The sequence below is a fragment of the Leptodactylus fuscus genome, chromosome 7, assembly GCF_031893055.1.
Source record: "Leptodactylus fuscus isolate aLepFus1 chromosome 7, aLepFus1.hap2, whole genome shotgun sequence".
NCBI classification, from domain to species: Eukaryota; Metazoa; Chordata; class Amphibia; order Anura; family Leptodactylidae; genus Leptodactylus; species Leptodactylus fuscus.
The window spans coordinates 135,436,527-135,580,705 of record NC_134271.1 but is presented as its reverse complement, the minus strand read 5'-3'; the positions used below and the strand labels follow the sequence as shown (position 1 = coordinate 135,580,705).

General features: G+C 42.4%; 1 protein-coding gene across 1 annotated transcript; it reads right to left on the bottom strand.

Annotated features, from left to right (window-relative positions):
- Nucleotides 1-42,474: 42,474 nt before the first annotated feature.
- On the bottom strand, nucleotides 42,475-125,242 carry LOC142213382 (embryonic protein UVS.2-like). Its single transcript, XM_075281700.1, has 10 exons — nucleotides 125,116-125,242; nucleotides 124,886-125,003; nucleotides 122,340-122,518; nucleotides 122,155-122,236; nucleotides 121,890-122,017; nucleotides 121,665-121,780; nucleotides 119,964-120,189; nucleotides 118,278-118,393; nucleotides 117,959-118,169; nucleotides 42,475-42,722 (listed from the first exon to the last, which is right to left on the bottom strand). The coding sequence occupies exons 1-10, from the start codon at nucleotides 125,240-125,242 to the stop codon at nucleotides 42,475-42,477; spliced, it is 1,551 nt and encodes a 516-aa protein (XP_075137801.1).
- Nucleotides 125,243-144,179: the final 18,937 nt, after the last annotated feature.

Here is a 144,179-nt window from a genome sequence, read left to right as displayed (position 1 = left end):
ACAAATCTCAATATGGTTATGTTCATGAGAAAACTTCTTTCGGCTAATGTTATATGCAGCTTAAAAAAGCTGCAGAAAAAACTCTGCAAAAAATTGTTGTGTTTTTGTTCATCTGGGTTTCCCCTAATAAGTCAATTGGGAAAACGCTTGCGATTTGGTAGCTTTAATGAATATCCTGGGTTTTCAATAATGTACATATATTAGAACATAAAGCTTTCCCGTGGCTTTTTTCCCGCAATCTCATCCTCTTTGCTGGTAACTTTCCCATTTGGAATATTTAACTAAACTGAAGTTAAATGTTGAGTCATCTGAATAATCTTACAGTAATTGCTTATTTTATGATCCAAGTCTTGCCATGCTACAGCTATATATGTTCTATGCATGTATTTATATTTGTGTGTTATTGACTAATAAAGATATATTTCATGTGATTTGGTGTTGTGGTGCTGCTATTTTCCGAAGCGTAAGCTTCTGTGATACCTTTGACACACCTGGGAAGAGTTATTAGTTAACATGCCTCTTTATGCCCCCTATCCAGAACAATGTTCTATTTTGTGCCTCCTACACAGTATAATGTCTTTTTATGCCCCCACAAAGTATATTGGCTCCCTTATCTCCCAACACAGTACAATAACCACCGTAGGCTTCCATCATAATGATGATGGGGCACCAGAGAGTTATCGCTGTTGTAGATTTCATCACCTCTCAGTGCTCTAAGCTCCCCAAATACCCTTCTCTAGTGCTAGCACACATGACCCTGTCAATGCTGACACCAAAGCAGGGAAGAGATGGGGGAGGTTATTGATAAGTAAATCCATAGCACCACTCTCTCCCTAGCTGTTACCAAAGCAATTAGCTCTTCCATCTGTATTGATAGAACAACTCATGGAAGACCATCAGTGAGCCCCCCCTCATAAACTGTGGACCCTTGCTCCTGCTCTGGTTGGCCAGGTGCTGATGCTGGCCCTGCTTAATTTTAATATACGTAAATAAAACACTCATTGCACTGCAGAAACCCAAGTTTAACAAATTACTAGAAAACGGAGAAGTCTGGATATATAGTCAATACTGTTCTAACTATTACATTTAAAAATACCATCATCACTTACAAAATACTGGTATACACGGCTGTAATCCGGGGGCCAGATGGAATAAGCCAGGAGCAGATAGGTACTGAAGAGTAATAGTAGTCTGGGGTGCAGTTTGAAGTGTAGATCGCAAGGATAATACATCAATGGAGTAGAAACAGTCTGAGAAAGACCGTTCTGATGTGGAGGAGACTAATACTAACATCAATTTTAATGATTATAGAAATGAGGGGAAAGAGGACTTCAACTTGTCTATTAATGCAGGACTGATAGGAGAAAATTTAGCCAAGTTAAATGAGACTAAGTCCCCAAGACCGGATGATTTACACCCTAGAGTCTTGAAAGAGATATCAGAGGAGATAACAGAACCAGGTTCTATCATTTTCCTCTATTATCAGAACCTCCCACACTCGTATACAAGACTTCTGCTGAGTTGCACCACTTCTCTGGAGTGCTCTACCCCGGACAATCAGATTAACTCCCAATTTCTACAGCTTCAAGTGCAAACTAAAGGCCATCTGCTTAGGTACCTGGATGGTAAAGCATTAATTAATCAGAGCCAGCACGGCTTTATGACCAATAAATCTTGTCAGACCAACCTGATATCCTTCTACAATGAAATTACTGAATGGCTGGACCAAGGAAATGCTGTGGATATAGTATATCTGGATTTTAGTAAGGCATTCGATAAAGTATTGCATAACGTTAATAAATTTTTTTTTATTAAGTATGGCATTGACAAAAATGAGTTAGGTGGTCTTATAAATGACTTAGGGATCGGGCACAATGGGTAATCCTAAATGGGGGAAATTTAAAAGCGGTGTACCACAAGGCTCTGTTTTGGGCCCAGTACTTTTTCATATTTTTATTAATGATTTGGACGACAGTTTTTAGGTAAACTTATAAAATTTGCAGATGATACAAAGTTAGGAGGAATAGCCAATACTAGGGAGGAGAGAGAAAGTATTCAAAAAGATTTAGATGGGCTGAGGTGAATAGTATGGTATTTAACAGGGACAAATGTAAAGTCCTACCCTTGGGTAAGAAGAATATAAAAAAAACATTTATAGTATGGGAGGAATTGAAGTAGGTGATAGCACAGGGGAAAAGGATTTGGGCATATTGGTGGATCATAAATTTAATGAGTCAACAATGTGGTGCTGTGGCCAAGAAGGCTAACACAATTCTCGGTTGTATTAAAGCAAGCATTAAATCTAGATCAAGAGAGGTCATTATTCCACTGTACTCTGCCCAGGTAAGACCCCACCTGGAGTAATGTGTTCAGTTTTGGGCACCTCAGTTTAAGAAGGACATTGATTTATTGGAGCAAGTCCAGAGAAGAGCAACTAAGATGGTCGAGGGTCTGCAAACCATGTCCTATGAGAAGTGGTTAAAAAAATTAGGATTGTTTAGTTTGCAGAAAAGAAGGTTGAGAGGGGATCTAACAGCGGTCTATAAATATTTGAAAGGTAGTCATAGTACAGAAGGATCTACTCTATTTTCTTTAGTACAGATGGTAATGGGATGGAATTAATAGGAAGTAGATTTAGATTAGATATTAGGAAAATTGTCAGTCAGGTTGGTGAATGAGTGGAATAGGCTGCCACAGGAGGTGGTGGGCTCTCCATCAATGGAAAACTTCAAGAAGAAGCTGGACAAACATTTAGCTGAGATGATTTAGGGAAACCTATAATGTAGGGGGTTGGACTCGATGGCCCTTTGTGGTCCCTGAAGAAGAAAGAAGAAGAAGAAGAAGAAGAAGAAGAAAGAAGAAGAAAGAAGAAGAAAGAAGAAGAAAGAAGAAGAAAGAAGAAGAAAGAAGAAGAAAGAAGAAGAAAGAAGAAGAAAGAAGAAGAGGAGGAAGAGGAGGAAGAGGAGGAAGAGGAGGAAGAGGAGGAAGAGGAGGAAGAGGAGGAAGAAGAGGAAGAAGAGGAAGAAGAGGAAGAAGAGGAAGAAGAGGAAGAAGAAGAAGAAGAAGAAGAAGAACAAGTCACAATATTTGAGCAAAGACTGTACTGCCTCATGTGTATAAATAGGCCCAAAAAGAAACAAGAAGGCTTCCCACTGGTACAGATCAGTCATCTTTGTTAAGGAAATTTCTAAGATAAACACCGCAATGGCTTTTCAATGGCTATATCTGTATATCCTATCACTATATTTTGCTGTATGTCCTCTCACTTTAAAAAATAAACTTCACGAGGAGGCAGTCTAATGTGGTTAAAGCCTCAGAAGTTTTATGCTCCGATACAATTTGCATCTTTCCTATATCAGATTACAACAAAATGTTGGGTTTTCATAATATCTGACTTAGACAGAAGCTCTTTTTCAAAGGAAATTGTCACTTGATTGAGCCTTCCACAATATGGGCACCGATATTATGACAGCTTTGCGCATCAGCACATTGGTTATAGATAATATCGCTTTGTTCATCACTTTCCCTGGATACATGTTCATACTAGTTGTGAATATTCTGGACTGGATGAAGAACAGAAGACTTGATATAAGTGATCAGCTCATCTCCGGACTTGGACTATTAGGTCTGTCTTACAGAATATTTCATGTAGGTTATAGACCTACTATAATGATCCATGGGTACCACGTAATATATAGTTTTGCACGGATGAGCATTCAGCTTATATACTTGTCTATAAACTTGTGCACTTTGCTCTTCTCCACCTGGCTCGCCATTCATTTTTGTCTGAAGATTGTTAACATCAACCAAAACCTCTATATATCTATTCAGCGCGGCTTCCCCAAGATGTTCCCCTGGATCCTTATTCCATCTGTCCTTGCCTCTTTACTTATAAGTGGTCTTGCCGCACAGGATCTGTCAAGACTGTCCATAAATAATACTAACCTTTTCCCACCTTCAAGCTTTTCACCCTTTGAAGAATTTCTCTCCTTTAAATTATATTATACATTTTCTTCTTTTTGTTTTGTAATATTTTGTGTTTCTCTTCTGGCCACCATTATGTCTCTGTACAGACACGTTCAACAAATGCAGAATTCTGCTACCAATTTTAGAGCGGAGACTGCTGAAGCTCATGTTACTGCGGTGAGAAATCTTATATGTCTGCTTCTTCTCAATCTCCTTTATTTCATATTACCAGTTGTTATAACACACAAAAAAATTGACAAACTGTGGGTGGCTGTAGGTGCTATGTGTTTTGAAATTTGGCATATTCTTGACGTACCAATACTAATTCGAGGAAGCAGCAAGTTACAGAAAAAGTTACAGAATATGTGGTTATATTGTACTAACCTGTGGTCATAAATCTAGAGAAATGTTGATGGATTTAAAACAAATATCCATTGTATGAAAAATGTAAATTTTGTTGAATAGCAATTGTATTGCAATTCTTCCATTATTAGGATTTGTTGAGTATGGCAAATACAATATGTGATTATTTTATTTACTATGCAAAGCAATAGAAACTTATTGGTGTATTTTTTGGGGCAGCGTGTAATATAACTTCAATAAGAGTACAATTAGAGGACCCCTAAGGATTGCTGAAGCTAAGGCCAGTGGTCAAGAGATACTATAACTTAGTATGAGAATCTCTAAAGGAGATAGGAGCCAAAACTGAGGTCGGCCCTCAGAAGGACGCTATGGATATATATGTGGCTGAAGAATTGGTGGACTGTAACTCATCCTCTGTGTATCCTTCTAGTGGACTGTTCTTCAGTTCTTTGAGTTATTCTATGGACTATATTTTTTCCGATGTGGCAGCCCAATTCATGCCATTGTTGGGGCAATTCATAGAATTGTTGGGGCTGCCCGTTCATCTCTCACATTGTTGATTTATGTAATTGTCTATAAGAACTCTCCATGACATTTGTCTACACGTTTAAATATGGCTATGTTCATGGGAAAACTTTCAGCTATGGGCAAATACATCAATACGCAGTGTGTAGGGTCATTTGAATATACTTACAGTTAATCGCTTATTTTATTATCATATTCTTGCCATGATATGCTATGTATTTCGCTACATATATGTTCTATTCATATGCAGATATGTGTGTGTTATTGACTAATAAAGATACATTTGATGTGATTGATGTGATGTGATAATTTTTCTATACCTGGGAAGATTTATTTATGTTCCAGAATTCTGGAGTAATTTGCCTGAAAAAAATCCTGTCTGAGACCTGGGCTTCATGTGGCAAAAAATGTACATTTTACATAACTTGCAAAGTGGATGGGTTCTGGCTAATCCCATCCATACAATACAGAAAAAAATCTGTAGATCCACATAGGCTGACTTCCGTTTAGGTCCGCAGGATCAACCAGGTATGTGGTCACTGATCATTCTCCAGCTGCCGACATTGGGTATTGACACTGATCTCTCTGCAGAGGGATAGGGTGATTAAAGTGGCAGAAACCCCTTAGGTGCCACAGTCATGTTTGATCATGGCATCTAAAGGATTAACCCCCCCCTCTGAAAAATAGGGGTTAGCTGTTTTGTGATTGGGTGGGCAACACAGGAAATAACTAGAGAAGAGTGAATCAAAGCTTGAGAAGTGAAATTGGATATGAATTTCAGGGTATCTTTTAATAAAATGGCTGCTGCACATGTTAACACAAAAGGCAGGGAACTCTTGTAATGCGGGATTACCCACAATGCCAAACATGCAGCTAATCAACAGCCAGCGGCCCAGTGATGTCATAGCCCTATAAAGACCATTGTCTATTTTAGGTACAGTCATTTCACATCGCTCTTAGGGTGCGTTCACACGATGTAACGTGTAGCGTGATCTGGCACGTATATGGCGTGTCAGAGTTTGAGCTCTCAAAAAGATCCCATTGATTTCAATGGGAGTTATGAGCATATACGACTCGTTATTTTGCGCCCGGGCGCAAAATTACGGGCGCAAAATAACGCGGCGTATATGGTTGTAACTCCCATTGAAATCAATGGGATCTTTTTGAGCGCTCAAACTCTGACACGCCATATACGTGCCAGATCACACTACACGTTACATTGTGTGAACGCACCCTTACTGCAGGGACAGACATCAGCAGGAGCTGGGACAGTGTTAGAAAACACATAGAAGTTCAGGGAAAGAGCATTGCTAGTGATGGTAAAGTATAGGGAGGAAATTGATGAAGAATTTGGGGTGGTTGCAGCATCATTAACAGAAAGAAAATTATTACACATTGCAGCGCTCACTGCCTCTATACTGCTGCTTATTATTCATACCTATGATTTCAAGGTGGAACACAGCAAGCCTTTTACAGTGCAGTACAGCAAAACACAGTGAATTATCATCCACTAATATCTGGAGTTATCTGTTCTAATGCCTTTTTCAAGGCATTTATTATAAGGGGCATATTTACTCTTCTTTCAAAGCATAACCTTACAGGCCATTTTTCAGTACTACAGTGCCAAAGAAAACGGAATTCTTATCCACTTATCTCTGCACTCATCTGTTCTTATGTCTTTTTCAAGGCGTTTATTAGATGGGAAACACACAAAAGAGGCTGGTCTGGTCACATATTAGCTGGTCTGTTCAGAGTATACAATTTCAGGCAATTTCTCAATACAGTAAATATCAATAATTCTTAGCCACTTATCTCTGCAGTTAGTGGTTATTCTAACACGTATTTAAAAGTGATTATTAGTTTGGAAACAAATAAGGGGCATATTTTCCGATCTATTCCAAGTATAAAATTACATGCCATTTTGCAGTACAGTACTGCCAAAAAATCATAATTCCTAGCCACAAATCTCTGCCTTTCTGTTATAACACTTCTTTAAAGGTCTTTATTAGTGGGGAAATAAGAGGCTTAATCGCCGGTGTCTGCAAATATAAAATTACACGCCATTTCTCAATACAATAATGACAAAAATGTATAATTCTTAGACACTAATCTTTGCAGTTATCTGTTATTCTAAGAGTTATTAAAGGTGTTTTTTTTTTTTTTGTGGGGAAAGAGATAAGGGACGTAATCTCCTTTCTCTTCCAAGTATAAAATTACAGGCCCTATATTAATTTCCTTTGCAATTACATTATTTCATCTAACAGTATGTCAGACAGAGAAGTGACAGGCTACAAGGGAGGGCCACAGGCCTAAATGTTTGTTTTGGAGTCACAGTGCGCAGCAAAGTAAGGGGCCATGGCAGCTGGGGTCACTTACAGAGGGCTGAGCTCCCAGTGTCAAATAGCAGTCGTGTCTTGACCAGCAACCCAATGGTTGTATAATGTTTGGCTTGGACATCCACTTCATCTCAAGTCACATCAGACATCTTCAGTAGAGATGAGCGAACACTAAAATGTTCGAGGTTCGAAATTCGATTCGAACAGCCGCTCACTGTTCGTGTGTTCGAATGGGTTTCGAACCCCATTATAGTCTATGGGGAACATAAACTCGTTAAGGGGGAAACCCAAATTCGTGTCTGGAGGGTCACCAAGTCCACTATGACACCCCAGGAAATGATACCAACACCCTGGAATAACACTGGGACAGCAGGGGAAGCATGTCTGGGGGCATAAAAGTCACTTTATTTAATGGAAATCCCTGTCAGTTTGCGATTTTCGCAAGCTAACTTTTCCCCATAGAAATGCATTGGCCAGTGCTGATTGGCCAGAGTACGGAACTCGACCAATCAGCGCTGGCTCTGCTGGAGGAGGCGGAGTCTAAGATCGCTCCACACCAGTCTCCATTCAGGTCCGACCTTAGACTCCGCCTCCTCCGGCAGAGCCAGCGCTGATTGGCCAAAGGCTGGCCAATGCATTCCTATACGAATGCAGAGACTTAGCAGTGCTGAGCCATTTCTGCTCAACTACACATCTGATGCACACTCGGCACTGCTACATCAGATGTAGCAATCTGATGTAGCAGAGCCGAGGGTGCACTAGAACCCCTGTGCAAACTCAGTTCACGCTAATAGAATGCATTGGCCAGCGCTGATTGGCCAATGCATTCTATTAGCCCGATGAAGTAGAGCTGAATGTGTGTGCTAAGCACACACATTCAGCACTGCTTCATCACGCCAATACAATGCATTAGCCAGTGCTGATTGGCCAGAGTACGGAATTCGGCCAATCAGCGCTGGCCAATGCATTCTATTAGCCCGATGAAGTAGAGCTGAATGTGTGTGCTAAGCACACACATTCAGCACTGCTTCATCACGCCAATACAATGCATTAGCCAGTGCTGATTGGCCAGAGTACGGAATTCGGCCAATCAGCGCTGGCCAATGCATTCTATTAGCCCGATGAAGTAGAGCTGAATGTGTGTGCTAAGCACACACATTCAGCACTGCTTCATCACGCCAATACAATGCATTAGCCAGTGCTGATTGGCCAGAGTACGGAATTCGGCCAATCAGCGCTGGCTCTGCTGGAGGAGGCGGAGTCTAAGGTCGGACCTGAATGGAGACTGGTGTGGAGCGATCTTAGACTCCGCCTCCTCCAGCAGAGCCAGCGCTGATTGGCCGAATTCCGTACTCTGGCCAATCAGCACTGGCTAATGCATTGTATTGGCGTGATGAAGCAGTGCTGAATGTGTGTGCTTAGCACACACATTCAGCTCTACTTCATCGGGCTAATAGAATGCATTGGCCAATCAGCGCTGGCCAATGCATTCTATTAGCGTGAACTGAGTTTGCACAGGGGTTCTAGTGCACCCTCGGCTCTGCTACATCAGATTGCTACATCTGATGTAGCAGTGCCGAGTGTGCATCAGATGTGTAGTTGAGCAGAAATGGCTCAGCACTGCTAAGTCTCTGCATTCGTATAGGAATGCATTGGCCAGCCTTCGGCCAATCAGCGCTGGCTCTGCCGGAGGAGGCGGAGTCTAAGGTCGGACCTGAATGGAGACTGGTGTGGAGCGATCTTAGACTCCGCCTCCTCCAGCAGAGCCAACGCTGATTGGCCGAATTCCGTACTCTGGCCAATCAGCACTGGCTAATGCATTGTATTGGCGTGATGAAGCAGTGCTGAATGTGTGTGCTTAGCACACACATTCAGCTCTACTTCATCGGGCTAATAGAATGCATTGGCCAATCAGCGCTGGCCAATGCATTCTATTAGCGTGAACTGAGTTTGCACAGGGGTTCTAGTGCACCCTCGGCTCTGCTACATCAGATTGCTACATCTGATGTAGCAGTGCCGAGTGTGCATCAGATGTGTAGTTGAGCAGAAATGGCTCAGCACTGCTAAGTCTCTGCATTCGTATAGGAATGCATTGGCCAGCCTTCGGCCAATCAGCGCTGGCTCTGCCGGAGGAGGCGGAGTCTAAGGTCGGACCTGAATGGAGACTGGTGTGGAGCGATCTTAGACTCCGCCTCCTCCAGCAGAGCCAGCGCTGATTGGCCGAATTCCGTACTCTGGCCAATCAGCACTGGCTAATGCATTGTATTGGCGTGATGAAGCAGTGCTGAATGTGTGTGCTTAGCACACACATTCAGCTCTACTTCATCGGGCTAATAGAATGCATTGGGCAATCAGCGCTGGCCAATGCATTCTATTAGCTTGATGAAGCAGAGTGTGCACAAGGGTTCAATCGCACCCTCGGCTCTGATGTAGCAGAGCCGAGGGTGCGCTTGAACCCTTGTGCACACTCTGCTTCATCAAGCTAATAGAATGCATTGGCCAGCACTGATTGGCCAGAGTACGGAATTCGGCCAATCAGCGCTGGCCAATGCATCCCTATGGGAAAAAGTTTATCTCACAAAAATCACAATTACACACCCGATAGAGCCCCAAAAAGTTATTTTTAATAACATTCCCCCCTAAATAAAGGTTATCCCTAGCTATCCCTGCCTGTACAGCTATCCCTGTCTCATAGTCACAAAGTTCACATTCTCATATGACCCGGATTTGAAATCCACTATTCGTCTAAAATGGAGGTCACCTGATTTCGGCAGCCAATGACTTTTTCCAATTTTTTTCAATGCCCCCGGTGTCGTAGTTCCTGTCCCACCTCCCCTGCGCTGTTATTGGTGCAAAAAAGGCACCAGGGAAGGTGGGAGGGGAATCGAATTTTGGCGCACTTTACCACGCGGTGTTCGATTCGATTCAAACATGGCGAACACCCTGATATCCGATCGAACATGTGTTCGATAGAACACTGTTCGCTCATCTCTAATCTTCATCCAAGAGTCAGTGGGTTCATCAGACACCTGTACCCTCAGTTGTCCTGAACCAGCCTCTCTCCTTTTTTGTTCCCTCAGCTAGAGAAGTACTCTATGCCATTGGCTCAGATCCAATATACAGTGAGGATGAGCTACTACTGGACAGTCAGCAGCTACTACTCAGCCAAGATCTGGAGGTGACATCCATCAGTTCTGCCAGTAGATGGGTTAGTAGTGATGAGGAGAGTGGTGTGGGAGCTGACAATGTGAGCAGTCAGGCTCCTGGCTTAGAGACCGTAGATGACATCAGATATTATTGGACTACAGACATTATTGGATGCCGATGTAGCCGATCACAATTGGGATGACAACTGGCTCTCCACCATGTTAGAACCTCGCTAGCAGGAAAAAATGGGGACCTATTTTACACCCACTGAGAGGGAGGACAAACTGAACTACTATAGAGACATGCTATGTAGCAAGTTGGCTGCTGCCTATCTGCACCATCGTTCATCTTCTTGCATGTCCTACCAGGGGAGCCCCGAGTGCTCAACTTGCAGGCAGCTGTAGGAGGGGGTGGGGCTGGCAGGAGCAGTATCGGCTCCATAAGCAGAAGCCTGAGCCTAGAATCGCTGATGAGCAGCTTTTTTCACCCGCATAGGGAAGAAGCTGCTCATTAGCAGCTAAACCCAGAGCAGAACTTGAACCAGTAAGTGGTGGCATACTTAGAGTGAACCCTGCCACCCATCATGGAAGATCCGCTGGACTTTGGCCGAGTTTACCATGGAAAAGTTGTTATGCCCAGGAAGTAGTGCGGCATCAGTGTGGATATCTAGTGCAGCGGGGGCCATAATTACCACAGAGAACTCACCTTTCCACCCAAAATTGAGAGAGACTGACCTCTGTGAAGATCAGGCGTGGGTCAGCTAGGATTTTCACCAACCAATTCCTGATGCAGAAGATTAAATAATCCATGCTGCCTCACCACACTCTGTCACTGTGTCACTGTAGGGCCTCCTAAAACTTCTGCTACCACCAAATTATATCACTTTGCTACTGTGTGACCTACTCACACTGTTGCTACCTCTGCACTCTGACACTGGGTCACTCCATGGCCTCCTAAGGCTGTTTTTACCTTTACATTATATCACCTTGCTACTCTGTGACGTACTCACACTGCTGCCTCCTCCCCACTCTGCCATGGAGTCACTGTATGGACGCTTTACACTGCTGTTGTCTTCTCACTCTGGCACTGGATCACTGTATGGCCTCCTAAGTCTGCTGCAACCTCCACACTTTGCCACTAGGTCACTGTATGGCCTTCCCATTTCTGCTTCAACCTACTTACTCTGCCACTGGGTCATTGTATAGCCTCTTAAGGCTGCTGCAACCTCCACACTTTGCTACAAGGTCAGTGTATGGCCTCCTAAGGCTGCCACATCTCCACAGTTTACCACTGGGTCACTGCATGGCCTCCTAACACTGTTGCTGCCTTCTCTCTCTGCCACTGGGTCACTGTATGGTCTCCTCATTTATATGCCACCTCCACACTCTACCACTGCGTCACTGTATGGCCTCATAAGGCTGATGCTGCCTCCCCACTCTGCCAGTGGGTCACTGTGTGGCCTCATAAGGCTGCTTCTGCCTCCTACTCTGCCACTGGGTCACTGTATACTCTCCTAAGGCTGATGCAACTTTTACACTCTGCCACTGGGTCACTGTATGACCTCCTCACGCTGCTTCTGCCTTCTCACTCTGCCACTGGGTCACTGTATGGACTCCTAAGGCTGCTGCCACCTTGGAAGGCGAATGAGTGTTGTTATTTTTTTTTTTACTTTTGTCACCTCCTCTTGGCCTCCACCTATTATAGTCCCTGGTCTGAACATTATAATGGGTATAATGTGGCGGCCATTTTAATTCACCCAAGACAAAAAAACTGAACAATTTGAAATATTTGGGTCTAACAATAATATGGTATCATATAGCATGTGAGGTGCCAGAAAAAGGAATTCATGCATTGTGTGTAGGGCCAAAAAATTCGGGGTGGTATATTGTGTGGGGGCCAAAAAAATAGAGGCTGTTATACTATGTGGTGGCCAAATAAGGGAATTCTTTGATCTACCATGTTCAAATTAGAATGGTCCCATTACTTAATCAAAGATAGCTGGGTTGAGTATCTTTTTTATGGGAGGCAGCTTTCCATAGTTTGCTTTAAGCAGCAGAGAGTCTAGGTTCACCCCTGTGTGGGGTCTCTTCAGACCCAAGAGAATAATAGGTGGAGGCCCTGCAGAGGTGACAAAATAAAAACTTATTTATATTCACCTACTGTTACCATTTTTTGGCTTTCTCGTGGCATCCAGCTGCTCTTCTGTGACGTCATCAGTGATATGGGCACACTGAGCATCATGATGTCAAAAGAGGTAATGGAAGGTGAGTATAATTGTAGACCCAAGTGTATAATAATAACATTTCTAGCTCTATCCAGCATTATACCACTGAGAATAAATATATTAACAGATCAAGCTGAATACTGCACATTAAAACATAATTTTTATTATAACATATAAAATTGCAAATTTTTATTACAAAGCACATCCATTGAAGAATCCAACACCAGCAAAAAAGATTCCAAACACATTTTCATTACATTCAATGGTTTCATGTGTGAATAAAATGATCAGAAGGAACATATGGCCTCCTCTACTTGTGTGTCCTCTCCTAACAATTAGAGATGAGCGAACACTAAAATGTTCGAGGTTCGAAATTCGATTCGAACAGCCGCTCAATGTTCGTGTGTTCGAACGGGTTTCGAACCCCATTATAGTCTATGGGGAACAGATACTCGTTAAGGGGGAAACCCAAATCCGTGTCTGGAGGGTCACCAAGTCCACTATGACACCCCAGGAAATGATACCAACACCCTGGAATGACACTGGGACAGCAGGGGAAGCATGTCTGGGGGCATCTAACACACCAAAGACCCTCTATTACCCCAACATCACAGCCTAACAACTACACACTTTACACACTCAATACCACCTCTCTGACAGTAGGAAAACACCTTGAAACTTGTGCATTTGGCACTTGCAGTGAGGAGAGCTTGTCACCAGCAGTGAATTTGGCCCTTGTAGTAAGTTGAGGTTGGCACCAACATTTGTTTTGAAAATCAGGGTGGATTGAGCCTCTAACCAGCAGAGTTTGGGCAAATTCATGGTGGAGGGAGCCTCTAAACACCCCAGTTTGGGCAAATTCATGGTGGAGGGAGCCTCTAAAAACCCCAGTTTGGACCAATTCATGGTGGAGGGAGCCTCTAACCAGCCCAGTTTGGGCAAATTCATGGTGGAGGGAGCCTCTAAAAAACCCAGTTTGGACCAATTCATGGTGGAGGGAGCCTCTAAACAGCCCAGTTTGGGCAAATTCATGGTGGAGGGAGCCTCTAAACAGCCCAGTTTGGGCAAATTCATGGTGGAGGGAGCCTCTAACCAGCCCAGTTTGGACCAATTAATGGTGGAGGGAGCCTCTAAACAGCCAAGTTTTGGGAAATTCATGGTGGAGGGAGCCTCTAACCAGCCCAGTTTGGACCAATTCGTGGTGGAGGGAGCCTCTAAACAGCCAAGTTTGGACCAATTCATGGTGGAGGGAGCCTCTAAAAACCCCAGTTTGGACCAATTCATGGTGGAGGGAGCCTCTAACCAGCCCAGTTTGGGCAAATTCATGGTGGAGGGAGCCTCTAAACAGCCCAGTTTGGGCAAATTCATGGTGGAGGGAGCCTCTAACCAGCCCAGTTTGGACCAAGTAATGGTGGAGGGAGCCTCTAACCAGCCCAGTTTGGACCAATTAATGGTGGAGGGAGCCTCTAACCAGCCCAGTTTGGACCAATTAATGGTGGAGGGAGCCTCTAACCACCCCAGTTTGGACCAATTAATGGTGGAGGGAGCCTCTAACCAGCCCAGTTTGGACCAATTCATGGTGGAGGGAGCCTCTAAAAAACCCAGTTTGGACCAATTCATGGTGGAGGGAGCCTCTAAACAGCCCAGTTTGGGCAAATTCATGGTGGAGGGAGCCTCTAAACAGCCCAGTTTGGGCAAATTCATGGTGGAGGGAGCCTCTAACCAGCCCAGTTTGGACCAATTAATGGTGGAGGGAGCCTCTAAACAGCCAAGTTTTGGGAAATTCATGGTGGAGGGAGCCTCTAACCAGCCCAGTTTGGACCAATTCATGGTGGAGGGAGCCTCTAAACAGCCCAGTTTGGGCAAATTCATGGTGGAGGGAGCCTCTAAAAAACCCAGTTTGGACCAATTCATGGTGGAGGGAGCCTCTAACCAGCCCAGTTTGGACCAATTAATGGTGGAGGGAGCCTCTAACCAGCCCAGTTTGGACCAATTAATGGTGGAGGGAGCCTCTAACCAGCCCAGTTTGGACCAATTAACGGTGGAGGGAGCCTCTAACCACCCCAGTTTGGACCAATTAATGGTGGAGGGAGCCTCTAACCAGCCCAGTTTGGACCAATTCATGGTGGAGGGAGCCTCTAAAAAACCCAGTTTGGACCAATTCATGGTGGAGGGAGCCTCTAAACAGCCCAGTTTGGGCAAATTCATGGTGGAGGGAGCCTCTAAACAGCCCAGTTTGGACCAATTAATGGTGGAGGGAGCCTCTAACCAGCCCAGTTTGGACCAATTAATGGTGGAGGGAGCCTCTAAACAGCCAAGTTTTGGGAAATTCATGGTGGAGGGAGCCTCTAACCAGCCCAGTTTGGACCAATTCATGGTGGAGGGAGCCTCTAAAAACCCCAGTTTGGACCAATTCATGGTGGAGGGAGCCTCTAACCAGCCCAGTTTGGGCAAATTCATGGTGGAGGGAGCCTCTAAACAGCCCAGTTTGGGCAAATTCATGGTAGAGGGAGCCTCTAAACAGCCCAGTTTGGGCAAATTCATGGTGGAGGGAGCCTCTAAACAGCCCAGTTTGGGCAAATTCATGGTGGAGGGAGCCTCTAACCAGCCCAGTTTGGACCAATTAATGGTGGAGGGAGCCTCTAAACAGCCAAGTTTTGGGAAATTCATGGTGGAGGGAGCCTCTAACCAGCCCAGTTTGGACCAATTCATGGTGGAGGGAGCCTCTAAACAGCCCAGTTTGGGCAAACTCATGGTGGAGGGAGCCTCTAAAAAACCCAGTTTGGACCAATTCATGGTGGAGGGAGCCTCTAACCAGCCCAGTTTGGACCAATTAATGGTGGAGGGAGCCTCTAACCAGCCCAGTTTGGACCAATTAATGGTGGAGGGAGCCTCTAACCAGCCCAGTTTGGACCAATTAATGGTGGAGGGAGCCTCTAACCACCCCAGTTTGGACCAATTAATGGTGGAGGGAGCCTCTAACCAGCCCAGTTTGGACCAATTCATGGTGGAGGGAGCCTCTAAAAAACCCAGTTTGGACCAATTCATGGTGGAGGGAGCCTCTAAACAGCCCAGTTTGGGCAAATTCATGGTGGAGGGAGCCTCTAAACAGCCCAGTTTGGACCAATTAATGGTGGAGGGAGCCTCTAACCAGCCCAGTTTGGACCAATTAATGGTGGAGGGAGCCTTTAAACAGCCAAGTTTTGGGAAATTCATGGTGGAGGGAGCCTCTAACCAGCCCAGTTTGGACCAATTCATGGTGGAGGGAGCCTCTAAACAGCCAAGTTTTGGGAAATTCATGGTGGAGGGAGCCTCTAACCAGCCCAGTTTGGACCAATTCATGGTGGAGGGAGCCTCTAAAAAACCCAGTTTGGACCAATTCATGGTGGAGGGAGCCTCTAAACAGCCCAGTTTGGGCAAATTCATGGTGGAGGGAGCCTCTAACCAGCCCAGTTTGGACCAATTAATGGTGGAGGGAGCCTCTAAACAGCCAAGTTTTGGGAAATTCATGGTGGAGGGAGCCTCTAACCAGCCCAGTTTGGACCAATTCATGGTGGAGGGAGCCTCTAAACAGCCCAGTTTGGGCAAATTCATGGTGGAGGGAGCCTCTAAAAAACCCAGTTTGGACCAATTCATGGTGGAGGGAGCCTCTAACCAGCCCAGTTTGGACCAATTAATGGTGGAGGGAGCCTCTAAACAGCCAAGTTTTGGGAAATTCATGGTGGAGGGAGCCTCTAACCAGCCCAGTTTGGACCAATTCATGGTGGAGGGAGCCTCTAAACAGCCCAGTTTGGGCAAATTCATGGTGGAGGGAGCCTCTAAAAAACCCAGTTTGGACCAATTCATGGTGGAGGGAGCCTCTAACCAGCCCAGTTTGGACCAATTAATGGTGGAGGGAGCCTCTAAAAAACCCAGTTTGGACCAATTAATGGTGGAGGGAGCCTCTAACCAGCCCAGTTTGGACCAATTAATGGTGGAGGGAGCCTCTAACCACCCCAGTTTGGACCAATTAATGGTGGAGGGAGCCTCTAACCAGCCCAGTTTGGACCAATTCATGGTGGAGGGAGCCTCTAAAAAACCCAGTTTGGACCAATTCATGGTGGAGGGAGCCTCTAAACAGCCCAGTTTGGGCAAATTCATGGTGGAGGGAGCCTCTAAACAGCCCAGTTTGGACCAATTAATGGTGGAGGGAGCCTCTAACCAGCCCAGTTTGGACCAATTAATGGTGGAGGGAGCCTCTAAACAGCCAAGTTTTGGGAAATTCATGGTGGAGGGAGCCTCTAACCAGCCCAGTTTGGACCAATTCATGGTGGAGGGAGCCTCTAAACAGCCAAGTTTTGGGAAATTCATGGTGGAGGGAGCCTCTAACCAGCCCAGTTTGGACCAATTCATGGTGGAGGGAGCCTCTAAACAGCCCAGTTTGGACCAATTCATGGTGGAGGGAGCCTCTAACCAGCAGAGTTGGTGGAAATCAGGGTGGAGGGAGCCTCTAACCAGCAGAGTTGGGGGAAATCAGGGTGGAGGGAGCCTAGTATTAGCAGAATTGTGCAAAGCTTATGGTGGATGAGTATGAGGATGCGGAGGAATTGGAGAGGTTGAGTACAGACATGGAGTTTCATGTTGGGGTGCTTTACACAGGTGGGCACAAAAATGACGGCTCTACCCAGTGGTGGTTCATTTTTATCAAAGTGAGCCGGTCGGCACTCTCAGCTGACAGACGGGTGCGCTTGTCAGTGATGATGCCACCGGCTGCACTGAACACCCTCTCAGATAGGACGCTGGCGGCAGGACAGGACAGCACCTCCAAGGCATATAGGGCAAGTTCAAGCCACAGGTCCAACTTCGACACCCAATACGTGTAGGGCGCAGAGGGGTCGGAGAGGACAGGGCTGTGGTCGGAAAGGTATTCCCGCAACATGCGCCTATACTTCTCACGCCTGGTGACACTAGGACCCTCCGTGGCGGCACTTTGGCGAGGGGGTGCCATCAAGGTGTCCCAGACCTTAGACAGTGTGCCCCTCGTTTGTGTGGACCGGTGAGAACTTGGTTGCCTACTGGAGGAACTGCCCTCCCTGCCGCCAACGTCACATGCTGGAAACATCTCCATCATATTCTGCACCAATTGCCTGTGGCAAGCATTGATGCGATTGGCCCTCCCCTCTACCGGAATAAAAGACGAGATGTTGTTTTTATACCGGGGGTCAAGGATAGCAAAGATCCAGTACTGGTTGTCCTCCATGATTTTGACAATACGCTTGTCGGTTGTAAAGCACCCCAACATGAACTCAGCCATGTCTGCCACAGTGTTAGTTGGCATGACTCCTCTGGCCCCACCGGAAAGTTCAATCTCCATTTCCTCCTCATCCTCCATGTCTACCCATCCGCGCTGCAACAATGGGACGATTCGAAGTTGCCCGGAAGCCTCCTGTATCACCATCACATCATCGGACAACTCTTCTTCCTCCTCCTCCTCCTCCTCCTCCTCCATTAAACGCAGTGAAGCGGACAGATGTGTGGACCTACTCTCCAGCTGTGACGGATCGGATGCTATCCCTAACTCCTCTGTGTGATCTGAGTTATCCCTGATGTCAATCAGGGATTCTCTCAGAACACACAAGAGCGGGATTGTAAGGCTCACCATCGCATCCTCAGAGCTCACCCTCCTTGTGGACTCCTCAAAGACCCGTAGGATGTCACAAAGGTCTCTCATCCATGGCCACTCATGGATGTGAAACTGAGGCAGCTGACTTTGTGGCACCCTAGGGTTTTGTAGCTGGTATTCCATCAAAGGTCTCTGCTGCTCAACCACTCTATTCAACATCTGAAACGTTGAGTTCCAGCGTGTGGGGACGTCGCACAAAAGCCGGTGTTGTGGCACATGCAGGCGTTGCTGGAGAGATTTTAAGCTAGCAGCGGCTACTGTCGACTTGCGAAAGTGGGCGCACATGCGCCGCACTTTCACCAGTAGCTCTGGAACATTGGGGTAGCTCTTTAGGAAACGTTGCACCACTAGGTTGAAGACGTGGGCCAGGCATGGAACATGTTGGAGTCCGGCAAGCTCCAGAGCTGCTACCAGGTTCCGGCCGTTATCACAAACGACCATGCCTGGGCCCAGGTGCAGCGGCTCAAACCATATTGCCGTCTCATCGAGGAGGGCATCCCTCACCTCGGAGGCAGTGTGCTGTCTGTCCCCCAAGCTGATCAGCTTCAGCACAGCCTGCTGACGTCTACCAACGCCAGTGCTGCAACGTTTCCAACTCGTAGCTGGGGTCAATCTAACAGCGGAGGAGGAGGCGGTGGCGGAGGAGGAGGCGGTGGCGGAGGAGGAGGCGGTAGAGGAGGAGGAGGAGGGGGGTGTTCTTCTCGTGTCCCTGCCAGGAATGTTAGGCGGGGAGACGAGGTACACCGGGCCAGTTTGGGAAGCAGTCCCAGCCTCAACTACATTCACCCAGTGTGCCGTCAGTGAAATGTAGCGTCCCTGTCCGCATGCACTTGTCCACGCGTCGGTGGTCAAGTGGACCTTTGTGCAAAGCGCGGAACTAAGGGCCCGCCTGATGTTGAGTGACACGTGCTGGTGCAAGGTGGGGACGGCACACCGGGAGAAGTAGTGACGGCTAGGGGCGGCATAGCGAGGTGCCGCAGTTGCCATCAGGTCCAGGAAGGCGGGAGTTTCAACAAGCCGGAACGCCAACATCTCCTGGGCCAGCAGTTTAGCGATGTTGGCGTTCAAGGCTTGCGCGTGTGGGTGGTTAGCAGTGTATTTCTGCCGCCGCTCCAATGTCTGAGAGATGGTGGGTTGTTGTAAAGAAACGCCTGATGGTGCCTTTGATGGTGCAGGAGAAGGAGATAAGACAGGACCAGGGGAGGATGAGGTAGAAGTCAACAAAGTGGCGGAGGCAGATGAAGTGGTGTCCTGGCTCGTCCTCTGGAGTGCATCGCCAGCACAGTCAGCAGTGGCAGTGGCAGAGGCAGAGGCAGTGGCAGAGGCAGTGGCAGTGGCGTGAACGGCAGGCGGCCTTTGTCCTGCCGTTGCTGCCTGCCACTGATTCCAGTGCTTGGATTCCAAATGACGGTGCATTGAAGTGGTGGACAGGTTGCTCTTCTCAGAGCCCCTAATCAATTTCGAGAGGCAAATTGTGCAGACAACACTATATCTGTCCTCGGCGCATTCCTTGAAAAAACTCCACACCTTCGAGAAACGTGCCCTCGAGGTGGGAGTTTTTCGGGGCTGGGTACGAACTGGAACATCTTGGGAGATTCCGGGTGTGGCCTGGCTTCGCCTAAGCTGCTGAACTCTGCCTCTGCCTCTAGCTACCCTTTTTGGTGCTGCACCTGCCTCAACATCCACACTACTTTCCCCGCTTGACATCCCCCCTGTCCAGGTCGGGTCAGTGTCCTCATCATCCACCACTTCCTCTTCCAACTCCTGTCTCATCTCCTCCTCCCGCACAATGCGCCGGTCAACTGGATGCCCTGACGGCAACTGCGTCACATCATCGTCGATGAGGGTGGGTTGCTGGTCATCCACCACCAAATCGAACGGAGATGGAGGAGACTCTAGTGTTTGAGCATCTGGACACAGATGCTCCTCTGTTAGGTTCGTGGAATCGTGACGTGGAGAGGCAGGTTGAGGGACAATGAAAGGAGCGGAGAACAGCTCTGGGGAGCAGGGACAGTTTGGGTTATTGTTCTGTAAAGCTTCGGAATTTTGGGAGGAAGGAAGACAAGACTGTTGGGTAATAGGAGGAGAGGAGGCAGAGTCTGACTGGCTGCTGGACAATGTGCTGTAAGCGTTCTCTGACAGCCATTGCAAGACCTGTTCCTGGTTCTCGGGCCTACTAAGGTTTGTACCCTGCAGTTTAGTTAATGTGGCAAGCAACCCTGGCACTGTGGAGTGGCGCAATGCTTGCTGCCCCACAGGAGTAGGCACGGGACGCCCTGTGGCTTCACTGCTACCTTGCTCCCCAGAACCATTCCCCCGACCTCGCCCACGGCCTCGTCCACGTCCCTTTCCGGGAGCCTTGCGCATTTTGAATTCCTAGTTAGAAATTGGCACTGTATACCAGTAGTAAAAATTGTGGGTGCACGTAACCCCAATATATTCTTTGAATTCCCAGTCAGAAACTGGCACTATATGGCAGTAGCAAGAAATGAGGGTATTTGTATTCCCAATATACTCTTTGAATTCCCAGTCAGACAATGGCACTGTATACCAGTAGTAAAAATTGTGGGTGCACGTAACCCCAATATATTCTTTGAATTACCAGTCAGAAACTGGCACTATATGGCAGTAGCAAGAAATGAGGGTATTTATAACCCCAATATATTTTTTGAATTCCCAGTCAGACAATGGCACTGTATACCAGTAGTAAAAATTGTGGGTGCACGTAACCCCAATATATTCTTTGAATTACCAGTCAGAAACTGGCACTATATGGCAGTAGCAAGAAATGAGGGTATTTATAACCCCAATATATTCTTTGAATTCCCAGTCAGACAATGGCACTGTATACCAGTAGTAAAAATTGTGGGTGCACGTAACCCCAATATATTCTTTGAATTCCCAGTCAGAAACTGGCACTATATGGCAGTAGCAAGAAATGAGGGTATTTGTATTCCCAATATACTCTTTGAATTCCCAGTCAGACAATGGCACTGTATACCAGTAGTAAAAATTGTGGGTGCACGTAACCCCAATATACTCTTTGAATTACCAGTCAGAAACTGGCACTATATGGCAGTAGCAAGAAATGAGGGTATTTATAACCCCAATATATTCTTTGAATTCCCAGTCAGACAATGGCACTGTATACCAGTAGTAAAAATTGTGGGTGCACGTAACCCCAATATATTCTTTGAATTCCCAGTCAGAAACTGGCACTATATGGCAGTAGCAAGAAATGAGGGTATTTGTATTCCCAATATACTCTTTGAATTCCCAGTCAGACAATGGCACTGTATACCAGTAGTAAAAATTGTGGGTGCACGTAACCCCAATATATTCTTTGAATTACCAGTCAGAAACTGGCACTATATGGCAGTAGCAAGAAATGAGGGTATTTATAACCCCAATATATTCTTTGAATTCCCAGTCAGACAATGGCACTGTATACCAGTAGTAAAAATTGTGGGTGCACGTAACCCCAATATATTCTTTGAATTCCCAGTCAGAAACTGGCACTATATGGCAGTAGCAAGAAATGAGGGTATTTGTATTCCCAATATACTCTTTGAATTCCCAGTCAGACAATGGCACTGTATACCAGTAGTAAAAATTGTGGGTGCACGTAACCCCAATATATTCTTTGAATTCCCAGTCAGAAACTGGCACTATATGGCAGTAGCAAGAAATGAGGGTATTTGTATTCCCAATATACTCTTTGAATTCCCAGTCAGACAATGGCACTGTATACCAGTAGTAAAAATTGTGGGTGCACGTAACCCCAATATATTCTTTGAATTCCCAGTCAGAAACTGGCACTATATGGCAGTAGCAAGAAATGAGGGTATTTGTATTCCCAATATACTCTTTGAATTCCCAGTCAGACAATGGCACTGTATACCAGTAGTAAAAATTGTGGGTGTATATAGCCCCAATTCTATTGCTAGGGGACTTGCAGGGTATTTCTGGGGTGAAGGTGGGGGGGCACACCGTTGGAACGGGTATCGGGGTATATATCGGGTATACGGGAATACACTGACAGTGTATTCCATTCAGGATCCTGGGAAAGCTGGGTTGCGGCGATTGAGCCCGTCAGTGCCACGTTACACTGACAAGCTTCTCCCTGGAATTTAGCTCTTACAAGAGCTGTTGGTTGTCTTCTCCTTCCTATCCTAGCCTGTCCCTGCCTACCCAGAAGCTAAGCCCTAGCTAACTGGACGGAAACCTCCGTCCCCGGTGAATTGCAAGCTCAGAATGACGCGAAGCTGGGCGTCGCTGTTCTTTTAAATTAGAGGTCACATGTTTTCGGCAGCCAATGGGTTTTGCCTACTTTTTTCAACGTCACCGGTGTCGTAGTTCCTGTCCCACCTACCCTGCGCTGTTATTGGAGCAAAAAAGGCGCCAGGGAAGGTGGGAGGGGAATCGAGTAATGGCGCACTTTACCACGCGGTGTTCGATTCGATTCGAACATGCCGAACAGCCTAATATCCGATCGAACATGAGTTCGATAGAACACTGTTCGCTCATCTCTACTAACAATATAATACATCAGCACTATTGTTATGCAACAAAATATGCAGAATTTTTGCAAGCCATGAGCCCTGCCTAAACATGAGTATAAAGTAGTAACATGAAGCCACATTTTCTGTAACTTTTTCTGCAACTTTCTGCTTCCTCGAATTAACATTGGTAAGTCAAGAGTATGGCAAATAGCAAATACCAAAATGATTGCATTCAGCCACTTTAGCTCACTTTTTTTTTAGCATAATTAAAATTGGTAAAATAAATTGAAGAAGATTAAGAATTAGTAAGAATATAAGAGTTTTCACTGCGGTAACATGAGCGTCAACAGTCTCTGCTCTAAATTGACTAGAATTATTCTGCATTTGTTGCATGTGTCTGTACAGAGATACAATTGGGACCAAAAAACAAATAAACACTATCTACAGCCAGTATGCTGATGTCCAAAGTTTTTGCAATGTCAGTGCCCATATTAGTAAGTTATAGTGATTGATGAAAGTAGTGACAGTTTTCCTTAAAGAATAGTTCTGATCTGGCTCAGATATTATGGAGATGCAACATATAACTGATATCCATAGGGGAAAAGATGCAAATTGAATTGCAGCTTAAAATTTCCTTGGCTTGAATGTTTTGCCTGTATTTGAATAAAAGTAATTTAATACCATCTAGGTTTTGACAGAAAGAGAGAACAAAGCCAAATAAGCAACTCATATGTGTTGCATAGCTAAGCTATGTCACATGGCGTCGAACAAATTTTCAGCAGGGCACTAGGGTACCGGACCCCTGCTGATTTTCAGTTTATGATTAGAGATGAGCGAACACTAAAATGTTCGAGGTTCGAAATTCGATTCGAACAGCCGCTCAATGTTCGTGTGTTCGAATGGGTTTCGAACCCCATTATAGTCTATGGGGAACAGATACTCGTTAAGGGGGAAACCCAAATCCGTGTCTGGAGGGTCACCAAGTCCACTATGACACCCCAGGAAATGATGCCAACACCTCTGGAATGACACTGGGACAGCAGGGGAAGCATGTCTGGGGGCATCTAACACACCAAAGACCCTCTATTACCCCAACATCACAGCCTAACAACTACACACTTTACACACTCAATACCACCTCTCTGACAGTAGGAAAACACCTTGAAACATGTGTATTTGGCACTTGCAGTGAGGAGAGCTTGTCACCAGCAGTGAATTTGGCCCTTGTAGTAAGTTGAGGTTGGCACCAACATTTGTTTTGAAAATCAGGGTGGATTGAGCCTCTAACCAGCAGAGTTTGGGCAAATTCATGGTGGAGGGAGCCTCTAAAAACCCCAGTTTGGACCAATTCATGGTGGAGGGAGCCTCTAACCAGCCCAGTGTGGGCAAATTCATGGTGGAGGGAGCCTCTAAAAAACCCAGTTTGGACCAATTCATGGTGGAGGGAGCCTCTAACCAGCCCAGTTTGGGCAAATTCATGGTGGAGGGAGCCTCTAACCAGCCCAGTTTGGGCAAATTCATGGTGGAGGGAGCCTCTAAACAGCCCAGTTTGGACCAATTCATGGTGGAGGGAGCCTCTAAAAAACCCAGTTTGGACCAATTCATGGTGGAGGGAGCCTCTAAACAGCCCAGTTTGGGCAAATTCATGGTGGAGGGAGCCTCTAAACAGCCCAGTTTGGACCAATTAATGGTGGAGGGAGCCTCTAACCAGCCCAGTTTGGACCAATTAATGGTGGAGGGAGCCTCTAACCAGCCCAGTTTGGACCAATTAATGGTGGAGGGAGCCTCTAACCACCCCAGTTTGGACCAATTCATGGTGGAGGGAGCCTCTAAACAGCCAAGTTTGGACCAATTCATGGTGGAGGGAGCCTCTAAAAACCCCAGTTTGGACCAATTCATGGTGGAGGGAGCCTCTAAACAGCCCAGTTTGGGCAAATTCATGGTGGAGGGAGCCTCTAACCAGCCCAGTTTGGACCAATTAATGGTGGAGGGAGCCTCTAACCAGCCCAGTTTGGACCAATTAATGGTGGGGGGAGCCTCTAACCAGCCCAGTTTGGACCAATTAATGGTGGAGGGAGCCTCTAACCAGCCCAGTTTGGACCAATTAATGGTGGAGGGAGCCTCTAACCACCCCAGTTTGGACCAATTCATGGTGGAGGGAGCCTCTAAACAGCCAAGTTTGGACCAATTCATGGTGGAGGGAGCCTCTAAAAACCCCAGTTTGGACCAATTCATGGTGGAGGGAGCCTCTAACCAGCCCACTTTGGGCAAATTCATGGTGGAGGGAGCCTCTAAACAGCCCAGTTTGGGCAAATTCATGGTGGAGGGAGCCTCTAACCAGCCCAGTTTGGACCAATTAATGGTGGAGGGAGCCGCTAAACAGCCCAGTTTGGGCAAATTCATGGTGGAGGGAGCCTCTAAACAGCCCAGTTTGGACCAACTCATGGTGGAGGGAGCCTCTAAAAAACCCAGTTTGGACCAACTCATGGTGGAGGGAGCCTCTAAAAAACCCAGTTTGGACCAATTCATGGTGGAGGGAGCCTCTAAACAGCCCAGTTTGGGCAAATTCATGGTGGAGGGAGCCTCTAACCAGCCCAGTTTGGACCAATTAATGGTGGAGGGAGCCTCTAACCAGCCCAGTTTGGACCAATTAATGGTGGAGGGAGCCTCTAACCAGCCCAGTTTGGACCAATTAATGGTGGAGGGAGCCTCTAACCACCCCAGTTTGGACCAATTCATGGTGGAGGGAGCCTCTAAACAGCCAAGTTTGGACCAATTCATGGTGGAGGGAGCCTCTAAAAACCCCAGTTTGGACCAATTCATGGTGGAGGGAGCCTCTAAACAGCCCAGTTTGGGCAAATTCATGGTGGAGGGAGTCTCTAACCAGCCCAGTTTGGACCAATTAATGGTGGAGGGAGCCTCTAACCAGCCCAGTTTGGACCAATTAATGGTGGAGGGAGCCTCTAACCAGCCCAGTTTGGACCAATTAATGGTGGAGGGAGCCTCTAACCAGCCCAGTTTGGACCAATTAATGGTGGAGGGAGCCGCTAAACAGCCCAGTTTGGGCAAATTCATGGTGGAGGGAGCCTCTAAACAGCCCAGTTTGGACCAATTCATGGTGGAGGGAGCCTCTAAAAAACCCAGTTTGGACCAATTCATGGTGGAGGGAGCCTCTAAACAGCCCAGTTTGGGCAAATTCATGGTGGAGGGAGCCTCTAACCAGCCCAGTTTGGACCAATTAATGGTGGAGGGAGCCTCTAACCAGCCCAGTTTGGACCAATTAATGGTGGAGGGAGCCTCTAACCAGCCCAGTTTGGACCAATTAATGGTGGAGGGAGCCTCTAACCACCCCAGTTTGGACCAATTCATGGTGGAGGGAACCTCTAAACAGCCAAGTTTGGACCAATTCATGGTGGAGGGAGCCTCTAAAAACCCCAGTTTGGACCAATTCATGGTGGAGGGAGCCTCTAACCAGCCCAGTTTGGGCAAATTCATGGTGGAGGGAGCCTCTAAACAGCCCAGTTTGGACCAATTCATGGTGGAGGGAGCCTCTAAAAAACCCAGTTTGGACCAATTCATGGTGGAGGGAGCCTCTAAACAGCCCAGTTTGGGCAAATTCATGGTGGAGGGAGCCTCTAACCAGCCCAGTTTGGACCAATTAATGGTGGAGGGAGCCTCTAACCAGCCCAGTTTGGACCAATTAATGGTGGAGGGAGCCTCTAACCACCCCAGTTTGGACCAATTCATGGTGGAGGGAGCCTCTAAACAGCCAAGTTTGGACCAATTCATGGTGGAGGGAGCCTCTAAAAAACCCAGTTTGGACCAATTCATGGTGGAGGGAGCCTCTAAACAGCCCAGTTTGGGCAAATTCATGGTGGAGGGAGCCTCTAACCAGCCCAGTTTGGACCAATTAATGGTGGAGGGAGCCGCTAAACAGCCCAGTTTGGGCAAATTCATGGTGGAGGGAGCCTCTAAACAGCCCAGTTTGGACCAATTCATGGTGGAGGGAGCCTCTAAAAAACCCAGTTTGGACCAATTCATGGTGGAGGGAGCCTCTAAACAGCCCAGTTTGGGCAAATTCATGGTGGAGGGAGCCTCTAACCAGCCCAGTTTGGACCAATTAATGGTGGAGGGAGCCTCTAACCAGCCCAGTTTGGACCAATTAATGGTGGAGGGAGCCTCTAACCAGCCCAGTTTGGACCAATTAATGGTGGAGGGAGCCTCTAACCACCCCAGTTTGGACCAATTCATGGTGGAGGGAGACTCTAAACAGCCAAGTTTGGACCAATTCATGGTGGAGGGAGCCTCTAAAAACCCCAGTTTGGACCAATTCATGGTGGAGGGAGCCTCTAACCAGCCCAGTTTGGGCAAATTCATGGTGGAGGGAGCCTCTAAACAGCCTAGTTTGGGCAAATTCATGGTGGAGGGAGCCTCTAACCAGCCCAGTGTGGACCAATTAATGGTGGAGGGAGCCGCTAAACAGCCCAGTTTGGGCAAATTCATGGTGGAGGGAGCCTCTAAACAGCCCAGTTTGGACCAATTCATGGTGGAGGGAGCCTCTAAAAAACCCAGTTTGGACCAATTCATGGTGGAGGGAGCCTCTAAACAGCCCAGTTTGGGCAAATTCATGGTGGAGGGAGCCTCTAACCAGCCCAGTTTGGACCAATTAATGGTGGAGGGAGCCTCTAACCAGCCCAGTTTGGACCAATTAATGGTGGAGGGAGCCTTTAAACAGCCAAGTTTTGGGAAATTCATGGTGGAGGGAGCCTCTAACCAGCCCAGTTTGGACCAATTAATGGTGGAGGGAGCCTCTAAACAGCCCAGTTTGGACCAATTCATGGTGGAGGGAGCCTCTAACCAGCCCAGTTTGGGCAAATTCATGGTGGAGGGAGCCTCTAAACAGCCCAGTTTGGGCAAATTCATGGTGGAGGGAGCCTCTAACCAGCCCAGTTTGGACCAATTAATGGTGGAGGGAGCCGCTAAACAGCCCAGTTTGGACCAATTCATGGTGGAGGGAGCCTCTAAAAACCCCAGTTTGGACCAATTCATGGTGGAGGGAGCCTCTAAAAAACCCAGTTTGGACCAATTCATGGTGGAGGGAGCCTCTAACCAGCCCAGTTTGGGCAAATTCATGGTGGAGGGAGCCTCTAACCAGCAGAGTTGTGGGAAAGCAGGGTGGAGGGAGCCTCTAACCAGCAGAGTTGGTGGAAATCAGGGTGGAGGGAGCCTCTAACCAGCAGAGTTGGGGGAAATCATGTTGGAGGGAGCCTAGTATTAGCAGAATTGTGCAACGCTTATGGTGGATGAGTATGAGGATGCGGAGGAATTGGAGAGGTTGAGTACAGACATGGAGTTTCATGTTGGGGTGCTTTACACAGGTGGGCACAAAAATGAAGGCTCTATCCAGTGGTGGTTCATTTTTATCAAAGTGAGCCGGTCGGCACTCTCAGCTGACAGACGGGTGCGCTTGTCAGTGATGATGCCACCGGCTGCACTGAACACCCTCTCAGATAGGACGCTGGCGGCAGGACAGGACAGCACCTCCAAGGCATATAGGGCAAGTTCAAGCCACAGGTCCAACTTCGACACCCAATACGTGTAGGGCGCAGAGGGGTCGGAGAGGACAGGGCTGTGGTCGGAAAGGTATTCCCGCAACATGCGCCTATACTTCTCACGCCTGGTGACACTAGGACCCTCCGTGGCGGCACTTTGGCGAGGGGGTGCCATCAAGGTGTCCCAGACCTTAGACAGTGTGCCCCTCGTTTGTGTGGACCGGTGAGAACTTGGTTGCCTACTGGAGGAACTGCCCTCCCTGCCGCCAACGTCACATGCTGGAAACATCTCCATCATATTCTGCACCAATTGCCTGTGGCAAGCATTGATGCGATTGGCCCTCCCCTCTACCGGAATAAAAGACGAGATGTTGTTTTTATACCGGGGGTCAAGGATAGCAAAGATCCAGTACTGGTTGTCCTCCATGATTTTGACAATACGCTTGTCGGTTGTAAAGCACCCCAACATGAACTCAGCCATGTCTGCCACAGTGTTAGTTGGCATGACTCCTCTGGCCCCACCGGAAAGTTCAATCTCCATTTCCTCCTCATCCTCCATGTCTACCCATCCGCGCTGCAACAATGGGACGATTCGAAGTTGCCCGGAAGCCTCCTGTATCACCATCACATCATCGGACAACTCTTCTTCCTCCTCCTCCTCCTCCTCCTCCTCCATTAAACGCAGTGAAGCGGACAGATGTGTGGACCTACTCTCCAGCTGTGACGGATCGGATGCTATCCCTAACTCCTCTGTGTGATCTGAGTTATCCCTGATGTCAATCAGGGATTCTCTCAGAACACACAAGAGCGGGATTGTAAGGCTCACCATCGCATCCTCAGAGCTCACCCTCCTTGTGGACTCCTCAAAGACCCGTAGGATGTCACAAAGGTCTCTCATCCATGGCCACTCATGGATGTGAAACTGAGGCAGCTGACTTTGTGGCACCCTAGGGTTTTGTAGCTGGTATTCCATCAAAGGTCTCTGCTGCTCAACCACTCTATTCAACATCTGAAACGTTGAGTTCCAGCGTGTGGGGACGTCGCACAAAAGCCGGTGTTGTGGCACATGCAGGCGTTGCTGGAGAGATTTTAAGCTAGCAGCGGCTACTGTCGACTTGCGAAAGTGGGCGCACATGCGCCGCACTTTCACCAGTAGCTCTGGAACATTGGGGTAGCTCTTTAGGAAACGTTGCACCACTAGGTTGAAGACGTGGGCCAGGCATGGAACATGTTGGAGTCTGGCAAGCTCCAGAGCTGCTACCAGGTTCCGGCCGTTATCACAAACGACCATGCCTGGGCCCAGGTGCAGCGGCTCAAACCATATTGCCGTCTCATCGAGGAGGGCATCCCTCACCTCGGAGGCAGTGTGCTGTCTGTCCCCCAAGCTGATCAGCTTCAGCACAGCCTGCTGACGTCTACCAACGCCAGTGCTGCAACGTTTCCAACTCGTAGCTGGGGTCAATCTAACAGCGGAGGAGGAGGCGGTGGCAGAGGAGGAGGCGGTGGCGGAGGAGGAGGCGGTAGAGGAGGAGGAGGAGGGGGGTGTTCTTCTCGTGTCCCTGCCAGGAATGTTAGGCGGGGAGACGAGGTACACCGGGCCAGTTTGGGAAGCAGTCCCAGCCTCAACTACATTCACCCAGTGTGCCGTCAGTGAAATGTAGCGTCCCTGTCCGCATGCACTTGTCCACGCGTCGGTGGTCAAGTGGACCTTTGTGCAAAGCGCGGAACTAAGGGCCCGCCTGATGTTGAGTGACACGTGCTGGTGCAAGGCGGGGACGGCACACCGGGAGAAGTAGTGACGGCTAGGGACGGCATAGCGAGGTGCCGCAGTTGCCATCAGGTCCAGGAAGGCGGGAGTTTCAACAAGCCGGAACGCCAACATCTCCTGGGCCAGCAGTTTAGCGATGTTGGCGTTCAAGGCTTGCGCGTGTGGGTGGTTAGCAGTGTATTTCTGCCGCCGCTCCAATGTCTGAGAGATGGTGGGTTGTTGTAAAGAAACGCCTGATGGTGCCTTTGATGGTGCAGGAGAAGGAGATAAGACAGGACCAGGGGAGGATGAGGTAGAAGTCAACAAAGTGGCGGAGGCAGATGAAGTGGTGTCCTGGCTCGTCCTCTGGAGTGCATCGCCAGCACAGTCAGCAGTGGCAGTGGCAGAGGCAGAGGCAGTGGCAGAGGCAGTGGCAGTGGCGTGAACGGCAGGCGGCCTTTGTCCTGCCGTTGCTGCCTGCCACTGATTCCAGTGCTTGGATTCCAAATGACGGTGCATTGAAGTGGTGGACAGGTTGCTCTTCTCAGAGCCCCTAATCAATTTCGAGAGGCAAATTGTGCAGACAACACTATATCTGTCCTCGGCGCATTCCTTGAAAAAACTCCACACCTTCGAGAAACGTGCCCTCGAGGTGGGAGTTTTTCGGGGCTGGGTACGAACTGGAACATCTTGGGAGATTCCGGGTGTGGCCTGGCTTCGCCTAAGCTGCTGACCTCTGCCTCTGCCTCTAGCTACCCTTTTTGGTGCTGCACCTGCCTCAACATCCACACTACTTTCCCCGCTTGACATCCCCCCTGTCCAGGTCGGGTCAGTGTCCTCATCATCCACCACTTCCTCTTCCAACTCCTGTCTCATCTCCTCCTCCCGCACAATGCGCCGGTCAACTGGATGCCCTGCGTCACATCATCGTCGATGAGGGTGGGTTGCTGGTCATCCACCACCAAATCGAACGGAGATGGAGGAGACTCTAGTGTTTGAGCATCTGGACACAGATGCTCCTCTGTTAGGTTCGTGGAATCGTGACGTGGAGAGGCAGGTTGAGGGACAATGAAAGGAGCGGAGAACAGCTCTGGGGAGCAGGGACAGTTTGGGTTATTGTTCTGTAAAGCTTCGGAATTTTGGGAGGAAGGAAGACAAGACTGTTGGGTAATAGGAGGAGAGGAGGCAGAGTCTGACTGGCTGCTGGACAATGTGCTGTAAGCGTTCTCTGACAGCCATTGCAAGACCTGTTCCTGGTTCTCGGGCCTACTAAGGTTTGTACCCTGCAGTTTAGTTAATGTGGCAAGCAACCCTGGCACTGTGGAGTGGCGCAATGCTTGCTGCCCCACAGGAGTAGGCACGGGACGCCCTGTGGCTTCACTGCTACCTTGCTCCCCAGAACTATTCCCCCGACCTCGCCCACGGCCTCGTCCACGTCCCTTTCCGGGAGCCTTGCGCATTTTGAATTCCTAGTTAGAAATTGGCACTGTATACCAGTAGTAAAAATTGTGGGTGCACGTAACCCCAATATATTCTTTGAATTCCCAGTCAGAAACTGGCACTATATGGCAGTAGCAAGAAATGAGGGTATTTATAACCCCAATATATTCTTTGAATTCCCAGTCAGACAATGGCACTGTATACCAGTAGTAAAAATTGTGGGTGCACGTAACCCCAATATATTCTTTGAATTACCAGTCAGACACTGGCACTATATGGCAGTAGCAAGAAATGAGGGTATTTGTATTCCCAATATATTCTTTGAATTCCCAGTCAGACAATGGCACTGTATACCAGTAGTAAAAATTGTGGGTGCACGTAACCCCAATATATTCTTTGAATTCCCAGTCAGACACTGGCACTATATGGCAGTAGCAAGAAATGAGGGTATTTGTATTCCCAATATATTCTTTGAATTCCCAGTCAGACAATGGCACTGTATACCAGTAGTAAAAATTGTGGGTGCACGTAACCCCAATATATTCTTTGAATTACCAGTCAGAAACTGGCACTATATGGCAGTAGCAAGAAATGAGGGTATTTATAACCCCAATATATTCTTTGAATTCCCAGTCAGACAATGGCACTGTATACCAGTAGTAAAAATTGTGGGTGCACGTAACCCCAATATATTCTTTGAATTCCCAGTCAGACACTGGCACTATATGGCAGTAGCAAGAAATGAGGGTATTTGTATTCCCAATATATTCTTTGAATTCCCAGTCAGACAATGGCACTGTATACCAGTAGTAAAAATTGTGGGTGCACGTAACCCCAATATATTCTTTGAATTCCCAGTCAGACACTGGCACTATATGGCAGTAGCAAGAAATGAGGGTATTTGTATTCCCAATATATTCTTTGAATTCCCAGTCAGACAATGGCACTGTATACCAGTAGTAAAAATTGTGGGTGCACGTAACCCCAATATATTCTGTGAATTACCAGTCAGACACTGGCACTATATGGCAGTAGCAAGAAATGAGGGTATTTGTATTCCCAATATATTCTTTGAATTCCCAGTCAGACAATGGCACTGTATACCAGTAGTAAAAATTGTGGGTGCACGTAACCCCAATATATTCTTTGAATTACCAGTCAGACACTGGCACTATATGTCAGTAGCAAGAAATGAGGGTATTTGTATTCCCAATATATTCTTTGAATTCCCAGTCAGACAATGGCACTGTATACCAGTAGTAAAAATTGTGGGTGCACGTAACCCCAATATATTCTTTGAATTCCCAGTCAGACACTGGCACTATATGGCAGTAGCAAGAAATGAGGGTATTTGTATTCCCAATATATTCTTTGAATTCCCAGTCAGACAATGGCACTGTATACCAGTAGTAAAAATTGTGGGTGCACGTAACCCCAATATATTCTTTGAATTACCAGTCAGAAACTGGCACTATATGGCAGTAGCAAGAAATGAGGGTATTTATAACCCCAATATATTCTTTGAATTCCCAGTCAGACAATGGCACTGTATACCAGTAGTAAAAATTGTGGGTGCACGTAACCCCAATATATTCTTTGAATTCCCAGTCAGACACTGGCACTATATGGCAGTAGCAAGAAATGAGGGTATTTGTATTCCCAATATATTCTTTGAATTCCCAGTCAGACAATGGCACTGTATACCAGTAGTAAAAATTGTGGGTGCACGTAACCCCAATATATTCTTTGAATTCCCAGTCAGACACTGGCACTATATGGCAGTAGCAAGAAATGAGGGTATTTGTATTCCCAATATATTCTTTGAATTCCCAGTCAGACAATGGCACTGTATACCAGTAGTAAAAATTGTGGGTGCACGTAACCCCAATATATTCTTTGATTTCCCAGTCAGACACTGGCACTATATGGCAGTAGCAAGAAATGAGGGTATTTATAACCCCAATATATTCTTTGAATTCCCAGTCAGACAATGGCACTGTATACCAGTAGTAAAAATTGTGGGTGCACGTAACCCCAATATATTCTTTGAATTCCCAGTCAGACACTGGCACTATATGGCAGTAGCAAGAAATGAGGGTATTTGTATTCCCAATATATTCTTTGAATTCCCAGTCAGACAATGGCACTGTATACCAGTAGTAAAAATTGTGGGTGCACGTAACCCCAATATATTCTTTGAATTACCAGTCAGAAACTGGCACTATATGGCAGTAGCAAGAAATGAGGGTATTTGTATTCCCAATATATTCTTTGAATTCCCAGTCAGACAATGGCACTGTATACCAGTAGTAAAAATTGTGGGTGCACGTAACCCCAATATATTCTTTGAATTCCCAGTCAGACACTGGCACTATATGGCAGTAGCAAGAAATGAGGGTATTTGTATTCCCAATATATTCTTTGAATTCCCAGTCAGACAATGGCACTGTATACCAGTAGTAAAAATTGTGGGTGCACGTAACCCCAATATATTCTTTGAATTACCAGTCAGAAACTGGCACTATATGGCAGTAGCAAGAAATGAGGGTATTTATAACCCCAATATATTCTTTGAATTCCCAGTCAGACAATGGCACTGTATACCAGTAGTAAAAATTGTGGGTGTATATAGCCCCAATTCTATTGCTAGGGGACTTGCAGGGTATTTCTGGGGTGAAGGTGGGGGGGCACACCGTTGGAACGGGTATCGGGGTATATATCGGGTATACGGGAATACACTGACAGTGTATTCCATTCAGGATCCTGGGAAAGCTAGGTTGCGGCGATTGAGCCCGTCAGTGCCACGTTACACTGACAAGCTTCTCCCTGGAATTTAGCTCTTATAAGAGCTGTTGGTTGTCTTCTCCTTCCTATCCTAGCCTGTCCCTGCCTACCCAGAATCTAAGCCCTAGCTAGCTGGACGGAAACCTCCGTCCTCGGTGAATTGCAAGCTCAGAATGACGCGAACCTGGGCGTCGCTGTTCTTTTAAATTAGAGGTCACATGTTTTCGGCAGCCAATGGGTTTTGCCTACTTTTCTCAACGTCACCGGTGTCGTAGTTCCTGTCCCACCTACCCTGCGCTGTTATTGGAGCAAAAAAGGCGCCAGGGAAGGTGGGAGGGGAATCGAGTAATGGCGCACTTTACCACGCGGTGTTCGATTCGATTCGAACATGCCGAACAGCCTAATATCCGATCGAACATGAGTTCGATAGAACACTGTTCGCTCATCTCTATTTATGATATATTTTAAGAATAGGTCATCAATTGATGAAGCCTGGAAAAGTAAATAGAAAAAACATTGCATGGTCTATTGTATAATTAAATAGGTCATCCAGGGAGCCAATCATCCTTCTAGGATTTGTTATACCAGAAACTATGGGATTCCAGGCTGGTTCTAATCCCATGTTGCACAATTGGAATCAGTACTCGGCCCTTGAGTTACTCCATTTCCTACCTCCTCTGCCAAGTTCACCACTAGTTATCTGTATTATGGGATGGTGTCACTATTCTAATAATATATTCATCTCGCCGAAACCCTGACTGCTAGTGACACAGTGAAGAGATGAGGAGGGGCGTTCATTTGGAAGAAGGGGGGTGAAATAAACATCGAGGAAGCAGCACGCCGGATATGACACTGTTGTACTCAGAGCACAGGGCTAATGTTCGTAGAAATTCACTTTTTCTCCAATTCTACCCCACTCTGATTTTTTTCCCCAGCTTCCCAGTACATGGTACAGAATAATAAATGATACCATTATGAACAACAATTTTTCCAGCAAACATGGAGTCTTTACATGGCTCTGTGAGAAAAATAAAAAAAAAGTTAACAGGTTTGGAAGATGGGGAGTCAAAATTGGAAAAACGCAAAATGTCACCAGGGGAAGGGGTTTAGTAATGATGTCATTTTTATGGCATTTTTCACCCTTGCTCGCTTTTTGTTGATGAAATGGTACAACCCCTAACAGAAGAAAACTTAGACCCACTGATAAAAAATATATATTGACATACTATGCTGACTACTGCACACTAAAGCATAACTTTTATTATAACATAAATTTTTTAATTCTTCCATTACAAAGGACATCTAGTGAAGAACCAAATACCTAGAAATCAAATTCCAAACAAATCTTCACTCCATTAGTTTCACACCGTACAAATGAAATGAATAAAATTATCAGAAGGAACATATGGCCTCCTCTCCTTGTGTGGAAGCCCCCAATAATCTAATAAATGTAAGCACAATTGTTATGCAACAACATTTCTAGATTTTTTCTCCAACCATGAGCCTTTGTCCAAACTTATGAGATTTAAGTAGTAAAATGAAGCCAAATTTTATGTAACTTTTTCTGCAACTTTCTGCTTCCTCGAAGTAATATTGGTAAGTCAAGACTATGCCAAATAGCAAATACTAAAATAAATGTGTATATCCACTGTGTTTCTTTGGTGGAGAGCAACATTAAAGTTGGTAAAATAAATTGAAGAAGATTAAGAATTAGTAAGAATATAAGAGTTTTCACTGCATTGACATGAGCGTCAACAGTCTCGGCTCTAATGCTAGAATTATTCTGCATTCGTTGCATGTGTCTGTACAGAGATACAATGGTGACCAAAATGGGAACAAAAAATATTAAAAAGCAAAATCCGTAAAATGCAAAATACAATTTTAATGGAAGAAATATGGTTAGGGATGAATTATACAGATCCATTAAGGCTGTAGAATTTGAGAACAGTTTCAGTATCTCCTGGGAAGCAGGACCACTTATGAGTAAAGAAGCAAGAACAGATGGAAGGAGGATCCAGGGGAACATCTTGGGGAACATGCGCTGAACATAGATATAGAGGTTTTGATTGATGTTCACAATCTTCAAGCAAAAGTGAATGGCAAGCAATGTGGAGAAGAGCAAAGTGCACAAGTTTATAGACAAATACGTAACGTGAATGCTCAGCCATCCCAAACTAGTAAACACCTCGTAGCCATATATCACACCGGTGCATCTGTAGCTTACTTGATAGATTCTGTTACTAAGGCTTAAGAAACTAAGTCCACAGATGAGCTGATCACTTATATCAAATCTTTTGTTCTTCATCCAGTCCAGAATATTCACAACGAGTATGAACATGTATCCGGGGAAAGTGATCAACAAATAAACACTATCTACAGCCAGTATGCTGATGTCCAAAGCTGCTGCAATGTCAGTGCCCATATTGGTAAATTATACAGATAGATCAACCCAGTGACGATTTCCTTTGAAGATTAGCTTCAGTCTGGCTCAGATATTATGGACAAACAACATATAACTGAGATCTCCAAGGCTTGAATGTTTTGCTTGTATTTGAATGAAATCTATTAGTACGCCACTTAATACAATGTATGTTTTGACTGAAAGAGAGAGTAAAGCGAATAAGCTAACAATAGGTGTTGCATAGTAAAGTAGGTCTGGTTATGTGTATACACACTGTGAGGAAAGTAGCTCGGTAGCAGCAATGGTGCGGACCCAACCAGTCAGGTAGGGACACAAAATGTGGTGCAAACAGGTTTTTAAACCTTCATGTCAGGTGCAAAAATGAGCAATATAAAATATAGCCTTAACTTCAGGCAAAAAGGGAAAACAAAACTCCTGCTCGTTTGAGCTCTAACTAATCCTATTAATATTCTAAATGTGAAAGTTTGTGAGTTTGTGGGTTTGTGAGTTTGTGTGTTTGGATGTTTGGATGTTCGGATGTTCGGATGTTTGTTTCTCAATCACTGAAAAACCGCTGCACCGATTTGGCTCAAATTTTCCACAAACATAGCTAATACACTGGATTGCGCAGTAGGCTACTTTTCGTCACAATAACGCATATACGTTTTTCCCACGACCCACACAAACATCCAACTCACAGCACCATCTCTGCAAAATCACACACTTTGACCCATAGCAAGCCCCTAAACTTCACATTCCTCTGTACAACCTAGCCCCTAACCCCACACAATCACATTCACATATACTTCAGCACTTTCACACTCACCTTCACCATCCTGCAGGAGCCGACCTGTTTCACTCACCAGCTCAGCCATCTTTACCGACCCCCACCACTGGGAGGATCCGCGGCTCCACCCACCAGACTACTCCACTCTCTTCACACACTGTCACGAACATGGCGGCTGGGCGCATGGTTCCATACGCCCATCATATGCCGGCCGCCACACATTGCCTCAGGCCGGCATACCATACAGCAGCGGAACCCGGCCAAACACGACCAGCCGCACGTAACCCCCGTACTCTGCGGCTGGGAACACAGACGCCTCGGCTAACACCACGCATGACTGCTGAAGCTGCAGCCGCGACACACACAGCTCCCCGGCATCATCATGGTAAGTGTTGTGGGGACACTGATTGGCAGGTTGCTTAGCGGAGGCGGGGAGTTACAACAGGTGGTGTGTAATGGGGGGGAGGTGGTAGTGGTTAGAGAGGGGTTCTTCTGGGGGGGAAATGGTACCACAGGGACGAGGGTGCGTAGAGGGGGGGGGGGGCCCAGATTGAACATGTGGAAGGGAGGGGGGTTACGGTCACCGGAGTCACGGGTGGCTGGTGCTGGGGGGAAGGGGGAGATATAGGAGGTCACTGTAATCTCTATATGGGGGCAGGGGGCCGGGGGAGCGGGTGGTGGGTAAGGGCAGGGCCGGGGACGCAGGTAGCGGGAAAGAGGGGGGGCTGAGGTGCAGCAGCAAGGTCATTGCCTCACGACCCACCATCCTGTAGGAGGGGCCGCCGCAGCCGCAAGGAAAGGGACGTGGGGGGCCACGGGCCGCGCTGCAGGTGGTTGGCGCTAGGGTCAGGGGGGCTGCGGAGGAAGTCGCGGGTAGGAGGGGACAACAAACTGAGGACAGAGATGGGGGAACAAGAAATATAAGCAGTTCACCGCCACCGCCAACCCGTAGACGAAGTCGCGGGTAACTGCTAGTACACAATAAAGATAACTATGTGTGGCTTACTTCTGGCCACACGATCAAATAAAGCACAACAAGTCCTAGCTTGGTTTCACTAAAACTCAGCTCTCCAGGACAGACCCAAGCACCTACTCCCATTCCTAGGATCTGCCCTGAAGAGTAGGCTCTTCGCCTTTTATGGCCCAGTAGCGAGCCTAGATCCCATTCCTGGGGCTGAAATCTATTCCAGACCCGCATTGGATCACACACATGTCAGGAATCTGGGGGAGATGTACTGTGACCCCATGTTATGGTCAGCTGGGTTTATTAAAAAAACTAACAAACAAAATCCCTGTGGAGCCCTACCAGGCTCTGAATCACAGGAGCACCCTGGTGTGAATGAGGTCTGGCAGTTAGCGTCACTGCCAGCCCAATACACCAACCGAATTAGCTCTGTATAATCACAGAGGCCTGTAGCTCAGAGCAGCTGCACAAAGGAAACCAGTCTAGACAGCACTCCTGTGCTAGACTGCAAATAAATAGATAGTATGGACTCATTGACCAACTGAGGCACACCACAGGTCACTAACAACTGAAGTTCAATAATACATTCCTAACTTAAGCTAAGAATTCTGCCTAACCAAATTCTAACTAAGCTAGCTAAACCTGAGCACACACAGTGCATTTGTAAAAAGATACTAGGGCAGCGGGCTGAGAAACCTCCCTCCTTAAAAAGGGGAAGGGCAGTCCAATTCAGTCAGGCCAGTTGCCCAAGGTGAAGGCATTAGTTGTATATGAATGTACGTGCAGCACCAAAAGCAGACAAGCCGATGCGTTTCAGGACATCTGTCCCTTACTCATGGCATACTGCCATGAGTAAGGGACTGATGTCCTGAAACGCGCAGGCTTGTCTGCTTTTGGTGCTGCACGTACATGCATATACAGGACTGATGTTGTAAGTTTTTTTTCTTTTTACATGTTTTTTCATTTCTGTATCTGGTGTTCATTTTAATGCTTTTCATCATTAAAAGCTAAGTTTTATTTTAATACCTTTTGTGCTGAAGACTTTTTTGCATTTGGATCTGGATTATTTAACCCCTACCAGGGGGGTTGGTTTTCGTGCACTTAAGGTTGAGCTGGTTCTTTATATTTTTGAGCTGTGGACTTTTTGTGTTTTTTTGTTACTCTTCAAAGGGGTCGTCCAGGCTGACAGGCAACTTGCAAACTTGCAAACTGATGAAAGCCATCAATATCTAACCAGTGGCGGTGCAGATATGCACCTTGAATTTTAGGTTAGCCGCATGGGAAGACTTAAAGGGGTTCTCCCATCTCAGCCAGGCTGCGTGCAGTATCTGCTTCTCACTTCCTGTATTTCCCTCCCTCCCACCCCCTCCCTCCTGCTGAATGGGACAAACAACACTTCTGCAGGTCAGATAATCTGCAGATTCTTGTATAGAAAGGATTCCATGTTATCTGTGTGTTAACTTAGAAGATAACAGACTTGGCTTTATCAGCAAAGGGCAGTTAACTGAATGGATTTTCCTGCTGAGTACCGAGTAAGTGACGCCACTTGTCCTATCTCCCAGGACCGTGGTTATAGCATGCAGTGTAAACAATGGGAGGAATAAGGTCACATTGCAGGCAAAGAAAGCAGAATTTATAAAGCAATATATTTAGAAAAAGGCTTCAATTTACATAAGCTACCAGTATAGATAGGATCCTTGAGATGGGACAACCCCTTTAATGCCCTGTCTCAATATTCCATAGCAAGGTATAGAATTTTACGGTGGCATGGTTTGTTGTTACATTACATATTGTTACATATTGATATTGCATCATGGGTTGTATTATATGCTTATGTCACTTTACATGGTGGTACACATCTTGAGTTCCTAAAGGCAGAATGAAGATGCACCTATGGTTTGAACCATAGGATAAGTTGTTCAAGGGGTTTTCCTATCTCCTTGTTTCAGATTTTCCAGAAGACTCTTCTTCTCACTTCCTGTATTTCTCTCCACCCCTCCCAGCTTGCTGAACAGGACACTTATGCAGATCAGATAATATGCAGATGCTTGTACAGAACAGACTCAGTGTGTTATCTGTGTGTTTACATAGAGATAGACTCCGCTTTATCAGCAAACTGCAATTAGCTGAACGATTGTTCTGATGCCAAAGCAGTGAGTGCCATCACTTGTCCTATAGGTCTATGGTTATAGCAACGCTGTGTAAACAATGGGAGGAATAAGGTCACATAGCAGGAAAACAAAGCAGCATTTCTAGAGCAATATGTTTAGCAAAAGTCTTTATTTTACATAAGCTACCAGTTGTTACGGTTCTGTGTATATATATATATATATATATATATATATATATATATATATATATATATATGTAAAAATAATAAACTTTAACTACAGACACTGCAGCGAGGTCCACAGGCCCAGATGGGCGGCTCTAAGTCTGAATAGCGTGCTACCAGTTAAACTGCACTGGCAGTCATGTGGCGCGGTACACAATGTGAACAAGCTGCAACAACACCCTGCCAGTTAACCTCACTGGACAGGTGCACAGTACAGCTGAAACAGCAAGGCTGCCAAGGGTTAATCTTCACCCCAGGTCAGCAACAAAACATGCTCCTGCAACAGCTAGGAGCTACAAAGTGAGTAGACAGTTAAATGGGCTACTGATTCCCACTGGCAGGGCCAAGGAATCCTACCTAGATCCCTAGAGACTGCTCCTACCATTAACTGGAACCTGGCCCTAACCTCCTATCTTAAGGTACTTAGTCAAAGTGTGATCACCGGGCGGGCGTCGGCTCATACCATATAAAAGCTAGTCCCCGCCCAACAAGGCGGTGGCCATGATGTCACCAATCATGCTCAGTATGGGCAAAATGGGACTTAGCCTCTGAGCGGCTCCAAAATGTCTGAGCATGCTCAGTAGGGAAACAATGGCACTTAGCTTCTGAGCGGCTCCAAAATGTCTGAGCATGCTCAGTGGGCCGAAAGCTGGACTTAGACTCCAGACACTTCACTGCACGATGCCGAGGGTTGGATTGGCCCGCAGGTGGCACTATGCGCTGGACGGGAACTCTGCGGGACCCAATCCTAACACCAGTATAGAGGAGGATCACCTTAATTTATTGTTCCCTCATAGTGTGACCCCTTTGACATCAGGCATTTACCAGGCTGGGAATGGCTCCATATTTAATGGCCCATTACCAAACTCTAGATGAGTTGAAAATCTTGTAGGCCATCTTGAGAGTAGAAATACTTATTGGCAAGGAGGACAGCGTGTGACATGAAACATGGAAACTTGTTGAATGACTTGTGGATTGGGGGATGCTTGCTAATCAAATGCACCTTAAAGGCAGTCGTGAGTAGGAGACCAGGCAGTGCATCCTCTGCGACACCAGGAACAAGTTTTTCATCATCACAGCCTTTACTCTAGTGAACTAAGCCTTAAATTCTACTGTTGCTTTTTATCTGTATTCCATGTGTTGTATTTGCAGCATCTTCATCATCTTCATTAATAAGGTGCACCCTCTGCTGGCTCAGGGGTTATGAGGGCTGCCCTTAAAAAACTTCCATCATTACTATGTGTATATATTTCATAGCACATACATAAAAAAGAGCAGTTCTGAAACCTCTATTTTCATCTAAGCAATTTACTTTACTATTGATGGTCTTTACAAATAATAATAATTATTGTTTATTTCTATAGCACCATTAATTCCATGGTGCTTTACATTATTATATTAATTCCATGGTGCTTTACATTATTATATTAATTCCATGGTGCTTTACATTATTATATTAATTCCATGATGCTTTACATTTGGGGGTTACATACAATACACAGAATATACAGGTAGATATAATACTAACAGTGACCGACTGGCACAGTGGGGTAGAGGGTCCTGCCCGCGAGGGCTTACAATGAAATTATACCATACTTGTTATTAGGTTATTCGGCTTCACTCTCTCTATTACTCACAGTAGATATTTTACTAAGTGGTGTACTGATGGATTCTATTCAAATATAATACAAACGTTCAAGCATGGCAATATTTTATAAAGATCGGAAAGCTTGGAGGTTTTAAACCATGTGATTTGCATCTTTCGCCCAACAAATTTCAATTATATGTTGTTCCTCCATAATATCTGAGCCAGACTGAAACTCTTCTTCAGAGAAAATTGTCACCGGATTGATCTTTCTATACAAGTTACTAAGATGGGCATTGGCATTGCAGCAGCTTTGAGCATCAGCATACTGGCTGTAGAAAGTATTTCTTTGTTGATCACTTTCCCCGGATACATGTTCATAGTAGTTGTGAATATTCTGGACTGGATGAAGAACAAAAGACTTGATATAAGTGATCAGCTCATCTCTGGACTGGGTCTCTTAAGCCTTTTCTACAGAATCTATCAAGTAAGCTGCAGGTGCACCGTCCTGATACATGGCCTCCAGGTGATCTCCAGTTTGGGATGGCTGAGCAGTCACCTTACATATATGTCTATAAACTTCTGTACTTTGCTCTTCTCCACCTGGCTCGCCATTCACTTTTGCCTGAAGATTGTGAATATCAACCACAAACTCTACATCTCTATTCAGGGTACATTCCCCAAGATGTTCCCCTGGATCCTCCTTCTATCTGTTTTTGCCTCTTTGCTTATAAGTGGTCCTGTTGCCCAGGATTTGTCAAAATTATACTCCAATTCTACTAACACAAGTGGTTCGCCGCTAACTGTATTTCTCTCCTTACAATTGTACAATGTATTTTATGCATGTTGCTTTTTAATATTTTTTATTTCAGTTTTGGTCACCATTGTATCTCTGTACAGACACATGCAACGAATGCAGAATAATGCTGTCAATTTTAGAGCTGAGACTGTTGACGTTCATGTTACTGCAGTGAGAACTCTCATATTCCTACTGGTTCTTAATCTTCTTCAATTTATTTTACCAATTTTAATTATCGGTCTACTAAAAACAAGTAATCAAAAGTGGGCAAATACAATTATTATGTTATTTGCAGTTTGGCATATCCTTGACTTACCTGTGTTTTTTCGAGGAAGTAAAAAGTTGCAGAAAAAGTTACAGAAAATGTGGCTCCATTTTCCTACTTAAAACGTATAAGTTTGGACAAATATTCAATATTTAAAACAAAAAGAATCTTCAAATTCTTTAAATTTTGTTCTTACAATGAATAGATTATAGTGGAGAATGCTATATGTTCCATATGCTTTTATATATGTAATTTGTATCTTGTGAAATCACTATTATATATCCTGAAAATATGCTTGGATTCTTATCACTGGTATCTGGTTATTCATTAGATGTGTTTTATGCAAATCTATTCTCCAGGATGTAATTAGGAGAACAGTGCACTCTGTATGCCGCCCAGAATCCCTAGCAGAGCAGGAATGACTTGTAAGTCTCTGTACTGCCTATGTAGGCACACACTCTCCCTGATGTGTATTATCCCCTGACCCTAGATGTATTTTGTGATGAAAAATTTTAAGTTGTAAAAAAAAGTGATGTTTTTATGTATTCATCATGTTCAATAAATCTAATTGTCTGTAGGTCTTGCATTTATTTAGATCGGGGTGGTTCAGTTTCAATACAAAAATGAACAATGGTGAGAAAAGCCATAAAAGCCATCCCATGTCATTACTCCAGCCCTAAACCATCTCTTCAATCTATCCCTAACCAATGGATCCTTCCCCTCAGCCTTCAAACACGCCACTGTCACTCCTATACTTAAGAAACCGTCCCTCGACCCATCCTCTCCTGCCAACTATCGTCCCATCTCACTGCTCCCGTACGCCTCAAAACTTCTTGAGCAGCATGTCCACTCCGAACTCTCCTCCTATTTCTCATCCAACCTGCTCTTTGACAGACTTCAGTCAGGCTTCAGACCCCGGCACTCCACTGAAACTGTCCTAACAAAAGTCACTAACGACCTGCTAACCGCCAAAGCCAAGCGCCACTACTCTGTCCTCCTCCTCCTCGACCTCTCCTCTGCCTTTGACACAGTTGACCACTCCCTCCTGTTAGAAATTCTCTCATACCTTGGTATCGCAGACCTGGCCCATTCCTGGATCTCCTCATACCTCACTGACCACACATTCAGCGTCTCCCACTCGCACACCACCTCCTCACCACGCCCTCTCTCTGTAGGTGTCCCCCAGGGTTCCGTCCTAGAACCCCTCCTGTTCTCCATCTACACCCTTGGCCTGGGCCAACTCCTAGAATATCATGGCTTTCAATACCACTGCTATGCCGATGACACCCAAATCTACATCTCTGGACCAGACATTACCTCCCTGCTGGCCAGAATTCCAGATTGTTTAGCGGCCGTAGCCTCCTTCCTCTCCTCCTGCTTTCTCAAACTCAACATGGAGAAAACAGAGTTTATCATCTTCAGCCCATCCTGTATGGCCCCTCCACCTGACCCATCTATCAGTTATAAGTTAATGGAACCACAATTACCCCTGTCCCACAGGCCCGATGCCTTGGGGTAACCCTGGACTCTGACCTATCCTTCAAGCCACATATTCAAGCCCTCAACACCTCCTGCCACCTCCAGCTCAAGAACATCCACCAAATTCGACCCCTTAACCCAGGAAACTACCAAGATGCTCGTCCAGGCCCTCATAATCTCCTGCCTAGACTACTGCAACACCCTTCTCCATGGACTCCCAGATAACACCCTCGCTCCCCTCCAGTCCACCTTAAACTGCACTGCTCGCTTAATCCACCTCACCCCCCCAATCCTCATCGGCTGCTCCCCTCTGCCAGTCCCTCCACTGGCTACCTATAGCCCAGCGAATTGAGTTCAAGCTACTAACGCTAACATACAAAGCCATCCACAACCTGTCCCCTCCATATATCTCCAACCTAATCTCCCGCTACCTGCCCACATGTAACCTCAGATCCTCCAATGACCTCCTACTCTGCTCTGCTCTCATCCACTCCTCACACAACCGTCTTCATCCCCCATACTCTGGAACTCCTTACCACGACACATAAGACTGACCCCACAATCACAGGCTTCAAGAAGGCCCTGAAGACTCACCTATTCAGGAAGGCCTACAACCTCCAATAACACTATCACCGCACCGCCATCTGTACAGTCTCCCCCTCTCCTTCTGTCTCTACCCCCTTTCCTCATAGATTGTAAGCCCTCGCGGGCAGGCCCTCTACCCCACTGTGCCAGTTGGTCATTGTTAGTATGATATGTACCTGTATATTCTGTGTATTGTATGTAACCCCCAAATTGTATGTAACCCCCAAATGTAAAGCACCATGGAATTAATGGTGCTATATAAATGAATACTAATAATAATAATCCCATGTTGTTTTTTTATTTCTTAAAAAAAACAAAAACGTAAACAATATTAAAAAAATTACATTGGGCCCCCCTTTTTATTTCCTTTTTACCAGATGTGATAAAGTAGCCACATATTATCACTTCCATGGAGGGGAGGGCCACATTTTAATAATACCAATGTGTGATCATCCTAGTACTGGATCCTACTGTGTTCTTCCTGGTACATCTGATGGTGGTGGATACTGGGCTAATAATTGAAGGGGGTTGTCTTAGCCTTCGCGAGTGGCTAACAGTAATCCCTGCCTCAGTCCATAATAAAGATAAAAAAATAAAAAAAATTATACTCAACCTCCATTTCCTCTTTTTTGACCTCCTTCAGCACTCTACTGTGACATCATGTGTCCAGGCTGAAAACTGAGGCATGTGATAGGGTCTCAGTAATGACATGGGTATACCGAGTAGCATGATATCATTACGCCCAGCCTGTCCATGTCTGCACTTTGGACAATCATACGTGCATATCACATTGAAAGCAATAGGAAAAAAAGCCTCCCATTGATTTCAATGGGGAGCACACACATGCCAGCACCCATAGAAATCAATGGGATCTGTTTTACGAGTTTACGTTCAGAATGAGCAGAGCGTAAACTCCGTGTGAAGGCTACCTAAATCTCCAAAAATCGCCAAATCAATAGAACACAACTGGCAAGAAGGGAATGTATAAGCTGTGTGAGTTTATATCAGGGGACACCCCAGATTTAGAGCTTATAAAGAAAAAGACACCAGAAGTGACCCCCAGAGTGACTCCCCCAATCATAGGAGCTAGTGATAAAATAGTTAAAAATTTGGTGTTCACAATGTACTCTTCACAGCTTACATATTCCCTCTTCACCATCCGCTGTGCATTCACGCCTGGGATACTATCATGCGCCACCAGGAAAATGGCAGGGCCCATACACCACCAGGAAAATGGCAGGGCCCATGCGCCACCAGGAAAATGGCAGGGCCCATGCGCCACCAGGAAAATGGCGCCTTGATCAGCTTTGACCAAGGTGCCAGAAGGGTTAATGCCCACCATTGGTGTGGGCACTGAATGTGAACATTGGCAAATGGCTGCTGTATGATACAGCAGACACCAGGTGTCCATGGCAGCCACCCGACTCCCGGGTGGCCGCCATAGTTAAACACCTGGCATCCGCCATACTATTACGGCAGATGTTAGGCGGGGATTAATAAAATCTGTGAAATTGCTGTGGGGTCGAAATACTTGTCGTCCCCCTTGCTAAATTCTATGAGGAGTGTAGTTTACAAAATGGGGTCACTTTTGGGTTTCCATTGTATTGGTACTGTAGGGGCTCTACAAATAAAACATTGCACCAGAAAACTATTCCAGCAAAATCTGCTTTGCAATCACCCAATGTTGCTCCTTCCCTTCTACGTACTGCCGTGTGCCCACACACGGTTCATCGGGCACCATACCTTGCATCCCATGCTGAAACCAATCAGTGGCCCCTGGAAAGGAACCAGTTCTAAGAAATAATTATCCAGAATGATCATTTTATAGTCTAATATAGACAGGGAAGGGGAACCTTTACATGAAAAGTCAAAAGCGAGTCTGACTTCCAGATACAAATAAACAAGTCACACAGAAAGGTCCTAAATTGCAGCAACTTATTACGGTATCAAACATGGCCTGAGTGTGATAGTTTACACGATTGTGTCAGTACTGAGATGTATTTGCCTACAGTGGAAAGACAGAAAACAACTTTCATTATACAAGTCAAATATAGAAACTATTTGCAAGCCTCACAACATGCGATACTCTAGATGTGATTGGGACAGAATTTGCATTTTCTTGGTATCCAAGTACAATTTGTACAGAATGTTCATCTTTTTTATAATAACGTATTTAGTACATAACAAATCTCTCCCATACAGACTAAAGGTTACTGATCTAATCTGTCATCTAACTGCTTCTTACTGATACAAATATATCCAATACTTGGGTTATAGATTGATTTTTATTGCTAATTATTCTTCCTGGATATATGGTCAGGTTACTGTAACTGTAACTATCTTGAAGTGGATGAAGACTAAAAAGAAATTCATCTCTGGAATAAATCTATTAAGCATTATTGATTCCTGAAAATAAGCTTTAGAGGTTTTATACAGATGTGTCCTCATAGCTAAACATATTCAGATGTGTGTATCACAGGTTATGTAATTTCTTAAAAAAAAAAACCCCAAAAACAACAACTCATAGGCAGATGAAGGGGTTTTCCGGAATAAATTGAAAATTCTAATCTAAGATTACCCCCCCTTTCCCCCCGCCTACTTTCTAAAATACTTAGGCTAAGTTCACAAGCGGTTTTTTGGTCAGGATTTAGAGGCCGTATCCGCTTCAAAACCCTGACCAAAAAGACGGTTCTCATTGAAATCAATGGGAGCCAGTCAAGTGAGATGCACATTCCCTCCTCTGGACTAGGCCCGTTCATTGGGCCTAATCTGAAGCGGAGTGCGCGACTGCAGTGCACCGGCATTCAGCCGCGACTACCCGTTTTTTGGTCCGGAACCTGAGGCGGCCTCCAAAAATCCCTGTGTGAACTTACCCTCACTGTTACAAAAACCTAGAGCAGCCTGCAAAATAAAGTTACTGTAGACAGGCCGGGGAGCCTTTACAAGGTGCCAGAAGGGTTAATGCCCACGATCGGTGTGGGCATCGACTGTGGGCATTAGCACGCATATTTATCTCAGTGGCTAATGCTGGACAATACATCCAGTATATCTTTAAACTGTCTAGTCTACGTTTATTCCACTTTTAGTTGGCTTACCTTGAACCAAAATTCAACTTTGGTTGCCTTTTTGGTGCATTTAAGACCGTCCCTTATTGTGAGAATCTACACTCACCAGTTTAATAAGTTGAAACATATGAGCCCAAACTAGATTTGCTAAAGATACACTATATTGTGCAACAATGTGCCAAAGATGCACCACGTGTCATAACCATGATAGTAAATTTAGTAAGGCAGACAACTGTGTGCTGCTGGCCAGCCATGGATTAAAGGCAAGGCCGGTGCACGGGGAACATATAGATGTCACCCGAGAACTGCCCGTACACTGGCCATGTTTCTGTGGCCCCTTTCATTAAATGAATAGGAACCACGGAAGCAAGGGCAACAAAATAGGACAGGAATAGGACCTGCTCTATATTATGTGGCCTGGACTGTCAGCCTACACACAGGACCATGAAGTTAACAGTCATGTGTACAGATCCATAGAAATGAATGGGTCAGTGTGCTATCCGTGAAATACATGGACAGCACACTGATCACACCATGGTCGTCTGTAGCCGCCTAACTTAGTACTTAGAATACTTGCAATGTTATATCAATTGGAAATATTAAATGTCTTCACTTTCTCGATTTTATGGAACACAAGAAGCAGCTCGGTGGCTTGTTAGGAAAAAATGTTTTATTTGACTTGGATATTACAGATACAGAATAGACAGCCGAAGTGGAAAGATGCAAAGTGTATCACAGTCTGCTATATGAAATGCCTTCACGTTCTGCCAATGGCTTCCATGTTTGAATACTCGGACGGGAGGATTTGAATAGTGAATCCAATCATTGTGTCAGGTCAGGTAAGATATGGAAATGATTAATAGGAGGAATGACTTAACCATCTTCATCCTTAAATGATCAATGAAGTACAGGAATGATATCAGCAGAATCTAATGCCTGTAAAATGTCATACATGTAATACATAGTGACAGCTATATCTGCAGGAGATGATGTCTGGCTGTGTAGGGATAGCAGTACAGTAAATGGAACATGATACAGGGAGACGGAAAGATCTATTCATTGGCATTAGCTGGGGAGACTCAACATCCTTGTCAGCCATGCATGAGTCAGTTTGACAAAAGTTATTTTTTTTCACACTTGTGGTGGACAGTTTGGTTCCTCTAGGTGTTACAACGCCACCAATCGGCATCACCCTCGCAGCCATTATGCTTGAGCATGGACAACTAGAGATGAGCGAACAGTGAAATGTTCGAAGTTCGATTCGACTTGCCGCTCAATACTCGATTGTTCCATCGAACATCGAACCCCATTATAGTCTATGGGGAAAAATACTCGTTTAGGCGGAAACTAATGTTCGACTCAGGAGGGTCACCAAGTCCACTATGACACCTCAGCAAATGATGACAACACCTCTGCAATGCAACTGGGACAGCAGGGGAAGCATGCCTGGGGGCATCTAACAAGCCCAAGTCACAGTTTTACCCCAACATCACAGCCTATCAACTACACACTTTCGACACTCAAAAAACCCACTATGAAAGTGATAAAATACCTGGAAACCTTTTTTCCTCCCCACTTGGATGGACAGAAACCCAAATTTTACTCTAATGAAACCTTAACAAGCACCCCTTTAAATGACGTTGCCCTTGACAACCACAGATGGAATAAGCAATGGGAAATCCAACAGTCCCCACCCTGAACTGTCATTGTGGATGTGTCTGTGTGTGATGTGGTAAGACCTTCCAAAATTCACTTTCCTTGCCCTTAACATGAGCCCTTCCAAATTAGGCTAGAGGCCCATAAGCTGAGTTACCAGCAGAGATTGAGGCCCTTTAGGTGACTTCAGCCTCTTACCAGCAGAGTTTGGGGAAATCAGGGTGGATTGAGCCTAGAAGGATCAGAATTGTGCAACGCAGATGGTGGAGGAGGAATTGTAGAGGTTGAGCGCAGACATGACAATTCATGTTGGGGTGCGTGACACTGGTAGGCACGAAAATGATGGGTCTATCCATTGGCTGTTCATTTTGATGAAAGTCAGCCGGTCAGCACTGTCAGCTGACAGCCATCTCAGATAGCACACTGGCGGCAGGACAGGACAGCACCTCCAAGGCGTATAGGGTTCAAGCTACAGGTCCAACTTCGACACCCAATACGTGTAGGGCGCAGAGAGATCAGAGAGGACAGGGCTGTGGTCGGACAGGTATTCCCGCAACATGCGCCTATACTTTTCCTGCCTGGTGACACTAGACCCCTCAGTGGCGGGAGTTTGGCGAGGGGGTGCCATTAACGTGTCCCAGAGCTTAGACAGTGTACCCCTTGTGGGTGTGGAACGGACGGCACTTGTTCGCCTCATGGAGGAACTGTCCTCTCTGTGACACTCGATGGAAACATCTCCATCATGTTTTGTACCAATTGCTTGTGGCAGTCATTAATGCGATTGGCCCTCCCCTCTACCGGTCAAGGATTGCAAATATCCAGTATTGGTTGCTCTCCACTCCATTATTTTGACTAGCCCTCAGCAGATGTCTGTCTCTAACTAAGTGCGAGCACAGAATGAATCGGAGCTGATGCCGCCTGTTCGTTTGAATCTGAGGTCACATGTCCTCGGCAGCCAATGGCGTTTTCCTTGTTTTATCAATGCCTCCATTGTCATAGTTCCTGTCACACCTCCCCTGCACTGTTATTGGTGCAGAAAAAGCGTCAGGGAAAGTGGGAGGGGAATCGCACTGTAAGGGCATTTTCAACGCGGTGTTCGTATTTAGAGATGAGCGAACGCTGTTCGATTGAATAGGTATTCGGTCGAATATCAGGCTGTTCGATATATTCGATTCCAATCGAATAACACGTGGCAAACGCAGTAAAAATTTGTATCCCCTCCCACCTTCCCTGGCGCTTTTTTTGCACCAATAACTGTGGAGGTGGGACAGGAACTACGACAACGTAGGCATTGAAAAAAAATATGAAAAACCCATTGGCTGCCGAAAACATGTGACCTCTGATTCATAAGAATAGTATCAGCCATCTTCGTCTCATTTTCGTTTTGGAGTGATAGGGAGAGCTTGTTCTCAGTGTGAGAAACATACAATGAACCTGCCAATCATGGCAAGGACGTGGACATGGATATCCAGCTGGATATCCAGTGCACAGTCCAGGTACTGGAGAGGGGCTGCCAGCACCCAATTCACTCATCCTCCTCCTCCAACCCCAGCCCCATCACCCTAATGTAATTCTTAAAAAACTTCATTAATGTTTCATGGATACCCCCCAAGGGCCTGCAATGCAATTTTTTAGGTCTTCACCTCAAGGGCCTGCAAAATAATTTTTTAGGACTACTCCCAAGTTCCTGAAAATGTATGTTTTATAGCTCACCCCCAAGGGCCTGAAATCTAATTTTATAAGGGTCACCCCAAGGGCCAAAAAATAAAGCACTGCTGCTGCATGGCTCTAGTCACCCCAAGGGCCCAAAAATGAAACACTGCTGGTTCATAGCTCAACTCACCTGAAGGTAAAAAAACACTGCTGTTTAAAGGCTCAACTCACCTGAAGGGCCAAAAACACTGCTAGTGGAAGGCTCTACTCACTCCAAGGGTCAAAAACACTGCTGGTGCAAGGCTCAACTAACCTGAAGGGCCAAAAACACTGCTGGTGCAAGGCTCTACTCAGTTCAAGGGCCAAAAACACTGCTGGTGCAAGGCTCAACTCACTCCAAGGGCCAAAAACACTGCTGGTGCAAGGCTCAACTAACTCCAAGGGCCAAAAACACTGCTGGTGCAAGGCTCAACTAACTCCAAGGGCTAAAAACACTGCTGGTGCAAGGCTCAACTAACTCCAAGGGCCAAAAACACTGCTGGTGCAAGGCTCTACTCACTCCAATGGCCAAAAACACTGCTGGTGCAAGGCTCAACTAACCTGAAGGGCCAAAAACACTGCTGGTGCAAGGCTCAACTAACCCCAAGGGACAAAAACACTGCTGGTGCAAGGCTTAACTAAGCTGATCTACATCTAAGGTACTGGAGCATGTTGTTTGGACAATTAACACCTGATCAGAACCCTATAGAAGTAATGTAGAGTCCGATATTAGAGGACCATTACCGCTAGTAGTGGTTGCAGCCAATTCTCCCCCTTTGCAGTCCTCTAAATAAAAGTTACCCCCAAGACTTGATGCCAAAATGTTATCAATTTCCCAATCACAATCAAGGTCAATGTCTGGGTCCTCAGTCCAATCCACTGCATCAATCCAACACAACGAGAGTGATGGTTCTGGAACCACCGTTTTAGGGGCTAACAATTTTAAAGGGGCTAACACTCTGCTGGTGTAAGGCTCAACTCACCCAAAGGGCAAAAAACTCTCCTGGTGCAAGGCTGAACTAAGTTAAAGGGCCTAAAACTCTACTGGTAAGAGGCTGAAGTCACCTAAAGGGTCTCAATCTCTGCTGGTAGCTCAGCTTAAGGGCCTCTAACTTAATTTGGAAGGGCTCACGTTAAGGGACAGAAAAGTGAATTTTAGAAGGTCTCACCACATCACACACACATAAACAATGACAGTTAAGGGTGGGGGCTTTTGGATTTCCCATTGCCTATTCCCTCTGTGGTTGTCATGGGCAATATGATTTAAAGGGGTGCATTCAAATGTTTCTTTAGCTTAAATTTGTGTTTCTGTCCATCCATTTGGGGAAGAAAGAAGGTTTCCAGAAAAGCTGTTTTTCATATATATAGCAAGAAGTAACTACTGTGGATTCCTGCTATTTTGTGGGGGGACATCCCTGAGAAAAGCTGGTTGGAATGTATATAGCAAGAAGTAACTGCAGTGGATTACTGCTATTTTTTTGGGGGGACACCTGTAACAAAAGCTGGTTGGAACGTATATAGCAAGAAGTAACTGCACTGGATTCCTGCTATTTTTGCGGGGGGACACCCCTGAGAGAAGCTGGTTGGAACACAGTACCACACGCTGGAGCATTAAATACGTGCCTCTGCACACAGTACCACATGCCGGAAGATTAGCTACGCGCCTCAGCACACAAAACCTCATGCCAGAGGATTAGATATGCGCCACTGCACACAGTACCACACACCAGAGGATTAGATACGCGCCTCAGTAAACAAAACCTCATGCCGGAGGATTAAATATGCACCACTGCACACAGTACCACACGCTGTAGGATTAGATATGCGCCTCAGCACACAGTACCACACACCAGAGGATTAGATACGCGTCTGTGCACAGAGTTTTATTTTAAGTTTCCATAGCAACTCAGCCATTTTTCTTCATTGCTGTATGTCAGCTTTAAAGAAACAGGGCCCTGTGGATGACACTGTTGCACAAGGTCACATTTACACAGCTTTGCTCCATGTATCCATAATAACCGATTGCAGGTTTTTCACTGATATCCAAAATGAGATACACATGATCACATGACACTTATGGACACACTCACAAACGACATACAAAATACAACAGTGCAAAACTGGACAATTCTTATGGGGCAACTACACAAGCAACAAGTGAAATATGCCTGTGCGAAGCCGGGTCCTCCTGATAGTTATATATATATATATATATATATACACTCACCGGCCACTTTATTAGGTACACCTGTCCAACTGCTCGTTAACACTTAATTTCTAATCAGCCAATCACATGGCGGCAACTCAGTGCATTTAGGCATGTAGACATGGTCAAGACAATCTCCTGCAGTTCAAACCGAGCATCAGTATGGGGAAGAAAGGTGATTTGAGTGCCTTTGAACGTGGCATGGTTGTTGGTGCCAGAAGGGCTGGTCTGAGTATTTCAGAAACTGCTGATCTACTGGGATTTTCACGCACAACCATCTCTAGGGTTTACAGAGAATGGTCCAAAAAAGAAAAAAAATCCAGTGAGCGGCAGTTCTGTGGGCGGAAATGCGTTGTTGATACCAGAGGTCAGAGGAGAATGGCCAGACTGGTTCGAGCTGATAGAAAGGCAACAGTGACTCAAATAGCCACCCGTTACAACCAAGGTAGCCAGAAGAGCATCTCTGAACGCACAGTACGTCGAACTTTGAGGCTACAGATGGGCTACAGCAGCAGAAGACCACACCGGGTGCCACTCCTTTCAGCTAAGAACAGGAAACTGAGGCTACAATTTGCACAAGCTCATCGAAATTGGACAATTGAAGATTGGAAAAACGTTGCCTGGTCTGATGAGTCTCGATTTCTGCTGCGACATTCGGATGGTAGGGTCAGAATTTGGCGTCAACAACATGAAAGCATGGATCCATCCTGCCTTGTATCGGTAACGGTTCAGGCTGGTGGTGGTGGTGTCATGGTGTGGGGAATATTTTCTTGGCACTCTTTGGGCCCCTTGGTACCAATTGAGCATCGTTGCAACGCCAAAGCCTACCTGAGTATTGTTGCTGACCATGTCCATCCCTTTATGACCACAATGTACCCAACATCTGATGGCTACTTTCAGCAGGATAATGCAATGCCATGTCATAAAGCTGGAATCATCTCAGACTGGTTTCTTGAACATGACAATGAGTTCACTGTACTCCAATGGCCTCCACAGTCACCAGATCTCAATCCAATAGAGGAGCATCTTTGGGATGTGGTGGAACGGGAGATTCGCATCATGGATGTGCAGCCGACAAATCTGCGGCAACTGTGTGATGCCATCATGTCAATATGGACCAAAATCTCTGAGGAATGCTTCCAGCACCTTGTTGTATCTATGCCACGAAGAATTGAGGCAGTTCTGAAGGCAAAAGGGGGTCCAACCCGTTACTAGCATGGTGTACCTAATAAAGTGGCCGGTGAGTGTATATATATATATATATATATATATATATATATATATATATATATATATATATATATATATATATATATGGGATGTGAATTGTGTCTTGTTCCAAATATCTCATCTGACACCGGTTCTATCTCTCTATAATGCTTTATGCATTACAGTGATTACTGCAGATTATTATTTTTTTTGCTGTATTTTTTATACATCTCCCTAGAATGTATATACCTGTAAAGGACATGGCTAGGATGTATTTAGAGGCTTATTTGCCAGTAATATGAGCAGATGAATTCTAATTTTCACAAATGATCCAAAATAGAAAATATTAGCAAAAAGTAAACCATCTGATATTTTCATTTAGGATACAATTTGCATTTTCTCATTTTTCAGAGTACACATTGCATGTTCCTTGTATCTAAAAGTACATGTCTCTGACAGACGTTACTGATACCGACAAATGGTCATTGCCCTTCTATAATATCTACAGCTTCTCATAGGCTCGAATATGTCCAATGCTTGGAATAATGTTCTACATGTTGCAGATTGTAATTCACTGTCGATTATTCTTCCCGGATACATGTTCATACTAGTTGTGAATATTCAGGACTGGAAGAAGAACAGAAGACTTGATGTAAGTGATCAGCTCATCTGTGGTCTTGGTCTATTAAGCCTTTTTCTCAGAATCCTTCAAGTATGCTTCAGATGCATTGTACTGATACATGGCTTCTCAATATTCTCCACTATTGCATGGCTGAACATTGACATCGCCTACCTGTCTCTAATATTCTGCACCTTGCTCTTCTCCACATGGCTCTCCATTCACTTCTGCCTGAAGATTGTGAACATCAACCACAACCTCTACATCTCTATTCAGCGCATGTTCCCGAAGATGTTCCCCTGGATCCTCCTTCCATCTGTCTTGGCTTCAGTTCTTATAAGTACTCCTACTGCATACAATATGTCAGAACTCTACATAAATAATACTATTTTTCTGAATCCAAATTCTTCACCCTTAAAATCTTTTCTTTACCTCAAATTGTATTTTGCATTTTCTTTTTTTTGTTTTTTAATATTCGTGACCTCCGTTCTGGTCACCGTCATATCCCTGTATAGACACATTGAACGGATGCAGAAAAATTGCCATCAACTTTAAAATGGAGACTGTTGGGGCTCATGTCACTGCGGTGAAGACACTTACCGCCATGCTTGTGTTTAATGTCCTGTATTACGGGTCAGTGATTGTAACTATAGAAGATTATGGTCAACTACAATGGATGCACATTCTTCTCCTTGTCTGTGCAATTTGCCATGTCCTTTGTATACTAACGTTAATACGGGGAAGCATCAAGTTGCAGAAAAAATTGCAAGCTATTTGGCTTAGGTGTCCCTTATTAAAGGGGTCTTCTGGCTAACATGTATGGTTTATCACTGTTGTAGACAATTTTGCTTCTTCTTTGATATTGTATTGTAACATCTAAAAGTAATAAAGAGTAAGTAGAATCATATATGAAATATAAATCCTTCTGTTTATGGGAATTCTGTATGACAAATATGGCCAGATAGATAGATAGATAGATAGATAGATAGATAGATAGATAGATAGATAGGAGATAGATAGATGATAGATAGATAGATAGATAGATAGGAGATAGATAGATAGATGGATAGATAGGAGATAGATAAGAGATAGATAGATAGATAGATAGATAGATAGATAGATAGGACATAGATAGATGATAGATGGATAGATAGATTTGATTTGATTTAGATAGATAGGAGATAGATAGATAGGAGATAGATGATAGATAAATAGATGAATAGATAGATAGATAGATAGATAGATAGATAGATAGATGATAGATAGATAGATAGATAGATAGATAGGAGATGGATAGATGATAGATAGATAGATAGATAGATAGATAGATAGATAGATAAGAGATAGATAGATAGATAGATAGATAGATAGGAGATAGATAGATAGATAGATAGATAGATAGATAGATAGGAGATGGATAGATGATAGATAGATAGATAGATAGATAGATAGATAAGAGATAGATAGATAGATAGATAGATAGATAGATAGATAGATAGGAGATAGATAGATAGATAGATAGATAGATATGAGATAGATAGATAGATAGATAGGAGATAGATAGATAGATAGATAGATAGATAGATAGATAGATAGGAGATAGATAGATAGATAGATAGATAGATAGATATGAGATAGATAGATAGATAGATAGATAGATAGATACTATAGTTGAAACTAATAGTGTCTGCTGTAACTTGTCCAAAAAATTGAATTACATACATTTATGGCACAATTTGGCTTTCAAGTTCACTGTATATTGTTTTATATTCTTTGCTATCTTCATGCAGGACTTGTCATGTTGGTTCCAATGCACAATAGACCAAAGGTGACTTAACCTACCTTTATTGTCAGCACCAGCTTTCTTATGTACACTGAGCCATCATGACTTTCCCCTGACGTTAAGAGAAAGAAGGACCCGATGTATTGTTCATACTGTACAGCAGAGATGTCTGGTTGCAGCTTTTCATAAAACCACATTCACACTGAGCTTATAAGTAGAGATGAATGAACATTATTCAAAACTTCCGTTTTGAATAGCACGCACCCATAGGAATGAATGGACGCAGCCGGCATGCAGGGGGTTAAGCGGCTGGCCACCGGCAAAGTCGGCGTCCCGGTCGCTTCCATTCAGAAGAACTGATAGAAGGCAAAAGGCAAAGGTCACACCAAGTATTGATGGGATTTACATTTTTCTTTTCTTCAAAAAGAGGCACCTCTGTCTCTTTCTCAATTACCGTAGTAGCCAAGAAAAGTAAGCTAAATCTAGAATTATCAGGACGTTGCGTGTTCATGATATTTTTTTCGTAATGAGAAATTTGATTTTCCTTAAAATTTGTGATTTGAGTGACACGAAAGATTGGTTATGTATAAATTGTAGTGCAAAGTTTTATTTTATGTATTTGTGTGTTTTTTTTCCTTACATGTTTGAAACTCGGTTATTAATAGAGATGAGCGAACAGATCGGATTTTAGGCTGTTCGGCATGTTCGAATCGAATCGAACACCGCGTGGTAAAGTGCGCCATTACTCGATTCCCCTCCCACCTTCCCTGGCGCCTTTTTTGCTCCAATAACAGCGCAGGGTAGGTGGGACAGGAACTACGACACCGGTGACGTTGAAAAAAGTAGGAAAAACCCATTGGCTGCCGAAAACATGTGACCTCTAATTTAAAAGAACAGCGCCGCCCAGGTTCGCGTCATTCTGAGCTTGCAATTCACCGGGGACGGAGGTTTCCGTCCAGTTAGCTAGGGCTTAGATTCTAGGTAGGCAGGGACAGGCTAGGATAGGAAGGAGAAGACAACCAACAGCTCTTATAAGAGCTAAATTCCAGGGAGAAGCTTGTCAGTGTAACGTGGCACTGACGGGCTCAATCGCCGCAACCCAGCTTTCCCAGGATCCTGAATGGAATACACTGTCAGTGTATTCCCGTATACCCGATATATACCCCCGATACCCGTTCCAACGGTGTGCCCCCCCAACTTCACCCCAGAAATACCCTGCAAGTCCCCTAGCAATAGAATTGGGGCTATATACACCCACTATTTTTGCTACTGCTATATAGTGCCATTGTCTCACTGGGAATTCAAAGAATACACTCACCGGCCACTTTATTAGGTACACCATGCTAGTAACGGGTTGGACCCCTTTTGCCTTCAGAACTGCCTCAATTCTTCGTGGCATAGATTCAACAAGGTGCTGGAAGCATTCCTCAGAGATTTTGGTCCATATTGACATGATGGCATCACACAGTTGCCGCAGATTTGTCGGCTGCACATCCATGATGCGAATCTCCCGTTCCACCACATCCCAAAGATGCTCCTCTATTGGATTGAGATCTGGTGACTGTGGAGGCCATTGGAGTACAGTGAACTCATTGTCATGTTCAAGAAACCAGTCTGAGATGATTCCAGCTTTATGACATGGCATTGCATTATCCTGCTGAAAGTAGCCATCAGATGTTGGGTACATTGTGGTCATAAAGGGATGGACATGGTCAGCAACAATACTCAGGTAGGCTTTGGCGTTGCAACGATGCTCAATTGGTACCAAGGGGCCCAAAGAGTGCCAAGAAAATATTCCCCACACCATGACACCACCACCACCAGCCTGAACCGTTACCGATACAAGGCAGGATGGATCCATGCTTTCATGTTGTTGACGCCAAATTCTGACCCTACCATCCGAATGTCGCAGCAGAAATCGAGACTCATCAGACCAGGCAACGTTTTTTCAATCTTCAATTGTCCAATTTCGATGAGCTTGTGCAAATTGTAGCCTCAGTTTCCTGTTCTTAGCTGAAAGGAGTGGCACCCGGTGTGGTCTTCTGCTGCTGTAGCCCATCTGCCTCAAAGTTCGACGTACTGTGCGGCGTTCAGAGATGCTCTTCTGGCTACCTTGGTTGTAACGGGTGGCTATTTGAGTCACTGTTGCCTTTCTATCAGCTCGAACCAGTCTGGCCATTCTCCTCTGACCTCTGGCATCAACAACGCATTTCCGCCCACAGAACTGCCGCTCACTGGATGTTTTTTCTTTTTCGGACCATTCTCTGTAAACCCTAGAGATGGTTGTGCGTGAAAATCCCAGTAGATCAGCAGTTTCTGAAATACTCAGACCAGCCCTTCTGGCACCAACAACCATGCCACGTTCAAAGGCACTCAAATCACCTTTCTTCCCCATACTGATGCTCGGTTTGAACTGCAGGAGATTGTCTTGACCATGTCTACATGTCTAAATGCACTGAGTTGCCGCCATGTGATTGGCTGATTAGAAATTAAGTGTTAACGAGCAGTTGGACAGGTGTACCTAATAAAGTGGCCGGTGAGTGTATATTGGGCTTACATATAACTTCAATTCCAGGGAGAAGCTTGTCAGTGTAACGTGGCACTGACGGGCTCAATCGCCGCAACCCAGCTTTCCCAGGATCCTGAATGGAATACACTGACAGTGTATTCCCGTATACCCGATATATACCCCCGATACCCGTTCCAACGGTGTGCCCCCCCACCTTCACCCCAGAAATACACTGCAAGTCCCCTAGCAATAGAATTGGGGCTATATACACCCACTATTTTTGCTACTGCCATATAGTGCCATTGTCTGACTGGAAATTCAAAGAATATATTGGGGTTACAAATACCCTCATTTCTTGCTACTGCCATATAGTGCCAGTTTCTGACTGGTAATTCAAAGAATATATTGGGGTTATAAATACCCTCATTTCTTGCTACTGGTATATAGTGCCATTGTCTGACTGGGAATTCAAAGAATATATTGGGGTTATAAATACCCTCATTTCTTGCTACTGGTATATAGTGCCATTGTCTGACTGGGAATTCAAAGAATATATTGGGGTTACAAATACCCTCATTTCTTGCTACTGCCATATAGTGCCAGTTTCTGACTGGTAATTCAAAGAATATATTGGGGTTACGTGCACCCACAATTTTTGCTACTGGTATATAGTGCCATTGTCTCACTGGGAATTCAAAGAATATATTAGGGTTACAAATACCCTCATTTCTTGCTAATGGTATATAGTGCCATTGTCTGACTGGGAATTCAAAGAATATATTGGGGTTACAAATACCCTCATTTCTTGCTACTGCCATATAGTGCCAGTTTCTGACTGGTAATTCAAAGAATATATTGGGGTTACGTGCACCCACAATTTTTGCTACTGGTATATAGTGCTATTGTCTAACTGGGAATTCAAAGAATATATTGGGGTTATAAATACCCTCATTTCTTGCTACTGGTATATAGTGCCATTGTCTGACTGGGAATTCAAAGAATATATTGGGGTTACAAATACCCTCATTTCTTGCTACTGCCATATAGTGCCAGTTTCTGACTGGTAATTCAAAGAATATATTGGGGTTACGTGCACCCACAATTTTTGCTACTGGTATATAGTGCCATTGTCTGACTGGGAATTCAAAGAATATATTGGAGTTACAAATACCCTCATTTCTTGCTACTGGTATATAGTGCCATTGTCTGACTGGGAATTCAAAGAATATATTGGGGTTACAAATACCCTCATTTCTTGCTACTGGTATATAGTGCCATTGTCTGACTGGGAATTCAAAGAATATATTGGGGTTACAAATACCCTCATTTCTTGCTACTGCCATATAGTGCCAGTTTCTGACTGGTAATTCAAAGAATATATTGGGGTTACGTGCACCCACAATTGTTGCTACTGGTATATAGTGCCATTGTCTGACTGGGAATTCAAAAAATATATTGGGGTTACGTGCACCCACAATTTTTGCTACTGGTATATAGTGCCATTGTCTGACTGGGAATTCAAAGAATATATTGGGGTTACAAATACCCTCATTTCTTGCTACTGCCATATAGTGCCAGTTTCTGACTGGTAATTCAAAGAATATATTGGGGTTATAAATACCCTCATTTCTTGCTACTGGTATATAGTGCCATTGTCTGACTGGGAATTCAAAGAATATATTGGGGTTATAAATACCCTCATTTCTTGCTACTGGTATATAGTGCCATTGTCTGACTGGGAATTCAAAGAATATATTGGGGTTACAAATACCCTCATTTCTTGCTACTGCCATATAGTGCCAGTTTCTGACTGGTAATTCAAAGAATATATTGGGGTTACGTGCACCCACAATTTTTGCTACTGGTATATAGTGCCATTGTCTGACTGGGAATTCAAAGAATATATTGGGGTTATAAATACCCTCATTTCTTGCTACTGGTATATAGTGCCATTGTCTGACTGGGAATTCAAAGAATATATTGGGGTTATAAATACCCTCATTTCTTGCTACTGGTATATAGTGCCATTGTCTGACTGGGAATTCAAAGAATATATTGGGGTTACAAATACCCTCATTTCTTGCTACTGCCATATAGTGCCAGTTTCTGACTGGTAATTCAAAGAATATATTGGGGTTACGTGCACCCACAATTTTTGCTACTGGTATATAGTGCCATTGTCTGACTGGGAATTCAAAGAATATATTGGGGTTACGTGCACCCACAATTTTTGCTACTGGTATATAGTGCCATTGTCTGACTGGGAATTCAAAGAATATATTGGGGTTACAAATACCCTCATTTCTTGCTACTGCCATATAGTGCCAGTTTCTGACTGGTAATTCAAAGAATATATTGGGGTTATAAATACCCTCATTTCTTGCTACTGGTATATAGTGCCATTGTCTGACTGGGAATTCAAAGAATATATTGGGGTTATAAATACCCTCATTTCTTGCTACTGGTATATAGTGCCATTGTCTGACTGGGAATTCAAAGAATATATTGGGGTTATAAATACCCTCATTTCTTGCTACTGGTATATAGTGCCATTGTCTGACTGGGAATTCAAAGAATATATTGGGGTTACAAATACCCTCATTTCTTGCTACTGCCATATAGTGCCAGTTTCTGACTGGTAATTCAAAGAATATATTGGGGTTACGTGCACCCACAATTTTTGCTACTGGTATATAGTGCCATTGTCTCACTGGGAATTCAAGGAATATATTGGGGTTACAAATACCCTCATTTCTTGCTAATGGTATATAGTGCCATTGTCTGACTGGGAATTCAAAGAATATATTGGGGTTACAAATACCCTCATTTCTTGCTACTGGTATATAGTGCCATTGTCTGACTGGGAATTCAAAGAATATATTGGGGTTACAAATACCCTCATTTCTTGCTACTGGTATATAGTGCCATTGTCTGACTGGGAATTCAAAGAATATATTGGGGTTACAAATACCCTCATTTCTTGCTACTGGTATATAGTGCCATTGTCTGACTGGGAATTCAAAGAATATATTGGGGTTACAAATACCCTCATTTCTTGCTACTGGTATATAGTGCCATTGTCTGACTGGGAATTCAAAGAATATATTGGGGTTACAAATACCCTCATTTCTTGCTACTGCCATATAGTGCCAGTTTCTGACTGGTAATTCAAAGAATATATTGGGGTTACGTGCACCCACAATTTTTGCTACTGGTATATAGTGCCATTGTCTGACTGGTAATTCAAAGAATATATTGGGGTTACGTGCACCCACAATTTTTGCTACTGGTATATAGTGCCATTGTCTCACTGGGAATTCAAAGAATATATTAGGGTTACAAATACCCTCATTTCTTGCTAATGGTATATAGTGCCATTGTCTGACTGGGAATTCAAAGAATATATTGGGGTTACAAATACCCTCATTTCTTGCTACTGCCATATAGTGCCAGTTTCTGACTGGTAATTCAAAGAATATATTGGGGTTACGTGCACCCACAATTTTTGCTACTGGTATATAGTGCTATTGTCTGACTGGGAATTCAAAGAATATATTGGGGTTATAAATACCCTCATTTCTTGCTACTGGTATATAGTGCCATTGTCTGACTGGGAATTCAAAGAATATATTGGGGTTACAAATACCCTCATTTCTTGCTACTGCCATATAGTGCCAGTTTCTGACTGGTAATTCAAAGAATATATTGGGGTTACGTGCACCCACAATTTTTGCTACTGGTATATAGTGCCATTGTCTGACTGGGAATTCAAAGAATATATTGGAGTTACAAATACCCTCATTTCTTGCTACTGGTATATAGTGCCATTGTCTGACTGGGAATTCAAAGAATATATTGGGGTTACAAATACCCTCATTTCTTGCTACTGGTATATAGTGCCATTGTCTGACTGGGAATTCAAAGAATATATTGGGGTTACAAATACCCTCATTTCTTGCTACTGGTATATAGTGCCATTGTCTGACTGGGAATTCAAAGAATATATTGGGGTTACAAATACCCTCATTTCTTGCTACTGGTATATAGTGCCATTGTCTGACTGGGAATTCAAAGAATATATTGGGGTTACAAATACCCTCATTTCTTGCTACTGGTATATAGTGCCATTGTCTGACTGGGAATTCAAAGAATATATTGGGGTTACAAAAACCCTCATTTCTTGCTACTGGTATATAGTGCCATTGTCTGACTGGGAATTCAAAGAATATATTGGGGTTACAAATACCCTCATTTCTTGCTACTGCCATATAGTGCCAGTTTCTGACTGGTAATTCAAAGAATATATTGGGGTTACGTGCACCCACAATTTTTGCTACTGGTATATAGTGCCATTGTCTGACTGGGAATTCAAAGAATATATTGGAGTTACAAATACCCTCATTTCTTGCTACTGGTTTATAGTGCCATTGTCTGACTGGGAATTCAAAGAATATATTGGGGTTACGTGCACCCACAATTTTTGCTACTGGTATATAGTGCCATTGTCTGACTGGGAATTCAAAGAATATATTGGGGTTACAAATACCCTCATTTCTTGCTACTGCCATATAGTGCCAGTTTCTGACTGGTAATTCAAAGAATATATTGGGGTTACGTGCACCCACAATTTTTGCTACTGGTATATAGTGCCATTGTCTCACTGGGAATTCAAAGAATATATTGGGGTTACAAATACCCTCATTTCTTGCTAATGGTATATAGTGCCATTGTCTGACTGGGAATTCAAAGAATATATTGGGGTTACAAATACCCTCATTTCTTGCTACTGCCATATAGTGCCAGTTTCTGACTGGTAATTCAAAGAATATATTGGGGTTATAAATACCCTCATTTCTTGCTACTGGTATATAGTGCCATTGTCTGACTGGGAATTCAAAGAATATATTGGGGTTATAAATACCCTCATTTCTTGCTACTGGTATATAGTGCCATTGTCTGACTGGGAATTCAAAGAATATATTGGGGTTACAAATACCCTCATTTCTTGCTACTGCCATATAGTGCCAGTTTCTGACTGGTAATTCAAAGAATATATTGGGGTTACGTGCACCCACAATTTTTGCTACTGGTATATAGTGCCATTGTCTGACTGGGAATTCAAAGAATATATTGGGGTTACGTGCACCCACAATTTTTGCTACTGGTATATAGTGCCATTGTCTGACTGGGAATTCAAAGAATATATTGGGGTTACAAATACCCTCATTTCTTGCTACTGCCATATAGTGCCAGTTTCTGACTGGTAATTCAAAGAATATATTGGGGTTATAAATACCCTCATTTCTTGCTACTGGTATATAGTGCCATTGTCTGACTGGGAATTCAAAGAATATATTGGGGTTATAAATACCCTCATTTCTTGCTACTGGTATATAGTGCCATTGTCTGACTGGGAATTTAAAGAATATATTGGGGTTACAAATACCCTCATTTCTTGCTACTGCCATATAGTGCCAGTTTCTGACTGGTAATTCAAAGAATATATTGGGGTTACGTGCACCCACAATTTTTGCTACTGGTATATAGTGCCATTGTCTCACTGGGAATTCAAAGAATATATTGGGGTTACAAATACCCTCATTTCTTGCTAATGGTATATAGTGCCATTGTCTGACTGGGAATTCAAAGAATATATTGGGGTTACAAATGCCCTCATTTCTTGCTACTGGTATATAGTGCCATTGTCTGACTGGGAATTCAAAGAATATATTGGGGTTACAAATACCCTCATTTCTTGCTACTGGTATATAGTGCCATTGTCTGACTGGGAATTCAAAGAATATATTGGGGTTACAAATACCCTCATTTCTTGCTACTGGTATATAGTGCTATTGTCTGACTGGGAATTCAAAGAATATATTGGGGTTACAAATACCCTCATTTCTTGCTACTGGTATATAGTGCCATTGTCTGACTGGGAATTCAAAGAATATATTGGGGTTACAAAAACCCTCATTTCTTGCTACTGGTATATAGTGCCATTGTCTGACTGGGAATTCAAAGAATATATTGGGGTTACAAATACCCTCATTTCTTGCTACTGCCATATAGTGCCAGTTTCTGACTGGTAATTCAAAGAATATATTGGGGTTACGTGCACCCACAATTTTTGCTACTGGTATATAGTGCCATTGTCTGACTGGGAATTCAAAGAATATATTGGAGTTACAAATACCCTCATTTCTTGCTACTGGTTTATAGTGCCATTGTCTGACTGGGAATTCAAAGAATATATTGGGGTTACAAATACCCTCATTTCTTGCTACTGCCATATAGTGCCAGTTTCTGACTGGTAATTCAAAGAATATATTGGGGTTATAAATACCCTCATTTCTTGCTACTGGTATATAGTGCCATTGTCTGACTGGGAATTCAAAGAATATATTGGGGTTATAAATACCCTCATTTCTTGCTACTGGTATATAGTGCCATTGTCTGACTGGGAATTCAAAGAATATATTGGGGTTACAAATACCCTCATTTCTTGCTACTGCCATATAGTGCCAGTTTCTGACTGGTAATTCAAAGAATATATTGGGGTTACGTGCACCCACAATTTTTGCTACTGGTATATAGTGCCATTGTCTCACTGGGAATTCAAAGAATATATTGGGGTTACAAATACCCTCATTTCTTGCTAATGGTATATAGTGCCATTGTCTGACTGGGAATTCAAAGAATATATTGGGGTTACAAATACCCTCATTTCTTGCTACTGCCATATAGTGCCAGTTTCTGACTGGTAATTCAAAGAATATATTGGGGTTATAAATACCCTCATTTCTTGCTACTGGTATATAGTGCCATTGTCTGACTGGGAATTCAAAGAATATATTGGGGTTATAAATACCCTCATTTCTTGCTACTGGTATATAGTGCCATTGTCTGACTGGGAATTCAAAGAATATATTGGGGTTACAAATACCCTCATTTCTTGCTACTGCCATATAGTGCCAGTTTCTGACTGGTAATTCAAAGAATATATTGGGGTTACGTGCACCCACAATTTTTGCTACTGGTATATAGTGCCATTGTCTGACTGGGAATTCAAAGAATATATTGGGGTTACGTGCACCCACAATTTTTGCTACTGGTATATAGTGCCATTGTCTGACTGGGAATTCAAAGAATATATTGGGGTTACAAATACCCTCATTTCTTGCTACTGCCATATAGTGCCAGTTTCTGACTGGTAATTCAAAGAATATATTGGGGTTATAAATACCCTCATTTCTTGCTACTGGTATATAGTGCCATTGTCTGACTGGGAATTCAAAGAATATATTGGGGTTATAAATACCCTCATTTCTTGCTACTGGTATATAGTGCCATTGTCTGACTGGGAATTTAAAGAATATATTGGGGTTACAAATACCCTCATTTCTTGCTACTGCCATATAGTGCCAGTTTCTGACTGGTAATTCAAAGAATATATTGGGGTTACGTGCACCCACAATTTTTGCTACTGGTATATAGTGCCATTGTCTCACTGGGAATTCAAAGAATATATTGGGGTTACAAATACCCTCATTTCTTGCTAATGGTATATAGTGCCATTGTCTGACTGGGAATTCAAAGAATATATTGGGGTTACAAATGCCCTCATTTCTTGCTACTGGTATATAGTGCCATTGTCTGACTGGGAATTCAAAGAATATATTGGGGTTACAAATACCCTCATTTCTTGCTACTGGTATATAGTGCCATTGTCTGACTGGGAATTCAAAGAATATATTGGGGTTACAAATACCCTCATTTCTTGCTACTGGTATATAGTGCCATTGTCTGACTGGGAATTCAAAGAATATATTGGGGTTACAAATACCCTCATTTCTTGCTACTGGTATATAGTGCCATTGTCTGACTGGGAATTCAAAGAATATATTGGGGTTACAAAAACCCTCATTTCTTGCTACTGGTATATAGTGCCATTGTCTGACTGGGAATTCAAAGAATATATTGGGGTTACAAATACCCTCATTTCTTGCTACTGCCATATAGTGCCAGTTTCTGACTGGTAATTCAAAGAATATATTGGGGTTACGTGCACCCACAATTTTTGCTACTGGTATATAGTGCCATTGTCTGACTGGGAATTCAAAGAATATATTGGAGTTACAAATACCCTCATTTCTTGCTACTGGTTTATAGTGCCATTGTCTGACTGGGAATTCAAAGAATATATTGGGGTTACAAATACCCTCATTTCTTGCTACTGGTATATAGTGCCATTGTCTGACTGGGAATTCAAAGAATATATTGGGGTTACAAATACCCTCATTTCTTGCTACTGGTATATAGTGCCATTGTCTGACTGGGAATTCAAAGAATATATTGGGGTTACAAACACCCTCATTTCTTGCTACTGCCATATAGTGCCAGTTTCTGACTGGTAATTCAAAGAATATATTGGGGTTACGTGCACCCACAATTTTTGCTACTGGTATATAGTGCCATTGTCTGACTGGGAATTCAAAGAATATATTGGGGTTACAAATACCCTCATTTCTTGCTACTGGTATATAGTGCCATTGTCTGACTGGGAATTCAAAGAATATATTGGGGTTACAAATACCCTCATTTCTTGCTACTGCCATATAGTGCCAGTTTCTGACTGGTAATTCAAAGAATATATTGGGGTTATAAATACCCTCATTTCTTGCTACTGGTATATAGTGCCATTGTCTGACTGGGAATTCAAAGAATATATTGGGGTTATAAATACCCTCATTTCTTGCTACTGGTATATAGTGCCATTGTCTGACTGGGAATTCAAAGAATATATTGGGGTTACAAATACCCTCATTTCTTGCTACTGCCATATAGTGCCAGTTTCTGACTGGTAATTCAAAGAATATATTGGGGTTACGTGCACCCACAATTTTTGCTACTGGTATATAGTGCCATTGTCTCACTGGGAATTCAAAGAATATATTGGGGTTACAAATACCCTCATTTCTTGCTAATGGTATATAGTGCCATTGTCTGACTGGGAATTCAAAGAATATATTGGGGTTACAAATACCCTCATTTCTTGCTACTGGTATATAGTGCCATTGTCTGACTGGGAATTCAAAGAATATATTGGGGTTACAAATACCCTCATTTCTTGCTACTGCCATATAGTGCCAGTTTCTGACTGGTAATTCAAAGAATATATTGGGGTTATAAATACCCTCATTTCTTGCTACTGGTATATAGTGCCATTGTCTGACTGGGAATTCAAAGAATATATTGGGGTTATAAATACCCTCATTTCTTGCTACTGGTATATAGTGCCAGTTTCTGACTGGTAATTCAAAGAATATATTGGGGTTACGTGCACCCACAATTTTTGCTACTGGTATATAGTGCCATTGTCTGACTGGGAATTCAAAGAATATATTGGGGTTACGTGCACCCACAATTTTTGCTACTGGTATATAGTGCCATTGTCTGACTGGGAATTCAAAGAATATATTGGGGTTACAAATACCCTCATTTCTTGCTACTGCCATATAGTGCCAGTTTCTGACTGGTAATTCAAAGAATATATTGGGGTTATAAATACCCTCATTTCTTGCTACTGGTATATAGTGCCATTGTCTGACTGGGAATTCAAAGAATATATTGGGGTTATAAATACCCTCATTTCTTGCTACTGGTATATAGTGCCATTGTCTGACTGGGAATTCAAAGAATATATTGGGGTTACAAATACCCTCATTTCTTGCTACTGCCATATAGTGCCAGTTTCTAACTGGTAATTCAAAGAATATATTGGGGTTACGTGCACCCACAATTTTTAGTACTGGTATATAGTGCCATTGTCTCACTGGGAATTCAAAGAATATATTGGGGTTACAAATACCCTCATTTCTTGCTAATGGTATATAGTGCCATTGTCTGACTGGGAATTCAAAGAATATATTGGGGTTACAAATACCCTCATTTCTTGCTACTGGTATATAGTGCCATTGTCTGACTGGGAATTCAAAGAATATATTGGGGTTACAAATACCCTCATTTCTTGCTACTGGTATATAGTGCCATTGTCTGACTGGGAATTCAAAGAACATATTGGGGTTACAAATACCCTCATTTCTTGCTACTGCCATATAGTGCCAGTTTCTGACTGGTAATTCAAAGAATATATTGGGGTTACGTGCACCCACAATTTTTGCTACTGGTATATAGTGCTATTGTCTGACTGGGAATTCAAAGAATATATTGGGGTTATAAATACCCTCATTTCTTGCTACTGGTATATAGTGCCATTGTCTGACTGGGAATTCAAAGAATATATTGGGGTTACAAATACCCTCATTTCTTGCTACTGCCATATAGTGCCAGTTTCTGACTGGTAATTCAAAGAATATATTGGGGTTACGTGCACCCACAATTTTTGCTACTGGTATATAGTGCCATTGTCTGACTGGGAATTCAAAGAATATATTGGAGTTACAAGTACCCTCATTTCTTGCTACTGGTATATAGTGCCATTGTCTGACTGGGAATTCAAAGAATATATTGGGGTTACAAATACCCTCATTTCTTGCTACTGCCATATAGTGCCAGTTTCTGACTGGTAATTCAAAGAATATATTGGGGTTACGTGCACCCACAATTTTTGCTACTGGTATATAGTGCCATTGTCTGACTGGGAATTCAAAGAATATATTGGAGTTACAAATACCCTCATTTCTTGCTACTGGTATATAGTGCCATTGTCTGACTGGGAATTCAAAGAATATATTGGGGTTACAAATACCCTCATTTCTTGCTACTGGTATATAGTGCCATTGTCTGACTGGGAATTCAAAGAATATATTGGGGTTACAAATACCCTCATTTCTTGCTACTGGTATATAGTGCCATTGTCTGACTGGGAATTCAAAGAATATATTGGGGTTATAAATACCCTCATTTCTTGCTACTGGTATATAGTGCCATTGTCTGACTGGGAATTCAAAGAATATATTGGGGTTATAAATACCCTCATTTTTTGCTACTGGTATATAGTGCCATTGTCTGACTGGGAATTCAAAGAATATATTGGGGTTACAAATACCCTCATTTCTTGCTACTGCCATATAGTGCCAGTTTCTGACTGGTAATTCAAAGAGTATATTGGGGTTACGTGCACCCACAATTTTTGCTACTGGTATATAGTGCCATTGTCTCACTGGGAATTCAAAGAATATATTGGGGTTATAAATACCCTCATTTCTTGCTACTGTTATATAGTGCCATTGTCTGACTGGGAATTCAAAGAATATATTGGGGTTACAAATACCCTCATTTCTTGCTACTGGTATATAGTGCCATTGTCTGACTGGGAATTCAAAGAATATATTGGGGTTACAAATACCCTCATTTCTTGCTACTGGTATATAGTGCCATTGTCTGACTGGGAATTCAAAGAATATATTGGGGTTACAAATACCCTCATTTCTTGCTACTGGTATATAGTGCCAGTTTCTGACTGGGAATTCAAAGAATATATTGGGGTTACAAATACCCTCATTTCTTGCTACTGCCATATAGTGCCAGTTTCTGACTGGTAATTCAAAGAATATATTGGGGTTACGTGCACCCACAATTTTTGCTACTGGTATATAGTGCCATTGTCTGACTGGTAATTCAAAGAATATATTGGGGTTACGTGCACCCACAATTTTTGCTACTGGTATATAGTGCCATTGTCTCACTGGGAATTCAAAGAATATATTAGGGTTACAAATACCCTCATTTCTTGCTAATGGTATATAGTGCCATTGTCTGACTGGGAATTCAAAGAATATATTGGGGTTACAAATACCCTCATTTCTTGCTACTGCCATATAGTGCCAGTTTCTGACTGGTAATTCAAAGAATATATTGGGGTTACGTGCACCCACAATTTTTGCTACTGGTATATAGTGCTATTGTCTGACTGGGAATTCAAAGAATATATTGGGGTTATAAATACCCTCATTTCTTGCTACTGGTATATAGTGCCATTGTCTGACTGGGAATTCAAAGAATATATTGGGGTTACAAATACCCTCATTTCTTGCTACTGCCATATAGTGCCAGTTTCTGACTGGTAATTCAAAGAATATATTGGGGTTACGTGCACCCACAATTTTTGCTACTGGTATATAGTGCCATTGTCTGACTGGGAATTCAAAGAATATATTGGAGTTACAAATACCCTCATTTCTTGCTACTGGTATATAGTGCCATTGTCTGACTGGGAATTCAAAGAATATATTGGGGTTACAAATACCCTCATTTCTTGCTACTGGTATATAGTGCCATTGTCTGACTGGGAATTCAAAGAATATATTGGGGTTACAAATACCCTCATTTCTTGCTACTGCCATATAGTGCCATTGTCTGACTGGGAATTCAAAGAATATATTGGGGTTACAAATACCCTCATTTCTTGCTACTGGTATATAGTGCCATTGTCTGACTGGGAATTCAAAGAATATATTGGGGTTACAAATACCCTCATTTCTTGCTACTGGTATATAGTGCCATTGTCTGACTGGGAATTCAAAGAATATATTGGGGTTACAAATACCCTCATTTCTTGCTACTGCCATATAGTGCCAGTTTCTGACTGGTAATTCAAAGAATATATTGGGGTTACGTGCACCCACAATTGTTGCTACTGGTATATAGTGCCATTGTCTGACTGGGAATTCAAAGAATATATTGGGGTTACGTGCACCCACAATTTTTGCTACTGGTATATAGTGCCATTGTCTGACTGGGAATTCAAAGAATATATTGGGGTTACAAATACCCTCATTTCTTGCTACTGCCATATAGTGCCAGTTTCTGACTGGTAATTCAAAGAATATATTGGGGTTATAAATACCCTCATTTCTTGCTACTGGTATATAGTGCCATTGTCTGACTGGGAATTCAAAGAATATATTGGGGTTATAAATACCCTCATTTCTTGCTACTGGTATATAGTGCCATTGTCTGACTGGGAATTCAAAGAATATATTGGGGTTACAAATACCCTCATTTCTTGCTACTGCCATATAGTGCCAGTTTCTGACTGGTAATTCAAAGAATATATTGGGGTTACGTGCACCCACAATTTTTGCTACTGGTATATAGTGCCATTGTCTGACTGGGAATTCAAAGAATATATTGGGGTTATAAATACCCTCATTTCTTTCTACTGGTATATAGTGCCATTGTCTGACTGGGAATTCAAAGAATATATTGGGGTTATAAATACCCTCATTTCTTGCTACTGCTATATAGTGCCATTGTCTGACTGGGAATTCAAAGAATATATTGGGGTTACAAATACCCTCATTTCTTGCTACTGCCATATAGTGCCAGTTTCTGACTGGTAATTCAAAGAATATATTGGGGTTACGTGCACCCACAATTTTTGCTACTGGTATATAGTGCCATTGTCTGACTGGGAATTCAAAGAATATATTGGGGTTACGTGCACCCACAATTTTTGCTACTGGTATATAGTGCCATTGTCTGACTGGGAATTCAAAGAATATATTGGGGTTACAAATACCCTCATTTCTTGCTACTGCCATATAGTGCCAGTTTCTGACTGGTAATTCAAAGAATATATTGGGGTTATAAATACCCTCATTTCTTGCTACTGGTATATAGTGCCATTGTCTGACTGGGAATTCAAAGAATATATTGGGGTTATAAATACCCTCATTTCTTGCTACTGGTATATAGTGCCATTGTCTGACTGGGAATTCAAAGAATATATTGGGGTTATAAATACCCTCATTTCTTGCTACTGGTATATAGTGCCATTGTCTGACTGGGAATTCAAAGAATATATTGGGGTTACAAATACCCTCATTTCTTGCTACTGCCATATAGTGCCAGTTTCTGACTGGTAATTCAAAGAATATATTGGGGTTACGTGCACCCACAATTTTTGCTACTGGTATATAGTGCCATTGTCTCACTGGGAATTCAAGGAATATATTGGGGTTACAAATACCCTCATTTCTTGCTAATGGTATATAGTGCCATTGTCTGACTGGGAATTCAAAGAATATATTGGGGTTACAAATACCCTCATTTCTTGCTACTGGTATATAGTGCCATTGTCTGACTGGGAATTCAAAGAATATATTGGGGTTACAAATACCCTCATTTCTTGCTACTGGTATATAGTGCCATTGTCTGACTGGGAATTCAAAGAATATATTGGGGTTACAAATACCCTCATTTCTTGCTACTGGTATATAGTGCCATTGTCTGACTGGGAATTCAAAGAATATATTGGGGTTACAAATACCCTCATTTCTTGCTACTGGTATATAGTGCCATTGTCTGACTGGGAATTCAAAGAATATATTGGGGTTACAAATACCCTCATTTCTTGCTACTGCCATATAGTGCCAGTTTCTGACTGGTAATTCAAAGAATATATTGGGGTTACGTGCACCCACAATTTTTGCTACTGGTATATAGTGCCATTGTCTCACTGGGAATTCAAAGAATATATTGGGGTTACAAATACCCTCATTTCTTGCTAATGGTATATAGTGCCATTGTCTGACTGGGAATTCAAAGAATATATTGGGGTTACAAATACCCTCATTTCTTGCTACTGCCATATAGTGCCAGTTTCTGACTGGTAATTCAAAGAATATATTGGGGTTACGTGCACCCACAATTTTTGCTACTGGTATATAGTGCCATTGTCTGACTGGGAATTCAAAGAATATATTGGGGTTACAAATACCCTCATTTCTTGCTACTGCCATATAGTGCCAGTTTCTGACTGGTAATTCAAAGAATATATTGGGGTTATAAATACCCTCATTTCTTGCTACTGGTATATAGTGCCATTGTCTGACTGGGAATTCAAAGAATATATTGGGGTTATAAATACCCTCATTTCTTGCTACTGGTATATAGTGCCATTGTCTGACTGCGAATTCAAAGAATATATTGGGGTTACAAATACCCTCATTTCTTGCTACTGCCATATAGTGCCAGTGTCTGACTGGTATTTCAAAGAATATATTGGGGTTACGTGCACCCACAATTTTTGCTACTGGTATATAGTGCCATTGTCTGACTGGGAATTCAAAGAATATATTGGGGTTACAAATACCCTCATTTCTTGCTACTGGTATATAGTGCCATTGTCTAAATGGGAATTCAAAGAATATATTGGGGTTACAAATACCCTCATTTCTTGCTACTGGTATATAGTGCCATTGTCTGACTGGGAATTCAAAGAATATATTGGGGTTATAAATACCCTCATTTCTTGCTACAGGTATATAGTGCCATTGTCTGACTGGGAATTTAAAGAATATATTGGGGTTACAAATACCCTCATTTCTTGCTACTGCCATATAGTGCCAGTTTCTGACTGGTAATTCAAAGAATATATTGGGGTTACGTGCACCCACAATTTTTGCTACTGGTATATAGTGCCATTGTCTCACTGGGAATTCAAAGAATATATTGGGGTTACAAATACCCTCATTTCTTGCTAATGGTATATAGTGCCATTGTCTGACTGGGAATTCAAAGAATATATTGGGGTTACAAATGCCCTCATTTCTTGCTACTGGTATATAGTGCCATTGTCTGACTGGGAATTCAAAGAATATATTGGGGTTACAAATACCCTCATTTCTTGCTACTGGTATATAGTGCCATTGTCTGACTGGGAATTCAAAGAATATATTGGGGTTACAAATACCCTCATTTCTTGCTACTGGTATATAGTGCCATTGTCTGACTGGGAATTCAAAGAATATATTGGGGTTACAAATACCCTCATTTCTTGCTACTGGTATATAGTGCCATTGTCTGACTGGGAATTCAAAGAATATATTGGGGTTACAAAAACCCTCATTTCTTGCTACTGGTATATAGTGCCATTGTCTGACTGGGAATTCAAAGAATATATTGGGGTTACAAATACCCTCATTTCTTGCTACTGCCATATAGTGCCAGTTTCTGACTGGTAATTCAAAGAATATATTGGGGTTACGTGCACCCACAATTTTTGCTACTGGTATATAGTGCCATTGTCTGACTGGGAATTCAAAGAATATATTGGAGTTACAAATACCCTCATTTCTTGCTACTGGTTTATAGTGCCATTGTCTGACTGGGAATTCAAAGAATATATTGGGGTTACAAATACCCTCATTTCTTGCTACTGCCATATAGTGCCAGTTTCTGACTGGTAATTCAAAGAATATATTGGGGTTATAAATACCCTCATTTCTTGCTACTGGTATATAGTGCCATTGTCTGACTGGGAATTCAAAGAATATATTGGGGTTATAAATACCCTCATTTCTTGCTACTGGTATATAGTGCCATTGTCTGACTGGGAATTCAAAGAATATATTGGGGTTACAAATACCCTCATTTCTTGCTACTGCCATATAGTGCCAGTTTCTGACTGGTAATTCAAAGAATATATTGGGGTTACGTGCACCCACAATTTTTGCTACTGGTATATAGTGCCATTGTCTCACTGGGAATTCAAAGAATATATTGGGGTTACAAATACCCTCATTTCTTGCTAATGGTATATAGTGCCATTGTCTGACTGGGAATTCAAAGAATATATTGGGGTTACAAATACCCTCATTTCTTGCTACTGCCATATAGTGCCAGTTTCTGACTGGTAATTCAAAGAATATATTGGGGTTATAAATACCCTCATTTCTTGCTACTGGTATATAGTGCCATTGTCTGACTGGGAATTCAAAGAATATATTGGGGTTATAAATACCCTCATTTCTTGCTACTGGTATATAGTGCCATTGTCTGACTGGGAATTCAAAGAATATATTGGGGTTACAAATACCCTCATTTCTTGCTACTGCCATATAGTGCCAGTTTCTGACTGGTAATTCAAAGAATATATTGGGGTTACGTGCACCCACAATTTTTGCTACTGGTATATAGTGCCATTGTCTGACTGGGAATTCAAAGAATATATTGGGGTTACAAATGCCCTCATTTCTTGCTACTGGTATATAGTGCCATTGTCTGACTGGGAATTCAAAGAATATATTGGGGTTACAAATACCCTCATTTCTTGCTACTGGTATATAGTGCCATTGTCTGACTGGGAATTCAAAGAATATATTGGGGTTACAAATACCCTCATTTCTTGCTACTGGTATATAGTGCCATTGTCTGACTGGGAATTCAAAGAATATATTGGGGTTACAAATACCCTCATTTCTTGCTACTGGTATATAGTGCCATTGTCTGACTGGGAATTCAAAGAATATATTGGGGTTACAAATACCCTCATTTCTTGCTACTGGTATATAGTGCCATTGTCTGACTGGGAATTCAAAGAATATATTGGGGTTACAAAAACCCTCATTTCTTGCTACTGGTATATAGTGCCATTGTCTGACTGGGAATTCAAAGAATATATTGGGGTTACAAATACCCTCATTTCTTGCTACTGCCATATAGTGCCAGTTTCTGACTGGTAATTCAAAGAATATATTGGGGTTACGTGCACCCACAATTTTTGCTACTGGTATATAGTGCCATTGTCTGACTGGGAATTCAAAGAATATATTGGAGTTACAAATACCCTCATTTCTTGCTACTGGTTTATAGTGCCATTGTCTGACTGGGAATTCAAAGAATATATTGGGGTTACAAATACCCTCATTTCTTGCTACTGGTATATAGTGCCATTGTCTGACTGGGAATTCAAAGAATATATTGGGGTTACAAATACCCTTATTTCTTGCTACTGGTATATAGTGCCATTGTCTGACTGGGAATTCAAAGAATATATTGGGGTTACAAACACCCTCATTTCTTGCTACTGCCATATAGTGCCAGTTTCTGACTGGTAATTCAAAGAATATATTGGGGTTACGTGCACCCACAATTTTTGCTACTGGTATATAGTGCCATTGTCTGACTGGGAATTCAAAGAATATATTGGGGTTACAAATACCCTCATTTCTTGCTACTGGTATATAGTGCCATTGTCTGACTGGGAATTCAAAGAATATATTGGGGTTACAAATACCCTCATTTCTTGCTACTGCCATATAGTGCCAGTTTCTGACTGGTAATTCAAAGAATATATTGGGGTTATAAATACCCTCATTTCTTGCTACTGGTATATAGTGCCATTGTCTGACTGGGAATTCAAAGAATATATTGGGGTTATAAATACCCTCATTTCTTGCTACTGGTATATAGTGCCATTGTCTGACTGGGAATTCAAAGAATATATTGGGGTTACAAATACCCTCATTTCTTGCTACTGCCATATAGTGCCAGTTTCTGACTGGTAATTCAAAGAATATATTGGGGTTACGTGCACCCACAATTTTTGCTACTGGTATATAGTGCCATTGTCTCACTGGGAATTCAAAGAATATATTGGGGTTACAAATACCCTCATTTCTTGCTAATGGTATATAGTGCCATTGTCTGACTGGGAATTCAAAGAATATATTGGGGTTACAAATACCCTCATTTCTTGCTACTGGTATATAGTGCCATTGTCTGACTGGGAATTCAAAGAATATATTGGGGTTACAAATACCCTCATTTCTTGCTACTGCCATATAGTGCCAGTTTCTGACTGGTAATTCAAAGAATATATTGGGGTTATAAATACCCTCATTTCTTGCTACTGGTATATAGTGCCATTGTCTGACTGGGAATTCAAAGAATATATTGGGGTTATAAATACCCTCATTTCTTGCTACTGGTATATAGTGCCAGTTTCTGACTGGTAATTCAAAGAATATATTGGGGTTACGTGCACCCACAATTTTTGCTACTGGTATATAGTGCCATTGTCTGACTGGGAATTCAAAGAATATATTGGGGTTACGTGCACCCACAATTTTTGCTACTGGTATATAGTGCCATTGTCTGACTGGGAATTCAAAGAATATATTGGGGTTACAAATACCCTCATTTCTTGCTACTGCCATATAGTGCCAGTTTCTGACTGGTAATTCAAAGAATATATTGGGGTTATAAATACCCTCATTTCTTGCTACTGGTATATAGTGCCATTGTCTGACTGGGAATTCAAAGAATATATTGGGGTTATAAATACCCTCATTTCTTGCTACTGGTATATAGTGCCATTGTCTGACTGGGAATTCAAAGAATATATTGGGGTTACAAATACCCTCATTTCTTGCTACTGCCATATAGTGCCAGTTTCTAACTGGTAATTCAAAGAATATATTGGGGTTACGTGCACCCACAATTTTTAGTACTGGTATATAGTGCCATTGTCTCACTGGGAATTCAAAGAATATATTGGGGTTACAAATACCCTCATTTCTTGCTAATGGTATATAGTGCCATTGTCTGACTGGGAATTCAAAGAATATATTGGGGTTACAAATACCCTCATTTCTTGCTACTGGTATATAGTGCCATTGTCTGACTGGGAATTCAAAGAATATATTGGGGTTACAAATACCCTCATTTCTTGCTACTGGTATATAGTGCCATTGTCTGACTGGGAATTCAAAGAACATATTGGGGTTACAAATACCCTCATTTCTTGCTACTGCCATATAGTGCCAGTTTCTGACTGGTAATTCAAAGAATATATTGGGGTTACGTGCACCCACAATTTTTGCTACTGGTATATAGTGCTATTGTCTGACTGGGAATTCAAAGAATATATTGGGGTTATAAATACCCTCATTTCTTGCTACTGGTATATAGTGCCATTGTCTGACTGGGAATTCAAAGAATATATTGGGGTTACAAATACCCTCATTTCTTGCTACTGCCATATAGTGCCAGTTTCTGACTGGTAATTCAAAGAATATATTGGGGTTACGTGCACCCACAATTTTTGCTACTGGTATATAGTGCCATTGTCTGACTGGGAATTCAAAGAATATATTGGAGTTACAAGTACCCTCATTTCTTGCTACTGGTATATAGTGCCATTGTCTGACTGGGAATTCAAAGAATATATTGGGGTTACAAATACCCTCATTTCTTGCTACTGCCATATAGTGCCAGTTTCTGACTGGTAATTCAAAGAATATATTGGGGTTACGTGCACCCACAATTTTTGCTACTGGTATATAGTGCCATTGTCTGACTGGGAATTCAAAGAATATATTGGAGTTACAAATACCCTCATTTCTTGCTACTGGTATATAGTGCCATTGTCTGACTGGGAATTCAAAGAATATATTGGGGTTACAAATACCCTCATTTCTTGCTACTGGTATATAGTGCCATTGTCTGACTGGGAATTCAAAGAATATATTGGGGTTACAAATACCCTCATTTCTTGCTACTGGTATATAGTGCCATTGTCTGACTGGGAATTCAAAGAATATATTGGGGTTATAAATACCCTCATTTCTTGCTACTGGTATATAGTGCCATTGTCTGACTGGGAATTCAAAGAATATATTGGGGTTATAAATACCCTCATTTTTTGCTACTGGTATATAGTGCCATTGTCTGACTGGGAATTCAAAGAATATATTGGGGTTACAAATACCCTCATTTCTTGCTACTGCCATATAGTGCCAGTTTCTGACTGGTAATTCAAAGAGTATATTGGGGTTACGTGCACCCACAATTTTTGCTACTGGTATATAGTGCCATTGTCTCACTGGGAATTCAAAGAATATATTGGGGTTATAAATACCCTCATTTCTTGCTACTGTTATATAGTGCCATTGTCTGACTGGGAATTCAAAGAATATATTGGGGTTACAAATACCCTCATTTCTTGCTACTGGTATATAGTGCCATTGTCTGACTGGGAATTCAAAGAATATATTGGGGTTACAAATACCCTCATTTCTTGCTACTGGTATATAGTGCCATTGTCTGACTGGGAATTCAAAGAATATATTGGGGTTACAAATACCCTCATTTCTTGCTACTGGTATATAGTGCCAGTTTCTGACTGGGAATTCAAAGAATATATTGGGGTTACAAATACCCTCATTTCTTGCTACTGCCATATAGTGCCAGTTTCTGACTGGTAATTCAAAGAATATATTGGGGTTACGTGCACCCACAATTTTTGCTACTGGTATATAGTGCCATTGTCTGACTGGTAATTCAAAGAATATATTGGGGTTACGTGCACCCACAATTTTTGCTACTGGTATATAGTGCCATTGTCTCACTGGGAATTCAAAGAATATATTAGGGTTACAAATACCCTCATTTCTTGCTAATGGTATATAGTGCCATTGTCTGACTGGGAATTCAAAGAATATATTGGGGTTACAAATACCCTCATTTCTTGCTACTGCCATATAGTGCCAGTTTCTGACTGGTAATTCAAAGAATATATTGGGGTTACGTGCACCCACAATTTTTGCTACTGGTATATAGTGCTATTGTCTGACTGGGAATTCAAAGAATATATTGGGGTTATAAATACCCTCATTTCTTGCTACTGGTATATAGTGCCATTGTCTGACTGGGAATTCAAAGAATATATTGGGGTTACAAATACCCTCATTTCTTGCTACTGCCATATAGTGCCAGTTTCTGACTGGTAATTCAAAGAATATATTGGGGTTACGTGCACCCACAATTTTTGCTACTGGTATATAGTGCCATTGTCTGACTGGGAATTCAAAGAATATATTGGAGTTACAAATACCCTCATTTCTTGCTACTGGTATATAGTGCCATTGTCTGACTGGGAATTCAAAGAATATATTGGGGTTACAAATACCCTCATTTCTTGCTACTGGTATATAGTGCCATTGTCTGACTGGGAATTCAAAGAATATATTGGGGTTACAAATACCCTCATTTCTTGCTACTGCCATATAGTGCCATTGTCTGACTGGGAATTCAAAGAATATATTGGGGTTACAAATACCCTCATTTCTTGCTACTGGTATATAGTGCCATTGTCTGACTGGGAATTCAAAGAATATATTGGGGTTACAAATACCCTCATTTCTTGCTACTGGTATATAGTGCCATTGTCTGACTGGGAATTCAAAGAATATATTGGGGTTACAAATACCCTCATTTCTTGCTACTGCCATATAGTGCCAGTTTCTGACTGGTAATTCAAAGAATATATTGGGGTTACGTGCACCCACAATTGTTGCTACTGGTATATAGTGCCATTGTCTGACTGGGAATTCAAAGAATATATTGGGGTTACGTGCACCCACAATTTTTGCTACTGGTATATAGTGCCATTGTCTGACTGGGAATTCAAAGAATATATTGGGGTTACAAATACCCTCATTTCTTGCTACTGCCATATAGTGCCAGTTTCTGACTGGTAATTCAAAGAATATATTGGGGTTATAAATACCCTCATTTCTTGCTACTGGTATATAGTGCCATTGTCTGACTGGGAATTCAAAGAATATATTGGGGTTATAAATACCCTCATTTCTTGCTACTGGTATATAGTGCCATTGTCTGACTGGGAATTCAAAGAATATATTGGGGTTACAAATACCCTCATTTCTTGCTACTGCCATATAGTGCCAGTTTCTGACTGGTAATTCAAAGAATATATTGGGGTTACGTGCACCCACAATTTTTGCTACTGGTATATAGTGCCATTGTCTGACTGGGAATTCAAAGAATATATTGGGGTTATAAATACCCTCATTTCTTTCTACTGGTATATAGTGCCATTGTCTGACTGGGAATTCAAAGAATATATTGGGGTTATAAATACCCTCATTTCTTGCTACTGCTATATAGTGCCATTGTCTGACTGGGAATTCAAAGAATATATTGGGGTTACAAATACCCTCATTTCTTGCTACTGCCATATAGTGCCAGTTTCTGACTGGTAATTCAAAGAATATATTGGGGTTACGTGCACCCACAATTTTTGCTACTGGTATATAGTGCCATTGTCTGACTGGGAATTCAAAGAATATATTGGGGTTACGTGCACCCACAATTTTTGCTACTGGTATATAGTGCCATTGTCTGACTGGGAATTCAAAGAATATATTGGGGTTACAAATACCCTCATTTCTTGCTACTGCCATATAGTGCCAGTTTCTGACTGGTAATTCAAAGAATATATTGGGGTTATAAATACCCTCATTTCTTGCTACTGGTATATAGTGCCATTGTCTGACTGGGAATTCAAAGAATATATTGGGGTTATAAATACCCTCATTTCTTGCTACTGGTATATAGTGCCATTGTCTGACTGGGAATTCAAAGAATATATTGGGGTTATAAATACCCTCATTTCTTGCTACTGGTATATAGTGCCATTGTCTGACTGGGAATTCAAAGAATATATTGGGGTTACAAATACCCTCATTTCTTGCTACTGCCATATAGTGCCAGTTTCTGACTGGTAATTCAAAGAATATATTGGGGTTACGTGCACCCACAATTTTTGCTACTGGTATATAGTGCCATTGTCTCACTGGGAATTCAAGGAATATATTGGGGTTACAAATACCCTCATTTCTTGCTAATGGTATATAGTGCCATTGTCTGACTGGGAATTCAAAGAATATATTGGGGTTACAAATACCCTCATTTCTTGCTACTGGTATATAGTGCCATTGTCTGACTGGGAATTCAAAGAATATATTGGGGTTACAAATACCCTCATTTCTTGCTACTGGTATATAGTGCCATTGTCTGACTGGGAATTCAAAGAATATATTGGGGTTACAAATACCCTCATTTCTTGCTACTGGTATATAGTGCCATTGTCTGACTGGGAATTCAAAGAATATATTGGGGTTACAAATACCCTCATTTCTTGCTACTGGTATATAGTGCCATTGTCTGACTGGGAATTCAAAGAATATATTGGGGTTACAAATACCCTCATTTCTTGCTACTGCCATATAGTGCCAGTTTCTGACTGGTAATTCAAAGAATATATTGGGGTTACGTGCACCCACAATTTTTGCTACTGGTATATAGTGCCATTGTCTCACTGGGAATTCAAAGAATATATTGGGGTTACAAATACCCTCATTTCTTGCTAATGGTATATAGTGCCATTGTCTGACTGGGAATTCAAAGAATATATTGGGGTTACAAATACCCTCATTTCTTGCTACTGCCATATAGTGCCAGTTTCTGACTGGTAATTCAAAGAATATATTGGGGTTACGTGCACCCACAATTTTTGCTACTGGTATATAGTGCCATTGTCTGACTGGGAATTCAAAGAATATATTGGGGTTACAAATACCCTCATTTCTTGCTACTGCCATATAGTGCCAGTTTCTGACTGGTAATTCAAAGAATATATTGGGGTTATAAATACCCTCATTTCTTGCTACTGGTATATAGTGCCATTGTCTGACTGGGAATTCAAAGAATATATTGGGGTTATAAATACCCTCATTTCTTGCTACTGGTATATAGTGCCATTGTCTGACTGCGAATTCAAAGAATATATTGGGGTTACAAATACCCTCATTTCTTGCTACTGCCATATAGTGCCAGTGTCTGACTGGTATTTCAAAGAATATATTGGGGTTACGTGCACCCACAATTTTTGCTACTGGTATATAGTGCCATTGTCTGACTGGGAATTCAAAGAATATATTGGGGTTACAAATACCCTCATTTCTTGCTACTGGTATATAGTGCCATTGTCTAAATGGGAATTCAAAGAATATATTGGGGTTACAAATACCCTCATTTCTTGCTACTGGTATATAGTGCCATTGTCTGACTGGGAATTCAAAGAATATATTGGGGTTATAAATACCCTCATTTCTTGCTACAGGTATATAGTGCCATTGTCTGACTGGGAATTTAAAGAATATATTGGGGTTACAAATACCCTCATTTCTTGCTACTGCCATATAGTGCCAGTTTCTGACTGGTAATTCAAAGAATATATTGGGGTTACGTGCACCCACAATTTTTGCTACTGGTATATAGTGCCATTGTCTCACTGGGAATTCAAAGAATATATTGGGGTTACAAATACCCTCATTTCTTGCTAATGGTATATAGTGCCATTGTCTGACTGGGAATTCAAAGAATATATTGGGGTTACAAATGCCCTCATTTCTTGCTACTGGTATATAGTGCCATTGTCTGACTGGGAATTCAAAGAATATATTGGGGTTACAAATACCCTCATTTCTTGCTACTGGTATATAGTGCCATTGTCTGACTGGGAATTCAAAGAATATATTGGGGTTACAAATACCCTCATTTCTTGCTACTGGTATATAGTGCCATTGTCTGACTGGGAATTCAAAGAATATATTGGGGTTACAAATACCCTCATTTCTTGCTACTGGTATATAGTGCCATTGTCTGACTGGGAATTCAAAGAATATATTGGGGTTACAAAAACCCTCATTTCTTGCTACTGGTATATAGTGCCATTGTCTGACTGGGAATTCAAAGAATATATTGGGGTTACAAATACCCTCATTTCTTGCTACTGCCATATAGTGCCAGTTTCTGACTGGTAATTCAAAGAATATATTGGGGTTACGTGCACCCACAATTTTTGCTACTGGTATATAGTGCCATTGTCTGACTGGGAATTCAAAGAATATATTGGAGTTACAAATACCCTCATTTCTTGCTACTGGTTTATAGTGCCATTGTCTGACTGGGAATTCAAAGAATATATTGGGGTTACAAATACCCTCATTTCTTGCTACTGCCATATAGTGCCAGTTTCTGACTGGTAATTCAAAGAATATATTGGGGTTATAAATACCCTCATTTCTTGCTACTGGTATATAGTGCCATTGTCTGACTGGGAATTCAAAGAATATATTGGGGTTATAAATACCCTCATTTCTTGCTACTGGTATATAGTGCCATTGTCTGACTGGGAATTCAAAGAATATATTGGGGTTACAAATACCCTCATTTCTTGCTACTGCCATATAGTGCCAGTTTCTGACTGGTAATTCAAAGAATATATTGGGGTTACGTGCACCCACAATTTTTCCTACTGGTATATAGTGCCATTGTCTCACTGGGAATTCAAAGAATATATTGGGGTTACAAATACCCTCATTTCTTGCTAATGGTATATAGTGCCATTGTCTGACTGGGAATTCAAAGAATATATTGGGGTTACAAATACCCTCATTTCTTGCTACTGCCATATAGTGCCAGTTTCTGACTGGTAATTCAAAGAATATATTGGGGTTATAAATACCCTCATTTCTTGCTACTGGTATATAGTGCCATTGTCTGACTGGGAATTCAAAGAATATATTGGGGTTATAAATACCCTCATTTCTTGCTACTGGTATATAGTGCCATTGTCTGACTGGGAATTCAAAGAATATATTGGGGTTACAAATACCCTCATTTCTTGCTACTGCCATATAGTGCCAGTTTCTGACTGGTAATTCAAAGAATATATTGGGGTTACGTGCACCCACAATTTTTGCTACTGGTATATAGTGCCATTGTCTGACTGGGAATTCAAAGAATATATTGGGGTTACGTGCACCCACAATTTTTGCTACTGGTATATAGTGCAATTGTCTGACTGGGAATTCAAAGAATATATTGGGGTTACAAATACCCTCATTTCTTGCTACTGCCATATAGTGCCAGTTTCTGACTGGTAATTCAAAGAATATATTGGGGTTATAAATACCCTCATTTCTTGCTACTGGTATATAGTGCCATTGTCTGACTGGGAATTCAAAGAATATATTGGGGTTATAAATACCCTCATTTCTTGCTACTGGTATATAGTGCCATTGTCTGACTGGGAATTTAAAGAATATATTGGGGTTACAAATACCCTCATTTCTTGCTACTGCCATATAGTGCCAGTTTCTGACTGGTAATTCAAAGAATATATTGGGGTTACGTGCACCCACAATTTTTGCTACTGGTATATAGTGCCATTGTCTCACTGGGAATTCAAAGAATATATTGGGGTTACAAATACCCTCATTTCTTGCTAATGGTATATAGTGCCATTGTCTGACTGGGAATTCAAAGAATATATTGGGGTTACAAATGCCCTCATTTCTTGCTACTGGTATATAGTGCCATTGTCTGACTGGGAATTCAAAGAATATATTGGGGTTACAAATACCCTCATTTCTTGCTACTGGTATATAGTGCCATTGTCTGACTGGGAATTCAAAGAATATATTGGGGTTACAAATACCCTCATTTCTTGCTACTGGTATATAGTGCCATTGTCTGACTGGGAATTCAAAGAATATATTGGGGTTACAAATACCCTCATTTCTTGCTACTGGTATATAGTGCCATTGTCTGACTGGGAATTCAAAGAATATATTGGGGTTACAAAAACCCTCATTTCTTGCTACTGGTATATAGTGCCATTGTCTGACTGGGAATTCAAAGAATATATTGGGGTTACAAATACCCTCATTTCTTGCTACTGCCATATAGTGCCAGTTTCTGACTGGTAATTCAAAGAATATATTGGGGTTACGTGCACCCACAATTTTTGCTACTGGTATATAGTGCCATTGTCTGACTGGGAATTCAAAGAATATATTGGAGTTACAAATACCCTCATTTCTTGCTACTGGTTTATAGTGCCATTGTCTGACTGGGAATTCAAAGAATATATTGGGGTTACAAATACCCTCATTTCTTGCTACTGGTATATAGTGCCATTGTCTGACTGGGAATTCAAAGAATATATTGGGGTTACAAATACCCTCATTTCTTGCTACTGGTATATAGTGCCATTGTCTGACTGGGAATTCAAAGAATATATTGGGGTTACAAACACCCTCATTTCTTGCTACTGCCATATAGTGCCAGTTTCTGACTGGTAATTCAAAGAATATATTGGGGTTACGTGCACCCACAATTTTTGCTACTGGTATATAGTGCCATTGTCTGACTGGGAATTCAAAGAATATATTGGGGTTACAAATACCCTCATTTCTTGCTACTGGTATATAGTGCCATTGTCTGACTGGGAATTCAAAGAATATATTGGGGTTACAAATACCCTCATTTCTTGCTACTGCCATATAGTGCCAGTTTCTGACTGGTAATTCAAAGAATATATTGGGGTTATAAATACCCTCATTTCTTGCTACTGGTATATAGTGCCATTGTCTGACTGGGAATTCAAAGAATATATTGGGGTTATAAATACCCTCATTTCTTGCTACTGGTATATAGTGCCATTGTCTGACTGGGAATTCAAAGAATATATTGGGGTTACAAATACCCTCATTTCTTGCTACTGCCATATAGTGCCAGTTTCTGACTGGTAATTCAAAGAATATATTGGGGTTACGTGCACCCACAATTTTTGCTACTGGTATATAGTGCCATTGTCTCACTGGGAATTCAAAGAATATATTGGGGTTACAAATACCCTCATTTCTTGCTAATGGTATATAGTGCCATTGTCTGACTGGGAATTCAAAGAATATATTGGGGTTACAAATACCCTCATTTCTTGCTACTGGTATATAGTGCCATTGTCTGACTGGGAATTCAAAGAATATATTGGGGTTACAAATACCCTCATTTCTTGCTACTGCCATATAGTGCCAGTTTCTGACTGGTAATTCAAAGAATATATTGGGGTTATAAATACCCTCATTTCTTGCTACTGGTATATAGTGCCATTGTCTGACTGGGAATTCAAAGAATATATTGGGGTTATAAATACCCTCATTTCTTGCTACTGGTATATAGTGCCAGTTTCTGACTGGTAATTCAAAGAATATATTGGGGTTACGTGCACCCACAATTTTTGCTACTGGTATATAGTGCCATTGTCTGACTGGGAATTCAAAGAATATATTGGGGTTACGTGCACCCACAATTTTTGCTACTGGTATATAGTGCCATTGTCTGACTGGGAATTCAAAGAATATATTGGGGTTACAAATACCCTCATTTCTTGCTACTGCCATATAGTGCCAGTTTCTGACTGGTAATTCAAAGAATATATTGGGGTTATAAATACCCTCATTTCTTGCTACTGGTATATAGTGCCATTGTCTGACTGGGAATTCAAAGAATATATTGGGGTTATAAATACCCTCATTTCTTGCTACTGGTATATAGTGCCATTGTCTGACTGGGAATTCAAAGAATATATTGGGGTTACAAATACCCTCATTTCTTGCTACTGCCATATAGTGCCAGTTTCTAACTGGTAATTCAAAGAATATATTGGGGTTACGTGCACCCACAATTTTTAGTACTGGTATATAGTGCCATTGTCTCACTGGGAATTCAAAGAATATATTGGGGTTACAAATACCCTCATTTCTTGCTAATGGTATATAGTGCCATTGTCTGACTGGGAATTCAAAGAATATATTGGGGTTACAAATACCCTCATTTCTTGCTACTGGTATATAGTGCCATTGTCTGACTGGGAATTCAAAGAATATATTGGGGTTACAAATACCCTCATTTCTTGCTACTGGTATATAGTGCCATTGTCTGACTGGGAATTCAAAGAATATATTGGGGTTACAAATACCCTCATTTCTTGCTACTGCCATATAGTGCCAGTTTCTGACTGGTAATTCAAAGAATATATTGGGGTTACGTGCACCCACAATTTTTGCTACTGGTATATAGTGCTATTGTCTGACTGGGAATTCAAAGAATATATTGGGGTTATAAATACCCTCATTTCTTGCTACTGGTATATAGTGCCATTGTCTGACTGGGAATTCAAAGAATATATTGGGGTTACAAATACCCTCATTTCTTGCTACTGCCATATAGTGCCAGTTTCTGACTGGTAATTCAAAGAATATATTGGGGTTACGTGCACCCACAATTTTTGCTACTGGTATATAGTGCCATTGTCTGACTGGGAATTCAAAGAATATATTGGAGTTACAAATACCCTCATTTCTTGCTACTGGTATATAGTGCCATTGTCTGACTGGGAATTCAAAGAATATATTGGGGTTACAAATACCCTCATTTCTTGCTACTGCCATATAGTGCCAGTTTCTGACTGGTAATTCAAAGAATATATTGGGGTTACGTGCACCCACAATTTTTGCTACTGGTATATAGTGCCATTGTCTGACTGGGAATTCAAAGAATATATTGGAGTTACAAATACCCTCATTTCTTGCTACTGGTATATAGTGCCATTGTCTGACTGGGAATTCAAAGAATATATTGGGGTTACAAATACCCTCATTTCTTGCTACTGGTATATAGTGCCATTGTCTGACTGGGAATTCAAAGAATATATTGGGGTTACAAATACCCTCATTTCTTGCTACTGGTATATAGTGCCATTGTCTGACTGGGAATTCAAAGAATATATTGGGGTTATAAATACCCTCATTTCTTGCTACTGGTATATAGTGCCATTGTCTGACTGGGAATTCAAAGAATATATTGGGGTTATAAATACCCTCATTTTTTGCTACTGGTATATAGTGCCATTGTCTGACTGGGAATTCAAAGAATATATTGGGGTTACAAATACCCTCATTTCTTGCTACTGCCATATAGTGCCAGTTTCTGACTGGTAATTCAAAGAGTATATTGGGGTTACGTGCACCCACAATTTTTGCTACTGGTATATAGTGCCATTGTCTCACTGGGAATTCAAAGAATATATTGGGGTTATAAATACCCTCATTTCTTGCTACTGTTATATAGTGCCATTGTCTGACTGGGAATTCAAAGAATATATTGGGGTTACAAATACCCTCATTTCTTGCTACTGGTATATAGTGCCATTGTCTGACTGGGAATTCAAAGAATATATTGGGGTTACAAATACCCTCATTTCTTGCTACTGGTATATAGTGCCATTGTCTGACTGGGAATTCAAAGAATATATTGGGGTTACAAATACCCTCATTTCTTGCTACTGGTATATAGTGCCAGTTTCTGACTGGGAATTCAAAGAATATATTGGGGTTACAAATACCCTCATTTCTTGCTACTGCCATATAGTGCCAGTTTCTGACTGGTAATTCAAAGAATATATTGGGGTTACGTGCACCCACAATTTTTGGTACTGGTATATAGTGCCATTGTCTGACTGGTAATTCAAAGAATATATTGGGGTTACGTGCATCCACAATTTTTGCTACTGGTATATAGTGCCATTGTCTCACTGGGAATTCAAAGAATATATTAGGGTTACAAATACCCTCATTTCTTGCTAATGGTATATAGTGCCATTGTCTGACTGGGAATTCAAAGAATATATTGGGGTTACAAATACCCTCATTTCTTGCTACTGCCATATAGTGCCAGTTTCTGACTGGTAATTCAAAGAATATATTGGGGTTACGTGCACCCACAATTTTTGCTACTGGTATATAGTGCTATTGTCTGACTGGGAATTCAAAGAATATATTGGGGTTATAAATACCCTCATTTCTTGCTACTGGTATATAGTGCCATTGTCTGACTGGGAATTCAAAGAATATATTGGGGTTACAAATACCCTCATTTCTTGCTACTGCCATATAGTGCCAGTTTCTGACTGGTAATTCAAAGAATATATTGGGGTTACGTGCACCCACAATTTTTGCTACTGGTATATAGTGCCATTGTCTGACTGGGAATTCAAAGAATATATTGGAGTTACAAATACCCTCATTTCTTGCTACTGGTATATAGTGCCATTGTCTGACTGGGAATTCAAAGAATATATTGGGGTTACAAATACCCTCATTTCTTGCTACTGGTATATAGTGCCATTGTCTGACTGGGAATTCAAAGAATATATTGGGGTTACAAATACCCTCATTTCTTGCTACTGCCATATAGTGCCATTGTCTGACTGGGAATTCAAAGAATATATTGGGGTTACAAATACCCTCATTTCTTGCTACTGGTATATAGTGCCATTGTCTGACTGGGAATTCAAAGAATATATTGGGGTTACAAATACCCTCATTTCTTGCTACTGGTATATAGTGCCATTGTCTGACTGGGAATTCAAAGAATATATTGGGGTTACAAATACCCTCATTTCTTGCTACTGCCATATAGTGCCAGTTTCTGACTGGTAATTCAAAGAATATATTGGGGTTACGTGCACCCACAATTGTTGCTACTGGTATATAGTGCCATTGTCTGACTGGGAATTCAAAGAATATATTGGGGTTACGTGCACCCACAATTTTTGCTACTGGTATATAGTGCCATTGTCTGACTGGGAATTCAAAGAATATATTGGGGTTACAAATACCCTCATTTCTTGCTACTGCCATATAGTGCCAGTTTCTGACTGGTAATTCAAAGAATATATTGGGGTTATAAATACCCTCATTTCTTGCTACTGGTATATAGTGCCATTGTCTGACTGGGAATTCAAAGAATATATTGGGGTTATAAATACCCTCATTTCTTGCTACTGGTATATAGTGCCATTGTCTGACTGGGAATTCAAAGAATATATTGGGGTTACAAATACCCTCATTTCTTGCTACTGCCATATAGTGCCAGTTTCTGACTGGTAATTCAAAGAATATATTGGGGTTACGTGCACCCACAATTTTTGCTACTGGTATATAGTGCCATTGTCTGACTGGGAATTCAAAGAATATATTGGGGTTATAAATACCCTCATTTCTTGCTACTGGTATATAGTGCCATTGTCTGACTGGGAATTCAAAGAATATATTGGGGTTATAAATACCCTCATTTCTTGCTACTGCTATATAGTGCCATTGTCTGACTGGGAATTCAAAGAATATATTGGGGTTACAAATACCCTCATTTCTTGCTACTGCCATATAGTGCCAGTTTCTGACTGGTAATTCAAAGAATATATTGGGGTTACGTGCACCCACAATTTTTGCTACTGGTATATAGTGCCATTGTCTCACTGGGAATTCAAAGAATATATTGGGGTTACAAATACCCTCATTTCTTGCTAATGGTATATAGTGCCATTGTCTGACTGGGAATTCAAAGAATATATTGGGGTTACAAATACCCTCATTTCTTGCTACTGCCATATAGTGCCAGTTTCTGACTGGTAATTCAAAGAATATATTGGGGTTACGTGCACCCACAATTTTTGCTACTGGTATATAGTGCCATTGTCTGACTGGGAATTCAAAGAATATATTGGGGTTACGTGCACCCACAATTTTTGCTACTGGTATATAGTGCCATTGTCTGACTGGGAATTCAAAGAATATATTGGGGTTACAAATACCCTCATTTCTTGCTACTGCCATATAGTGCCAGTTTCTGACTGGTAATTCAAAGAATATATTGGGGTTATAAATACCCTCATTTCTTGCTACTGGTATATAGTGCCATTGTCTGACTGGGAATTCAAAGAATATATTGGGGTTATAAATACCCTCATTTCTTGCTACTGGTATATAGTGCCATTGTCTGACTGCGAATTCAAAGAATATATTGGGGTTACAAATACCCTCATTTCTTGCTACTGCCATATAGTGCCAGTGTCTGACTGGTATTTCAAAGAATATATTGGGGTTACGTGCACCCACAATTTTTGCTACTGGTATATAGTGCCATTGTCTGACTGGGAATTCAAAGAATATATTGGGGTTACAAATACCCTCATTTCTTGCTACTGGTATATAGTGCCATTGTCTAAATGGGAATTCAAAGAATATATTGGGGTTACAAATACCCTCATTTCTTGCTACTGGTATATAGTGCCATTGTCTGACTGGGAATTCAAAGAATATATTGGGATTACAAATACCCTCATTTCTTGCTACTGGTATATAGTGCCATTGTCTGACTGGGAATTCAAAGAATATATTGGGGTTACAAAAACCCTCATTTCTTGCTACTGGTATATAGTGCCATTGTCTGACTGGGAATTCAAAGAATATATTGGGGTTACAAATACCCTCATTTCTTGCTACTGCCATATAGTGCCAGTTTCTGACTGGTAATTCAAAGAATATATTGGGGTTACGTGCACCCACAATTTTTGCTACTGGTATATAGTGCTATTGTCTGACTGGGAATTCAAAGAATATATTGGGGTTATAAGTACCCTCATTTCTTGCTACTGGTATATAGTGCCATTGTCTGACTGGGAATTCAAAGAATATATTGGGGTTACAAATACCCTCATTTCTTGCTACTGCCATATAGTGCCAGTTTCTGACTGGTAATTCAAAGAATATATTGGGGTTACGTGCACCCACAATTTTTGCTACTGGTATATAGTGCCATTGTCTGACTGGGAATTCAAAGAATATATTGGAGTTACAAATACCCTCATTTCTTGCTACTGGTTTATAGTGCCATTGTCTGACTGGGAATTCAAAGAATATATTGGGGTTACAAATACCCTCATTTCTTGCTACTGGTATATAGTGCCATTGTCTGACTGGGAATTCAAAGAATATATTGGGGTTACAAATACCCTCATTTCTTGCTACTGCCATATAGTGCCATTGTCTGACTGGGAATTCAAAGAATATATTGGGGTTACAAATACCCTCATTTCTTGCTACTGGTATATAGTGCCATTGTCTGACTGGGAATTCAAAGAATATATTGGGGTTACAAATACCCTCATTTCTTGCTACTGGTATATAGTGCCATTGTCTGACTGGGAATTCAAAGAATATATTGGGGTTACAAATACCCTCATTTCTTGCTACTGGTATATAGTGCCATTGTCTGACTGGGAATTCAAAGAATATATTGGGGTTACAAATACCCTCATTTCTTGCTACTGCCATATAGTGCCAGTATCTGACTGGTAATTCAAAGAATATATTGGGGTTACGTGCACCCACAATTTTTGCTACTGGTATATAGTGCCATTGTCTGACTGGGAATTCAAAGAATATATTGGGGTTACGTGCACCCACAATTTTTGCTACTGGTATATAGTGCCATTGTCTGACTGGGAATTCAAAGAATATATTGGGGTTACAAACACCCTCATTTCTTGCTACTGCCATATAGTGCCAGTTTCTGACTGGTAATTCAAAGAATATATTGGGGTTACGTGCACCCACAATTTTTGCTACTGGTATATAGTGCCATTGTCTCACTGGGAATTCAAAGAATATATTGGGGTTACAAATACCCTCATTTCTTGCTAATGGTATATAGTGCCATTGTCTGACTGGGAATTCAAAGAATATATTGGGGTTACAAATACCCTCATTTCTTGCTACTGCCATATAGTGCCAGTTTCTGACTGGTAATTCAAAGAATATATTGGGGTTATAAATACCCTCATTTCTTGCTACTGGTATATAGTGCCATTGTCTGACTGGGAATTCAAAGAATATATTGGGGTTATAAATACCCTCATTTCTTGCTACTGGTATATAGTGCCATTGTCTGACTGGGAATTCAAAGAATATATTGGGGTTACAAATACCCTCATTTCTTGCTACTGCCATATAGTGCCAGTTTCTGACTGGTAATTCAAAGAATATATTGGGGTTATAAATACCCTCATTTCTTGCTACTGGTATATAGTGCCATTGTCTGACTGGGAATTCAAAGAATATATTGGGGTTATAAATACCCTCATTTCTTGCTACTGGTATATAGTGCCATTGTCTGACTGGGAATTCAAAGAATATATTGGGGTTACAAATACCCTCATTTCTTGCTACTGCCATATAGTGCCAGTTTCTGACTGGTAATTCAAAGAATATATTGGGGTTACGTGCACCCACAATTTTTGCTACTGGTATATAGTGCCATTGTCTCACTGGGAATTCAAAGAATATATTGGGGTTACAAATACCCTCATTTCTTGCTAATGGTATATAGTGCCATTGTCTGACTGGGAATTCAAAGAATATATTGGGGTTACAAATACCCTCATTTCTTGCTACTGGTATATAGTGCCATTGTCTGACTGGGAATTCAAAGAATATATTGGGGTTACAAATACCCTCATTTCTTGCTACTGGTATATAGTGCCATTGTCTGACTGGGAATTCAAAGAATATATTGGGGTTACAAATACCCTCATTTCTTGCTACTGGTATATAGTGCCATTGTCTGACTGGGAATTCAAAGAATATATTGGGGTTACAAATACCCTCATTTCTTGCTACTGCCATATAGTGCCAGTTTCTGACTGGTAATTCAAAGAATATATTGGGGTTACGTGCACCCACAATTTTTGCTACTGGTATATAGTGCCATTGTCTGACTGGGAATTCAAAGAATATATTGGAGTTACAAATACCCTCATTTCTTGCTACTGGTTTATAGTGCCATTGTCTGACTGGGAATTCAAAGAATATATTGGGGTTACAAATACCCTCATTTCTTGCTACTGGTATATAGTGCCATTGTCTGACTGGGAATTCAAAGAATATATTGGGGTTACAAATACCCTCATTTCTTGCTACTGCCATATAGTGCCATTGTCTGACTGGGAATTCAAAGAATATATTGGGGTTACGTGCACCCACAATTTTTGCTACTGGTATATAGTGCCATTGTCTGACTGGGAATTCAAAGAATATATTGGGGTTACAAACACCCTCATTTCTTGCTACTGCCATATAGTGCCAGTTTCTGACTGGTAATTCAAAGAATATATTGGGGTTACGTGCACCCACAATTTTTGCTACTGGTATATAGTGCCATTGTCTGACTGGGAATTCAAAGAATATATTGGGGTTACAAATACCCTCATTTCTTGCTACTGCCATATAGTGCCAGTTTCTGACTGGTAATTCAAAGAATATATTGGGGTTATAAATACCCTCATTTCTTGCTACTGGTATATAGTGCCATTGTCTGACTGGGAATTCAAAGAATATATTGGGGTTATAAATACCCTCATTTCTTGCTACTGGTATATAGTGCCATTGTCTGACTGGGAATTCAAAGAATATATTGGGGTTACAAATACCCTCATTTCTTGCTACTGCCATATAGTGCCAGTTTCTGACTGGTAATTCAAAGAATATATTGGGGTTATAAATACCCTCATTTCTTGCTACTGGTATATAGTGCCATTGTCTGACTGGGAATTCAAAGAATATATTGGGGTTATAAATACCCTCATTTCTTGCTACTGGTATATAGTGCCATTGTCTGACTGGGAATTCAAAGAATATATTGGGGTTACAAATACCCTCATTTCTTGCTACTGCCATATAGTGCCAGTTTCTGACTGGTAATTCAAAGAATATATTGGGGTTACGTGCACCCACAATTTTTGCTACTGGTATATAGTGCCATTGTCTCACTGGGAATTCAAAGAATATATTGGGGTTACAAATACCCTCATTTCTTGCTAATGGTATATAGTGCCATTGTCTGACTGGGAATTCAAAGAATATATTGGGGTTACAAATACCCTCATTTCTTGCTACTGGTATATAGTGCCATTGTCTGACTGGGAATTCAAAGAATATATTGGGGTTACAAATACCCTCATTTCTTGCTACTGCCATATAGTGCCAGTTTCTGACTGGTAATTCAAAGAATATATTGGGGTTATAAATACCCTCATTTCTTGCTACTGGTATATAGTGCCATTGTCTGACTGGGAATTCAAAGAATATATTGGGGTTATAAATACCCTCATTTCTTGCTACTGGTATATAGTGCCATTGTCTGACTGGGAATTCAAAGAATATATTGGGGTTACAAATACCCTCATTTCTTGCTACTGCCATATAGTGCCAGTTTCTGACTGGTAATTCAAAGAATATATTGGGGTTATAAATACCCTCATTTCTTGCTACTGGTATATAGTGCCATTGTCTGACTGGGAATTCAAAGAATATATTGGGGTTATAAATACCCTCATTTCTTGCTACTGGTATATAGTGCCATTGTCTGACTGGGAATTCAAAGAATATATTGGGGTTACAAATACCCTCATTTCTTGCTACTGCCATATAGTGCCAGTTTCTGACTGGTAATTCAAAGAATATATTGGGGTTACGTGCACCCACAATTTTTGCTACTGGTATATAGTGCCATTGTCTCACTGGGAATTCAAAGAATATATTGGGGTTACAAATACCCTCATTTCTTGCTAATGGTATATAGTGCCATTGTCTGACTGGGAATTCAAAGAATATATTGGGGTTACAAATACCCTCATTTCTTGCTACTGGTATATAGTGCCATTGTCTGACTGGGAATTCAAAGAATATATTGGGGTTACAAATACCCTCATTTCTTGCTACTGGTATATAGTGCCATTGTCTGACTGGGAATTCAAAGAATATATTGGGGTTACAAATACCCTCATTTCTTGCTACTGGTATATAGTGCCATTGTCTGACTGGGAATTCAAAGAATATATTGGGGTTACAAATACCCTCATTTCTTGCTACTGCCATATAGTGCCAGTTTCTGACTGGTAATTCAAAGAATATATTGGGGTTACGTGCACCCACAATTTTTGCTACTGGTATATAGTGCCATTGTCTGACTGGGAATTCAAAGAATATATTGGAGTTACAAATACCCTCATTTCTTGCTACTGGTTTATAGTGCCATTGTCTGACTGGGAATTCAAAGAATATATTGGGGTTACAAATACCCTCATTTCTTGCTACTGGTATATAGTGCCATTGTCTGACTGGGAATTCAAAGAATATATTGGGGTTACAAATACCCTCATTTCTTGCTACTGCCATATAGTGCCATTGTCTGACTGGGAATTCAAAGAATATATTGGGGTTACGTGCACCCACAATTTTTGCTACTGGTATATAGTGCCATTGTCTGACTGGGAATTCAAAGAATATATTGGGGTTACAAACACCCTCATTTCTTGCTACTGCCATATAGTGCCAGTTTCTGACTGGTAATTCAAAGAATATATTGGGGTTACGTGCACCCACAATTTTTGCTACTGGTATATAGTGCCATTGTCTGACTGGGAATTCAAAGAATATATTGGGGTTACAAATACCCTCATTTCTTGCTACTGCCATATAGTGCCAGTTTCTGACTGGTAATTCAAAGAATATATTGGGGTTATAAATACCCTCATTTCTTGCTACTGGTATATAGTGCCATTGTCTGACTGGGAATTCAAAGAATATATTGGGGTTATAAATACCCTCATTTCTTGCTACTGGTATATAGTGCCATTGTCTGACTGGGAATTCAAAGAATATATTGGGGTTACAAATACCCTCATTTCTTGCTACTGCCATATAGTGCCAGTTTCTGACTGGTAATTCAAAGAATATATTGGGGTTATAAATACCCTCATTTCTTGCTACTGGTATATAGTGCCATTGTCTGACTGGGAATTCAAAGAATATATTGGGGTTATAAATACCCTCATTTCTTGCTACTGGTATATAGTGCCATTGTCTGACTGGGAATTCAAAGAATATATTGGGGTTACAAATACCCTCATTTCTTGCTACTGCCATATAGTGCCAGTTTCTGACTGGTAATTCAAAGAATATATTGGGGTTACGTGCACCCACAATTTTTGCTACTGGTATATAGTGCCATTGTCTCACTGGGAATTCAAAGAATATATTGGGGTTACAAATACCCTCATTTCTTGCTAATGGTATATAGTGCCATTGTCTGACTGGGAATTCAAAGAATATATTGGGGTTACAAATACCCTCATTTCTTGCTACTGGTATATAGTGCCATTGTCTGACTGGGAATTCAAAGAATATATTGGGGTTACAAATACCCTCATTTCTTGCTACTGGTATATAGTGCCATTGTCTGACTGGGAATTCAAAGAATATATTGGGGTTACAAATACCCTCATTTCTTGCTACTGGTATATAGTGCCATTGTCTGACTGGGAATTCAAAGAATATATTGGGGTTACAAATACCCTCATTTCTTGCTACTGGTATATAGTGCCATTGTCTGACTGGGAATTCAAAGAATATATTGGGGTTACAAAAACCCTCATTTCTTGCTACTGGTATATAGTGCCATTGTCTGACTGGGAATTCAAAGAATATATTGGGGTTACAAATACCCTCATTTCTTGCTACTGCCATATAGTGCCAGTTTCTGACTGGTAATTCAAAGAATATATTGGGGTTACGTGCACCCACAATTTTTGCTACTGGTATATAGTGCCATTGTCTGACTGGGAATTCAAAGAATATATTGGGGTTACAAATACCCTCATTTCTTGCTACTGGTATATAGTGCCATTGTCTGACTGGGAATTCAAAGAATATATTGGGGTTACAAATACCCTCATTTCTTGCTACTGCCATATAGTGCCAGTTTCTGACTGGTAATTCAAAGAATATATTGGGGTTACGTGCACCCACAATTTTTGCTACTGGTATATAGTGCCATTGTCTGACTGGGAATTCAAAGAATATATTGGGGTTATAAATACCCTCATTTCTTGCTACTGGTATATAGTGCCATTGTCTGACTGGGAATTCAAAGAATATATTGGGGTTATAAATACCCTCATTTCTTGCTACTGGTATATAGTGCCATTGTCTGACTGGGAATTCAAAGAATATATTGGGGTTACAAATACCCTCATTTCTTGCTACTGCCATATAGTGCCAGTTTCTGACTGGTAATTCAAAGAATATATTGGGGTTACGTGCACCCACAATTTTTGCTACTGGTATATAGTGCCATTGTCTGACTGGGAATTCAAAGAATATATTGGGGTTACGTGCACCCACAATTTTTGCTACTGGTATATAGTGCCATTGTCTGACTGGGAATTCAAAGAATATATTGGGGTTACAAATACCCTCATTTCTTGCTACTGCCATATAGTGCCAGTTTCTGACTGGTAATTTAAAGAATATATTGGGGTTATAAATACCCTCATTTCTTGCTACTGGTATATAGTGCCATTGTCTGACTGGGAATTCAAAGAATATATTGGGGTTATAAATACCCTCATTTCTTGCTACTGGTATATAGTGCCATTGTCTGACTGGGAATTCAAAGAATATATTGGGGTTACAAATACCCTCATTTCTTGCTACTGCCATATAGTGCCAGTTTCTAACTGGTAATTCAAAGAATATATTGGGGTTACGTGCACCCACAATTTTTGCTACTGGTATATAGTGCCATTGTCTCACTGGGAATTCAAAGAATATATTGGGGTTACAAATACCCTCATTTCTTGCTAATGGTATATAGTGCCATTGTCTGACTGGGAATTCAAAGAATATATTGGGGTTACAAATACCCTCATTTCTTGCTACTGGTATATAGTGCCATTGTCTGACTGGGAATTCAAAGAATATATTGGGGTTACAAATACCCTCATTTCTTGCTACTGGTATATAGTGCCATTGTCTGACTGGGAATTCAAAGAATATATTGGGGTTACAAATACCCTCATTTCTTGCTACTGCCATATAGTGCCAGTTTCTGACTGGTAATTCAAAGAATATATTGGGGTTACGTGCACCCACAATTTTTGCTACTGGTATATAGTGCTATTGTCTGACTGGGAATTCAAAGAATATATTGGGGTTATAAATACCCTCATTTCTTGCTACTGGTATATAGTGCCATTGTCTGACTGGGAATTCAAAGAATATATTGGGGTTACAAATACCCTCATTTCTTGCTACTGCCATATAGTGCCAGTTTCTGACTGGTAATTCAAAGAATATATTGGGGTTACGTGCACCCACAATTTTTGCTACTGGTATATAGTGCCATTGTCTGACTGGGAATTCAAAGAATATATTGGAGTTACAAATACCCTCATTTCTTGCTACTGGTATATAGTGCCATTGTCTGACTGGGAATTCAAAGAATATATTGGGGTTACAAATACCCTCATTTCTTGCTACTGCCATATAGTGCCAGTTTCTGACTGGTAATTCAAAGAATATATTGGGGTTACGTGCACCCACAATTTTTGCTACTGGTATATAGTGCCATTGTCTGACTGGGAATTCAAAGAATATATTGGAGTTACAAATACCCTCATTTCTTGCTACTGGTATATAGTGCCATTGTCTGACTGGGAATTCAAAGAATATATTGGGGTTATAAATACCCTCATTTCTTGCTACTGGTATATAGTGCCATTGTCTGACTGGGAATTCAAAGAATATATTGGGGTTACAAATACCCTCATTTCTTGCTACTGGTATATAGTGCCATTGTCTGACTGGGAATTCAAAGAATATATTGGGGTTACAAATACCCTCATTTCTTGCTACTGGTATATAGTGCCATTGTCTGACTGGGAATTCAAAGAATATATTGGGGTTATAAATACCCTCATTTCTTGCTACTGGTATATAGTGCCATTGTCTGACTGGGAATTCAAAGAATATATTGGGGTTATAAATACCCTCATTTTTTGCTACTGGTATATAGTGCCATTGTCTGACTGGGAATTCAAAGAATATATTGGGGTTACAAATACCCTCATTTCTTGCTACTGCCATATAGTGCCAGTTTCTGACTGGTAATTCAAAGAGTATATTGGGGTTACGTGCACCCACAATTTTTGCTACTGGTATATAGTGCCATTGTCTCACTGGGAATTCAAAGAATATATTGGGGTTATAAATACCCTCATTTCTTGCTACTGTTATATAGTGCCATTGTCTGACTGGGAATTCAAAGAATATATTGGGGTTACAAATACCCTCATTTCTTGCTACTGGTATATAGTGCCATTGTCTGACTGGGAATTCAAAGAATATATTGGGGTTACAAATACCCTCATTTCTTGCTACTGGTATATAGTGCCATTGTCTGACTGGGAATTCAAAGAATATATTGGGGTTACAAATACCCTCATTTCTTGCTACTGGTATATAGTGCCAGTTTCTGACTGGGAATTCAAAGAATATATTGGGGTTACAAATACCCTCATTTCTTGCTACTGCCATATAGTGCCAGTTTCTGACTGGTAATTCAAAGAATATATTGGGGTTACGTGCACCCACAATTTTTGCTACTGGTATATAGTGCCATTGTCTGACTGGGAATTCAAAGAATATATTGGGGTTACAAATACCCTCAATTCTTGCTACTGGTATATAGTGCCATTGTCTGACTGGGAATTCAAAGAATATATTGGGGTTACGTGCACCCACAATTTTTGCTACTGGTATATAGTGCCAATTTCTAACTGGGAATTCAAAATGCGCAAGGCTCCCGGAAAGGGACATGGACGAGGCCGTGGGCGAGGTCGGGGGAATGGTTCTGGGGAGCAAGGTAGCAGTGAAGCCACAGGGCGTCCCGTGCCTACTCCTGTGGGGCAGCAAGCATTGCGCCACTCCACAGTGCCAGGGTTGCTTGCCACATTAACTAAACTGCAGGGTACAAACCTTAGTAGGCCCGAGAACCAGGAACAGGTCTTGCAATGGCTGTCAGAGAACGCTTACAGCACATTGTCCAGCAGCCAGTCAGACTCTGCCTCCTCTCCTCCTATTACCCAACAGTCTTGTCCTCCTTCCTCCCAAAATTCCCAAGCTTCACAGAACAATAACCCCAACTGTCCCTGCTCCCCAGAGCTGTTCTCCGCTCCTTTCATTGTCCCTCAACCTGCCTCTCCACGTCACGATTCCACGAACCTAACAGAGGAGCATCTGTGTCCAGATGCTCAAACACTAGAGTCTCCTCCATCTCCGTTCGATTTGGTGGTGGATGACCAGCAACCCACCCTCATCGACGATGATGTGACGCAGTTGCCGTCAGGGCATCCAGTTGACCGGCGCATTGTGCGGGAGGAGGAGATGAGACAGGAGTTGGAAGAGGAAGTGGTGGATGATGAGGACACTGACCCGACCTGGACAGGGGGGATGTCAAGCGGGGAAAGTAGTGTGGATGTTGAGGCAGGTGCAGCACCAAAAAGGGTAGCTAGAGGCAGAGGTCAGCAGCTTAGGCGAAGCCAGGCCACACCCGGAATCTCCCAAGATGTTCCAGTTCGTACCCAGCCCCGAAAAACTCCCACCTCGAGGGCACGTTTCTCGAAGGTGTGGAGTTTTTTCAAGGAATGCGCCGAGGACAGATATAGTGTTGTCTGCACAATTTGCCTCTCGAAATTGATTAGGGGCTCTGAGAAGAGCAACCTGTCCACCACTTCAATGCGCCGTCATTTGGAATCCAAGCACTGGAATCAGTGGCAGGCAGCAACGGCAGGACAAAGGCCGCCTGCCGTTCACGCCACTGCCACTGCCTCTGCCACTGCCTCTGCCTCTGCCACTGCCACTGCTGACTGTGCTGGCGATGCACTCCAGAGGACGAGCCAGGACACCACTTCATCTGCCTCCGCCACTTTGTTGACTTCTCCCTCATCCTCCCCTGTTCCTGTGTTATCTCCTTCTCCTGCACCATCAAAGGCACCATCAGGCGCTTCTTTACAACAACCCACCATCTCTCAGACATTGGAGCGGTGGCAGAAATACACTGCTAACCACCCACACGCGCAAGCCTTGAACGCCAACATCGCTAAACTGCTGGCCCAGGAGATGTTGGCGTTCCGGCTTGTTGAAACTCCCGCCTTCCTGGACCTGATGGCAACTGCGGCACCTCGCTATGCTGTCCATAGCCGTCACTACTTCTCCCGGTGTGCCGTCCCCGCCTTGCACCAGCACGTGTCACTCAACATCAGGCGGGCCCTTAGTTCTGCGCTTTGCACAAAGGTCCACTTGACCACCGACGCGTGGACAAGTGCATGCGGACAGGGACGCTACATTTCACTGACGGCACACTGGGTGAATGTAGTTGAGGCTGGGACTGCTTCCCAAACTGGCCCGGTGTACCTCGTCTCCCCGCCTAACATTCCTGGCAGGGACACGAGAAGAACACCCCCCTCCTCCTCCTCCTCTACCGCCTCCTCCTCCGCCACCGCCTCCTCCTCCGCTGTTAGATTGACCCCAGCTACGAGTTGGAAACGTTGCAGCACTGGCGTTGGTAGACGTCAGCAGGCTGTGCTGAAGCTGATCAGCTTGGGGGACAGACAGCACACTGCCTCCGAGGTGAGGGATGCCCTCCTCGATGAGACGGCAATATGGTTTGAGCCGCTGCACCTGGGCCCAGGCATGGTCGTTTGTGATAACGGCCGGAACCTGGTAGCAGCTCTGGAGCTTGCCGGACTCCAACATGTTCCATGCCTGGTCCACGTCTTCAACCTAGTGGTGCAACGTTTCCTAAAGAGCTACCCCAATGTTCCAGAGCTACTGGTGAAAGTGCGGCGCATGTGCGCCCACTTTCGCAAGTCGACAGTAGCCGCTGCTAGCTTAAAATCTCTCCAGCAACGCCTGCATGTGCCACAACACCGGCTTTTGTGCGACGTCCCCACACGCTGGAACTCAACGTTTCAGATGTTGAATAGAGTGGTTGAGCAGCAGAGACCTTTGATGGAATACCAGCTACAAAACCCTAGGGTGCCACAAAGTCAGCTGCCTCAGTTTCACATCCATGAGTGGCCATGGATGAGAGACCTTTTTGACATCCTACGGGTCTTTGAGGAGTCCACAAGGAGGGTGAGCTCTGAGGATGCGATGGTGAGCCTTACAATCCCGCTCTTGTGTGTTCTGAGAGAATCCCTGATTGACATCAGGGATAACTCAGATCACACAGAGGAGTTAGGGATAGCATCCGATCCATCACAGCTGGAGAGTAGGTCCACACATCTGTCCGCTTCACTGCGTTTAATGGAGGAGGAGGAGGAGGAGGAGGAGGAAGAAGAGTTGTCCGATGATGTGATGGTGATACAGGAGGCTTCCGGGCAACTTCGAATCGTCCCATTGTTGCAGCGCGGATGGGTAGACATGGAGGATGAGGAGGAAATGGAGATTGAACTTTCCGGTGGGGCCAGAGGAGTCATGCCAACTAACACTGTGGCAGACATGGCTGAGTTCATGTTGGGGTGCTTTACAACCGACAAGCGTATTGTCAAAATCATGGAGGACAACCAGTACTGGATCTTTGCTATCCTTGACCCCCGGTATAAAAACAACATCTCGTCTTTTATTCCGGTAGAGGGGAGGGCCAATCGCATCAATGCTTGCCACAGGCAATTGGTGCAGAATATGATGGAGATGTTTCCAGCATGTGACGTTGGCGGCAGGGAGGGCAGTTCCTCCAGTAGGCGACCAAGTTCTCACCGGTCCACACAAACGAGGGGCACACTGTCTAAGGTCTGGGACACCTTGATGGCACCCCCTCGCCAAAGTGCCGCCACGGAGGGTCCTAGTGTCACCAGGCGTGAGAAGTATAGGCGCATGTTGCGGGAATACCTTTCCGACCACAGCCCTGTCCTCTCCGACCCCTCTGCGCCCTACACGTATTGGGTGTCGAAGTTGGACCTGTGGCTTGAACTTGCCCTATATGCCTTGGAGGTGCTGTCCTGTCCTGCCGCCAGCGTCCTATCTGAGAGGGTGTTCAGTGCAGCCGGTGGCATCATCACTGACAAGCGCACCCGTCTGTCAGCTGAGAGTGCCGACCGGCTCACTTTGATAAAAATGAACCACCACTGGATAGAGCCTTCATTTTTGTGCCCACCTGTGTAAAGCACCCCAACATGAAACTCCATGTCTGTACTCAACCTCTCCAATTCCTCTGCATCCTCATACTCATCCACCATAAGCGTTGCACAATTCTGCTAATACTAGGCTCCCTCCAACATGATTTCCCCCAACTCTGCTGGTTAGAGGCTCCCTCCACCCTGATTTCCACCAACTCTGCTGGTTAGAGGCTCCCTCCACCCTGCTTTCCCACAACTCTGCTGGTTAGAGGCTCCCTCCACCCTGCTTTCCCACAACTCTGCTGGTTAGAGGCTCCCTCCACCCTGCTTTCCCACAACTCTGCTGGTTAGAGGCTCCCTCCACCCTGATTTCCACCAACTCTGCTGGTTAGAGGCTCCCTCCACCCTGCTTTCCCACAACTCTGCTGGTTAGAGGCTCCCTCCACCCGGATTTCCACCAACTCTGCTGGTTAGAGGCTCCCTCCACCATGAATTGGTCCAAACTGGGCTGTTTAGCGGCTCCCTCCACCATGAATTGGTCCAAACTGGGGTTTTTAGAGGCTCCCTCCACCATGAATTGGTGCAAACTGGGGGTTTTTAGAGGCTCCCTCCACCATGAATTTGCCCAAACTGGGCTGTTTAGAGGCTCCCTCCATCATGAATTGGTCCAAACTGGGGTTTTTAGAGGCTCCCTCCACCATGAATTGGTCCAAACTGGGGTTTTTAGAGGCTCCCTCCACCATGAATTTGCCCAAACTGGGCTGTTTAGAGGCTCCCTCCACCATGAATTGGTCCAAACTGGGGTTTTTAGAGGCTCCATCCACCATGAATTGGTCCAAACTGGGGTTTTTAGAGGCTCCCTCCACCATGAATTGGTCCAAACTGGGGGTTTTTAGAGGCTCCCTCCACCATGAATTTGCCCAAACTGGGCTGTTTAGAGGCTCCCTCCACCATGAATTGGTCCAAACTGGGGTTTTTAGAGGCTCCCTCCACCATGAATTGGTCCAAACTGGGCTGTTTAGAGGCTCCCTCCACCATGAATTGGTCCAAACTGGGGTTTTTAGAGGCTCCCTCCACCATGAATTTGCCCAAACTGGGCTGTTTAGAGGCTCCCTCCATCATGAATTGGTCCAAACTGGGGTTTTTAGAGGCTCCCTCCACCATGAATTGGTCCAAACTGGGGTTTTTAGAGGCTCCCTTCACCATGAATTGGTCCAAACTGGGGTTTATAGAGGCTCCCTCCACCATGAATTTGCCCAAACTGGGCTGTTTAGAGGCTCCCTCCACCATGAATTGGTCCAAACTGGGGTTTTTTAGAGGCTCCCTCCACCATGAATTGGTCCAAACTGGGGTTTTTAGAGGCTCCCTCCACCATGAATTTGCCCAAACTCTGCTGGTTAGAGGCTCAATCCACCCTGATTTTCAAAACAAATGTTGGTGCCAACCTCAACTTACTACAAGGGCCAAATTCACTGCTGGTGACAAGCTCTCCTCACTGCAAGTGCCAAATACACATGTTTCAAGGTGTTTTCCTACTGTCAGAGAGGTGGTATTGAGTGTGTAAAGTGTGTAGTTGTTAGGCTGTGATGTTGGGGTAATAGAGGGTCTTTGGTGTGTTAGATGCCCCCAGACATGCTTCCCCTGCTGTCCCAGTGTCATTCCAGAGGTGTTGGCATCATTTCCTGGGTTGTCATAGTGGACTTGGTGACCCTCCAGACACGGATTTGGGTTTCCCCCTTAACGAGTATCTGTTCCCCATAGACTATAATGGGGTTCGAAACCCGTTCGAACACACGAACATTGAGCGGCTGTTCGAATCGAATTTCGAACCTCGAACATTTTAGTGTTCGCTCATCTCTAGTTATTAAGATTAAATTTGTGTAATCATTTAATATTTTACTTTTTTTGTATGGTTTTTAACAATTATTGTGAAAATGTTTAAGATTAAATGGACTATCTCAATACAGAGATGAGATCAATGTCTGACCAGTGGGGTCCAACCTCTGTCACCCCCATTATTGAAAAGAATAAGTGGCAGCAGGGCTTGGACATTTATCATCTCTATTTTAATTTTTTGGAAAGTTACATGGTTATCAATGCACTATATTTGTCAAAGCAATATGTTATAATGTCTGTAACAGAACAAAATCTGTAACTTAAGAAAGACTTATAAATCAGAGTAACAATTGTTAATAACTAGAGATGAGCGAACAATAAAATGTTCGAGATTCGATATTCATTTCGAGTAGCCCCTCAATATTCGACTACTCGAATCAAATATCGAACCCTATTATAGTCTATGGGGGGAAAATGCTCGTTTCAGGGGTAGGCAACATTCGATCAAATTACACTTACCAAGTCCACGAGTGAGGGTCGGGCTGGATCCTCCGAGGAGTCTTCTCTGTGCAGCGTCCCCGCGGCATCTTCTGGCTCTTCATTCACTCTGCCAGGCATCGGGCTTGGGCAGAACCGACTGCGCATGCCCGCACTACAAGCAGACATGCGCAGTCGGCTCTGCCCAGGCCCGATGCCTGGCAGAGTGAATTCAGAGCCGGAAGACACCGCGGGGAAGCTGCACGGAGAAGACTTCTAAAGGTAGGAGAAGAACCAGCGTTGATTGGCCGACTGTATAGCATTCGGCCAATCAATGCTGGTTCTGCATCGAACTTTTACATTCGAATAGTGAGTGGTACTTGATCGAGTATGAGTATTTCGAATACCATAGTATTCGATCGAGTAGGTATTCGACTACTCGCTCATCTCTAGTAATCACTCTAACTTGACTTTTTTCCATTTCCTGTAATGGCTGTTGTTATGAGTTACTGTACTGCAGCGAGTTATCATGATTTAAGATATCTCCGTATTGTGTACTCTTCCAGTCTGTATTATATATTTATGGATTACCTTATGTCACATCAAATATATTGTAAAACCATTGGAAATTATAATACATTTATTATTATTTATCTTACTTATTATTCATACCTTTTATAAATTAATACACTTTAATAAAATATTCTTGGAAATTTTAATTAATAACACTCTCGACTCTATTGAAACAGTAAGATATTGCTGAGAACAGATGTTAATTTTAAGAAATTAAATTACAATTTATAGCAAGTATAAATATGTCAAGATTGACATTCTCCAGTCGTGGTCTATCACATAAAAAGACTAGAGATGGACGAACCATCTTTTTTTTAATTTTTTTTTTTTTACAAAACCATTGCTTAATGCAATATAACTTCCATGTTTGTCTAAAAAACCCAAAGGCAAGCACCTTTTGTCCCAAAAAAGGGTAATTTTTTAAACATTTTAAATATTAAATATGTAAAAGTGAGTGTCAGAGTTGGTTAAACTGTTTGTTTGGAGTTTGTATCCACTGATCACCATTCGTTTTTTCCATAGACATACATGTCACGTTCATTTTGACATAAATTTGGCTGTGTTTGCCTTAGAGAGGTAGAAATCGGATAGATAGGTTCCTAGAGCCCTAAGGCGAGGTGTAACCTCTCTACCTGTTTGGGCCCCTGCGCCACACTCCACTTGCACTCTGTGGTGCAGGTGGCGTGTTCAGTTTGCTACTTTGCTTAGGGTTTTTTGTTGCTCTGTGTGAGTACAGTTCTATTACCTATTCTCTGTAATTGAATTTCCACCATACCCATCTCCTGCACCTTGTTTCCCTCTGTCTATCAAATAGTTAATCTTAGCCTTGCCTGTGTGATTGAAAGCTTGTTTACCAATCAAGTCTGAGGCAACTCCTGGACTCCCTATATACAGGTCATCAGCCCACACAGATTTGCTGGTGATTATGACTCTTTCTTGTTACTTTGTCCTCACTAGCTTCCTACTTTTCTTACTCTTGGATTACTGACCTCTGACCTTTGGCTTCCCTTGGGACTACTCTTTTGGATTGCGTTTGGGTACTATTTGTCTCTCTGGTTTGACCTTGGCTTGCCAGCTCCTCTTATGTGTTGTTTGTCTTGTTTTGTTCTATGTGACACTTATTCAGAGTAGGGACTGTCACCAAGTAGTTCCTGTCATTAGGACAATTGTAGCAATTAGGTAGGGACATGGGCTCACTGTGTCTGCACTACTAGCAATTCCATTACACTAGGTTCACATCTGTGCCTGAACACTTTTGGGGATTCAGTTCCCCATTCCGCTTGAAAAATGTGGAGAGGAAAGCACTGCAAGTGCAGTTTCCATGGGTAACCACTTTTTAAGTGGATTAGATTTCCAGTCATGGGGGTCCACAAGCGGTCCACCCAAATGGAAACCAGAGCACAGGTGTGAACCTAGTGTAAGAGTATTCTACACTATGCTTTATAGATAGGTTCCTAGGAGCCTTGACAGTGTCCTACACTATGTTTTATAGATAGGTTCCTAGGAGCCCTGAGAGTATTCTACACTATGCTTTATAGATAGGTTCCTAGGAGCCTTGACAGTGTCCTACACTATGTTTTATAGATAGGTTCCTAGGAGCCTAAGAGTATTCTACACTATGTTTTATAGATAGGTTCCTAGAAACCCTGACAGTGTTATATGCTATGTTTATAGATAGGTTCCTAGGAGCCCTGACAGTGTTCTACACTATGTTTATAGATAGGTTCCTAGGAGCCCTGACAGTATTCTACACTATGTTTTATAGATAGGTTCCTAGGAGCCCTGACAGTGTTATACACTATGTTTTATAGATAGGTTCCTAGGAGCCCTGACAGTGTTATACACTATGTTTTATAGATAGGTTCCTAGGAGCCCTGACAGTGTTCTACAATATGTTTTATAGATAGGTTCCTAGAAGCCCTAAAAGTGTTCTACATTATGTTTTATAGATAGGTTCCTAGGAGCCCTAAGAGTACACTACACTATGTTTTATAGATAGGTTCCTAGGAGCCCTAAGAGTACACTACACTATGTTTTAAGCCAATTTAAAGAGATTCTACCATTAAACTATCTTTTTTTCTAATGAACACGTCGGAATAGCCTTAAGAAAGGCTATTCGTCTCCTACCTTTAGACGTGGTCTCCGCCGTTCCGTAGAAATACTGTTTTTAACCGGTATGCACATGAGCTCTCCGCAGCAATGAGGGCGGGCCCCAGTGCTGAAACACCGATGAGCACATCTCCATTGCTGCCCAGAGCTCTTTCCTGCGCCGCCTCCTTCTTCTGCAGCAACTCCGTCTCTTCTGGCTTCTCTTGCTCTTGTAGTTCTATACAGGAGGCCACCCCAAAATGGTCTGACAGTATCTGTGGTCTCGGTCTATTAAGCCTTTTTCACAGACTCTTTCAAGTAAGCTTCAGATGCCTTGTACTAATACAGTACTATATATGTGGAAGGAGCGAGGGCACCTCTGTCTCTTCCACAATTATCAGTCTAGAAATTTAAGCCAAATCTAGAATTGTCAGACCTGTTCATGTAAGTTTTTTTGTAATAAGAAACTTACATGAAACTTACATGTCATACTAATAATTTAAAATGTGCTATATGGGGATTATTCTTCACCACGATGTCTATAACTATATCCATATTCTCAGTGTAGTTAATTCCAATAATAATGATTAGAGATGAGCGAACAGTAAAATGTCCGAGGTTCAATATTCGTTTCGAGTAGCCCCTCAATATTCGACTACTCGAATCGAATATCGAACCCTATTATAGTCTATGGGGGGAAAATGCTCGTTTCAGGGGTAGGCAACATTCAATCAAATTATACTTACCAAGTCCACGAGTGAGGGTCGGGTTGGATCCTCCGAGAAGTCTTCTCCTTGCAGCGTCCCTGCGGCATCTTCTGGCTCTTCTGGCTCTTCATTCACTCTGCCAGGCATCGGGCCTGAGCAGAGCCAACTGTGCATGCCCACACTACAAGCGGACATGCGCAGTTAGCTCTGCCCAGGCCCGATGCCTGGCAGAGTGAATGAAGAGCCGGTAGACGCTGCGGGGAAGCTGCATGGAGAAGACTTCTAAAGGTAGGAGAAGAACCAGCATTGATTGGCCGACTGTATAGCATTCGGCCAATCAATGCTGGTTCTGCATCAAACTTTTACATTTGAACAGCGAGTGGTACTCGATCGAGTACGAGTATTTCGAATACCGTAGTATTCGATCGAATACCTACTCAATCGAGTACTACTCGCTCATCTCTAATAATGATCACCATGTTGGATGAGACTACTGAACAGCACAACGATACCCAGGAGAAGTGAGACAAGGTGACAGGTGTGACAGTGAGACAAGAGTATAGGTGTTTTTTATTTTTTCTCACCTTCCCTGGACCTCTACTTATTATATTCTGGGGTCTTAAGGGAGTATAATAATCACACTTCTATTCGAGTAAGGTCATGCCAAAACAAATGGGGTTGGTGGGGAGTGTGTGGTGGGGGAACAAGCCTCACGAATATTTGTAGAAACGCATCTCTTATTTTTGTAGCTGGTGACAAGTTCTCATAATGGCCTGAATATTTCCACAGTGAGATACACAAAATATTTGTTTAATACAAAATAGAATTTTGTTTTCTTAAACCACAAGTGGATGAGACAGAAATAGGAGTCAAAGCAAATATTCATCAGATATACAAATACATGTCTCGGACAGGAGCTTCTCATACAGACAAATGGTCATTGCCCTTCTATAATATCTACAGCTTCTTATAGACTCCAATATGGCCAACACTTGGAATAATGTTCTACATGTTGCAGATTGTATTTCACTGTCGATTATTCTTCTCGGATACATGTTCATACTAGTTGTGAATATTCAGGACTGGAAGAAGAACAGAAGACTTGATGTAAGTGATCAGCTCATCTGTGGTCTCGGTCTATTAAGCCTTTTTCAAAGAATCCTTCAAGTATGCTTCAGATGCATTGTACTGATACACGGCATCTCAATACTCTCCTCTATTGGATGGCTGAACATTGACATCGCCTACCTGTCTCTAATATTCTGCACCTTGCTCTTCTCCACATGGCTCTCCATTCACTTCTGCCTGAAGATTGTGAACCTCAACCAAAAACTCTACATCTACATTCAACGTACGTTCCCGAAGATGTTCCCCTGGATCCTCCTTCCATCTGTCTTGGCTTCAGTTCTTATAAGTACTCCTACTGCATACAATATATCAGTAGTCTTCTTAAATAATACTGTTTTTCCAAGTTCTTCACCCTTAAAATCTTTTCTTTACGTCAAATTGTATTTTGCATTTTCTTTTTTTTGTTTTTTAATATTCGTGACCTCCGTTCTGGTCACCATCATATCCCTGTATAGACACATTCAACGAATGCAGAAAAATGCCGTCAACTTTAAAATGGAGACTGTTGGGGCTCATGTCACTGCGGTGAAGACACTTACCGTCATGCTTGTGTTTAATGTCCTGTATTTTGGTTCAGTGATCATAACTATAGAAGATTATGGTCAACTACAATGGATGCACATTCTTCTCCTTGTCTATGCAATATGCCATGTCCTTTGTATACTAACGTTAATACGGGGAAGCATCAAGTTGCAGAAAAAGTTACGTGCCCTTTGTCTTAGGTGTTCCTCTTTACTGAGGCCTTCTGGCTAGCATGTATAGTTAATATCTACTTTTTGTAACATCTTAGAAGAATCATAAATAGAGATGAGCAAACACTGTTCAGATCAGCCGATCCGAACAGCACGCACCCATAGAAATGAATGGAAGCACCTGTGATGCCGGCCAGCCGCCGGCAAAGTCAACGTCACAGGTGCTTCATTCATTTCTATGGGTGCGTGCTGTTCGGATCGGCCGATCCAAACAGTGTTCGCTCATCTCTAATCATAAATAGTAGACAACATTACAAACGAAATATAGAAGTGTTAATAGTTTATTTTTGGTCAGGGGATAGTAACACTCCTTGAGGAGTGGGCACCTTTACAGCCGCATGGAGACTTACAAAGCCATTTTCGCTCTACTAAGGGGATTCTGGGGAATATGCAAATATGTTTCCCAGGATGTAATTAGGAAAACAGTGCCTCAGTATGCTGACTCTTATTACAGCCCCCTTAACATCATGCATGACTTTTTCAACAAGCCTAATAACATGATGTGGGGTTATTGCCAAACCAGTATATCCATTCCAAAAGGAACAGAATCCCAGCTGTGGACAGTACTGTTTCGATCTGGTTGGATCTCATCAGCACAGCGTAGGGAAACTGGTTTGGCTGGGTGAGAGACTTTAGACCAGGGTCAGGGGATGATCCCTAAGAGGTAGCGTACAGAGGCACTGTTTTCCTCATTGCATCCTGGGAAACAGATTTGCATATTCCCTATAGCTTATTTTGTCAACAAGATGAAGTGACGGGGAAGATTTGATATGTAAAATTGTAGTTTTAGGATTTCATTGATGGTTTTTGTGTTTTTATTACATGTTAGAAATGTGGTTATTAATATTAGCTATGTATAAACATTTGAGGTTTTGGGGGGGCTTTGCATACTTTTTAACGACTGTTCTGAAAATGTTAAAGATTAAAGGGACTATCTAATACAGAGATGGTGAATTCCTTCAATGGGGGGTCTTGTACACAGTATCAAGTACACCAGTGTATACACAGCTACATAACTTGGTTACCAAGTAGGTGATAATCATGGGACAAAGGAAAATACAACAAGGTAATAGGAGGGAGGAAGGGGCAGATGGAATTTGACCGAATAAAGGCCATGCATGATACATAAGTGTCCCAAGGCTCCCAGATCAACTGGAAAACTTCAACTTTGCTGTTTAAGGATGCCAGTGTCCAGAATCTCCTCCATTGCAGGCATTCCCAAACTATGTGGTATAGAGAACCCACCATAGAGTCACAACACCAGCAAATGGAAGAGAAGGTCTGGTTCAAGGAATGAAGTTGGGCTGGTGTATGATACCAATGCATCAATTTGTACTGAGTTTCCTTAAAAGTCACACAGGTAGAAGACTTGGAGGTTTGGCACCAAATAATCTGCCATTGTGCAGAGGATATCGACTGACCCAGTGCTGCTTCCCAGAGGGACATGTAATATAAAAAATAAAAAAAACTTGAGAGTCTTCAGTAGTTGATACCTTATTTAATGGCTAACTAATAATGATGGTAGATTACAACGTTTCAAAGCTCTCGGCTTCTTCTTCAGGTATATCTAAAAACAGTTTCTGAAGGATGCATATTTATGTACAAGAGGGACACATAGAGGGAATAGAATTCTAGGAGGAAGGGTAGAAGAAGGTTATTGGTTATATAACTAAACAACTAAACAATTCATCAGTTTGTAATGTTCTTATCAGTTCACAGAGTGTCTTTATGGCTGGCTGTCTCAGTTCATTGATTTCTGTAGGATGCCATGAACCCATGTGAGAAATTCATCCCTTTCTCGAGAGTGTCAAACAAGGTCATAAACTTATGCTCATAAATCCGTCTCTGTTTCCTGGATTTAAAATTCCCTCTTAAAACCAAAATTTTCATGTCATTGGTGATATTATAATCTTCACTGCTGAAATGTTTTGACACGGGAAGGGCCTTTCTTTGTTCACTCTGTAGGGTTCATGGGTGGAGTCTGAGTCTAAGAGCAGTCTCCATTCTGTTCCAATTCTTAGACTCCGCCTCCTCACAGACGAGCCTCTGGCAGAACCAGCGTTGTTTGGCTGAATGCCGTTCTCTGTATGACATTCGGCCAATCAACGCTGGTCAATGCATTCCTATGGGAAAAAGTCAGCTCGTGCATATCGCAAGGTGACAGGGATCCTGACATAATACAGTGACTTGGGCATGTTATATGCCCCCAGGCATACTTCGCCTGCTATCCCAGTTGCATTCCAGGGTGTTGGAATAATTTCCTGGGGTGTCATAGTGGACTTGGTGACCCTCCTGAGTCGAATGGTCGGATCCCCTGAAACAAAGCATTTTTCCCCATAGACTATAATGGGGTTCAATATTCGTTTGAATAGTCAAATATTGAGCGGCTATGCGAAACGAATATCGAATATTAAACATTTTACTGTTCGCTCATCTCTAATATTTAATCCTCTGGAACTGTGTGCAGACCTGCGTATCTAATCTTTCGGCTTGTGGAACTGTGTGCAGACGCGTGTATCTAATCCTCTGACATGTGATAATGTGTACTGACCTGTGTATCTAATCCTCTGATGCATGTATTTCAGCTTGAATATCAGTGTTGGATCGTACATGTGGAGTGACCGTGTGTATGGTAGTTGGAATATGAGTGCAAGACTTGCTGGTTTGTTTTGGCTAATGGGGGGCAGGGTTTTGGGAAAGCTGTATCTCCGGAATGGTATGACCGAGTGAATTAGGTTCTTGTCTTAAACCTTCCTGGACATCTGAAGTATCTTTTTGCCCAATTTGGTGAAGATCGGTCTAGTCGTTTGGTCTCGCATAAAGAACATACAGACAGACAGACAGGAATTCATTTATAATAAAACTTATAATATAGAGCGATAGATTATTCAAATATAAACTTTATTGTAATGACTTTTCTCAATTAAGTATATAAAATTATATACAAGGCAGAAAAGTCATAAAGAGTTTCTTAACCTTTACAGCATCAATTAGTTCTTGCTACTGAAAAAAATCAAGACCATTACATAGATTTATCTCCAATGATGATGTTGAATCGTTTCGGGAATGATCGGATCCATTGCGTGATGATATCCAGTTATACTGTAGATAAAGAGACATAGAGATGTAGTAGTCCAATGTTATATGAACAACTCTATATGATGTGTTTCTTGGAATTATCAAGGGAATTGTAATAACCTACTAATCCAATTAGTATTGGTCCTTTCAAGAAAAAAAAATTGCAAAGGGCATATACATTTTTTTCACTATCAGTATGTCTTTGGAGTGTGGGAAAGAATCCATGCAAACATGGGGAGAACATACAAACTCCTTGCAGATGTTGCCCTTGGCAGGATTTGGACCCCGGACTCCAGCGCTGCAAGGCTACACTGCCTGCTAAGAGTATATTTCACTCGGGAGCACCCGATTTATTACATACAATTCTAATTTTGGGGGGAGATTTATCAATCCCTCTACGTCCGTTTTCTAACATAGAGAGATGATATTAAGGCTCATGTTTGGCACAAGACTCTTTCTTGTGCCACCACCCTTTGTTCTTCCCCCATCATTATAACTTGTGCCAGTTTTCTAGCGTGAGTTATAACAGAATTCTTGACCAGTTCCTTAATGGTATAGATCCCCATTCAGGCACTCGGGCATGCAAATTCCGTATAAAAAAAACATGTGTGAACTCAGCCTTAAGTAGGGAAATGTAACACTTATTGGTAATATATCCCATGTATGGGGATAGTTTGTGAATTTGTAATTATGAATGAGTACAAGCTTACATGCATGTGTATAACAGTCACAGCCCATTTGTATGAAGAATATGGTATGTGCAGTATGTATGGGAGGGCTATATAAAGAAAAGACTCATACTCACTAAATTTATATGATGCCTGGAAGCCTCGGAAGTTATTCCTGCTGTTACTAATAAATATCAGCTGCAAGGTGTTCCCACTAGAGGTAATGGGATTTATTGTAGTGTCACCGCAAAACGGTCCCAGCTCTACGGATCCATCCAGGATACTTAAATAGTCCAATGTGCAGGAACTAACATATTCCATCTGAAAATCACCGAATGTCAGGTAAATCTGTAGAGATAACAAGCAGATATTGTATGGTGTCATTGGAAAGTATTTCTAGGATATAAACTCATGGAAAAATTACAATTTCTGTTTCTTAAAGAAAGAAAGTCTTACTTGGTTTCCAACTGGAGCTGTGATTGTGAAGATGCAGTTCATGTTTGAGCCATAGGAGGGGTATCCAGGGGAAGTAAAGTTTTTTTGGGGTGTATAAAATGTTCCTCCACATTTCACTGTTGAAAAAACATTTTACTGTAGTAAGTATGGTATATTCTTATATATATATAAAATTGAGTTTCTGTCTGTCTGTTCTTTATGTGCGACCAAACGACTGAACCCATCTTCACCAAATTTGGCATACAGGTACATCAGGTGTCTGGGAAGGTTTTAGACCGGGTCTCAGTTCTTTAGGACGTACCATTCCTAAGATACAGTATTCCCAAAAAATAACCTGCATTAGTCAATAGAAGCCTGCAAGTCTTGTATTCACACTGCCATACACACGGTCATATGTCCCTTATCAGTTAATAGAAGCATCTTATTTGGCTGGGCCAGGCGTACTTTTTTAGTTTTACTAATTTAGGGATTGTCTATTGCTTTCATGCTTTTTATTCAAATTTTTAAGAAGGGAGAAACGGCAAAAAAATGGCGATCCAAATTCCCCCCCCCCCCCCCAGTATTACTACTACTCTATTGCTATTACTTGCACCACCAGGATAATAGCACCTTGGTCATCTTTGATGGGCACTAGTCATAAGTATTATCACTGGGTCTACTGTATAATACAATGGTAACCCAATAGCTATGGTGGCCGATGAGCTCCTGAGCAGTTGCCATATCTAACTACCTGACATTCACTGTACTATTATGGAGAATGTCAGGAAGAGGTTAATTTGCTATGTTGTTAAGAAAAAATCCTGAAAATCTTCCAATTGCAACTCTTGCCAGTAAGCCAATTTCCTGATTTTTTGTCTCCTGGAGATAGACCATGGGCCATAGACAAAATGGTCTGGAGCAAACCTTATTGACTTTTATGGGATAGATTTCTAGGCATGCTCTGTGACCTGTGCTGAGGTCATTGCAAAGAGTATAGAAAGTTGTGAAATCATCTATTGTGACAGGAGGATTCTGTGCCTACATATATATGATCATTATGATCATCAGTTTGTTAATAATTGACTATTGTCACAAAATCTCCTATAGAAAATAGGAAGTCTCAGTATATCATCTGGGCTAGTGGTTAGAGTCAGAACTGCAGCATTTTTAGGAATGTTTTAGAATCTAACCCAAAATTAATAAAACTTGTTTAACACAATATGACATTTTCTTTCAACACATTTCCTTCTCTCGAGAGTTCCACTGGTTTTATTCCTAATATCTATACGCCATCAGTATAATGCCATGAAAAGTGTACCAAATATTGAAAGAGAAAATTTACTTAGTAAAGGCAGGTTCACACCTGTGCCCGATCTCTGCTTTGTGGGTTTCTGTCTTCTGCCTGAGAAACTGGACAGGAGATGGAAACCCGGTAGTCAGTGTCCGCCCGTGAGCGTCTTCTGGTCTCCGCGGCAAAATTGTTTTTTATTTTAACCAGACACAAAGTCCTGCATGTCCGACTTTGTGTCCAGTTAAAAAAAAAACAGTTTCGCCACAAAGAGGCAGAAGATGCTCACGAGTGGTCACAATGGGTTTAAAAACTGACTGCCGGTTTCCGTCTCCTTTCCAGTTTCTCGGGCAAAAGATGGAAACCTGCAAAGCAGAGACCAGGTGCCCTAATAGTACAAAAACTGTGCAATACTTTACCTGAACTGTATACAGCTTTGAAGCCGACCCCAGCAACACTGTCATCACTGGAAAACTCCACCAGTAGTTGGCTAGTAGAAGAAATAATCGGAGGGATCAGTCCGGACCCACAAGTTCTGTCCAAAATCAGGGGATAGTTCTTAGTGGGACCATCATAAATCCTAATATAGTCAGATGCACAATCAGGAGATGACTGGATATCAAAGGCAGTAAAGTTCAAGGAAATCTAAAAAAAAATAACCAAAAAAATCAAGTCAAATAAGTTGAATAAACCAGCGAAAATATTTAATAATGAAAAAAAACTCTGTAGATTGGACCCAATAATAAACCTGATATCTGATAGATCATAGATAAGTCAACCTATGTGTGTGAAGTTGACTTAAGATAAAGATTAGAAAAAAACACAAACAGCACCGCGCCGTACCTAGCGCATTATCTCTTAGATATCGGAATTTCACCAATAACGAAGTAATGGAAAATCACCTTGTGATAGATGTTAGATTACCAAACACATATCACTTTGGGGGTTTCTTTTAAAAGCAGCAGGAATCACCAAACAAAAACTCAACCAAAAAGGACCAGTCATCCCAGTGTGAATACACAAGATAGACAATAAAACAATGGATCCGCGCTTTCCCGCCCAACGATTTTTATTCAGCTTTCAAATAGACTGCACACAATGTGTTTCGGGACACTATCTGTCCCTTTTTCAAGTGTCCGTTTTCGTCCTTGCAAGGATGTTTGTTGGCTTACTTAGAGTCAAAAAGTTGCAACCCAATTTTTGGTGCATTTTAGCACATTTAAGCAAGTCAGACATTTTTTAGCTCAATTTAGGAGCATCAAGATGTGCCAAATTGTGCCAGTGTCTATTTAGAAATACATTAGTAATAGAGATGAGCGAACAGTAAAATGTTCAATATTCAATATTCGTTTCGAGTAGCCGCTCAATATTTGACTACTCGAATTGAATATCGAATCCTATTATAGTCTATGGGGGAAAATGCTCGTTTCAAGGGTAGGCAACATTCAATCAAATTACACTTACCAAGTCCACGAGTGAGGGTCAGACTGGATCCTCCGAGAAGTCTTCTCCGTGCAGCGTCCCCACGGCATCTTCCGGCTCTGAATTCACTCTGCCAGGCATCGGGCCTGGGCAGAGCCGTCTGCGCATGCCCGCACTACAAGAAAATGGCCGCTTACAGTCAAAGCGGCCTTTTTCTTTTAGCGCGGGCATACGCAGTCGGCTCTGCCCAGGCCCGATGAATAGCAAAGTGAATTCAGAGCCGGAAGACACCGCGGGGAAGCTGCACGGAGAAGACTTCTAAAGGTAGGAGAAGAACCAGCGTTGATTGGCTGACTGTATAGCATTCGGCCAATCAATGCTGGTTCTACATCGAACTTTTCCATTCGAATAGCGAGTGGTTCTCGATCGAGTATAAGTATTTCGAATACCATAGTATTCGATCGAATACCTACTCGATCGAGTACTACTCGCTCATCTCTAATTAGTAAATCTGGTCCATTGTGTTGGGTAAAGGGATCCTGTGAGACCCCACAACACAAGAAGAAGATTTTATACATTTTGCAGGAAGAGATTTCCTTCCTTACGTACTTGTTATTGACTATCAATATTTCATATTATGGTCTCAGGTCAAAAAATAAAGTTTGTAGGTCAAATTTTCTGGTTCTTCATCGCTGTACCTGGTTTGATGGCGTCCTAATGAGCCATACACAGCTGGTATTATGTGGGTACGATGATGGGTAGTTGGCTGAGGTCAGAATCCCATTGATATCATTCAGTACGTTAGCACAGACATCTAAAGGGGAAAAAATAATAATTTCATCAATGACTTTACTGGTCCATTCCTTTTTCCATTTCTAAAATTCTAATGACTTTTTGAAAACTTTAGACCTCGAGAGACTTACCGCATTGATACAATTTGTTGATTTTAGAAACATCTAGATCACTGATTCCATCTCTTTGTCCAATCGGGATGTTTGGGTCCGGTTTGGTGACAATAGTTGGTTGCCCTGATGTGTTAGTAAATGAGTACCTGGCCAGTACAGAAGATGGAAACAAGGTGGAAACATGAGATTGGGGCCAAATGATATCTCACGGAACAGAATATTCCAGGTTTTACAAGACCTTTGCCTTTTTACCACTCAATGTTTTTAGAAATGATGATCTTACTTTTCATAATGCATGACGGAATCATAGTCATATTCCAGGCCAAGGTTATTGGTGATTTCTTTTTTAAAATTTGCAACATAAACTAGAAGACAAGAGATCTCTATTAGATTGGTAACTGTAATGACAATAATACCAAAGGCATTGGAGAATATGTAATGACTATGTATTCATGGTGAGGCCATTACCTGATGGGATGTACTGGTAGTTGACGGTGATATAACCATCACGGTCACTCCTCATATGTTCATGGAAGAACCCCAAGGCATGGTTTAGCTCATGTTGTATAATTCCTTTGTGCATACAACTAGCTATTTCTATTCCAACCTTCTGACCACCACCCAATCGCCCTACATCTGCTACACACCTGAATATATAGAGGATAGAAGACTTTATTAAAATTCTTGCTATCAAGAGAGTGATCATATTAGAAAGCATAAGAAATAAGCTGGTAGAAAAAACCCCCCATCAAAATTAACCATTAATATTCTGGAAGAAGTCATAGTATCCTGGAATAACTTTTTGATCTTTGTTCTATTTCTTTAGTAATGTCTGACTGTTAATGTATAGTAAATTTATAAGCCCTGCCCTCTGGTAAGCTTCAGTGAGTAGATTTATGGTACACCACCTTCCACAGTCAGAAAGGAAAAAATGAATCATTTTATGGGGAAAAAAAGGGGTCGGTAGCATTGTTATGGTCGGCAGTAGAGATGAGCGCGTACTATTCGAAACAGCCGATTCGAATAGCACGCACCCATAGGAATGAATGGAAGTGGCTGGCACACAGACTTTTCTGGTGGCCGGCCGCTTAACCCCCTGCGTGCCGGCTACGTCTATTCATTCCTATGGGTGCGTGCTATTCAAAACTGGAGTTTCAAATAGTACTTGCTCATCTCTAGTCAGCAGGCTGGCTTAAAAAAGCTAAAATAAACAAAGCCTGCGGAGCCCAACTGGACTCTGAACTGCAGGGCGAACTGGTGTGAACACGGCCCGACAGTTAAACTCACTGCCGGGCTATACCACCAACTGAGTAATTCTCTGATAGCTTCTCAGAGAAAGCCCCTGTTGTTCAGAGCAGCCGCAATGAATTATAAAGGCTTGCAGTCACACCACTGCAAGACTAACACAAACTAACAGTGACCGTGTGCTCCCAGTAGCTTACCGGGCCACATCCAGCACAGCCACCTGCTGTGGAACACCACAGGTAGCAGCCTGCCTAAGGTAGGAGATTCCCACAATTTTAAGTTAAGGGTGGAGATACTCCCTACCTGCCTAACTAAGCAGCTTGCTGCCAAACTAGTGTCTTGCACAGATGTGCACAAATGCAATTGAGGCTAGAGCCCTGGGCTGCCAAAATCTATCTCCTTAAATGGAGGGAAGGCGGGCCTAAACAGCCAGCCCAGGTGCCCAAGCCAGGTGCTGATAGGCTAGCACCAATGTGAGTCAGAAGACCAACTACGCCTATCGGTTGCAAGGGGATTAACCCCATGCATGCTGGATTGAGCAGTAACAGAGGAACAGGCTGCGCCCTGATTCCTTGGCCACACCTGCTGCATAGTCCTAACAAGCATATAGTCAAGTGAATAAGTCTACATGGCTACCTGTGCCTGGATGGGGAAGGCAAATGGGAACGTAAATGCTATTAAATTGTATGAATGGGACAAGACTTATAGTTTAAAGGAGGAGTTGTGCAAGGGGCCTCGAGCTAAGCTTTACACCAGGTCCTTTAGTTACACCTGTTTTTAATTGACGATATCTCTGGAAATATTTTGGATAAAACAGTAAGGTTACATATCCACGAATAAGTGTGTAAACCAAGGAAGCGAGTGGAGCAATTTTTTGGTGGAACACGCTCAGATGACACTTGGATGACATCAGAGTTCTGTTCTGTTCTGCTTTATAATCATAGGAATGGAACAGAGCACTGGACCCCCCAATTGGAAGGATCTTGGCCTGGTCATGTACATGATGCCTAATCTTGGTGTCATGGGACTCTCATCTTTCACATGACAACAACAATTCTATGTTTTATAATAAATGAGATATAACTGAGGCGACTCCCCCTCCCCAAGACTTCTTTTTCCTGCTTTATTAGAGTGCGTACACCCAAACTCCAGTGAAAAGTCGGTCAGAGAAATAGAGCAAAGAATGTAGAAGTTTCAGAGGAGGATTTCAGTTCAGGATTTCACAGAAATGAGCCTAAATCTAAGTTTACCTCTACTTAATGGCCCATTAGTCAGGCAATGATGTAGCTAAAGGTTCATTGCCCTTGGTGCAAGAGTTGAACTTGACCCACTGACTCTTTACTGCCCCCTAACCCCCAAGCATCCATCTGACCATGATGAATGGCAAACAGTCACTGGAGAATCCCTTTAAGGAGATATGGAAAATCTTAGCTTATAACAAGAACTTTTAACAGACAAAAGACAGACTATTGTACATACTGAATACGTCTGCACGATGCAAATACAGATTGCCGTAGATATATACAATTCTACCGACAGATCCATTAGTCTATGGCCAGGACGTTCCTTCACTTCTATTATTAGAATGTTCTAAACTGGGACTAAATACAGTCTAGGATTAATAAAAGACTATATTTGAGAACTCATATGGTTTAGTACATATACAAGTGTCATACACAATATACCCAAGAGTTACCCGATTCTTACAAATTACAACATTATGCTTATAGTCAACCACAACGTGAAGAATCCTAAAAAGTAGAACTTACCCCTGTGAAGACATAATGTTGAGATAGTCATGCTCTGCTGCCCGAGGCACAAACCTCACACAGGTAAGTGCTTCATATTCCTCCATGGAGGTCTGAATCAATTTAATGTCAGAAGCGCCTATGAGGATGGTGGGGGCAGGTGGGGGCGAGGGGGTAAAAAGAATATTTAGATAATGTGTTGTACAGTTGGCATGGTCCATATAGATATAGAATAAGCAATTAAAACTCACTATATAGAGAGGAAAAATTATAGGGCACATTGACTGTCCCATCTTCAGATTTGGGCCACAAGCATTGTGTGCAGGTTACGGCACTGCGGCCACTTTTTATCAGCATGTCGTCGTCATGTACAGCCATGGTATCTCCTAAAACAAGACAAATATTTTTAGTGTTATAGTCATGCTTTATAAAATTAATCTTCACACCTGACCCCATGCAATTACTGCCCATGTGGCCCTGACCTTGTATAATATTCCTGTATGTTTTTAGTTTCTATAATGTCTTTTCAATTTTGTCCAGTTGCTTTCTTTCCATAGTACAGGCCTCAGTTGTGATGTGAGGCTCTTCGCTGACACAATACTAAAAGTCTTAGACGCAGAATTGTGATGTCAACATGCCCCACATGATTTCTGAGGCCCAATCACAAGCCACAGGGATGACCTCAGGGATCATGACATCATCTGGAGGCCGGAGGAGGCCTTGGGAGGACCTGGCCCAGAGAGGTGAGGTATCTGTTACCAATTATGCCCATTTTTTTTTATAATGTAGATTGTGAGCCCCATAAAGGGATCACAATGTACTTTTTTTTCCTATCAGTATGTTTTTGTAGAATGGGAGGAAATCCACACAAACATGGGGAGAACATACAAACTCCTTGCAGATGTTCCTGGCGGGATTTGAACCCAGGACTCCAGCGCTGTAAGGCTACAGTGCTAACCACTGAGCCACCGCGTTGCCCCTCAAATATTCCCATCTTGAAAGAAATGTGCCAAGATAGGAATAACCCTTTAATGGCTTACTATGTTACATTATTTAGTTTAAAACTGCGCCCGGTCTCCATTTTGCAGGTTTCCGTTTCCTGCCCAAAACTGGACAGGAGATGAAAAACTTGCAGTCATTTTTCAAACACATTCATTTGAATGGGTTTGGAAAGTGTCCGGCCCGTGAGCGCCGGTGAGCGTTTTGTGCTCTCCATGGCAAAACCGTTTTTTTTTTTAAACTGGACACAAAGTTAGACATGCAACAGAGAGCACAAAACGCTCACCAGCGCTTACGGCTGGGCACGGTCTGACAGGTTTCCGTCTTCTGTCAGCAGAAGACGGTAATCTGAAAACGGAAATCGGGTGCAGGTGTGAACCCAGGTTTAGTGTAAGATTCATAGTGTATAGAATGTGTCACTTATATTTCTGGTAACCATTATATATTATTCGTTATAATAATTATTATAATTTGTTACCTTCATTGACCTTTATTATTTTGGCCAATGTTCCTTGCGGCTCTTTTGACTCTTCAATATCTGTGACTAAAAGCATGGCTAAGTTTATTGCAAGATTACAAGATTTTCTTCTTCATAAAACATTATATAATCTTACCCAAGTCAGAACTTGCAATCTTCTTGATCAAATTTAATGTGTTTTCTGTTAAAATAAATGAGAAGTAAGTTTTCTACACTATGCTTTATAGTTTTGTCCTAGGAGACAAAAATTGAGCTCTTTGGCATTAACTCATCTTGCCGTGTTTGGAGGAAGTGAAATGCTGCCTATGACCCAAAGAACACCATCACCACTGTCAAGCATGGAGGGGGAAACATTATGTTTTGGAGTGTTTCTTTGCTAAGGGCACAGGACTACTTCACCGCATCAATGGGAGAATGGATGGAGCCATGTACCATAAATCCTGAGTGACAACCTCCTTCTCCTCTGCCAGGACATTAAGAATGGGTCGTGGCTGGGTCTTCCAGCAGGACAATGACCCAAAACATACAGCCAAAGCAACACAGGAGTGGTTAAAAAAGAAGCACATGAAGATCATGGAGTGGACTAGCCAGTCTCCAGACCTTAATACCATAGAAAACTTATGGAGGGAGCTGAAGCTCCGAGTTGCCAAGTAACAGCCTCAAATTTTTTATGATTTAGAGATGATCTGCAAAGAGGAGTGGACCAAAATTCCTCCTGACATGTGCGCAAACCTCATCAACTACAAACCAAATACAGAAACTGTCTGACTGCTGTGCGCACCAATAAGGGTTTTACCACCAAGTATTAAGTTTGCCAGAGGGGTCAAATACTTATTTCTCTATGAAAAATGCAAATAAATTTATAAAATTTATACAATGTGATTTTCTGGATTATATTATATATTCTAAGCATTCAATTAAAATCCTGTTTCAATTGGGCACAGATTCGCTTTATATATTCTTATTTGGATATTAGAATTTTTATTATAAGAATGAACAGAGGTAAAGACAATGAAAAATAGCCCAAAAAACACTCCGAGAGCTCTTACCGTAATCCTCTAATCCAGGTATGGAAATCTGTATAAGAAATATTTGCAATCATTAGCGATGCTTCGATAGATGTAACAAGTCTATTCAGAAACAATATATTATATATGAAGTGTATTTTAATACAATAATAAGAACACTTAAGTAAATTTTCCAAAATTTCTAGGATAAGTCAAGTATGCTTGAGAAGAATATTGTTTCAATACTAAGATTTGGTTTCATACTTGACTATTCGTAGAAGGCCACCAAAAATCGGTGGGGGCCCCAGATAGTAAACATTTAGAAGATAATCTTCTGGGATATCATATTGTATATCTTACCTGTAATGATGGGATTAGAGGGACACTTTTCACGGGTTTTGCTGCAAAGAACATAAGGAGGAGGTAAATCTTCTCATCCATGATGATCAGATATCTCTACAGTATTGGAAGGATTGTTCCTTGCCTAGAAGAATTCTAACCTTCATGTCAGGAATGTCTTATATACATGTAGAGGAGAGATATCTATCCAATCACAAAGCAGAAATAAAGATACCTGCGATCAAAAGAAGAGCCTGGGGCAGGTAAACACCTTTTACGAATGTATGGTCATCAGTGTAGGTGACCAACATGGTCATAAGGGTATGTGTGTCAAATCCGAAAAAGGTCAGTTTTAACACCTAGTTACTAATACCTATAATTTTCTAAATGTCTTTAGACTTACATCATCTACAAGGGAGGTCTGTAGTGTTATTAGACTGCTGGTATCCATTACGTAGATATATTAGTCACTTTACATTGGAAAAAAATAATATTTTTTAACAATTCCTCATTTTAGTCAAATAGTGTGAAAATCCTGCAAGTGTGTTAGTGCGGCTGAGCCTCTAGTGTTCGAAGAATGAAATTGGGGTTACTAGTAGAGATGAGCGAACACTAAAATGTCCGAGGTTCGAAATCCGATTTGAACAGCCGCACACTGTTCGACTGTTCGAACGGATTTCGAACCCCATTATAGTCTATGGGGGGAAATGCTCGTTTCAGGGGTACGCAAAATTCGATAAAATTATACTTACCAAGTCCACGAGTGACGGTCGGGCTGGATTCTCCTTGAAGTCTTCTCCCGACGCAGCGTCCCCGCGTCTTCTTCCGGCTGGAATTCACTCTGCCTAGGCATCGGGGCCTAGGCAGAGCTGACTGCGCATGCACGGTCATGCGCGGACATGCGCAGTCGGCTCTGCCTAGGCCGGATGCCTAGGCAGAGTGAATTTCAGCCGGAAGACGCCGCGGGGACGCTGCGCCGGGAGAAGACTTCTAAAAGTAAGAGAAGAACCAGCGTTGATTGGCAGAATATATAGCATTCTGCCAATCAACGCTGGTTCTGCATCGAACCTTAAACTTCAAACAGCTAGTAGTGTTCGATCAAGTACGAGTGTTTTGAATACCATAGTATTCGATCGAATACCTACTCGATCGAGTACTACTCGCTCATCTCTAGTCAGGATACTAACAGTCTGGCACTCCTAGGTAATATTAGAATTAGGGAAGATCAAACAGATTATTAGAGATGAGCAAATCGATTCTGAAGAAGTGGAATTCAATCCAAATTTCAGGAAATCTTCAATTTGCCAAGGATCTGGACTTCCTCACACTTTGATGCATCAAATCAAATTTTTTTAAAAAAATGGCCGCTGCACATGTTAGGACAAGGGGAGGGAACACTTGGAACACAAGATCACCCATAATGCCATGCGTGTAGCTAATCAGCAGCCAGCCGCCCCAGTGATGTCACAGCCCTATCAAAACCAGCAGCCATTTTAGGTACCGTCATTTCACATCGTTCTTACTGCAGGGATAGACAGGAGCCAAAGCTAGGAATATGATAGAAAATGTTTACAGTGATTATATCAGTGATATTCCAAAAGTTTTGAGTTTAAATATATTTTGTACCTGCCCTTTCCCCTATTTGGCCCAAGACTCATGCCCAAGAACTTCTAGAATGCAACTAGAGCTGTGTGACCATGTCAAGGGCTAAAAGTTTGTCACTCCCTGTTACTTAATCCTTCCACATGCACCTCAGGACTGCTAGTGCCATTGTATTATCTTAGGATATAATATATATATATATATATATATATATATATATATATATATATATATATATATGATTATGTGTATCTCATTTTGGATATCAGTGAAAAACCTGTGATCAGTTCTTATGGATACCTGGAGTAAAGCCGTATCTAATAATTCCCCGTGTAGTACTGTGTTTAGGCGCAAGTATTTAATCCTTGTTGGTGTGGTATTGTGTGCAGATGCGCATATCTAATCCTCCGGCGTGTGGTACTGTGTGCAGATGCGTGTATCTAATCCTCCCCCATGTGGTATTATGTGAAGAGGCGTGTATCTAATCCTCCGGTAAGTGAAACTGTGTGCAGACGTGCATATCTAATCTTACGGCATGTGGTACTGTGTGCAGACGTGCATATCTAATACTCTGGCGTGTGGTACTGTGTGCAGACTCGTGTATCTAATCCTCTGGTGTGTGGTACTGTGTGCAGATGCACGTATTTATTCCTCCCCATGTGGTACTGTGTGCTGAGACACATATCTAATTCTCTGGCATGTGGCACTGTGTTCAGACGCACGTATCTAATCCTCCCCTATGTGGTATTGTGTGAAGAGGTGCATATCTAATCCTACAGCATGTGGTACTGTATGCCGACGCGTGTATCTAATCCTATGGCGTGTACAACTGTGTGAAGACGCGCGTATCTAATCCTCTGGTGTGTGCAACTGTGTGCAGACGCACGTATCTAATACTACGGCATGTGGTACTGTGTGCAGACGTGCGTTTATAATCCTCTGGCGTATGGAACTGTGTGCAGATGCGCGTATCTAATCCTCTGGCGTGTGGTACTGTGTGCAGATGCGCGTATCTAATCCTCTGGCGGTGGTACTATGTGAAGACATGCGTATCTAATCCTCTAGCGTGTTGAACTGTGTGCAGATGTGCGTATCTAATCCTCCCCTGTGTGGTATTGTGTGAAGAATTACGTGTCTAATCCTCCCCCATGTGGTACTTTGTGCATACACACATATCTAATCCTTTAGCGTGTGGAACTGTGTGCAGACGCGCATATCTAACCCTCGGTCGTGTGGTACTGTGTGCAGATGCACGTATCTAATCCTCCCCTGTATGGTATTGTGTGAAGAGGCGTGTATCTAATCTTATGGCGTGTGGAATTGTGTGTAGACGCGCGTATCTATTCCTACGGCATGTGGTACTGTGTGCAGAAGCACGTATATAATCCTCCCCCGTGTGGTACTGTGTGCTGAGACGCGTATCTAATTCTCTGGCTTGAGGTACTGTGTGCAGAGGCATGTATCTAATCCTCCAAAGTGTGGTACTGTGTGCAGACACACATATCTAATCCTCCCCTGTGTGGTATTGTGTGAAGAGGTGCGTATCTAATCCTACGGCGTGAGGAACTGTGTGTAAACGCGTGTATCTAATCCTATGGCATGTGGTACTGTGTGCAGACACGCTTATCTAATACTCTGGCGTTTGGTACTGTGTGCAGACTCATGTATCTAATCCTCTGGTGTGTGGTACTGTGTGCAGATGCACGTATTTAATCCTCCCCGTGTGGTACTGTGTGCTGAGACGCATATCTAATTCTCTGGCGTGTGGTACTGTGTTCAGACGCACGTATCTAATCCTCCCCTGTGTGGTATTGTGTGAAGAGGTGCATATCTAATCCTACAGCATGTGGTACTGTATGCAGACGTGTGTATCTAATCCTATGGCATGTACAACTGTGTGAAGACGCGCATATCTAATCCTCTGGTGTGTGGAACTGTGTGCAGATGCGCGTAACCAATCCTCTGGCATGTGGTATTGTGTGCAGACGCATGTATCCAATACCCCGGCGTATGGTACTGTGTGCAGACGCGCATATCTAATCTTCCAGCGTGTGAAACTGTGTGCAGACGCACATATCTAATACTACGGCATGTGGTACTGTGTGCAGACGTGCGTTTATAATCCTCTGGCGTATGTAACTGTGTGCAGATGTGCATATCCAATCCTCTGGCGTGTGGTACTGTGTGCAGATGCGCGTATCTAATCCTCCCCCATGTGGTACTGTGTGTAGATGCACGTATCTAATCCTCTGGCGGTGGTACTATGTGAAGACATGCGTATCTAATCCTCTAGCATGTTGAACTGTGTGCAGATGTGTGTATCTAATTCTCCCCTGTGTGGTATTGTGTGAAGAAGTGTGTATCTAATCTTCCCCCGTGTGGTACTTTGAGCAGACACACGTATCTAATCCTTTAGCGTGTGGAACTGTGTGCAGACGCGCATATCTAACCCTCGGTTGTGTGGTACTGTGTGCAGATGCACGTATCTAATCCTCCCCTGTATGGTATTGTGTGAAGAGGCGTGTATATAATCTTACGGCGTGTGGAATTGTGTGTAGACGCGCGTATCTAATCCTACGGCATGTGGTACTGTGTGCAGACGCACGTATCTAATCCTCCCCCGTGTGGTACTGTGTGCTGAGATGCATATCTGATTCTTTGGCTTGTGGTACTGTGTGCAGAGGCATGTATCTAATCCTCCAAAGTGTGGTACTGTGTGCAGACACATGTATCTAATACTCCCCGTGTGGTATTGTGTGAAGATGCGCGTATCTAATCCTCCCCCATGTGGTACTGCGTGCTGAGACGCGTATCTAATTCTCTGGCTTGTGGTAATGTGTGCAGAGGCATGTATCTAATCCTCCAAAGTGTGGTACTGTGTGCAGACACACGTATCTAATCCTACGGCATGTGGTACTGTGTGCAGAGGTGCATGTCTTATGCTCTGGCACGTGAAACCGTGTGCAGACACACGTATCTAATCCTTCAGTGTGTGGGACTGTGTGCAGACGCGTGTATCTAATCCTATGGTGTGTGATACTGTGTGCTGATCTGTGTATCTAATCCTCTGATGCGTGTATCTCAGTTTGGATATCAGTGTTGTATTGTGCATGTGGTGTGACCGTGTGTATTGCAGTTGGTATATGAGTGAAAGTCTTGCAGGTTTGTATTAGCTAAGGGGGGGCATTGTGTTTGGAATGCTGTATCTCAGCAACGGTATGTCCGAGTGAGTTGGAGCTTATCTTAAACCTTCCCGCATACCTGAAGTATCTCTGTACCAAATTTGGTGAAGATCGGTCCAGTTGTTTGGTTCGCATTAGAGAACAGACAGACAGACAGACAGACGGACAGACATAGAGAGATATATTAGATGAATTGTTGGGAATAGCCATGTATCAGAGGTATTACCCACTTCCTCCAATGCTTGATGCATGTGATATGAATTTAATATAATATGTATCTCAGTGGTAATCATATACAGATAGAGGTACGTAACCATATGATAAACATTATGGATAGAGATGAGCGAACACTAAAATGTTCGAGGTTCGAAATTCGATTCGAACAGCCGCTCACTGTTCGAGTGTTCGAATGGGTTTCGAACCCCATTATAGTCTATGGGGAACATAAACTCGTTAAGGGGGAAACCCAAATTCGTGTCTGGAGGGTCACCAAGTCCACTATGACACCCCAGGAAATGATACCAACACCCTGGAATGACACTGGGACAGCAGGGGAAGCATGTCTGGGGGCATAAAAGTCACTTTATTTCATGGAAATCCCTGTCAGTTTGCGATTTTCGCAAGCTAACTTTTCCCCATAGAAATGCATTGGCCAGTGCTGATTGGCCAGAGTACGGAACTCGACCAATCAGCGCTGGCTCTGCTGGAGGAGGCGGAGTCTAAGATAGCTCCACACCAGTCTCCATTCAGGTCCGACCTTAGACTCCGCCTCCTCCGGCAGAGCCAGCGCTGATTGGCCGAAGGCTGGCCAATGCATTCCTATGCGAATGCAGACTTAGCAGTGCTGAGTCAGTTTTGCTCAACTACACATCTGATGCACACTCGGCACTGCTACATCAGATGTAGCAATCTGATGTAGCAGAGCCGAGGGTGCACTAGAACCCCTGTGCAAACTCAGTTCACGCTAATAGAATGCATTGGCCAGCGCTGATTGGCCAATGCATTCTATTAGCCCGATGAAGTAGAGCTGAATGTGTGTGCTAAGCACACACATTCAGCACTGCTTCATCAAGCCAATACAATGCATTAGCCAGTGCTGATTGGCCAGAGTACGGAATTCGGCCAATCAGCGCTGGCCAATGCATTCTATTAGCCCGATGAAGTAGAGCTGAATGTGTGTGCTAAGCACACACATTCAGCACTGCTTCATCAAGCCAATACAATGCATTAGCCAGTGCTGATTGGCCAGAGTACGGAATTCGGCCAATCAGCGCTGGCTCTGCTGGAGGAGGCGGAGTCTAAGGTCGGACCTGAATGGAGACTGGTGTGGAGCGATCTTAGACTCCGCCTCCTCCAGCAGAGCCAGCGCTGATTGGCCGAATTCCGTACTCTGGCCAATCAGCACTGGCTAATGCATTGTATTGGCGTGATGAAGCAGTGCTGAATGTGTGTGCTTAGCACACACATTCAGCTCTACTTCATCGGGCTAATAGAATGCATTGGCCAGCGCTGATTGGCCGAATTCCGTACTCTGGCCAATCAGTGCTGGCCAATGCATTCTATTAGCTTGATGAAGCAGAGTGTGCACAAGGGTTCAAGCGCACCCTCGGCTCTGATGTAGCAGAGCCGAGGCTGCACAAGGGTTCAAGCGCACCCTCGGCTCTGATGTAGGAGAGCCGAGGGTGCACTTGAACCCTTGTGCAGCCTCGGCTCTGCTACATCAGAGCCGAGGGTGCGCTTGAACCCTTGTGCACACTCTGCTTCATCAAGCTAATAGAATGCATTGGCCAGCGCTGATTGGCCAATGTATTCTATTAGCCTGATGAAGTAGAGCTGAATGTGTGTGCTAAGCACACACATTCAGCTCTACTTCATCGGGCTAATAGAATGCATTGGCCAGCGCTGATTGGCCAGAGTACGGAACTCGACCAATCAGCGCTGGCTCTGCTGGAGGAGGCGGAGTCTAAGATCGCTCCACACCAGTCTCCATTCAGGTCCGACCTTAGACTCCGCCTCCTCCAGCAGAGCCAGCGCTGATTGGCCGAATTCCGTACTCTGGCCAATCAGCACTGGCTAATGCATTGTATTGGCGTGATGAAGCAGTGCTGAATGTGTGTGCTTAGCACACACATTCAGCTCTACTTCATCGGGCTAATAGAATGCATTGGCCAATCAGCGCTGGCCAATGCATTCTATTAGCGTGAACTGAGTTTGCACAGGGGTTCTAGTGCACCCTCGGCTCTGCTACATCAGATTGCTACATCTGATGTAGCAGTGCCGAGTGTGCATCAGATGTGTAGTTGAGCAAAACTGACTCAGCACTGCTAAGTCTCTGCATTCGCATAGGAATGCATTGGCCAGCCTTCGGCCAATCAGCGCTGGCTCTGCCGGAGGAGGCGGAGTCTAAGGTCGGACCTGAATGGAGACTGGTGTGGAGCGATCTTAGACTCCGCCTCCTCCAGCAGAGCCAGCGCTGATTGGTCGAGTTCCGTACTCTGGCCAATCAGCGCTGGCCAATGCATTCTATTAGCCCGATGAAGTAGAGCTGAATGTGTGTGCTTAGCACACACATTCAGCTCTACTTCATCAGGCTAATAGAATACATTGGCCAATCAGCGCTGGCCAATGCATTCTATTAGCTTGATGAAGCAGAGTGTGCACAAGGGTTCAAGCGCACCCTCGGCTCTGATGTAGCAGAGCTGAGGGTGCACAAGGGTTCAAGTGCACCCTCGGCTCTCCTACATCAGAGCCGAGGGTGCGCTTGAACCCTTGTGCAGCCTCGGCTCTGCTACATCAGAGCCGAGGGTGCGCTTGAACCCTTGTGCACACTCTGCTTCATCAAGCTAATAGAATGCATTGGCCAGCACTGATTGGCCAGAGTACGGAATTCGGCCAATCAGCGCTGGCCAATGCATCCCTATGGGAAAAAGTTTATCTCACAAAAATCACAATTACACACCCGATAGAGCCCCAAAAAGTTATTTTTAATAACATTCCCCCCTAAATAAAGGTTATCCCTAGCTATCCCTGCCTGTACAGCTATCCCTGTCTCATAGTCACAAAGTTCACATTCTCATATGACCCGGATTTGAAATCCACTATTCGTCTAAAATGGAGGTCACCTGATTTCGGCAGCCAATGACTTTTTCCAATTTTTTTCAATGCCCCCAGTGTCGTAGTTCCTGTCCCACCTCCCCTGCGCTGTTATTGGTGCAAAAAAGGCGCCAGGGAAGGTGGGAGGGGAATCGAATTTTGGCGCACTTTACCACGTGGTGTTCGATTCGATTCGAACATGGCGAACACCCTGATATCCGATCGAACATGTGTTCGATAGAACACTGTTCGCTCATCTCTAATTATGGATATACCATCATAGGAATCCTGCATAGAAGAGAACATCTCATTCCAATAGGTTTCAAATATTCCAGTAGGTTGGGGTAGTAAAATTTTGTAGCTGTCACCTACAAGGCTGGTACAACGCTACTGTAGACTTAGATACACAATCCTCTGTCTTACTTCTTGTTCAAAGGCCTGGGATGGCCGGGTACACCAGTGAAGAAACAGATTTCAGAGTGCAACAGGTTGTTCGTACTCAGACCAAATAGGCTTCAGGATTTGGGTTCCTTTGACTCAGTATTTACTCCAAAAATGTTTTTTTTTTTTGTCTCACTTTCAATGACCTGTTACATTCCCAAACTTGCATAGAAGTGAGTAATTGAGTAGAGTGAAACTTATCAGAGCTCCATATGCATGCTATGCACTGTGTATATGCTGGTTACTGCCAGTGTCTGTAATACTATTGCACATGTGTGGGGGGAAAAGCAGATGTGACGTTATCATCACGCTATGAGTGGCAGGGTCACCACTTAGACTATTGGATCCTGGTTACTATGGGAGCTGGGACATTGCCTGGCTCAGAACAGGAGCTGGGTTGTGTAAGATGCAAAGAGATTGGGCTCAATAGACAACGTAGTTGGGTAGGTGGACAGGTAGATGTTATGGTGTAACCCATGCATCAGAGAATAACAGGGTAACAATGACCCCTGAACAAATGGCAAATCAAGGAGTGAGCCCATATAGAGATAGCAAAGTAGCCCGGGTATACATAAAACAACTGCATGAAGACTGTAAGTGATACGTAAAACAGCCATATGGTCGCTTCAACAAATAGATTTGGAGCTATACTTTAGTTCTACCACAACAGGTCTATTCTTGCTTGTGGTTCACCATGGCACTCAGTGGGTTTAGATGCTGACTACAGATCATATTGACACGAACATAAAATATGTCTCATGGAAAGCCAAAAATAATAATAATGCAGAAAATGCAGTAAAAGCAAATATAAGTCATCAAATCCAAAGACTATCCATTTGCACCTATTTAAGAGATTACTAGGTCTCACTGTCTAATTTGGTGACTACACCCCAGCCCTCCCCAGAGGTGACTAACCCATTACTTTGTAAGTTTTCTGTATAATTTACCATTGAGCAAATTGTTAAAGCCATAAAATCTGTAAACTGATCATCTTCACCAGATAACATTGAAACGTCTTCCAAAAAGAGATGTTGGCATAAAATTATGTTAAAGAAGACAATGTTTAAGAAAACTTTAGGCTAATAAAGTTGGAAAATATCAACTTTAACAAGTATTCCAATGACGGAACATACATTTTTTTGCTGAGTGCAAACGTACTGCAGAAAAATCAACAATTCATCACGAGCAACCGGGTTCTGGCCACATCTGTCGGAGCAGCCATTTTGATATAACACAGTATTGGGATAAATATAACAGTCCGTGGAGTCTCATCTTCCTCTTGTTTGGTGACAGCTGGACATGTATTGGGCAGCGATCTCCACAGTGGCCTCTTCTTCTCCCAGTAGGTTGTAGAGTTTCCTCTTCTCGTCTGCAGATATGAAGTCTGGGATGTGGGCAGAGAGTCTTTGGTAGTAGACGGCCCTCACAGCTGAGTATTTGGTGCAGTGTAGCAGGAAGTGGGTCTCATCTTCTAGGGCCCCCTGGTCACAGTGCTGGCACAGTCTGTTCTCCCGTACAGTATAAGGCTAACTGTACATGTGGTTTACTTCTGGCCACACGATCAAACAAAACACAAGTCCCAGTTTGGTCTCACCAAACTCAGCTCTCCAAGACAGACCCAGACACCTCCTCTCACTACCAGGATCTGCCCTGAAGTGCAGGCTCTGCAGCCTTTTATGGGCCAGTAATGAGCCCAGGACCTACACTTGGGCTGAGGCCTACTCAAGACCCGCCCTGGGCCACACATAGGTCATGAATCTGGGGGACATATATTGTAACTCCAGCATTCTGCCTGTCATCTTCTCACACATAAACAAAGAACAGCACTGAGCTGTAAATGGTGAAATAACGTCAGATGAGTTGGTAAGTAATATACAGAGAACCTCTCACCTTGTGCAGTTGAGAGACCACAACTGCCAAATAGCTTAGGAACCACTTTGTAGGGGAGCTCCTACCTAGGTGATAAGCAGCCGCAGGACCTGTGCCACCCTAGGTGTCAGTGGAATGCCAAGAGGACCTGGAGATAAGGATCATCAGAGGATACAAACAAAATGTTCTTTATTGAAGTCCAAAAGTACACAACACGTTTCGGGCTTACAACTGCCCTTGCAGTCTGCAAGTGAAGTCTGCAGCTCAGACCTGCTGCATCAATCTACAGACAAAAAGAGGAGAGAGGATAGAGCTCTAGGGGAACAATTGTTCATTACACTTGAGAAAGGGCAGTTGTAAGCCCAAAACGCGTTGTGTACCTTTGGACTTTAATAAAGAGCATTTTGTTTGTATCCTCTGGTGAAGCGTGGTGATCCTTATCTCCTGGTCCTCTTTTCACACATGGTTTTGTCACTTGCCAATGTAAAAAAAAAATAAAAAAAAATCTAGATGATGACCACCCATAGTTGCCATTAGTACTACCAGCATTGCTGGAAACGTGCCTGTTGGTGGTGCCACAATTTCCACCACGCGAGCTTGCATTAAGTCTGCCATTGTGCATTTATTACTTGTCAATGTCTTCAGTATTCCGTTCGGAGGGTCCCCAAGCAGACTCCCCAAACGCAAATATGAGCCAGGCCTAAATAATACATCTTTCCTCCTATTAAATTGTAGTAAATCTAACTGTAATAAATAAATATATAAAATAATGGGTATTAGTAGCCAAGTGTAAAAAATGTATTATTTTTTTTGGTTTCTTACTGTACATGGGTTCACAAAATTATTATCCTGACATCTGTAAGCCATGAAATCCTGAACAAATTCTAGAACATTTCCATGGAAGGCACCATGGCCTCATATAGAGATAATTATATACATATATAACAGGCATATACCTGCTTCGGGGTCTTCTGGCTATTCCAGGGATCTTCTTTCTACCTTGTGATTGGTTAGATATCTCTCCTCTACATGTATATAAGACATTCCTGACATGAAGGTTAGCATTCATCTAGGCGAGGAACAATCCTTCTAATATTGTAGAGATATCTCAGCAACATGGCTGAGAAGATTTCCCTCCTTCTCCTCCTTTGTGTAGCCGGACCTGTGACAAGTGTCCCTCTATCTCCACCATTACAGGTAAGATCCATCTACAGTCCTATGAAAAAGTTTGGGCACCCCTATTAATCTTAATCATTTTTAGTTCTAAATATTTTGGTGTTTATAACAGCCATTTCAGTTTGATATATCTAATAACTGATGGACACTAATATTTCAGGATTGAAATGAGGTTTATTGTACTAACAGAAAATGCGCAATATGCATTAAACCAAAATTTGACCGGTGCAAAAGTATGGGCACCTCAACAGAAAAGTGACATTAATATTTAGTAGATCCTCCTTTTGCAAAGATAACAGCCTCTAGTCGCTTCCTGTAGCTTTTAATCAGTTCCTGGATGAAGGTATTTTGGACCATTTCTTTCTACAAAACAATTCAAGTTCAGTTAAGTTTGATGGTCGCCGAACATGGACAGCCCGCTCTCAAATGATCTGAAAACAAAGATTGTTCAACATAGTTGTTCAGGGGAAGGATACAAAAAGTTGTCTCAGAGATTTAACCTGTCAGTTTCCACTGTGAGGAACATAGTAAGGAAATGGAAGACCACAGGGACAGTTCTTGTTAAGCCCAGAAGTGGCAGGCCAAGAAAAATATCAGAAAGGCAGAGAAGAAGAATGGTGAGAACAGTCAAGGACAATCCACAGACCACCTCCAAAGAGCTGCAGCATCATCTTGCTGCAGATGGTGTCACTGTGCATCGGTCAACTATCCCACAGATGTTCAATGATATTCAGGTCTGGGGACTGGGATGGCCATTCCAGAACATTGTAATTGTTCCTCTGCATGAATGCCTGAGTTGATTTGGAGCGGTGTTTTGGATCATTGTCTTGCTGAAATATCCATCCCCGGCGTAACTTCAACTTCGTCACTGATTCTTGAACATTATTCTCAAGAATCTGCTGATACTGAGTGGAATCCATGCGACTCTCAACTTTAACAAGATTCCCGATGCCGGCATTGGCCACACAGCCCCAAAGCATGATGGAACCTCCACCAAATTTTACAGTGGGTAGCATGTGTTTTTCTTGGAATGCTGTTTCTTTTTGGACGCCATGCATAACGCCTTTTTTTATAACCAAACAACTCAATTTTTGTTTCCAAAATGAAGCTGCCTTGTCCAAATGTGCTTTTTCATACCTCAGGCAACTCTATTTGTGGCGTGCTTGCAGAAACGGCTTCTTTCTCATCACTCTCCCATACAGCTTCTATTTGTGCAAAGTGCGCTGTATAGTTGACCGATGCACAGTGACACCATCTGCAGCAAGATGATGCTGCAGCTCTTTGGAGGTGGTCTGTGGATTGTCCTTGACTGTTCTCACCATTCTTCTTCTCTGCCTTTCTGATATTTTTCTTGGCCTGCCACTTCTGGGCTTAACAAGAACTGGCCCTGTGGTCTTCCATTTCCTTACTATGTTCCTCACAGTGGAAACTGACAGGTTAAATCTCTGAGACAACTTTTTGTATCCTTCCCCTGAACAACTATGTTGAACAATCTTTGTTTTCAGATCATTTGAGAGTTGTTTTGAGTAGCCCATGATGCCACTCTTCAGAGGAGATTCAAATAGGAGATCAACTTGCAATTGGCCACCTTAAATACCTTTTCTTATGATTGGATACATCTGGCTATGAAGTTCAAAGCTCACTGAGGTTACAAAACCAATTTTGTGCTTCAGTAAGTCAGTAAAAAGTAGTTAGGGGAATTCAAATCAATAAAATGATAAGGGTGCCCATACTTTTGCACCGGTCAAATTTTGGTTTAATGCATATTGCACATTTTCTGTTAGTACAATAAACCTCATTTCAATCCTGAAATATTACTGTGTCCATCAGTTATTAGATATATCAAACTGAAATGGCTGTTGCAAACACCAAAATATTTAGAACAAAAAATGATTAAGATTAATAGGGGTGCCCAAACTTTTTCATAGGACTGTATATGTCTACACTACAGCAAGACTCTTACATAAGCTGCGGAGGGATGGGAGACTTATTGTATTGTATTCTTCAGATATGAATTTCAATGTCATTACTGAGACCTGTAAATAGTTTTCTATAACTAACACTCTAATAAGATTAAAACCAAATATCACTGTATTAATAATACACATTTCATATTTAATAGACATCTTAGACAGACTTCTAATTCCTTCTATTTCTTGTCTTCTTGTCCTTATCTCTTCTATGACTTTGCAAAATCTGAAAATGTTGATCTTCAGAAATTTTAAGTTATACAATAGCAAAATAATTTATCAGAATTTTTTTGCTTTCATATCTTCCTATATCATTGACATTTTTACACTAAGTAACTTGTTCATGATAAAAATTTTGGTAACTCAAAATCCACCTTGTATATTATATATCATATTTTATAGCAACCATTTTCTACATGATTCTGTTTTTGTTGCACAGATATTGAAGTCTTACTAATGATAACAATTATGTTTTCTATAGATTTCCATTCCAGGATTAGAGGAATATGGTAAGACGTCTACAACTGGTATTTGGGTTATTCTTAGGTGTTCGAACCTCTCATAAGTCTGTGAATGTGACTTCTCAGATTTTATATTTACTGGTTGAATATATATTGTGTTATATAATTGATTTATTAAATATAATCCACTAACATCAATAATAATAATAATAATAATTTATTTAATAATAATTAATTAGTTTACAATTGATTAATATAATAATTCATAATAAAATAATAATAATAATAATAATAATAAAAATTAATATTGATGAATTAATTTACCGATAATCATTTTCCAATATTACTTAATTTACTAATACATAATTAATATAATAATTCATATTATTATTATTATTATTAGTAGTAGTAGTTGTTGTAGTAGTCGTAGTAGTAGTGATAGTAGTAGTAGTAGTAGTCGTAATAGTAATGATAGTAGTAGTAGTAGTAGTCGTAGTAGTAGTAGTCGTAGTAGTAGTGATAGTAATAGTACTAGTAGTCATAGTAGTAATAGTAGTAGTAGTGATAATAGTAGTAGTAGTCGTAGTAGTAGTGATAGTAGTAGTGATAGTAGTAGTAGTAGTAGTAGTGATAATAGTAGTAGTAGTCGTAGTAGTAGTGATAGTAGTAGTCATAGTAGTAGTAGTAGTAGTGATAATAGTAGTAGTAGTCGTAGTAGTAGTGATAGTAGTAGTAGTAGTGATAGTAGTAGTAGTCGTAGTAGTAGTGATAGTAATAGTACTAGTAGTCATAGTAGTAGTAGTAGTAGTGATAATAGTAGTAGTAGTCATAGTAGTAGTGATAGTAGTAGTAGTAGTCATAGTAGTAGTCGTAGTAGTAGTGATAGTAATAGTACTAGTAGTCATAGTAGTAGTAGTAGTAGTAGTAGTGATAATAGTAGTAGTCGTAGTAGTAGTGATAGTAGTAGTAGTGATAGTAGTAGTAGTAGTCGTAGTAGTAGTGATAGTAGTAGTAGTAGTCATAGTAGTAGTAGTAGTCGTAGTAGTAGTGATAGTAGTAGTAGTAGTGATAGTAGTAGTAGTAGTGATAGTAGTAGTAGTCGTAGTAGTAGTATTAGTGATAGTAGTAGTAGTAGTCGTAGTAGTAGTGATAGTAGTAGTAGTGATAGTAGTAGTAGTAGTCGTAGTAGTAGTGATAGTAGTAGTAGTAGTCCTAGTAGTAGTAGTGATAGTAGTAGTGATAGTAGTGATAGTAGTAGTGGTAGTAGTAGTAGTCGTAGTAGTAGTAGTGATATTAGTAGTAGTAGTCGAAGTAGTAGTGATAGTAGTAGTAGTAGTAGTGACTGTAGTAGTAGTAGTAGTCATAGTAGTAATAGTAGTAGTCGTAGTAGTGGTGATAGTAGTAGTAGTAGTCGTAGTAGTGGTGATAGTAGTAGTCATAGTAGTAGTAGTAGTAGTGATAGTAGTAGTAGTAGTAGTGATAGTAGTAGTAGCAGTCGTAGTAGTAGTGATAGTAGTAGTAGTAGTCGAAGTAGTAGTGATAGTAGTAGTAGTAGTAGTGACTGTAGTAGTAGTAGTAGTCATAGTAGTAATAGTAGTAGTCGTAGTAGTGGTGATAGTAGTAGTAGTAGTAGTCGTAGTAGTGGTGATAGTAGTAGTAGTAGTCGTAGTAGTGGTGATAGTAGTAGTCATAGTAGTAGTAGTAGTAGTGATAGTAGTAGTAGTAGTAGTGATAGTAGTAGTAGCAGTCGTAGTAGTAGTGATAGTAGTAGTAGTAGTGATAGTAGTAGCAGTCGTAGTAGTGATAGTAGTAGTAGTAGTAGTAGTAAAATACTTTGCAGTTCAGTTTATTTTGAACACTATGACTACTAAGTAAGTTACGACATCCTGAGACTATTCTATGTTGCACAGCTGGTGTAAATTCTATAAGACTTGACTGACTGGTGTGATCTTACACTAGTACTAGCTGCCAATAGATGGTTTTGACCCCAGTACAGTGTTAGCTATGTAAATATCATAAGATTGTGATCATTACTGTACAGACCCAGAAGGTCCATTACCAAGAAACTCTGTATCCAAAATGTTCCAATTGGGAACATGGCGATCGGGTCTGTCCCACACAGTCTTTCCATATCTTCCAAGATCTTACAATAAGCCGGTGCCAAGTGCTGGTATCGCGGAAATCAGTAATACTATATATAGGATGGAAACATTTACTCATCCATTAAGATCCAATTACATCAGATTCTGATAATCTAAAGATTATTTATTAAGAAATTTCTTCTGGCTTTCAAAACTGGAGAGTGCTCTCCTTGATAACCTGCCACGACTGTTTTCATGAAAAATTTTCTTCTTTAATTCAATAGAAAATACGCTAAACACGATTAAGAAAATGTCAAGATCTGATTCAGGTAAGATTATATCGTACTCAATGGAGAAGAATAGAGATGAGCGAACAGTAAAATGTTCGAGATTCGATATTTGTTTCGAATAGCCGCTCAATATTCGACTATTTGATCGAATATCGAACCCCATTATAGTCTATGGGAGAAAATGCTTCGCTTCAGGGGATCCCACCATTCGACTCAGGAGAGTCATCAAGTCCACTATCACACCCCAGGAAATGATGCCAACACCCTGGAAAGCAACTGGGACAGCAGGGGAAGCATGGCTGGGGGCATCAAGTACCTTTATTATGT

Excerpts from the sequence above, each read along its gene's own strand:
- LOC142213382 (XM_075281700.1), bottom strand. The coding sequence starts at position 125,242 with ATGGCTGTACATGACGACGACATGCTGATAAAAAGTGGCCGCAGTGCC. Across the intron at positions 118,170-118,277 it reads CAGCTCCAGTTGGAAACCAA|ATTTACCTGACATTCGGTGA; the intron begins GTAAGACTTTCT and ends TTATCTCTACAG. Across the intron at positions 42,723-117,958 it reads CCAGGCATCATATAAATTTA|TCCAGAATATTCACAACTAC; the intron begins GTGAGTATGAGT and ends TTCTTCATCCAG.